Source organism: Lutra lutra, chromosome 5 (genome assembly GCF_902655055.1).
Source record: "Lutra lutra chromosome 5, mLutLut1.2, whole genome shotgun sequence".
Lineage (NCBI taxonomy): Eukaryota > Metazoa > Chordata > Mammalia > Carnivora > Mustelidae > Lutra > Lutra lutra.
In genome coordinates, this window is record NC_062282.1 from 4,700,437 (window position 1) to 4,843,663 (window position 143,227).

At 51.5% G+C, this 143,227-nt stretch overlaps 2 protein-coding genes and 1 pseudogene across 2 annotated transcripts; 2 read left to right on the plus strand and 1 right to left on the minus strand.

The window, feature by feature from the left end:
• Positions 1–10,963: 10,963 nt before the first annotated feature.
• On the minus strand, positions 10,964–17,981 carry MED10 (mediator complex subunit 10). The gene is made up of 4 exons (XM_047731074.1): positions 17,795–17,981; positions 16,528–16,611; positions 13,785–13,887; positions 10,964–11,584 (listed from the first exon to the last, which is right to left on the minus strand). Exons 1-4 carry the CDS (start codon positions 17,914–17,916, stop codon positions 11,486–11,488), a joined length of 408 nt encoding a protein of 135 aa, XP_047587030.1. The 5' UTR covers positions 17,917–17,981; the 3' UTR covers positions 10,964–11,485.
• A 45,277-nt stretch (positions 17,982–63,258) lies between these two features.
• LOC125101435 (uncharacterized) lies at positions 63,259–63,322 on the plus strand (annotated as a pseudogene).
• Positions 63,323–68,628: 5,306 nt separating this feature from the next.
• UBE2QL1 (ubiquitin conjugating enzyme E2 Q family like 1) lies at positions 68,629–105,945 on the plus strand. Its single transcript, XM_047730970.1, is given in 3 exon segments — positions 68,629–69,476; positions 69,478–69,942; positions 104,643–105,945. Coding segments are annotated over 3 exon segments (924 nt in total). The 5' UTR covers positions 68,629–69,149; the 3' UTR covers positions 104,775–105,945.
• The last annotated feature ends 37,282 nt before the right edge of the window (positions 105,946–143,227 follow it).

Here is a 143,227-nt window from a genome sequence, read left to right on the forward strand (position 1 = left end):
GTCTTGAGAATGGATTCTTTCAAAAATAAAGGGACCCCAGCCCATCAGAGATACAGAGTTTAGAAGCAATCATGGCCTTGCAGGATTCCAGTGGAGGTGACTATCGAACGTACTAACCCCGGCTGGTAAGACGGAAGCCAGGGGATGGGTCAGTATTTGGGTGGGAGACAAAGGTGGAGGGGTGATCCACTCGGGGGTCACTGATACTGAAAACCAAGAAGAAAGACAAATCTAACATTTATTCTACAATCGAAACCTAACGAACATTTAAAGGACTGATGGGAGCTTTGGAAAAGACATGTAGTTGGAGTGGCGAAGAGGGGAACCTCAAACATCTCAGATACGGTCACTAACCTGGCCCGTGAGAAAGACACAGGAGCCGAGAAGCTTGCTCCAGCCGGTCCAGGTGGAAGGATGTCTGATGGTTCTTGCCCCACAGAAGCCTGGGAAGGTAAATGCAGGAACCTGCCTCTGATGAGGCCCCAGCCCAGGACTGGGAGCAGCCTCCTCCCCTCCCTCCCCCTGCAACCTGATCCGGTGCCCTTTCTTGCTGCTGGAGTTGCTCACCTCTGGGTGGATTTTAAAAATCCCTCTTCAGGCAATCTTGAGACACAACATTTCTGCAACCACCCCAGAGCTTCTCTTGCAAAATCTGCCTAGACCTCAGCCTCCTCCATCTGAGTGAGGGGTCCCGTGTGCTGCATCCACTGTGGCCCCCAGCCTGGGGTCGGAGCCACGTGCCATGGGCATGCGGTGGGCAGGGGCCCGACGAGGCCATGGACCTGCCCACCTCAGAGGACATTTCCAGAGGCCGGCGGCCATCTGGTCAGATGAGGGGTTATGACAGGGCGGCATTTCCAAGTGTAGGTTACAGATCAGGGCTGCTTTGTTCCCACCATAAGAAACCAGGTCCTTGGTCCCATAGGGCTCCTCTGCTCTACACAGGCATGTTTCCGGGAGACCCCGCAGCCCCAGGCTTCACCCACAGCCTGACAAGCACATACTAGGGACCAGAGTGACAGCAACAGCCACAGAGGACAACGGGTTCCGCCAGCCGGGGCCTCGGCCTGGGATTCTGTCCTCCAGGACTCGCTTCCACAGCTGAGTGGGGATGCCAGTGCCTCCTGTTCGGCGGCGGCTGACCATAACCCTCCTCAGCATCAGTTTCCTTCTGTCCCCTGTGCCTCGCCCTTCCTGGAAGAAGGTTTCCACACGCACTGACATCTCTCCTCCTCCACTGTGGGTGATGGTCTGATCTATGGCCCACCCCTCCCAGAATTCACACACGTGGAGGAAACAGCCAGAAGGTCCAAGGGCCATCTTCTGAGCCCACAGCCTCCTCGTGTCAGACCCGTGCAGGGCCGCTGGCCATGAGCCATCCGAGGCCAGCTGGCTGGTGGAAGGCCGGATGGTACGGGCGGACATGGGTGAAGACAGAGAAATGGTAACAGAGCTGTGAAATTTGGCCTGTTTTAAACTATGGTAGCTTAGATGGACTCGGCTCCCCTGATCCCAGGAGCACCAAGGGTGAACCTATTTGAAAGCAGAAGTATTTATCACGTTATTTGCCAGAAGTTTTGGCACTCGTCTCCATCTGACCTTGGCATGAGCCGGCCAAGCGCACAGAGCCATCCTTCACCTTGCTCCAGCCACGGCTCCGAGCCGCACAGAGTCCGGGGCCTGCTAGGGCAGCCTCTCATTCCCTCCTTCCCGGCTCGCCTCCGGTGCTGGGTGGCAGGAATCTGCTCACCGGTGTCTGGCAGGCGGGAGGTGGCACACGTCTCCGCTTCCCTTGGCTGGCCGCAGCCCTCGCTCTCCCCCAAGCGCTCCCAGGGCTCTGAGGACCCACAGATCAAGTCCCCATTTGGAGAAATTTCCATGACTCTTCAGGAGAACTAAGAAAGTAAGCATGCCTGTGGTCCCAGCAGGCATACATGATCACTGGAAAGACACCCAGAAAACTTTAGCATCAGTGGTTGGCCTGCTTGAACAGAGCGGCCAGAGAGATCGTGCTCAGCGACACGGAGGCCAGCCTGGGCTCAGGGCTTCCCAGCTCGATTCTGAGAGAACTCCTTGAGGCCCCTCTTTGAACAGGAATCTGGCAGTAATTGTCAAAATGCGTATACGTGTAATTCCTTTTCAAGAAATTAATCTCAAGGGATAGCCTCAGATGTTGCTGATCCTGAACAAAGGTGCGTCCCGGGGCACTGTGGCTGAGAAAGAGCGGGCACTGGGGACAGGCCGGACAGAGTCCCACAGATGCCGATAAGGGTGATCTCCAGAGATACTGTAAGTTTTTAAAAAAAAAAAGGAAATGCTGAACCGTGAGTATAATGTGATCCTGTTGGTGTTTTTACAAGCACAAACTTGACTACACAGCTAGGGAATTGCCACTTTGCTGGGAGGTGCGCGTCGTTAACGAGGAGGGGGCGGGCTGCGGCAACGCACTGTACGCACCCTCGCGTTGGCGCTTCTCCGCAGGGAAACGAGCACATGAAATAAAGGCACTGAGTGTGTTCTGTGCTTTTGCTCACTGGGTACCATTTGTCCAAGCAAGACTACTGAATCTTAACAAGACATACGATAAAAACCAGTCCAAATCGATCCAAATCGATACTGTTTAACCACCTAATAACGTACGTCGGGAGGCAGCGGGCCTCCGTGCTGAGTGAGACCGGCGGCAGGCTGCGGACACTGAACAAGCGGGTACTGGGGATGAGAACGATCACGGCCTCCGTTTGCTCCCGCAGCACACAGGGTTTCACAGTGGGGCATGGCTCCCGCCAGAAGATGGGCATTCGGTGCTCACGCACATCCGGGACTTAAAGGGGTCAGACAACAGTTTACTTAAAAGGTCCATCTTCCGTTTTGCTCTGTGCCTTAATTTCCTAACTCAGCCTCACGCGGGGCCCCAGCTGCTGCTTTTGATTAAATCCGTAGACAACTGTGTTAGAATCCCTTTGGGACACGGACGCTCCAGTCTGCGCACACTTGCAAATTAATAACTGTCACGGCATGAATGGACTGCCCAGAGGGCACCTTAAAATATCTCTGTCTTCCCCTAATACAGTTCCATGTGAACCGAAGGGTCCTGCAGTGTCGCCTGGGTGCTCGTGGAGAGAGCGGGAAAGAGACGGTAGGCGCCAAGGGGATCAGTCTCTTCTTTATCCTGAGCACACCTCACACTCAGCCGCTCCCTGGCAGAGCAGCTGAGAGGGTCTGGACAGAGCTCAGGGCCTTCTCTAGGGGAAGGGTGGGAGGGAAAGGAGGAGGAAAAGGCGGGGCGGGAGACCCTGGAAGTGCCCACCCTGCAGAAGGGAAAGCAGGAGGAGTAGGAAGGCAGAAGGGATGGCGGCAGAAGGGGAGAAACCAAGAGTGCGGCGGGCGGACGGCTCTGAGAAGGCAGATGGCTGTCACCGGGCTCCCGTCGTCCCCAGCCGGCGCAGGGAGCGTTTAGAACCACTGAGCGTGGGAGGCTCCTGCAGCCTGGGACCCAGGAGTCCTCTGCCCGGCATCCGAGGGCCAGAGACATCACCGTGCCTGCTCTCCCTGCCTGCGAGTGCACTTGGGCTGTGGCAGCATGTGCGGCCACTAAGTTGGGACTGCATGGGTTGGGACCATGGTGAGGCTTAGAGCAGAGGTGTGGCATGGGCCTCAGTCAAGGCGCTGCCCGTATCACTCATCTCCCGGACGCCAGGAGAGATGGGCCATCAGCTCCGCCTCTGCTTTTAGTTCGTGGCATCCGTATTCTTCCCCGGAACCGCAGCAGGAGTCCTGCGTCCTGACCTCCTTCCACACGCCATCCACAAGGGGGGCGTCATGCAGCTCTGTACATTTGGCTCTTGATGCAGAAGACCCCACGTATTTGCCAGACAAACTAAACAAGAAAAGCTCACAGCCCTGCATCTGGGATCTAAATTTACTTACGTGAAATTTACAGTCTGGCCTACATGGACACTCCGCAAGAAAGAACCCACATCAGCAGCAGGGATGTGGAATCCAGGTCTTCGTCTGGGATATGCCGCAACAGACCCTCGAGGTCACCTGACAGCTCCCTTTCCCAGTCCCCTCCCCTCTGGCCTGCCTGTGCTCCACAGGCTGTGAATGCTAAGATCTAGTTCATCTCACCTCCCTTGCAAATAGAGGTAGCCAAGAGACCCTGTTCTGGCCGATGAGATGTGGGCAGGAGACCCTGAGGGAGAAAGTTCCTCCAGCACGAAATGGCAAAGCACCTGTAGAAGGCTTTCTGCCTGTCACCCTTTGCCCATCCTCTTCTACATTCTCCCTGCCTGGAATGCAGGTGTCATAGCCGGAGGGACAGCAGCCATATTGAGATGAAAAGGCAAAACCATTTGCTAAAAGTGGCGGGAAGAAGAGCAAATCAGCACGGAGCCCGGTTGATGCTTGGGAGCAGCCCCAACTGTTCTGGGCGGACACTTCAAACTGCTGTCACAGGAGAAAATCTAACCCCTCTCTTTTTTTCACTTATTGTTAGTTGAACCTTCCCTAATTCACTGCCTACACACATGAAACACTAGATAAAGGCTAATAATGGCTGTAATCAAATAAAACTATAATAAAATAGGTGTAATATACATGCACATACATGCATATATATTCAATGTACATTCAATTATCAAATGTTATATAAAATTATTTTTAAATTTTAAAGTATTATTGGTGTTATTATCCTGTATAAGATGCCTCATCCCTACAAGCCTTTGAAACATCAAAGATTGTGGGAAAAGTCAGTGCTTCTGGATCCTTGGGAGAAATCCTGGTCCAGGTGGGACCGCTGTGCCCCAACAGAAATGAAGAGGCGGAAAAGCCCTCCAGAAAGACGGATTCAGGGGGTATAGCTCAGTGGTAGAGCATTTGACTGCAGAAAGACGGATTCTCACAATCCTGCCTGTCTTGCACACGGGCACTGTAAGGTCTTGCAGAACATCAGTGGGTCACAGAGCCCAGGGTCTGATGGCAGGAGCCCAAGGACAACTGACAAAGTCTGGAGGGGCAGGGACAGGGCAGAAAACAAAGGGCCACACGCGGGGAGCCCAAGCTCCTACAAAGCCCCAGCAGCCATGGGCCCCATGAGGGATGCGCCCACCTATCTGCCGCTTGGCTGATTTCTGATTCTGTACCAGACGATGCTATAAATAAAGCCAGGAATAAATATTCCATCAGCGCGTCCCTCGTCTCCACTGCCTGTGTTCGTTCAGCTGCAGTGAGGCTGGATTCCCTTCCTGCCCTCGTTATCCTCGTGGCTCCCCCATAAAAATGGCCAAGATGGTGGCTCTCGTGACCCCCATTAGTCTGTGCCCCACCTCAAGGTCACAGCCAGTCTGTCTCCCTTCTGTCCAGGGTTGCGAGCCTGGGCTGGAAACGTTCCAAGAAGAGAACAAAAGGCCTGAGCCTTGGCTTCTGCAGTGGGCGGTTGCCCGCCACGGAGATGCCGAGGGACCACCCAGCCCTCCTCCCCCTCCTCCTCCCCCTTCCCATATTCCCCTCCTCCCTCTCCCTCTCCTTAGGCCAGGGCTGGGTGCCCCACTAGGCAGAAGAACTGGGCATAATGGACAAAATAATCTGACAGTTGCCCTAGGAACTGAGACTAGCAATCAGACTGCATCAAATTAACAGAGAAATCATAAAAGGACATGACTCTTTATTGACCGGTCATTATCAGTCGACAAACTGATTAGAAGCGCTCAGAGTGAACTGGTGTGTCCTGGTGTGGCCACGGTGAACACCACACACAGAACGGTGGCCTCAACACCGAGTACCCACTCCTCAGAGCTCTGGAGGCTGGAAGTCGGCGGTCGGGGTGCTACAAGGTCAGGTCCTGGTGGGAGACCTCGTCCAGGTGTGGACAGCCACCTCCCCTCCCCCTGAGTCCCCACATGGACTTTCCTTAGCACGTGTGCGTGGAGACAGACCAAGCCCTCCAGCGTCTCCTCTTCCTCCCGTGCCACCCGTCCTCCTTGGCTAGGACCCACCTGTGACTTCACTTACCTACCTCTTCCCAAGCCCCGTCTGGAAACAGTCCCATCGGCGGGGAGGCCGCGTGCACAAAAAGAGGGTCACAACTCAGCACGTGTCTGTGTGTGTATGCGCACATGGGTGTGTACACACAGCGCTCACGACACGATCTCCAGGACGGAAATACATGCATGTGCGTCAGTGTGGGTCTGTTGTTGTATTGACAGAAAGCACACGGTTTGGTCTCCCTCTATTACGTCAAGGCCACCATCTTGAGCTACACATCTGTGCAGTCCCTTGAGGTCCCCGCCATCTACGTGGTCTTCCACGGCCAGGCCAGGTGTCGTCCTCCGGAACAGCAGCTGCTGACTGCCACTAGCACCTGCAAGCCCGCTCCCACCCCTCCCGAACAGCCGTCCTGAACATTCCCCTCCACACCGCAGCCGGAGCGGCCCCCGCCAGCCCTGTCTGCTCCAGAGTGCCTGGGTTGGGAATCAGCTTTGGGACAGAGTTGCCCCCCACCCCGTTTAGTCTGCCTGTGACCCACACGGTCCCCACCGCAGGCAGCTGTCCCCTCCCAGCCCCGCTGAGCAGGATGTGGTCTGCATGTGCGCACAGAAGGCAGGCGTGTGGCCCCTGGGAGATCAGCACTTGCAGCTACAGACGCCCCCCTCAAATCAGGAACGTCCTCTGTACTTCCATCCAACATGTTCTACTATGAAATGCACGTGTGTGTCCCATTTGTGCTCACAGAACACTTACCAAAAAAAAAAAAAAAAAAAAAAATCCCACTATAAATGTTTGCTTTCAGAGGCCACGTTCATATAAGCGGTCTGTGGGAGCTTGCGTGTCAGGTGACTCCAGAGAAACCCCGTCCTCCCGTCCTTGCAGCTCAGAATGCTGGGGAGGCTCAGCATCTGAACGGGGACATGCGGCTCTGGGCACTTCCAGCCACCTCTGCTCTGTCCGACGTGAGCCCACGCGGCAGCATCACGGGGGCCGGGAAGCCCTCTGTGAACCTGCCTCCCTGAGCTCCCCCAGCGCTGCGCCTGGGCTCGAGCTCCCAAGCCCTGCCAACGCTCTGGCCAACCCCGCCTCAGCACACCTGCAGCGATGAGGTTGCTGCTGGGTGTGTGTGAGGTTGCTGCTGGGTGGGTGTGTGTGTGGGTGTGTGTGTGTGTGTCTCCAGCCTTCAGCTTCATAACATCCACCATCACCCACGATGCTGCTTCCTTATCAACAACCCAGAAGGCCTGTGTCTTTTTTCTTTCTTGTTTGCATCATGTTTTTCTTCCGAAAAACAGAAAAGGATCTGACGGAAGAGGGATGACAATAGTGTCCCGTCTCCACCTGGACACACATGGCTTCACGGTCTTCACCAGGCCATGGTCTTAAACTCGCGCCTCATGGCCAGCATCCCCTGGGAAGAAAGGCTCAGTCCAGTGGGCAGAGTGGGCTTTGCATGGATCTGAGGGCGCGGGTATGACAGCCCCCCTTCCGCAAAGCTTGGCCACTGGACAGCTGAACCTGCCGAAAAGGGCACAGCAGTGGGGAATGGTGGCTCCCCAAAAGCTGTGCCCAGGGAGACCCTTGACTATCACCTTCTTTTGAAAGTCTTTGCGGACGCCACCTCCTGAGATTCTCGACAGGAGATCACCCTGGACGATTCAGGAGGCCCTAAGTCCGGCAGTAAACATCACGGTGGGAGACACGTGAGAGCAGAAAGCCACATGAAGACCGGCTGAGAGCAGAGGGAGGCAGCCCCACGGAACACCTGGAGCCAGTGGAACCTGGAAGCGGCGGGAAGGACCCCTGAGCCTCCTGAGAGCATGTGGCCCTGCCAACACCTTCACTTCTGGTCTCCGGAACCATGAGCCGAACTTCCACTGGTTCAAGCCGGCCAGTTTGCGGTAGTTTGTCCCAACAGCCGCAGATGCTCTGAGGCGGGGACGCACGCCCAGACACCCCTTCCCCCTCAAGGACCCTCCTTGCAGCCTGGTCCCATGCCTGGAGAACCCTCCACTCTCCCTGGACCTCTACTGAGGAACTGATGAAAATTCTCTCAGACACGAACGCAGAAATTAGGTCTTGGGACGCGTTCTGTTTCACAGGCATACCTCGTCTCATCACGTTTCACTTTATCGTGTGTCACAGATTTTGCGTTTTCACAAAGGGAAGGTGTGGGCCAACCCCCTGTCCAGCACGTCTATCGGCCCCATTTTCCCAAAAGCATCTACTCACTTTGTGTCTCTGTGTCACAGTCTGGTCATTCTCACAGTACGTTAAACAACATCTTTATTATTCTGTTTGTCGCAGCGATCAGAGATCGGTGATTAGGACTCACTGGAAGCTCAGACGATGGTCAGCATTTTCAAGCAATAAAGGATCTTATCATTGCACATCGTTTATTTTGTAGACAGAAAGCTATTGCACACGTAACAAACTCCAGCAGAGTGTTCACATACACACAGGAAACCAAGAAACTTATGAGTCGTTTTCCTGCAGCGGTCTGGAACCCAACCCATGTCCGAGGGGCGCCTGTGCCCCGAGAAGATGAAGGACGTTCTAGTTCTGCATAAAAGTGGGCTTATATTTTGTTTTGTTTTCTTAACCAACAGGTGACCAGGACAGGAGTTTAAAGCCCCCCACCCCCCGCCCCGGCGAACCAGCCTCGTGCTGGTACAGGGATTCAGGCACATACCATCACCAATGATGGGCTTTGGGGACGGTTGGCTGATCTCTTCTGGGAAGCACGTGGGGAGAAGAGCTTAAAATCAAAGAAGTAACTGGCAAACTCGGGGGCAGGGGGTCCAGGGGTAGGCATGACATAGAGAGAAGGTACTGCATCAGGAGTCCACTGATGATTGAATTGAACTGAAGCCCTGGAAAGCAGCCAAAAGCCATGGGTGGGTGTGTCCTGAGACTGGGCTGGGGTCTCAGACCTTCTGGTGGAGAAGTCCAGGAGACAGCAGGAAAGAGATCAAGGTCACGCCTCTATCCTGAGTGGGCAGGAAGGCTACCTGAGGACCCTCCAATGCTCCCCTGAACTCATGAGAGAAACAGATGGCAGTTCTGAGGAAGGAGACAGCTCAGCAGCCTGAAGAGGACGTGGAAACGCCTGGCACTCTCGAGGGGCACAGCGCCGGCTGCAGAGCCCAGCCCACCGGGAACCCAGCCCCAAACCCAGGGACATGGCAAGAGGATGTCATAGCATCCCGAGCCACAAGGCCGGTGCACTGTGGGGATCTGCCGTGCTGCTGGTGGTGTCATGTACACCTGAGTTAAAGATCCCCAGACAGTCTACCCACACAGGACAGATGCTCCCAAAAAGGGAACTGGTAAACCATCCGCAGTGGACCTGACCCCGTGGGGCCTGGGGCAGCAGCCCCACCACGCTGTGGAGCGCTGTACCATCCCCGACCTCCAGACATGCACCCCAACGCATGGCGAACCATTGGCCCCAAGGTTCAGACATCCGTATTCAACAGCCCCAGGCCACGATGCCTCCCAGGCCCAGGGTGTGCAGAAGAGCGCTCACCACCAGCTACCCCCCGTGAGCCTAGAGCCAGGCACAAGAACCCCGACAGGCACCACTGCAGAGGGGACGGAAACACACCTCAAGAGGAGGCTGCAAGCAGACCACCAAAACCCGGGAGTCACAGCGCCGTGTTCCAAGCCGGACACGGACGGTCCAGGGCACCGGCTACAGGCGTCCTCAGGGAGGCAGAGCGCCGTGCTTCACGGCAGGCCCACTCGACAAGGGACCTGCCCCTGACAGCAGGCTCTGCCACTCAGCCTCCCCGTGCCCCAGTTCCTGGGTCTGAAACCCGCAGCTCAGGGGACCGTGGTGAGGGTGACTGAGTGACTCATGGGGAGCGGGTCTGGGAGCGCTCTGTGGGCCACGCCCCCACGGCCCTGGCACAGAAGCCGCCAGTCAGGGCAGCCGGAGGGAGGGACCATGCAGGACAGCGGCTGCTGGCTCCAGGACCTCCTGGACTGGGGGCGCCCCTTACCCAGAACACCTGTCCCCAGGTGGGACTGCCTTCCTGGTGTGGTTTTGGAGACTCAAACTACTAACAGCGTGGCACCAACTTCCTAAGGAGCCTGGCCCCGACTCTGGGCAAGACTGCCTTGGGGAGCAATGGCACGCCCAAGCGCCCCCAATTCCAGAAGGAGGTGAGTGAAGGATGGTGAGAGGTGGGCTCTGACCCCAACTCTGACTACCCCCACTCACGGGACACAGCCCACTGGAGCCCACACCACACTACACCCTCACACCACACACACAGGGCGGGGGGTGGCAGTCACATTCTCAGTGTGATGATTCTCAGATCCAGACAATGCCAGGGTTAAAAGTGACAATGTAGGTTCCTGGGCTCCAGCCTAAAGCCTCTTGATTCCACAGGACCCAATTTCTTTTTTTTTGAGAGAGAAAGAGAGTGCGTGCTGAGCATGGAGCCCAACACAGCTGAGATCATGACCTGAGCCAAAATCAGAGTCTAACGCTTAACCAAATGGGCCGCCCGTGCGCTCAAGGGCCCACTTTCTAAGAAAGGAGTCAGGTCACACGCATGCAGGTGGGCCGCAGGTCACTCTTGAGAAATGCTGCCATACGCCTGCGACTCAGAGCACAGCTCAGATCCCAGCCAGCGTCACCTCCCATTCACCAGGAACACAGGCTCCAAGGGCCACTGGGATGGGCCTAGACAGTGCGCAGCTGACCCACAGGGTGTGTGCACCCCCTGGGGGAATGCGCAGCCCGAGGAGGCACGTCCCTAGCATCCATGCATCTGCCTTCCTCCGTGTCTGTCATGCCCTCTAGAAGACCAGCTGCAGGCGAGTAAGAGTTCTGCCTAAATAAATGCTTGGAGAACAAACGTCATGAGTATTATTCACACTCTGGGGAAGTAATAATTGACTGTTTATAAGATACACACTGTACTATACTATAAAATGTTATAAAAATAATTACATGGAATAAATCATATAAATACTTAAAGGCTTTATTATACACTTACATCCAACTGAAACCCACGTAAAGTTACACTGAACACATTCTTTATGTACTTGGAAATATAAAATACCAACTTAAAGTACTTCTCAGATTAAACCAATTTTTTTTAGCTTTCTCAACACTATAATAAAATGGAAAAGAAACAGTACATAAAAACAAAACCACTAGGAATTTTTTAAAACTTAATGTACCTAGCACAGTTAATATTCCCAAGACCACTCTGCTAGGGAGAATCAAACGCATCGCACTCGAAGACGTGCGGCCCGGGCCATGTGAGAACTTGCGGACCCAAAAGACGCACGTCAGGGACAGAGGGGCAGCTGGAGCACAGCCCTGCAAGCCCTCCAGGCCCCGCCCCAACATCCCCCAAGGCCAAGGACAAGAGCAGGACGGCTGGAGGACAGGACGTGGATGCCACTTTCAGTCACAGCCTGCCTGAAGGTCACGGTGACTCACACTAGACCAGGAGGGTCTTCGGGCAGCAGGACGACGAAGTTAGGAAGGGGGGTGGTCCTCCCCTCGGATGCTTCGATACTTAGCCATGTCTTCAGGAAATACTTTAGAAAGTTCTTGAATCAACAGACTTTTAAATTTCTGAGAAGAAAAACATACAACATCAAAATACCTTTGTGACCCATGCCCCAAGGGAAAGACACTCCCCCACCTCCCCAAAGCCTCAAACTCAGCGGAGAGCGTGTGCTCCGTCCGTGCAACCAGCTGTTCCCACACAGCCGGCTCATCCCCAGGGAGGCACTCGGGACACCGGCTGCCGACAAAGGCCACCGAGCCGGACGTGCACCAGAGCTACACCGTGAACTACTTGAAGGGAATGCTCAGCGCATCAATAAGAAATCCTCCAGAGAAAGCCCCTCTCCTAAGGCGCCAGCCACGCAGCTGGAAATGACTTCTGCAGACAACACACGTAACGGGAATCTTCAAGTAATATTTAATTAAGCAATTATTAACTCAAACGACATCAAATTCACTGTGTGCAAACAGCCTCATCAAAGCTTTCGGGAGCACCCGGAAGCCTGTCTACTCCAAATGCAGTGGCTGCGTGGCCCCACTTATCCACGGACCGTGTGTCTGAATCCCATCTTAAGAGCAGCTACGTTTCTGCCAGCGTCCAGAGCCTCGTCTAAGTCCTACTGAAAAGCAGCACTACGGACAGGAACGAAGATACAGCACGAGACATGACATCCTCCAGGGACACGGCACCGCCACGGACAGCTGTGCAAGCCGCGGCTTTTGGGAATTTAAATACGCGGTCCGCTGAGACAATGAAGGCCACAGAACTGCGCCGCGAGACCTGCACAGGTCCCCGGGGACGCAGACTGCCAGCGGCCGCAACGGATGCCCCCGAAGGCAACGGTCCCCGTGCATCCCTGCCAGCAGGCACCCCCGCGCCACAGCAGGCAGCATGGGGAGCCCATACCCAGGGCCCACGGCCCGTGAGGAGCGGGATGTCTGCTCACTCGCACAACGATACAGAGCCTGCTACGGAACAGGCGACATCCCGTCCCCAGGGCGAGGCTGAGCTCAGCAGCAACTCGGTCCCTAAGTGACCAATCAGGAAGCTGCGGGCGCCCCACGGACAACCACGGCGGCACCGCAACCAGGGGGCCGGCTCCCAGGCATCAGTACAGATCAACACAGATCACCGGGGTGAGGTACTTAAGCCCTGTGACCCCAGGGCAGCCTTGACACCGTGACGAACACATCACTGTCACCCCGACAGCCTCTCCGCTCATTCCCGGCACCGGGCCAGGAGCCCAAGCCCAGAGGCCAGCACACAGCCATCCCTGCACAGTGTGGACAGTGGCAAGGAGCTCTGTGGGCACAGGGCACCCGCGGGAGCACCACACTCATGCCCCGATGTCCTGGAGCCCGCACGACCGTGGCAGAGCTGAAACAGAGGAAAGAGGAGGTGGCATCTTCATCAGGATTTGGGAAAAGCTGGTCTGCAAGGCCTCTCTTGAGAGGCGACACTCTCTGCGTCCCTCTCTGAGAGCCGGAGCCCAAAGGACAGTGGTGTGCAGAGAAGGCACCGGAGCTCCAGAGGGAGGCAGCCGCATGAGAAGGAACAGAAGCACCAGGGTCTGGAGGATCCCCAGCAGCAGCCACGAGGCCCGGGAGGCAAAAGGGCGTGCAGTCCAGGTGTGGGGCCGCTACAGGGATGGCACCAGCCAATCGAAGGAAAAACCACACACATACCCCAATCTGACCCAGAGCGCAGTCAATTCAAGTTACGAAAACAAAACCAAAACAAAACCCTAAATATTTCATTTATGATGCATGGAATTTTCTAGTAGTCATGAAAGCAAAGCAACACGGAGAGAACGTCCTCTGTGCACAACTGCAAGACGGGGAACAGGATCCAAAGGGGCTTGGACGCAGGCGCAGGAGAGCTTTAGACAACCAGAAGGGAATGCTCTAAAAGCTGGAACCAGACTCCAGGAAATGGCTTAGCAGAGGAAGTGAAAAGCATCGCAGTGCAAGCACGAGAGAGGAAAGGCTCACAGACGCGAACAGTTAGCCAGCGCCAACCAGCATCATGGAAATTAGCCTGGACTTCGCTCCAAGTGCGGCTGCACTCCGCTCCTGTTTGTCCCCACAAGGCTCCCTGATAGCTGCCCTCATCCACGCTCCATTACATGCAGAAATCTCAACCGTGTAACCGTGTGAGACAGTTTACATTCTACCAGGTACGGAGAAGAACGACAAGGCCTATTAGCCAAATCTGCTCTGCCAGTATTCCTGTTCTGACCTTGTCTTCTGCTTCCAAGAGCCTCACCTTCATTGTGTCGATCTTGCCTTTGACTTGTTCATTTTTGGCCAGAGCCCTCTCCAGGCACTCTTTGGTGTAGAGTTGGGGGTTTCGTCCTTGATCTATGTATCTGGAAACATGAAACACCTCAATTAACACTCTCACGGCCAGTAACCTATTCTCAGTTTTCTGATGGGAAAATAGGAGTTAGCTCTGAGTAAGTGCTCACAGCCTTCTTTAGAGAAAACTGTGTCCAGAAACCAAGTGAATTAGGATTCTTTCATTTATGTAAGTACAGATGATTTGATCTCATATTACTTCTAATAATGTGAATAACTCAGGAAATCAAGGAATGTCACTTATAAACCAAGCTTCATGGCTCTGTAACTCGACAGTTTTAAAGTTTGTGATCTTCCAAAGGTTTCGGAGCCAGGAGCCCTGATCTTCACAATAACCTGTAAGGCCAGGCGGCTGTTGACGTGAGAACTCGTGTGGGCCGGGGTTTCCAGCCTGAGCAACAGCAGGGAGCCCGCCAAGACACAGCCTCAGCTCCAGGGGCACCCCACAGTTCCTGGGGGAGCCCTTCATAGAGGAGCCTTGGGGCTGCGGGAGGGGGTGGGGAGCTGCAGGCAGGACAGCCCCAGCCCTGCCCACCCCAGGATTATTTACAAACCGGGCCCTGGTGATACTACTCTCCTAGATACATCCCAGTCACATGAAGTTAACAGAGATTCTGTCCACTTATTTCTAAACCCTAAAACTGTTCTTGAAATTTTTGACACTTATCCCCAAAAGTGTCATAACCCCAGAGACTCCATCAAGCATACTGCCTAGACACACATCCACGTTCACCACCAGTGGGCCGCCCACTTGCTTCTGTACCTTACAGACCTTCATACCAATTATTCATTAAAAGAAATCACCTTCATGCTCCAGCAGAAAAAAGAACCTGTCACTTCAGATCAAAAAAAGTTACTGTTAATGGCATAAAAACTGGCCTTTAATTATGACATATAACCAAAAAAATCAATAAATCACATATTCCAGAAATTCCATTTTATTGCAATGTTTTTGAAATGACGGAATGACAGAAGCCAATTTATGTTTTTCTGAACAAAATACATGCATTTCTGGAAAACAGCAGACAGGCTCAAGTGTCCTTAACAAATAACCATCTCAACAGCAACGGCCTCCAGACGGGGCTCTGTGTCGAAGGCCCAAGCGCTGAGCGCCACTCTGCCGACACGTCAACCCGGAGTTCTGCACAGAAAGCCAAGGTTTCGTTTTATCTTCGCTACAGTGTGTCTGAAAGTGTGCTCTTGACAAGGCCACTGAGGACCTGGAACTCCCCCTGCACCGCGCACATCAACGGAGTCTGCACCTGCAGCTTAGCAGAGCTCAGAGGCCGGCTTAGTCCCAACCCCCCAGATGAATCTCAACCATCCTTTCCGCCCACTGGCTGTGGCTGTGCCTGCGGCTGTGGCTCTGGTCGCCCAGGCTTCACTGTGTGCTGCCACGAAGCAATCTTTCCCCAGCCCCCTTCCCCCTTCCCCTCATTTGCCTTCAGAGTCACTTGGCACCTGTCATGACATCCATCCCACACGTTCAAGACCAGGGCAGCACGACTGAGGACACTGCGAGGAAGGCCTAGTAGCCGCCGGCTGCTTTCACTTCTTGGCAGGCAGCCACCCTCTGGGAGTCTGGGGCTGTACCACGCGCACAAGACCTTCACTCAGTGGGGGGACAGAACACGCTGAGAACACACGACACCAGAGCCAGCAGATGAGGACAGAGCCATGAGCAGGAAGAGTGAAGCCTGTGTGTCCTGTGATGGGGGTTGGAGGGTGGGCAGCTGCTGACCTGTGCTGTAATTAGGACTCCTATCCCTGACCCTCTGCAATGTAACAGGGTCACCTTTCCCTCTACCGTTCCAGGAAATCCGGTGACTTGATTGCGGTTTTAATGCAGAAAGGACTAACATTCTTGCCATTCCAAGCCGGCTCCACCTGGGTCCAGTGGGGGGCCTTGGTGCCTGGCACAGAGAAACCGGGGCTGGCCGAGGAAGGACAAGTCCAGAATTTCAGTCTTAAGTCTGACGCTTAGTAGCCAAACAGCGCACTATAATTATTTACCCAGTTCCTTCAGCCATGAAATCTACCCATAAAACCGGAATCACACAACCTGAAGAGTTTACTTCCTGGAGGCGTTCGCCGGCCCCAACTGTGAGAGGCACATACCACTCTCCCAAAGAAAACTGCAACCAGCCTTCCCAAATTTACTTAGCCTAAGGAGCCCCCCTCTTTTTCTTCCCCTCCAACCGTGCACATCTTCACCATCTCCTAGAACTAGCACTCCCAGGGCGGTTCGGAAGATACAACAAATTGCTTCTCAGGCTGCTTCTGCCTAGTTTTTTTGTTTTTGTTTTTGTTTTTTAAATAATAGAGCCCACGTAAGACTTTCTACCTCTCAAGGAAAAAAAGAAGTAATGTGGCTGCCATTTTGTCTAACCCGGACTCTGAAGGCCTATGATGTTTTCACATATTTAATAACCCTTTACTCACAATACAATATTGAGATTTTAATTTTTAATTCTATGAAAACATAAGCTCCCTGAGAGCAGGTGCTTTTCTCTACTTCCTTCACTGGCCCATCCCCAGGACCTAGGCTGTGCTGCCACAGAGCAGGCACCTAAATGCCAGTGGTTGAAAGAGTTATTACAGCACAATACAACAAGAATTATACTCCAATGAGTACCAAGAATGATACTTACTCAAACACTTCTAAAGGCACAGTAATGTCGTGAAGCTGCTGCCTGCACTTATCAATATCCTGTAAGCCAGTAACGATAAAATTCCTGAGGGAAAAAGCAAAAATGGGGCATGTGGTTAATTCTGACGACAGCAGGAACATCACCCAGCGGGCCAACGAGCGCTCCACACAAGTTCCTTACACAAGCCAGGTGAGTAGCTCTTTGGTTAGGTACAGAATTCCTAGAGAAGTGTGGGGGTTAGAGAATACCCTCAGATATCAGGTTTTCTTTCTAAAGTAGAAAGTGCCATATTGGGGGATAAAAACCAACCCTTCTGAGAATCTGATGAAAGATATCAAACTTCTCTCAAAGACAACTGCCTGCGGTGCACCTGGTTTTGTGTGCAGTATCAAGGAACACACGGGGCTCCCACTTAATCCATCCTTCAAACCTCCGGGGAGGAAAGCCATCCCTGCCTGGTTTCATTTCAGCTCCCCTCTGGAGCCTAACGAGATCGCCAGGCCAGTCCCCTAGCTCTAGGTTTGTAACGCTGGGCTGCAGTTATGTTTGATGTCTGTAGCCCCTATAAAGCTGGAGACCTTCTTCCCCAGAGCATTCATTCTGTGTGTTTGCCTCTGGTCCATCCCAGGCCCTAGCACCAAGGCAGGCACAGGGCTGTTGCCAGCAAAGTAACTAAACGTCTGCACCCTTTCTCGCCATCATCCCCCTTTCCGATTCCTGCACACCCAGGGCGGCGCAGCAAGTAGTTCCACAACCTTCGGGCCCAGTTTACTGAACTCCCGGAGAAGTCCTCCTCCTCTCTGGGGACAGGGACTGAACTCCCCAGAAGGGCCCAGGAGAAAACTGCGCGAGGGAGTCACACGCAGGCGAGGGCGGGCTTTGATTATCAGGCCCAGAAGCTGCACTGTCTGACCAAGACAACGTCTCCAAACGGGCCTTCAAGAAAAGTCCCCCAAAGAAGGAAACAGGGCCCAGGCCCAGAGGAGGCAGCGGAGACGCGCCGCTCTCGGCCAGGCCCCGGGTCCGCCCCCCACCCCAGCTCCACCGCCCTGGCTCCCCCATCTGGCTCCCGAGCCCACCCCCGGCTCTCCGGCTCCGGCTCCGCCCCGGGCGCCCCACCCCTCCCGGGCGCCCCACCCCCTCTGGCCCCCCGGCTCCACGGCTCCCCGCCCCCTGGCTCGGTTCCCCTCGGTCCCCACCCCGGGCTCTCCGGCCTGGCTCCCGGCCCCGGCTCGGGCCGACGCCGACGACTCGGGCAGCCACTCACAGCTTCTGGTTGAGCCCGGCCTGGCTGCTGGGCTGGAAGTCACTGACAATGATGCCGAGCTGCCGGATGTTCTCCACGAACTTCTCCAGGTGCTCCTCCAGGTGGTCGAACTTCTCCGCCATGTCTCCGAAGTAACCACCACCCAGCGAGCGCCCGCTCCGCCTCTTCCTGCTTCCGCCTGGGCCCGCCGCCACTTCCGTTTCCTCTGGCGGCAGGAGGCGGGGCCTGGGGCGGGGCGGGGGCGGGGCCTAGGTGCAGGGCGGTTTGGGCCCTTTGGGGCGTGGTCCGGACCTAGGACTGACGTGCTAGGGGCGGGGCTTGATTGCGGGCCGGCTTGGACGTCGGCTTCGAAGTCTGCTCGGCCGCTCCAGCATCCCTGAGATGCCCAAGTGAGTGGGATTCTTGAGGCGTTAGTCCTCAGGACTGCCCTGCGTGCTCTGAGGGCCACCAAGAGTCAGCGGTGGGGACCTGCAAGACCTCGTTCTGCCTCCACTGGCCCTGGGCAAGTCCCCTCAGCTCTGAGCCTTCGTTCTTGTCCATAAAATTGGAATGAGTGTGGACAGCTACTGGGGCTTAGACGGGTTAAGACTGAAGCACAACAGCAGGGCTTATGCCCACGAGGGAAATGGCTTCTTTTTTCCCGAATACACAAATTACAGGTATTCACTGTAAATAATGAAAGCAACGCAGGAAGGAATATAACGAGGAACGGGGAAGAGACCCTGAAATCCTGCCCCGATACAAGCCGTCTTTGAGATATTGAAGACCATCCGTTCCTGCATTTCTTGATGCGCAGGGTCCGGCAGGTTCCCTACCTACTCTCCTGGAGGCTGGCCTCCCTCACCCAGGGCCAGGCCCAGGCCCTCTTGGAACTACCCAGCCTTCACCCTGGCCCTGAAATGCATCTCAAGCTGGGCTTTAGACCTGTGACTTTCCCGGTAGCGGTCTGTCTGCTCTCCCCAAATGAGCATGTTAGCCGCCAGGACAGCTCAGAGAGATGATAAAGCCTCGTGTCAGGATGGAGGCCTTCTAGCACTGACTGCTGCCCGTCCCACCAGGCGTCTCAGTCACCGACATGCACCATAGAACACAGCATCTTCCCAAACACCCGCAGAAATGGAAATCCTAAAGTTTGCATGAACAGCCCAACAAAGATACTTTCCCTGCCCCCGAGTTGGAGCCCTAGAGGTCAGCAGTGGTCCCCATTCCTTCCTCTGGTATGTAGTTAGCACCCACCTCCTCTAACTCTTCTAACCACCTTCCACTCAGCTCTCCCTTCCCCAGTGCCTGCCACCTACCGAAGTCAGGCGTTCTCCCACTCCAGCCAGCTCTAACAAAACAGCACCCTGTGGGGCTTCCTATCGGTAAAGAATAACCCTCCTACTGCACAGAGCCTGTAGTAAACCACTGTTCCTTGGTCTCACTAGAATTCTATCTTGCTCACATCACTCATGTTCTTAAGGAATTTCTCTGCCCGTTCTAGGACTAACTAATGTTTGCTCCTACAATAACCTTTCTGGACTCCTCTGGCCACAGTGACTTCTTCTTTTACTGGATATCATAATACACATCATCCTCATGTCTTAGGCAAAATGAAGGGGCTCTTTTTCTAGATGATCTCTCCCAGATGTGACCAAAAATGAGAACCCAATGAAGGTAATTGATTTGTCAGACTTACTGAAGTCAGGGACTCCAATCAGTGTGGTGTACTAAACTCATATGGGAAGCCTCTGTTCTGCTCCGAATACACAGAAATGTTAGGTAAAATACCTCCCTCCCTATTTGACAACAGCTAACTTCAGGGGAATTGTAAAACAAGGCAGAAATAAAATACTTGCCAAAGAAGAAAAAGATGACTGGAAAGAGATCAGGAGAGGAAGTGACCAGTCCTTCATTTCATGAGAAAGAGATAGATACTGATGGAACATAGGCTTTGTTCACTCTTTATTTTAAAAATTTAAGGTTATGTCTTTAATAGAATACATAATGTCTGAACATTATCTATTGGGAATAAGGAAAACATAATCAATTCAACAGAAGGTAAGAAACAGAATGCATGAAGCAAAGAACAAACATGGAAAATAAACAAGCACAAAATAAGATGAAAGCATTAAGGACAGATATGTTGGTGATCACAATAACAGATTTAAACACCCATAAACAGATTTAACTACTTACTTAAAAAGACTCTCAGATTGGAAGTATTATATGTTGCTGATGTTATGGTTGTTATTTTAGTCTAGCTATGTGGTTTTCCAAAGGCATACCTAAACAAGCACACAGAAAGGTTGCAGGGGTAGGGTACACTAAGACATGCTAGGCAGCTAGGATAAAGTTGTTAAAACGTATAAGATAAAAAAATTAGTAAAATGTAGAAAGACCTTTTTAGCGATAAAGGGAAGAAGCCACCAAGATGACCTATTAATATTAACCTATAAGCAACTAACACAGTCTTATTATACCTAGCACGAAAACTGATATATAATAAGGAAAGATTCAAAATCCATAGTGAGAACAGAAGATTTGGAATACCTCTCTCAGAAAATGATAACTCAAGTGGGCCCCTATATGTATATAAGGAGGATTTGGATAAGATGACAAATAAATATGATCTGTGAGAAACAGTGAACCCTGAAAACAGATGGATTCCAAGTGTGTATGTATATTTATAAAAACGTGACCATTCAGTAGATCACAAAGCAATTTTCAGCAAATTCCCAGTTTTATCACAAAGGCCAGATTTTCTGACTTCAATATAATTATAATAAAAATCAATGAAGTTATCTTCTCTTTACACACACACACACACACACACACACACGAAAACCAAAACACACTCTCTGAAGTAATCTATGGGTGTACATACATCTGAATTTGCGAGACCCACTAGCTCGCTGTCATCCTGCAATAATTACTAATGACACCTCTTTCACTCGCCACCAAAGGCATTTCCATATGGTTGATACCTGACAGGGTCATCCTAGTTAAAGAGGAAAGTGTGAAATATTTGAAACTGAATGACAAGCCCTTCTTATCAAACTTCTGCTTTGCTCCTAAAGCTATACTTTGAGGGGAAATTGCCCAGAATTAATAAGCTGGGGGTTCAACTCAAGAAGTAAAAAAAAAAAAAAAATTTTTTTAAAGCAAGAGAGAAATCACAAGCCCAGAAATTATATAGAAAGGAGTGATAAAGACAGATCATGATGAAAATGAAAACTATTAGGGGCGCCTGGGTGGCTCAGGGGGTTGAGCCTCTGCCTTCAGCTCAGGTCATGATCTCAGGGTCCTGGGATCGAGTCCCGCATCGGGCTCTCTGCTTGGTGGGGAGCCTGCTTCCTCCTCTCTCTCTGCCTGCCTCTCTGCCTACTTGTGATTTCTGTCTGTCAAATAAATAAATAAATAATCTTTAAAAAAAAAAAAAAGAAAGAAAATGAAAACTATTTTATTAGTTCTCTTTCTACTTTCACCAAAAGCTAAAAGATCAGCAGTAAAGAAAAGCTGACGGGTGAAAAGATGAATCAAAATCAAACAAGCACATTTCCAATAAGTCCATCAGGGAGGCAGAGAGAGAGAACACCAACAATATTATACATGAAGGAGGGGACATAATTCACTTACACTGAAACTTATATGTCCCTGTTTTGAAAGCTTGGAGCATGTGGACAATTTTATAGGAAACCTAAAAAAATTAATTTAAGAATTAATAGGAAATGAGGGACGCCTGAGTGGCTCAGTGGGTTAAGGCCTCTGCCTTCAGCTCAGGTCATGATCCCAGGGAACTGGGATTGAGCCCCACATCGGGGCTCTCTGCTCAGCAGGGAGCCTGCTTCCCCCTCTCTGCCTACTTGTGATCTCTGTCTGTCAAATAAATAAACAAAATCTTAAAAAGAAAAAAGAATTAATAAGAAATCAAAAATCAGGACAGATCCTAGCCTTTCAATAAACTGGACAGTAGAAAAAAAAAATCTCTTTCAAAGAAATGACAGGTATCAAACCCTAACAGCTTTTTACAATAGGTTCATCTCTTTAATCAAACACTAAGGAAAAATAATTTTCACCTTACCTGAATGCTTTCAAAGACTAGAAAAAGAAGAAATACATTGCCAGATCATTTTTAAAGGGTTGTGTAACTTTGATGTGAAAAGCAGGCAAGTACAGTGGAAAGAAATAAAGGAGGGAAGAAAGAAAGGAAAGAAGGAAGGAAGGAAGGAAGGAAGGAAGGAAGGAAGGAAGGAAGGAAGGAAGGAAGGAAGGGATGGAGGAAGGGAGGGAGGGAGGGAGAAGGGGAGAGAGGGAGGGAGGAAGCAAGAAAGGAGGGAATATAGACCAATCTTTCTTCTGAGTAGATGCAAAAATCCTAACAAAGCATCAGCAAATTAGTTACATTGTATCAGGTATCACTTATTGCTGCATAACAAACCTCCCTAAAACTCGGTTTAAAACTCTACCATCCTCTATTCGGCTTTCAGATCTGTGGTGTGGCTTCTGTACGGCATTTACAGCTCCATTGACAGGGCTGAATTACCTGGGACAGAGGGCTCTGCTCTCAAGAAGCTCGCTGACATGGCCACCACGTTGGTAGTGGCTGGAACTGGGTGCTCACCTCCACATCTCTCTGTGAGCTTTGGGGCTTTCTCACTTCACAGTGGTGCATTCCAGGAGCACAGAGTTCTGGATAAGCGAGCAGAAGCTGTATTACCTTTTATGTCTGAACCTCAGAAGTCCTGCTGTGTCACTTCTGCCATAGCCATGGCACGTGTCAATGCCCAAGGAGGGAATATGAAACTGGTCATCAGGGGAAGAGGTAAGAAATCGTATTGTGGCGAGAGCAGGGGACGTAGGAGATCTTGTTGAAACCACTCTTGGAAAATACAACCCGTTACACATCATACTGAAAACAATAACGATCTATTGAGTCTTTCCTGGGACTGCATGAAAGGTTCACTATCATAAAATCTATTATATAATTAAGTCCATTAAAGACCAAGGAGAAAAACATCTCAGGTAGATTTTAAAAATAGACGTTTGACAAAATTCCACCAAATTCATGATTTAAAAAACAACAACAAGAAAACAAATAAAAACCTTTGGGAAAAATGAGAATGAAAGAAGCTTTCTAAAGTTACTTAAGAACAGCCACTAAACACTTCCACTGGACGTAAGGAGGAAAACCCAGAAGCATTTTCATCAGAGTCGTGGACAAGCCAGAACACCCACGGTCACCCCAATTACTAAGCACTGCACAGGAGTTTGGCCTCCCCTATCATCAGCCTGTGTGTGTGTGTGTGTGTGTGTGTGTGTGTGTGTGTGTGTGTGTGTGTTGACATAGAAGGCTTCACGAATTTGCTCATCCTCGCAAAGGGGCCATGCACATCGTCTCTGTCTGAACTTCTGACGTTGAACTTCTATGTGCTCCTTAACTTGCCCTTAAAATTCCTGGGTATTTTGTGCCTTAGCCTCTCAGATGTATGTAGGTGTTCTAGACTTACACATCCCCCAGGATCCCAAACATAGGTGAACTAGCTTGATAAATGATTTTTGATCAAAGACCAAGGGAAAAGACAAAAGAAGTGATAAAAAGGAACCAAATGTTTACTTTCCTGTTAGGGCTGTGACCCCCCCGGAAGCTGTCCTTTCCTGCTGGGTAGATCCTAGCAGCAACTTGCTTTCCAAATAATTAAGAGAAGTGGGTGCTTCTGCAGTTTTCGCTTCCAGCCCCATCCATGGTGCCCCCGTCCCGTGTTTGTATTGCTGCGTGATCCAGCCTTACTGAGTTGTCTCTGCCGCCTCCTGTACGTGCAAATACAGTCCCAGTCGGGCCGGTTTCTAAGAGCAGGTTTGTCCTGAGAGAGGTTACCCGTTCTGCTCTGCGGCTTTCGTCCTGCCTGATGATGTGCCCTGGGTCTGTGATCATGTTACTCTTGGTATTAATTCCCTCGTGCTGCTGCAACAAAATATCACCAGCTGGGGCTTAAGCAATAGAAATGTATTGTCTCACAGTTCTGGAAACTAGAAGTCCAACATCAAGGTGCTGGTTCCTGAGGCTGCAAGGGGAATCTGTCCATGTCTCTCTCTTGGCTTCTGGTGATTGCCGGCCATCTTTGGTGCTCCTTGGCGTATAGAAGCATCACTTCCATCTCTGACTTCATGTTCATGTGACATTTTCCCTGTGTATATGTATTTGAATGTCCCCCTTTTATGAGGACACTAGTCGTACCAGGTTAGGGCTCATCTTAATGACCTTATTTGAACTTGATTACACCTGAAGGACTCAACTTCCAAATAAAGTCACATTCTGAGGTTCTGGACATTAGATATCTTTAGGGAGGGGGCCTGGGAGTGAGATACAATTCAACCCCTAACCCCCTCCTCTTCTGTTCAAGAACACTAGCCCTTGCACTCTGATCTCGACCACAGTGTGGTTAACTCAGGGCCAAATCCTAATGACTGCAACTATGCTATCAGCCCCTACATTTCTGAGACTTGCCATTAGTCTATCAGCTCCCATTTTTATCTTCACAGACTTTCTCTTTCCCCTCTCCTCTTATGTGCATAGCTAGAGTGAGAGCAAAAATGGACGGTTGTAAAGTCAGACTTTTCAAACCATCCCAAATGAAGCCGTTGAAGTCCACTGAGTGCAGGAGAATTAAGAAGTTTTTCTAGATCACTCATCTCCCTGTTGTCCAAAATCATTGCTCTGCAGACTACTGTTCTCTGCTGAAACCAAAAGCATTTCCAACCCACTGAAACCTGCACTGAAATTCTCTTTTCTCCTTAAACAGCTAAACAGCGGCTGCTTTTTTCTTTACTTAGCATTCTAAGTACTGTTGATTTGTTGTAAAAAATGAAATGGAGGGGCGCCTGGGTGGCTCAGTGGGTTAAGCCGCTGCCTTCGGCTCAGGTCATGATCCCAGGTCCTGGGTTCGAGCCCCACATCGGGCTTTCTGCTCAGCAGGGAGCCTGCTTCCTCCTCTCTCTCTGCCTGCCTCTCTGCTTACTTGTGATTTCTCTCTGTCAAATAAATAAAAAAAAAAAAAAAAAAAAAAAAAAAAAAAAATGAAATGGAAGCACCCCAGGCTCCTGATGTAAATGGAATCAGGCTGGAAAATCCCAGCAAGTCAGAGGGTGAACCTGTTGGGACACTGCCTGCAGAACACGCAGAGCTCTGCTGACTATAGATTTTACCGCTGTTTTCCCTCTGAAGTGGACTTGATCTGCCCCTGGGAAATTTCCTAACTTCTAATACTTCGTGATCTTGGAATCTGGAGGCTGTATTTTTCTTTCCTTTCTTTTTTTCTTTCATTCACATTATTGCTCTATCAGCACTCATGACCCTTAGTGATGCCTTTTGGAACTTACTTTTTTTTTTTTTTTTTTTTTTTTTTTTGCCATCCATTGTAATTTATTCTGAAAACCAGACTTAAGTTAAAAAAAAAAAAAAAAAAGCGGGGGTGGCTATTCTACCAAGAGGGCAAAACAGCTGGTTTGTGCTTTTTCATTTTGTGGATTTCAGCACATTAGCAGTTCTGGCAGAAGGGAAGATTTGCAACTCTGTTATTTTGCTGCTGCTGCTGCTGATGGGGATGGTGGTGATGTTGATGGTGATGGTGGTGATGATGGTGATGGTCACGATGATGATGGTCATGGTAGTAGGGATAATGGTGATGATGATGGTCATGATGGTGGTGACGGTGATGATGATGTCATGACGTTGATGATGGTGGTCATGATCGTACTGAAGGCAATATCTAACATTCTATTGAGCATTTTATATAGATCATTTCATTTATTCTTCATAATCCTAAGAGTAGGCTACTATAATTTGCACCATACATGGTCAAATAAAACCAAAAAATTTTCCCCAAATACAGAATTGGGAAGCAAAATAACTCCAGCTGGGAGAGGATGCTGATACTGCTTTCCCCCAAGTGCTGCATTGACAAATGAATGTTCAAATAATTAGATGCTCCATTCTTTCTATCAGGTTCCTATGTCAAAGAGAGAGCATGCCTTGTGCAATAAAAAATAGATGTCGTACCATGTTTTTACACTAAAAACTGTTGAGAAACCATAAGAAAACTCTTCTTTGCTTTCATATGCAACATTTCTGGTTCTACCTAGAATTCTGTGTAATGAGTCTGTGACCAAGATTTAGATAACAACAAGATGAGATTACACTATTATGGCCTATGGATTGGCATGTGAGCCAATCAGGAAACGTAAGTGTGCAATCAACTTTCATTATCAAGGTTTTTTAAAAAATATTTTATTCATTTATTTGAAAGGGAGAGAGAGGGCACAAGTAAGGACTAGAGGGAAAGGGAAAAGCAGACTCCCTGCTGAGCATAAAGCCCAATGCAGGGCTTAATCCCAGGACCCTGAGATCATGACCTGAGCTGAGGCAGACACTTAACCAATTGAGCCACCCAGGTGTCCCCACTATCAAGTTTTTATGGAAAATTTGTTGCCAGCTCAACAGAGGGCAAGATAAGCATTATAGAAATAAGGATGGATAGGATGAGCCATCCAACTCCTTAGCAAGTCATTTAAACAGAGGAACACAAACTCTTTAGACTTCATACCGATTTTCACCCTGTCAGCTCTTTCAGCACATGATGTAAGCGCTGATGTCTCATAGCCTTGTGTAAAAACTAATGACATTTAGCTGACATCTAAGTTTGTCTTAAATCCTCCAAGAGAAATGAGTAGTGCTCAAGCATGCTCTTCTAATTGTGATGATCCAGAAAATAAAGTCTTACCTTGCAGGAAGTGACAGGGCACGTGGACCTGGATCACCTGCTTCTGGTTCTGTTTGAGAAAGACAGATAACTGGGATACTGTCCAGCAAAGAGCTTCTGAAATAATTCCTTTTGTCAGGAAACGAAGTAAAAATGTATTAAAATTCTCTTATTTGGAAGATGAAGTTAAGAAGGGACAGGGTCTGGGTTTTTACAACTTTGAACAGACATGGTAAAGTAATGCCAGGGACACCAGGACCTCTGTTAACCTCTCTGACCTTCTAACAAGTGGTGATGGTTCTGCTCATCTAGGTCTTCTGCTTCTCAGAAAAAGGTCTTCTGAGAAGCAGATCCTAAGAGGAGATTAAGCATGCAAGAAAAAATTTAAGGGGGAAATCTATGTGAGACAAAATGAGGAGGGAGCCAGAAAGGGCTGGAAGAAACATCCAGACACAGGTCCAATACGAAGAGAAAGGAGGAGGGAAGGAAGTGAGGTCTAGATCCGCGCTGTTCATGATGGTGAACACTGGACACTTGAAATGTCACTACTGCAACTGAGGAACTAGATTTACTATATTTGAATCCATTTAAGTGAATTGAACTGAAAATAGTCTCAGGCTACCAGTAGCACTAGTATCAGACATCAAGGGCCTTGAGGATGGAGGAGCAATGACTTAGATGTCACAGGAGCCTTGGAATGACCAGTGGAGTAGAGTTGTTCCACTAAAATGGACTAATTGCCTTGGAACTTTTGAGTAAGAGAGAGAAAAAAGTCAAATTTTTAGGACACTTAGGGTAGTATGGCATAATATTTACAGCAGTGATGTGGACGTTCACTTTCAGAAGTCAAATTCCAGCTCTGCCGCTCAGTCCCTGCATGACCTTGGGTGAGTCACCTAACCTGCTGTGCCTCAGATTTGTTATCACCACACCAAGTAGATGAAAAGTACATGTGACACTCGAATTGTAGTGAGAATCAAATGAAGTAATAAATGTTAAACACCTAGAATATCCTGTCCACTAGAAAATTCTCAGCTATTGTATGAAATTTGGGGTGTCTTCATTATAGCATCTTAACTTTGTACTAACTAAGGCACATGGGTTTGAATCATGGTTCCAACACTGACCACTCCTGTGATAATGAGCAAGTCACTCCACCACTTTGTGCTTGTTTTCTCACCTATAGAATGAGGGTTGTAGGGTTCTCAGGAGTCATAAATAAGATAATGGAAGTACAGTGCTTAACACCGTGTCTCGCCCCTGTTAAGCACTCAAGATCTTAACTATTATCACAGAATCGTGTTACAGTATAGACAGCCATTGGGATGTCTCCCCTGTGAGTGTTCCCAGGACAGAGAGTCATTTTTCTTCTGGTTCTTCAATGATGAACACTGTGAAGATATTCAACAAATGTTTACTCAATGAATGAATTAATGATTAATTAATTAATGACTCTTCAAGTACTAGTTTACCTGAAAACCCAACATTCTGGCTGTTGAAACACTGCTTCTGAGGCTTCCCTTGGACGTCACATCCTGATGGCATTCTAATAGTACACCCAAACAAAGGTATTCTTGTCCTCAACCCAGATCAGCCCCAGGGACAGCTGCCCTTCCAACACTAATGAAAGACTTTCTCCGTAGCCTCAGCCCAGCACAAAAACTGGCCAGGATGATTCATCCGAGTGGGCCATTGGGAGAGAAGCCTTCAGGATCACTCCCATCAATTCCTGTTCATTAAGTGCATGTTCCTGAGGGTCTGGTGATAAGAGGTGACATGTGGCTGGAAGCTCAGAGCCTTGACAAAACCAACATGTATCCTGACTCCCCCCAATCCCTTGCCCTCAAGCAGGAGACTGACAGGAAAGCTTTGTTCAAGTCCTTGCTGGAAGGGAGACAGAGCTGGGATTTTACCTGTGGGGACTGCCAGAGGAGGAGGAGCTGGGCAGTCCTGGTGGCCAGAGACCCAGCCTCCTTGGCTACCAGGCAGTGAGCCCAAGGGCGAAGCGGTGTATTAGTTAGGGCTCCCCAGAGAAACAGAGCAATGGGATATGTACAGACATAGAGAAAGAAATTTATTATAGGGAACTGGCTCATGAGATGATGGAGTGAACACTCCCATGTTGCTCCATCTGCAGGCTGGAGGCCTGGCCTGTGGGGTAATTCAGTCCTAGTCTGAAAACCTGAGAATCAGAAAAGCCCCAAATGTGAGTCCTGGCTGGAATCTGAAGGTCAACAATCAGAGGTGTCGTTGTCAGAAGGCAGAAGATGGATGTCTCGGCTCAAGCTGAGAGCAAATGTGTCCTTGTTCTACCTGTTTGGTCTATTTAGGCCCTCAACAGGTTGGGTGATACCCACCCACATCGAAGAGGGGGATCTTTCCTCAGGCCACCGGTTCACATGCTAGTCTCTTCTACAGACACTATCACAGACGCACCAAATGCTAATGTCTTACCAACTATCTGGGCACTGCTAGCTGTCAGGTTAACACATAAAATTAACCATCTTGGGCAGGGAGATATAGAATCTTTTATTCATTTTTATATTATCCTGTCTTACCCTAGGGTAAGGGAGAAAACTTTGCGGGGGAAATGTCTACCAAAGTTCCTGCCCTCTGGTGGCTTACCTTCCAGTGGGGAAGATTTGTAAGTGGCACCATACAAATCGGAGCAGAAGGATCATGTAGCATCTTGGCTTTGTCAGTGCACATGAAATACTCTTTAGAAACCTTCAGAAATGCATGGGGGTCAGGTAGGAGCCCCAAGAAGGAGGCCTGAGATCCAGCGTCAGGGCAGGCAAGCTAAGCAGTAGTGGACTAGGGTAAGGGGGATGCACCAGCCCACTCTCTTCTCCTGATGAGATTTGGAGGCAGGCTGGGTGCCTGCATCAGCAGAGACAGGCCAAGCAAACAGTGGGCACACAATACATATTTCTTGCTTGAGTTTATGCTGCTGGTCATCTATCTTGAGTCTTGGAATGGAAGTGTAGAGAGTCAGAAGGAGCATTTATAACCAAACACTACACCAGCTTTTGAAGTCTTCACATTCATTATTCCCATCCTCTTCCCCAGAATAACTCTTTAAAGGACAAGGAGCCTTGTCTTTTGTGTAGGGGAGAAGCAGAGGACATGGTCTGGTGGAGAAAAGTCTCTCAGGGAGAGAAGTAATGAGTGCATGCTCAGGAAGAGAGAAAAAGCAGGCTGGTGGGGACGGGGAAGGCAATCTGAAACTTTCTCCTGCTTCTTCACTTTCTCATCACCCAATACAATGGCTCCTTACAAGGGCTGCTAGTCACGCAGGGACTGTCGGGAAATGTGACGGGGTGTGTGGTTGTCACTGCACTTGGGAAACCATTGGAGTGTCCTGTTGCTGCAAACACAGTGGGTCAAAACAACACAGACATATTCTTTTAAATTCTAGAGCTCAGTGTTCTGACATTAACCTTATGGAGCCAAAACCAAGGTGTCAGCGGAACTGCATCCCTTCTAGAAACTCCACGGCAGAACTTAAAGTCTTGCCCTTTCCAACTTCCAGAGGCTGCCCGCATTCTTGAGTTTCTGGCTTGTCTCTCATCTCTGGAGCTAGCAGCCACATCACACTGGCCTCTGCTTCTGTCTTCATATCTCCTTCCCTAACTCTAAACCTCCTGCCTCCTGCTTTCACAGTCTAAGACCCAGTGATGACACTGGCCCACCTGGAGGATCTGAGCTACTCCCTCCTATTGTGAGGTCCACTGATTAGCAACCTTAATCCCACCTGCTGTCTTAATTCCCCTTGTCATGCAACCTAACATACAAGTTCCAAGGATTGGGTATCTTCTCAGGGGAGCAGTGTACTGCTACCAGGGGACACTGTGGGCACACAGTAGGTGGGGGACTAGGGATGCTAGTCACCGTGAGACTGTCCCACACAGTGAAGGGTTTCCTCCCCAGAAGACCAACAGTGCCCTCTGGAGAAACACAGCTAGAGCCTTGCTAATCCAAGATGTGACAGTGCAGAGAAGGAGAGGGTAGCTTAGTTTTGCATGCTAAGTTGCCCTCTGTGCTTGTAATTACAGCATCAAAGAAATGATGAGAGTGGATGAGGAAGAGAAACCCAGGGAAAGAGAAACAAGGTGGACCTCTGTGTAGACAGTCTACCACCCTCTCACGCAGAGGCTGGAAAGCTGGAGTTAAAATTCCCAGACTTCCTGCAGGAGACAACGCCCCACCCATGAAAAGCACTCACATGAGCTATCAATTGGAGATTAAGTCCAGCAGGGAGAAAGGCGGTGTGCCTGTGGCATCCACACTGCTGGGCAGCCCTGAGCTCAAGTAGAGTGTTAGAGTTTTGGACAGCTTCCCACGCCACCCATGTCTGCTGCAGGAGCCAAGCCTTCCAGTGCAAGACAGAGCAGGAGCTTCTGGGTTTGGGAGCTGGCTCTGGGACTCCCACCTAGAAGCTCTTCCTGCAGCTCTGCCATAGACTCTATGCACCACACTCCCTGCATTCAGTCACTCTCCCTGCTCACCAGCAGGTGAGTGGAGGATGTGCATGGTTGAACCCTACTGGGGGGAGGTCTCCAGCAGAGGACCTCATTAAAACTAAACCTACCTTTGTACCTGTATCTACTGGCATGTGCAGAACACACAGAATGTAGAATTTGAGGACATGAGAGTGTGGTACGTGGTATCAGTCAGCCCCTCGTTACTCATAGGAAGTAGTCGACAGAGTTTTTCCAGGAAAAACAACAACTAACAACCAGTTAAAAAATAAGTCTTTGAACAAAATTGTTTGTGTTTGTCAGCTTTTGTTGTGGTGATAGCGGCCTCCAATCTCACTGACTTGCACAGAAACAGTTATTTCCTGCTCATGAGACACGAGGCGGCAATGGAGAAGCCATGACTTAGCCTCACTTGGCTCTCTTGGGCTCAGCTTGGCGCAACTTGGGTCTTCACCTTCCAGAACTCCAGCTAAAAAGGTAGTGTGTTCAGGGACATGCTGTTCCTATGGTGGAAGGCAGGAGCTGAAGGAGCTGCAGGGCCTGGGCCAAACCACGGGGTCATAGGCAAAGCCTCTGCTCAGCCATGGCAAATGTTTGGCTGCTCACATCCCAGTGACCAGAGCATCTTACATGGCCTAGCCAAGCCCAGTGAGAGGAGAGCACAGTCCTCCCTGGGGTCTGCTCTAGTAGGAAATATGATGGTGAGGGGGATGCATCGTTTTTTATAGAGATGAGCTAAGGGTTAGCAACAATAATCTGGTCATTACTGCAAAATCTACCTGAGGTACCATCTGCACCACAGCCCTACACACCAGTTATTTCCTCCTAATTGGGAGAAGTGCACCTTCTCATTGGTCCAGGAGAGCCCCATTCACCCTACTTGTACCGCAGTCACATTCAGTTGAGTGTTGTTCCCAGATAGAAGTGTCTCAGGTTGAAGAGAACATTTTAGAGTCTCTCCCTTCCCAAATTTGTGGCAGTGGAATGCATGATATGTGGATGACAGTGTCAGCTGGCACACTCAATACCCATCACCTCTTAGCTGTGGACCCATTGCATCAGCATGGCTGGGGTGTCTCTCTGCAAGGTGATAGCCAAACTGTGGGAGGATGTCCTTGCTGCAGATCTGATGTAGCAGAGCACAAGGGAGGCCACAGACCCTGGGGCCTCCCTCTGTCCCCTTCTAGTTAAGACCCAAGGTAGGGAGCTCAGCTTCTCTGACCCTCCGTTCTTTCCTCCAAAAACTGCCACAAGCCCACATGGCAAAAATGTCCTGAGGATCACCTGTGAACCAGGAATCCAGCTCCACATCCTTCCTAATCCATAGTTGCAAATCCCAATGTGCCTGAATGCCTAAGGGTATGGTCATCTCGTTCAGCAGCAGAATCCAAACCAACAGAGGGACTGTTATGGTCTGTTTAAATATAAATTAGCATGTGTGTCATTTATACATTTCTCTTAAAAAGTCCAAATGAATTTGAACCCCTGGTGCTGCACCAGACCTAACATAATATCTTATATTTACAACACTGTAAACATTGTACTTGTCAGGGTTCTCCAGAGAAATAGAATTGGTAGGATGGGTGTATGGAGGGAGAGATGATGATGATGGACAGATATACAAATAGATAGAGTTTAAGGAATTGGCTCACATATTTGCAGAAGCTAGCATGTTGAAAATCTGCAGGTAGACCAGAAAGCTGGAAATCAGGGAAACTGTGCTGTAGCTAAAGTGTGAAGGCCATTTGCTAACAGAATTCCTTCTTCTGAAAACAGTCTTTTTCTCTTAAGGATTTCAATGGATTAGATCAGTCCCACCCACATTAAGGTCTCCAACTGCTGTACTCAAAGTCTCCTGAATTAAATATCAGTCTCCTCTAAAAACACTTTCACAGACGCACCTAAAATAGTGTTGGACCAAATATCTGGGCACCGTGACCCAGTGTGGGTGACACATAAAATTAACCATCACAACCATGAGACTTTACGAAAGCAGAAAAAAATGAATGCAAAACAGCCCTGCCCCTGTCCTCACCCACCAGGTCAGTGAGTTCTCTTCAGCAGAGCAGGTCTCAGGTAAGTGCCATGAGGGGAGAAGACTAACACATTCATATCAAAACCATAGAGGATGTCTCAGAATCTGACCTGAGTTCATTCCTTGCTCACTCAAAACGTGAACATCATTGTTCTTATTACCACTCCTGGATTTCTAGGAGGAAGTGGGGTCTCCAGAAAGTATTTAAAACTCCATAGGAAGGAATTCCAAACTGAAATATTCAACCTGGCACACCTCTGTAGGAGTGTTGAGTGTTTGGGCATCTGAAAAATTGCACCAACTATCAGATTTTAAGGAACCCACAAGAGGTGGGGTTTCATGTCACTTGTCCATTAGCAAGAATGGCCAGACCATGAGGGAGTGCAGGATTTGGTCACGTTCAAATGTTGACTAATTCTGTTTATATCACACAACTTTTATTCCCATCACTTAAACCCATTCTCACCATGAGAAATAACGCTGCCATATGGCAGGAGAAGTGACCAGAAATGGGAGCCTTCAAGGAGACGGCCCATCCTACTGTCCTCTACTGCCTACCTCCCACCAGTGTGTACTGAAACGTTCCCCCAGCACTGGGGCTGGGTCACAGCACTCCCTCCCCACACGGGCCAGGACCCCTCCCTGCATGGGACAGTGTCCCCTCCCCACTAACACAACATTACCGATGCTTTGTAAACTTTCCGTAGTAGCTACCCTGCTGGTTAAGAGTTGGGCATTGTCTGTTATGCTGAAAAAATAAAAAAATTAATTTAAGAGTTGGGCATTGGCTCATTTCAATACCTTTTGCAAATCTTAGATAAAGATCTAATAATTTGTTAACCATGTGAAATTGCTTTTAAAAAACCATCATAAAAATAGAGTTATGGGTCTATTCGTGGTGTCTGCTCTGCTGAATTATGTTTGTGAATTCACAGCGACTACATCGTCACCCAGGATCTGTGATTTCCTAGCCTTTACTCTTTACATGTTAGTCTCCAGTCTCTTGATCTGAATAGAATATATTTCAGAAGCATTATTGTTGCAAAAATTATCCAGCTTTGGCTCTGATTAAAAGCATAAATAACATTTTTTTGCATAATCATGACAGTGAATTGAATGAAGAAATGCCTGGCCCCTAAATTCTCAAAGGATTTTCATGCTTAACTTATAAACCACTCTGATCAATAATCTGTTCTAAGGTACATATTTTATTTTGGCTTCTGTAATCATTGCTGGCTTTTAATAGTCCATATTTTTTGAATAGCATATGAATTCCCATTCCTTGAGAGGGTGAATTAACACTTCTCAAAGCTTAGCACTATTTATAGATTCTAAATTGGGGACAGGGACTTTTTTTTTTAAGTTAACAGTATTAAGGAACCCACTGTATGGCAAGCATTTTTACATATGCTACTGTAATTAATTTTAGAAATCTCTTTTTCCTTTTATTATTATTTGGTGCAGCGTCTTGGCCTAATTCTTATATTCTCTTTTCTCTGTAACTTCTTCTTTCTTTATAGGATCCCTCTGTGTGGAGACAGTGGTCTCCCCACACACAGATTTTCCAATACCCCCTTTGAAAACCCTGGAGTTTTAAGACTCACAGCTGATCAATTACCATGTGCAGGTGCCCGGTGAGCCCTGCTGTTGGCTTACATGGATGTGAGTCAAACACAATTCTGAAAAGTCCCCTCAGGTCATGCCCTGGGGGACCCAGGGGATGCCTCTGTGTGTGTATGTGTGTGCCTGTGTAGATATGGTGTGTGAGTGTGTGTGAACATGTGTATGTGTGAATATGCGTGTGTGTGTTTGTGAATCTGTGTAAGAGTATAAGGGAGTGTGTATGTGTGTAAATGAGAGTGTGTGTGTGTGTGGATAGGAATGTTGAGAATGGAGAAAGCCGCAAAACACTTGCATGAGAAATAATCTTCAACTTTAGGGTTAGTTTTCCCCTCACTCAGAAGCAAGGGTGATGAGCCCAGTCACTAAAACATCAAAGCCTACAAGGCCCATGTCCCCAGGAAGCTCTATGGGGTGATATGAAGGTCTGAGTCCCGGACCTGGGGGATTAATGGTCTCTTGCAAAACTGAAGCGGCCTTCATCCCTGGGTTGTGGGCTGGGAAATCTGGGAATCTCCTGGGGAGGGGAGGAGAGGGGGCAGGAGACAGAAAGGGCATGAAATTCAGACCAAAACTCAGATTACAATGGAATCTCTAGTATAGAGCAGAGGATCTCACATCTGCTCCCTCCCCAGCTCAGGGCAACCTGGTAAAGGTCTCCTTGTTGTTGTTGTTGTTGTTGTTGTTGTTATTTAATTTATTGAATACAGTTTACAGTTGCTATCCAATAATGCACTACACAGATAAAACACTTGAATAGTGCAGGGAGGCTTAGGGAGAACAGCAGCCCCCTGCCCCATGGTTCCCAGGCCCTTCCCTACCATTCCCTTGTAGGGTGGTTACCACCCTATCTCTAGGAAATGTGCTCCTGTCCACATGACTTCAGTTGTCAGTCTCCATATTACGCATCGGTTTCATGCCTTGCAGTCACAGGGTTTGGCTTAAGTCCTCCACCACTGCTCCCAGACGAGTACATCACTGTTTATTTTTCCTATTGTTTCCTTTGTAACTCTTCCAACTCCATCTGGCATAAACCACACACCCTCACTCTCTGATGTGGGAGCCACCTGCCTGCTAGCCCAGCAACTCTCAGGGGCTTCCTCTGTGGAGTTGATTCCAAACATTGCAAAGCAGCAGCGGCGATTATCTGCCCCAGACTATGAAATCATGTCTACGTGCACTCGGGTAGTTTGCCTGGATTTACTTCCTTTTGTTCTAGTGTTCATTGCTCTCTCTGGAGTTTCAAATGCCTTTCAAGGATCTGCCTTCTTCATATCTTTTTCCTTCTTTCTTCCCTCAAACTCTCCAATAGTTGGGCTCTGAGATCAAGTCCTCATTACTCCTCACACATCCTCCGCACTCTCCAGCCTCCCACTCCTCGGCTCTGCTCTTGGGCTGCAACACCAGGGCATCTGTCTCATGGGGCAGGGCCCCCCATCTCCTGGGCCTCCCTTCTTTGCTTGAGTACAAACGTAAGGAGCTCTCAATGAACGAGCACTGCTAGATAAGATTTTGGAATCCTTACACATCTGAAACATTTCCATCCTGCCTTTGTACTTTATACTTGGATAGTTTGGCTGGGTAGAGAAATTTTGTTACAAAGTCATCTTCTGTCAGAGCCCTGATTGTTTTGGCATCCACCATGGGTAAGAAGAGCTCTTATTCCAACCCCGTTCTTATTCCTAGAAAGAGGATTTCTGCAGCCTTGGTTCTCTGAAATTCCTCAAGAATGCATCTGGGCATAGGTTTTCCTACTTGTGGCACTGAGAAATCACTGGGCTGCTTCAATCTAAACACGCCTGTCCTTTAATTCTGGAAAATTCTCAGTCTTTCTTTTTTTACATAATAAGTTCACTCTGTTTGCTGTTATCGACTCCTACCAATCACGTATTGAACCTCACACGTTCTTCCTTCAAGTCCTTTGTTTTTTTCTCTTATTTATTGCATCTCTTTTTTTCTTATTCTCTTGAGGATTTGGTCTCTACTTTATCCCCCTACCCTTTCCTGATTTTTTAATAATTTCAACAATTATTTTGTATTTTAAAAGCTTTTTCTTATTCTCTGATTGCTCCCTCTTCTTATAAAACCTTTTTCTTGCTTAGCAGAAGCAATGTATGTAGCATCTCTGAGAATACAAAATTGTGGGAGTTTTCTTTTCACCAAAAAATAGTGCACTCTTTTCCCCTGTATTAGCTTCATTTGCTTTAATATATTTCTCTGGTTTTTCTTCCTTTTCTTGTTCTGTGGCTTGGTCTTTCTAGCCACTTGGTCTTTCACCTGGATATGGAAAACCTTCTCACCCTTTCCCAATGAAGTACGAAGCTGCCTCTAAGTTGAGTACATGTGGGGGAACTCGCTCACTCTGCTTAGCTGGGAGTTGCCCCACGAGGTGAGAAGGCAGAATACATTGCTTAGGAAACCAGTTCCCACAACTAACTAGCTGGGCTTCTCTTCAGAAGTTTCACTGTCTTCTGAAAATAACTTTACATTGAAGGAGGGAAGTTGATGAGGTTATGGGGACTGTTTGTGTGCTGTTCTTATTGTTGCTAACTAGGAAATCAATTCTTTCTGTGATGGGATAGTTTTCCTGGGAGACAGAGGAGCATGTGGTGCTCACAGAAGTATAGTGTCTCCTGAGACAATGACAAAATCCCTTACAGTAAGGAGCAAGGAAGTTGAATCAGATATTTCTGTGACATCAACAACACCAGAGGAGCTCAGGCCTAGACTTCAAGCTGGTATGGCTTTCCTAGCTCACGATGAAGTTGAGACTCACTGCCATCCCTGATGGGGACAAAAACCACAGTGCTCCTAGCATGAAAAGATTTGAACTCCAGTGAAACAGAACTCTTCAGTCAGGTCAAAATGGGGATGTAGTCTGTCCTCAAATGTGTTCTCTGCTACTCACAGCTTTTCCTTTGTTTCTTTATATCAACATTCCTCAAGCTATGTATAAAAGCAGATAGCTTTCCTTGCTAGTGTGCAGCCTTAGACATAGAAGTGACTTAGTAGCCACTGATTTAAGCTCTAATCTTAGGGACAAGAAACTGAAGCCCAAGGAAGTTTTCAAAGTGTGGTATCAGAGGTCACACCACCAGCTGGCGGGAGATTATCATAATTAGTGATATCTGGTATTATTCTGGTAATGATAAGCTCCTTTGAGAGCTTCTTAAGATCTTAAAGATGGGAATTTCCTTGAATCTGCTGCTTTGAGAAATCATTGTTTTCATATCATTTTCTCAGAAATGTACCTGGATTCCAAAGCTTTATGTATGCTTAAAAAAAAAAAATTACTGGGGTGCCTCGGTGGCTCAGTTGGTTGAGCATCTGCCTTCAGCTCAGGTCATGATCCCAGGGTCCTAGGACTGAGTTCTGCATTGAGCTCCCTGTTCAATGGATAGCTTGCTTCTCCTTCTACCCGCTGCTCCCCCTGCTTGTGCTCTCTCTTACTGTCTGTCTGTCTGTCTCTCTCTCTCTGACAAATAAATAAATAAAATCTTAAACAAAAATACTTCTTTTACTAACTTTCCTCTATTTGGCTTTCAGTGAAATACAGGAGGGAAAAAAGATGATACTTCTGGGATTTAATTTAGTTTAATTTAATTTGGGGAAATCACCTTTCCTTTGGAGTGTTTTCGTGGTTCTATATGGTGCACATTTATAGGAATCATTTGTTCCACAAATGACTTTAACATCCTGTTGATTTTAAAAAACTGTTCATCAGCATGCAGAATCTCAGTAACAAATATTTGTTCACATGACCACCCAGTACACACACATTTCCATCAAGTGGGCACTTGCCATTGTCCCACTGTGATACAGGTGATCTCAGAGCATGACCACATCAGCTAAATGTAATGATCAAAGCTGTTTGTGATAACAGATCTTTTTTTTTAAAAGATTTTATTTATTTATTTGACAGAGAGACATCACAAGTAGGCGGAGAGGCAGGCAGAGAGAGAGAGAGAGGGAAGCAGGCTCCCTGCTGAGCAGAGAGCCCGATGCGGGACTCGGTCCCAGGACCCTGAGATCATGACCCGAGCCGAAGGCAGCAGCTTAACCCACTGAGCCACCCAGGCGCCCCGATAACAGAACTTTTTATGGATTTATTTCTGCCCATCACTCATAGGAAGTAGCTGGATATTGACAAACTGTAGGAGAGCAATTTCCAGGCATGAGAAAAGGATCTTTGAGAATAACAGGGCTTGGGAGTGGAGGGGGGAGGTTCAAACCATCCAGATGTTATTCCTGAGGCCAGCAGAGGCATGCATCTCCCTGTACCAATGCTGACCCCATTGCCATGCCTTCTTCACCCTCATTAGTGGTGGCCTCTGTGAGTCACCTCCCCTCCTTTGGGCTTCAGGTCATGCACTCAAGAAATGAGGCGTTGAGGGGAATTGTTGCAGCCCCAACATTCCATGTTTCTATGTCACGAATAAAAAAAAGTTTCTGGAATGTAGTTCAAGAACAAGCCATTTAAACTCTCTCTGGCTCTGGCTGCAGAGCATTTAAACAGAAGCCTACAGAATTCGTTACCAACATCACACGGAAGTTGAAAACCCAACACATCTGGGTGAAAAGTGCCTTAGAGATTGTTTAAAAACATTCACGTCCACTGCAGTGTTTCTTCAGCCCAGGGTCATTTTTTATCTTGAGTTATGGTGTTGACATTGGATTATAAACACTGCAAGAGCAAATACGCATGTTCAGTTGCATAATACAGTCGGACAATATTGTTCAAATAAGTAAGTTCAATTAAAAAAAAAAAAAGCCCTCATGCATAACCCTTAGACCTTGTTCTCAGCATTTGAAGCTCACCCGTGACTTTTGTTTGTGGCACAGGCCCCGAGAATGGTGAAGTAAACCCAATTCCTTGGCCATCCACACAGTTGACCGTGACTGCTGACTTGCCCAGAAACTCAGATGCACCTCCTGCCCTGCTCCCTGAGGGCTGGGGCCCGCCCCTGGAGGTCACATAGCTGTGGTCGCCTTGCTCCACAGCAGCAAGGACACTCCCAAGGAGGCAATCTGGCCCCAGCCTCCCGCCCCCTCATGATTCCAGCAGCTGCAGGAATGTCTGTTCTAAGCCAGAGCTTTCTTGGAAAAACACAGGTTCAGCCAAAGCCAGCTGCTGTTTGGGCAGTGACCTGGTTCCACAGGATGACAGGCAGCAAAGGCAGGCAGGAGCCATGTCACCAGAAGATGGCCTCTCTGCTTTCTCTGCCTCCCAGAACCCTCCCTGACCTTCATTTCAACCTGTGTCCACAGGATTCTGTTTTAAAGAAGAATGTGGGTCGAGATAGAAAAGAGTATTTACTTCAACGTCAGCCCAGAAAACTCTTAGGAATGAGCTGGTGGTCACACAGAAGAAGGGCGTGAGTTTTCAGGTGGTGAAATGAATAAAATCCAGGGCACGGATCTCAGATACTGCACGCCCGGCCCCGCACCCTCCCACCCGAGTGGCTGTGGCCTTTCTGCTCCCTCTCCCCAGACAAAGTGGGCGGGGCAGTGGGAAGGAGGCAGGGGAAGACACTGGCTCCCAATAAAATGGAAAAGACAGTAATGACATCCCCAAGATGAAACAGGTCAACCCTTCCAAGTCTGGACTCTGTAACCTGAGACATCTGGCAGATCTCACGGAGAGCTGGGTCTCTTCTCTCCATCAGGGCAGCCCCTTGGAGGACCACACAGCACCCTGCCTCAGAGGGATTCCTGCCAATATTCCAACTCCAGAGCCTGCTGATCTGGAAGAGTAACAAGCTCAGAATGGCAGGACTGATTAAGCAGGGGTGAACAGAGCCACCTCATAGGTTTCTTTACAGTTATGATACAACGACAGACTGTCCAAATGTTGGGATGCTTGTGGGGCACAGTGAGTTGAATGTCTGACTCCTGGTTTCAGCTCAGGTCATTGATCCCGGGCTTCTGGGATGGAACCCCCCATCAGGCTCCACGGTCAGCATGGAGTCTGCTTGAAATTCTCTCTCTCCCTCTCCCTCTCTTCCACTCATGCTCTCTCTCTCTCTCTCTTTCAAATAAATAAATAAAATCTTAAAAAAAAATTATGTCCAAATTTTGCCAGTCCCTGAGTACCATCAAAGCACAAACCCTGCCTCCTGCCCTCAAGGAATCACCATCTTGCAACAAAGAAGAACAAAAGCAGATTGTAGGTCAGTGCTGGGGCAACCCTCCCAATTAAGTACTGACCTTGCTTTCCTTTTCCCTTCAAGAGAGCATGGAGACACACGTGTCTATGTGGACTCCATGAACGTAAAAAGTCCTGCATCAAGAGATCTTAAATCAGAGAAACAAAGTCCAGAGTAACAAAGGCTCCCTGGGAAGAGCTCAATTACTAAATTCCAGACCCCTGCCCAGGTTTTGATAGCACTGTGGATATTCCCATTTAAAATCCTAATAGGAAAAAAAATGCACTCGACAGTGTTCAGTTTCCTTGAGATTATTCCCAACACACATAACTAAAACAATTGATAAAGACGTCAAAGTGAATTTGAACAGTCAACCCCACACACCCAGGACCTGGTCAGCCCTTTAAAGACGTAAGACTCTGTTGGGAAGAGCACTCAAGAGTTAAGACATAATAAACGATCTATGCAAGCAGGCATTTGAAAGTGACAACCAAGACCTAAGAGTTTAACAATGTGTTTGTGACAGATTAGTTTGAATATGTGGATTGGAAAGATAATGTTTCTCAGCTGCTTCTTTAATTATAGCTTTGAAAGAGAAGGTTGTCAGTTCCACCTTCAAGGAGGAAGCTGTCTGGCGATGTCTCCATTAATTACGGCTGTCTGTATATCGTTGAAAAGGTTCTTGATTCCCCAGCCTTGTGACAGGTCCCGGGCTGGAGCACCTTATCCATGGTGGTCAGTGGAGTTCTCCAGAAAGGGTGGAGGTCAATAGGCCATCCACTTGGCTCACACAGTCCCCTCTAGCCTGAACGAGAAGCCACATCAACCAGAGTGACACGTCACCTCCACAGCACTGGCTCCCTGGACGCCAACACCAACACGCGTCATAGTCATTAACATTATTGATGGAGAGTTGTATGAGTCACTGATGTTTCTGTCATCTGTTCTTTGCAAAGGAGTAAGTTCAGGCAACAGTTGGACCCACCTTTTGGAAAAGCTCTGGCTAGGAAGAATTCCAAATGATATGCAAAAATACTTCCCCTCCAGCTGGTGAGCTGAACACCATCTCTGTTCCCCTTGGATGTGGGTTTGACCTTGCGACTCACTTCCAAAGGACGGAATATAGAAAGGAGAGAGTAACTTCATGTTGGAGAAACCTGGCAGAATCCACGCGAACCAGATGATCAAGATGATCATGCATGATGTCACGTCCATAGCATGTGCCCCAATATGATGCCATCCAAGGGAGTCTCACCTTCCTGGTCCCTGAGCCCCAGGGTTAACATGAGAAAAACCTGAGAGAAGCCAAACTGAGGAGCATTCTATAAAACAGACCAACACTCCTCAAAACTGTCAAAAACAGCAAAGAAAGAATGAGAAGCCATCACAGACCAGAGGAGCGGAGGAGACAGGATAAATAAATACCATGTGCTTCCCTGGTTGGGATCCTGGACCAAGAAAGGTCATGAGTGGGGAGACTAGAGAAGCCCAAACAAAGTCTGATGTCTGGTCAGTAGTAATGTGGCTGCACGAATCTCTTGGTCCTGACGGATGCTCAATGTGATGCAGGACAGTGAGATCAGGGCAGACTGGGTGAGGGGACATGGAATTGGCTCGGACCAGGGGCAGGTGAGAGAGGCCTCCGGATGCAAATTCAGGGAGGCACTCATCCTCAGGGTCTGGCTCGTGCTGGCCCAGCATGACCCTGGGTAGGAACTCTCTCTGCTACATTTGCAATTCTTCTCTAAATCTAGAGTTATTCTAAAATAAAACCTTTATGAAAGAAAAAGGTTCTGGTTGGAATCTTGTGATATCCTCATTAGCATAGGGAACTGTGGTTTTCCTGGCAAAAGAAGGGGAGAATCTGTCACAACAACCAGTTGGCACAATGACCAGGCAGGGTCAAAGGAGGGTAAGGGTCAGCCTGTTAAACCTGCTGTACAGGGGTGCATGGACCTGTAGCACAGACCGTGGCAGTAGGCAGTTTCAGCAAGCCAACGTGGGTGTGATAGCCAAGCAGGAGCAACCCAGGTAAGATACCCTTGCTGAACAAAATTCAAAGGGACTCCTTAACTTGGGACCTTAGAAACCCAATCAAAGTACCTGTTGAGGATGTTGGCCCAGGTGTCATTGCAACTGTATTGACGGAACACCTTCATTGCTTACAGCCTAATGGGGATGATATGGTATGGATTCTTTTAAGAATCCCTGAAGGGGCGCCTGGGTGGCTCAGTGGGTTAAGCCGCTGCCTTCGGCTCAGGTCATGATCTCGGGGTCCTGGGATCGAGTCCCGCATTGGGCTCTCTGCTCAGCAAGAAGCCTGCTTCCCTCTCTCTCTCTCTCTGCCTGCCTCTCCGTCTACTTGTGATCTCTCTCTGTCAAATAAATAAATAAAACCTTAAAAAAAAAATAAGAATCCCTGAAGAAGTGTCAAAAGCCCCAAATCAAGGTGGACAGCATCTAGTGGGCTCTTGACCTGGGTGAGACAGTGTTACTCTGGCCACACCCACCTGGACCGTTGAGAGGGTGCTCCTGCCTAGCAGCCCCATGCCTATTGGCCACTGAGGCTCTCAGCCTTCACCAAGGGCCCCAGTAAGGAGCCACATAGCATCATAAGGCTCTCTCCCTCCCCAGGCATCTGTGTCCGCAGTCTTCTTAGAAGATGAACGTTCTCACTGGCTGTGTCCTTGACAGCTTGCAGCCAGGCACGGGGCAGGATGGAGGGAGGGAGGGAGGAGATTTCAATTCTTTGAAGGAGAAGAGTCACCTCCTACTTGAATTGAGAGCTAAAATAAGTTCTCCCATTCGTGCAGGGCTACGTCATTTCCGGTGCAATGGCCCGGAACGCCCACGCGCGAGCGCTCACGCCACACGCCCGCTCTGCCTCCTCCTCTGCCCAGCTCCCGGAGCCGATCCGAGCCAGCTGCGCGGGGACGCCGCCGATGCTCCTGACAGGCGGACAGGACAACGAGCAAACAAGAACTTTGTTTTTAAATTGGCAGGTGAAAAGTTCTAAGGTTGGGGAATCTTGCCTGAGGAGAGCTGAATGTCAATGATGGAAAAGAACACTGAGTAAACCCAAAATATGCTTTAAGGAAACCCCAAAATGCCTTCTGCATAAAATTATCTCCCTCTGCTAGAGCTGCCACTTTTGAGTTTCTCACTATTTTTATTTGCTTGAGAAATAATCATTTTTATAAATAGCTTTTTAAATGTCAAACTAACCAGCTGAGTAATTTCTCTCTACTTATCCTGAGTAACTAACCCTTGCTCAACTCTGGGGGGCATGTCTAAAGGGTAGAGGGAAGGCATCATCAACAACAAGCATGCGGAGGCAATCATTCTAGCTTCAAAAGGCTTGACTTTGGGGGCACCTGGGTGGCTCAGTCGGAGGAGCCTCTGACTCTTGATTTTGGCTCAGATCATGCTCTCAGGGTGATGGGATGAGCCCTAAGTTGAAAATCCCAGCTCCATGGGGAGTTTGCTTGGGATTCTCTCCCTCTCCCTCTGCCCCTCCCCCTGCATGCAAGCTCTCTCACTAAAATAAAATAAAATAAATCTTTAAAAAAAAAAAAAAGAAAGGAACAAGGGGAGGAAGGAAGGGAGGGAGGGAGGGAGGGAAGGAGGAAGAGAGAAAGGAATAAAGGAAGGCTTGACCTTCTCCCACCCTGGCAGTGCCAATTCCAATGTCTGGAAGGTAGTTGTCGCTTCCATATCCTGTTGGCTCTGACCACTCATCCGTCACAGCCCACATCCAAGATCAGATAAGACAGACTGAAACCACTGAAGAGCCACTAACCAGGGGCCCTGGGACAGTTTTCACTGAAGCCACAGAAAGACCTTGACTCATTCCTCAAGCGGCAGGAGGCCACCACCTGTACATCCCCCCAGTCTGGGCTATGTGGACAACTGCCCACTTGGATGGTTCTGGGCTTCTTTGTGGGGCCAGTCGGAACAAGCTTGCAGCTGGGCACCAGGGACCAGGTGGTCAAGCATGATCCAGGACATAGTTCTCTAAGGGCAGGCTGCAGCATCAGGATTCCCTGAGACGCACTAGAAATGCACATTCTCACCCTTCCCCCAGACCCACACAACAGTAACTCATAGCAGGAGCAGGGACAGTGACCTGGGAGGGAACACACCTTCTGGGTCACTCTGATGCACGATCATGTGCCAGAAACCCTGGTCTACAACCGTGGTCCTCAAATGGACTGTACATTAAAACAAAATAAAAAACACATTTTAATCACCAGAGTTTATAATGTGTTAATAAGGGCTATGGCGTGGACACTGAGGTTTTCAAAACTTCTCCAGGTGATTCTGATGGCCAGCAACAGCCCAGAAACCCTGAGCCTCAGTCCTTCTTTGACTCCCTGCCCTGGGAGAATGCTGTGTTGTCATCCAGCCCCCAAATATCCATTTGTCTCTGAAGGTCAGTCTAGAGCAGGGTTCCCTGTCTGACTGGACATTAAGTCATTTAGTGAGGTCTCCAAGACTCTCGTTAAATCGCATTATTATTATTATTATTATTTCTCAGGTAATTCGTATGTGCATCCCGTGTTAAGAATCAAGGGATAAGAAGCCACAATCCATTCTCTAATGGGTAGAGCTGCTCTCCCCACCAGGCCTTGAATGATCTCACAGATGGGATTGGGGTGGTGTGATATTATAATTTATAACAGGAAATAAATATTTGGTCTTTCTCTCTTCCTGGCATAGAGCTCAGAAAACCCTTGGAATTCCCTGAAATGCTGACAACAGTTAAGGTATCTTTTTTTATGTCAATGACATGACTTTTGGAAAGCACCTAAGGCTGGGGCTGGTTGTCCACAAAGTCAATCCTGGGAATCTAGGGTTGGTTCAGTCCCATCCCCCGACTTCTGGGAAGCGGAGAGGGGCTGGAGACTGAGTTCAATCACCAATGGCCAACGATTTAACCAATTGTGCCTACGTAGTGAAGCCTTCATAAAACCCCAAAAGGACAGGTTTCAGAGGGTTTCTGGGTGGGTGAACACGTAGAGGTTTGTGGGGAGGGACACACCTGGAGAGGACAGGGAAGCTCCACACCTTTTCCTCACACCTGGTCTTCTGCATCTCATCAGCATATCTGACTGTTCTAGAGTTAGGTCTTTTTATAAAAAGCCAGGAATCTAGTAAATAAAATGTTCCTTTGAGTTCTAGGAGCTGCGCTAACAGGGGAACGGGGGAAGCAGTCAGGGGACCCCCGAACCGCAGTGGGTTGGTCGGAACCACAGGCGACAACCTGCACTGGGCCTGGAGTCTGCAGGTGGACAGTGTCAGAATAAACAGCAGGTGTCCCAGAGGGCTTGGTGGTGGGGAGCCCTTGCAGGTTGGAACTGGTGACCACAACTGTTCGGGGGCTCTCATGCAGGGGTAGAGGTGAGTTCACTCTTCCAGTAGTTTGCGATGGCTGGGCCTTTGCTGTTCACAAACCACCCTCTTGAGCGACACTTGAGATGAGGCTTGGGTTCTCCCACCTATCCTGGGATTTGGGGTCATAGCAAACCAAAGACCCCTGGTGAGAAATGCCTTCCCAATGTCAGCCCCCTGCCCTGGCCTCTCTTTGGAGCTCATTCATTGGTGACATCCGCACTTCTACAGAAAGGAGGAGGAAGGCCCTCTTTTCCCTCTTGATGTTCCCTCTTTATATTCAAAGGCATTCATAATTAGAGCAATTTTATTAAATCTTTAAAATAAATAATCCCAAATTACATTTTAACGTAGCCTGTTTCATTGTAATTAAAGTGCCCTGCTAAATATGAATCACCCAGAGGAAATCAAGGCCTCCATTTACATTTCTAAAACAAGTGTGCAAATTCTTACTTAAAAGCACCTCGGCTCAGCCGTCCCTTCCTCCAGGAAGCCCTCTGTGACCTCCCTCAAAGTAGATGAAACCCCTGGTTAAGGACCTTCTGGCTCTGTAGAACTTCTCTCCCTGTCACTCAAGAGTCCGCAGCTCTTGATTCCTGGTTGATCTTCTATTCCTCTCTGTCCAAGGAGGACACAGCCAGCGAGGTGGCTCCCTCTTGTATCCCCAGGGTGTGGCCCAGCGGCTGAGACACTCAGTGGATGAGTGGTGCTGTTCCTCCTACTCCAGAGAACAGAGCATGTGTCCCTGCTCCCACCTTAGCAGCCTTCTCTGAAAAAGTGGGACACGCTGTCCTAGCACCCATGGGGCTATTTGATTTTGGCTTGTTCCATTTGGGACGGTTTTTCCTCAAGATGATCAAACCCAGAGCAGGGGACATGCCACCATTGAAGGGATCAGAAAGCACCCCGCAAGATATTAACCAATGCTGCCATGGCGGGCAGGGGCTAGAAAGAGCAGGCCTTATTTAAAGAGCATGGGCTCTTTTTCCTGATTCCCATGATTGATTGTATCTTGGAAATTTCCGGACAGAATTACAATCTTAGCACTTGTTTTGGACTGAATTATTTCTCCTGAAATTCATATACTGATGCCCTAATCCTCAACGTGACTATATTTGGGGACAGGGCTTTTAAGGAGCTCATTAAGGCAAAATGGGTATAGGAGTGGGTCCTCATCCTAAAGGACTGGTGTCCTTAGAGGAAGAGAAAGAGACATCGGAGCTCTCTTTCCACACCCAGGGGAAAGGCCACCGCAGGACAGTGGCTATCCGCAAGCTGAAGAAGGAGGACTCTGCAGAAACCTACCTGACCTCAGACGTCCAGTTTCCAGCACCATGAGAACATAAACCTCTATTGTTTACGCTGCACTGTCTGTGAAACTTGGTTCCTGCAGCCCTAGCAGACTAATTCAGCGCCTGTCTCTGCTTTGTCAGTAACTCTGTGTTTGATTTTATCAAATAAACCTGAGAAAATAAGCAAGATGATTGATTGACTTCTGAAAGTGGGACTGTTCGGATGTAAAGTGTGGAGTTGATGTCCCTTACACTGTAGCCCCGGGTAGCAGGTGGGAGCTGCTGAGACTTCGCTCACATTGGACTTCAGCTCTCCTGACCTTGTGTAATCCTTTACACTACGCCCTCCCTGTAACTCAGGTGTTCTCAACGGGGAGCACTGTTGTCCCCTACCAAGCTAGGGTCATTTGGCCGTATCTGGAGACACTTCTGTTTGTCACAACTGAGGGCATATAGCTGCTGGCTTCTGCCCGACGGGGACAGGGATGCCACTAAGTGCACAGGACCACCCCTCCCCCCCCCACTTCCACACAGACTGACCTTGCTCCAAAGCATGGGCTGAGAAGCCTGTTTTATTTCCAAAGATTCAAGTTCTAAGTCCTTACCCTGTTTTCAAACCCCAGCTTCCTTCAACTAAACCAATCATTTGCTGAGGTGTGTGAAAATTCTACTGTAGAGACCAGAAGAAAGTCATGGAAGAAAATAAGAAGGAAGGAAGGAAGGAATGGAGGCAGGGAGGGAGGAAGGAATCATTAGCGTTCAGTGGGGTTTATTAAAATCAAACAATTAGTCTTATCACATCATAGTGCAAATAAAACATCAGCTACCAAATAAGATGAGTGTTCTTTTTGACGCTGACTTTGTTACCTTGGCATGTTTTCGGATGGGTCTCACATGATAACAACGGCAAGGGAGAGTCCGCATGACATTCTCTCTGTAAATACAATGTCACCCAGCAGAGGGGCTGGTGATTACAGCCGCAGGAGACCAAGCTTCCCAACACATGCTTTTCCTGCTCCACATTTTACAATTTAATAATATCTCATATAATTATACACTGTTACAGGCTGTGATGTCAGAGGCACGCTCAAACTCTTCTTTGGTGGTGGGGGGGGAGGGGGTTTCGGTGGCTGTGCTGCACCCAAATGCTTTCCCGATCTTCAAGATGTGCTGGTCTTTTTATAGATCTAACTAATAGAAACAGAGAAAGCAACAGCAAGATGGCTGCTACCAAGGACCTCTTTGTGCTGAATGCCCGTGCCCTCCGTGGTCCTCGGGCACTGTGGCATTCAGGGAGGCTCGGCTCAGCTTCATAGCATGAAGGGGGGCACTATAGGGCTCCAACCATGGAAACAGCCTGAACCTGCGAGACACGTGCCCAGTCAGTGCACTGCTCCCAAACTTGTCTTCCTCCAGCCCCTGCGTCTGAGATTCCCTGGGCTGTCGTAGCCAAGTCCCGACAACTGGGAGGCTGAGACAGCAGAAGTAGGCTGCTCTCAGGCTGCAGAACAGAAGTCTATGGTCAAGGTATGAGCAGGGCCATGCTCCCTTTGGAGGTGCTGGGAGGAGTCTGGTCTGGGTTCCTCCCCAGCCCCCATAGATGGCCATCGTCTCCCTCCCTACGTCCCCGTCCCTGCATCCAAATTTCCCCCTTTAATGAAGACAGCAGTCGTATTGGATGAGAGCCCCCTTAATGACCTCGTGCTGCGGACTGAATGTTCTTGTCCACCTCCCAACTAAGGAGATTGAAGCCTAAACTTCCAGTATGATGAAATGGTGGGGTGTGGGCTTTTAGGGGTGCTAAAGTCATGAGCAAGGAGCAAAATTCTCTGTGTCAGCCTCAGATGTAACCACTCCACAAGCAGGCACAGGTTGAATTTACTCCTGCTTGTAAGACATACCAGGAAGGACGTCTAAACAATTTGTTTCACGGTGGGGTGCTGGAGGTCTGACCAGTTCCAAAAGCCACTTTCCTAGCCCAACCTGCCTTCGCCAGTCACCTCTCTTTATTCTTGTAATTCTAGAAGATTAGCATTACCTTGGCTCTTCTAAGGACCTAAGAGCTCTACCACTACCCTAGAGAAAACCAGAAAGCCCTGGTGTGTCACGAACATGTCATTGGGAAACTTGCTTCCACGCAGGATTTTGTATTTTCAACTTAGGAGACAAGCCCAGCCCTTTGGCTTTGTCGTGACTTTGTCTGAGTGCTGTTGTTATGGTATTGGAGATGCTCTATCTGATTATTCATGTTCTGTTTTCTCTCAATACAGAATTTCTTGTCTGTGAAGCAGGCGGTGACCCTGACAGCTCTCACGGGGATATTCACTCTGTCATCTCGGTGAGGACAGCTTTGAGGGCAATGAGCCTTGTCCCACAAACCTCAGATGAATGAGGACCCACAGGACCCGTGTTCTGCTGGACCCTGACTCCCTGACTCGGAAGCATGTGCCTGAGTCAAAACCCCTGATGAAGTCATCACTCTCCCTCCTCATTTCTCGGCTTGCTCCGCTTGACCCTTGTCCACCTCCCAGTCTGGCCAAAACTCTTCAAGCAAGACAGACGGCGTGCTTTGCCCTACAAATCAAGACATGACATATTCCGTCGCTTTAAATGATGTCCGTGACTTTATGCCATATTAACAAATGGAAAAGTACTCTCACAGCAACGGGATGGTATTTCATGGAACAGTAGTGGCAGACAGAGGCTTGTGATCATCAGTGAATTAATACAATACAGGGTCTGTTTGTGGCCCCCAGGATGGCCTTTACCATCGGCACCATCCCTTCCTACCAATGTCTTCCATATGAGCATTCTAGCTAATTTTCTCTCGCCTTCTGTTACAGGTTGCATTGTGCCCCTGGCAAAAACTTACACTGCCGCCCTTCCCCCTGGTACCCGTGAACGTGACCTTATTTGTGGATAGCCTCTTTAGAGATGTGCTCGAGCTCTGGGAAGCCCTGGGTGTCTGGGTGCTAATCTGAAGAGTAGTTTCTCTAGAAGAAAAGGGAATGCCGTGTGAAGACAGACACTGGGGAGGACGCCGTGGGGTATGGGAGGAGCTCGGAGCAGAGCAGCTGCAAACCCAGCCATGCCTGGACTGCGGGGTACCCGCAGCTGGGGGAAGCAAGGAAGATGGAGCTTCGGAGCTCCGCCAACACCTCAGTGCCACGTGTCTGCCCTCCAGAACCAGGAGAGAACAGGAGCTATTGCTTTCAGCCACCCAGATGACAGCACTTGGTTCCAGCAACGCCCGAGGCGCGGCGCCCAAGCCGCCTCCTCAGCCAACCATCTTCCGAGCTGAGATTGGGCTGGGGTACAGCGGCGAGGCACAGCCCATTTACCTAAAATTCATCCTGGCAAAATTTTGCTGAATTCATTTTAGGCCAAAAAACAAACAAACAAAACTCCTCTGAAATGGATGAACTCCTCAGTGTTCAGGCGGGACAGATGACAAGCCTACCGCTGCTTGCCCACCTCTTTTGCCCGCGAGTGGGGACTTGGCCTGAGCAGCTGGAGTGTGAGGTGGAGGGGTCCCTGTGGGGGCCAGACCATGGCGCAGGGTGGCACCAGGCCCGTGACTCCTGGCTGGCTCTGGGACCAGTGAGGGGTGCCAGGCTGGCAGGTCCAGCCAGGGCTGTTTGTCACCACCAGCCGTCTGCCGCCTCTCTCCTTCAGCAGCCCCTGCACTATGGCTGATCAGCCTGACTCGGCTTCTTCCGTTGCAAAAAGCCTTTACCAGGAAGAGGTTACATGCATGGGCCATGAGACAATTAAGCACTCACACTTGGAAGGCCAAAGAGGAGCTAAGGGAAGACCACAGAGGAAAGAGACAAAACCCTGACACACAGCCATCTACCACCCACTTAGGACTATATTGGATCCTCCTGGCAGCTAGAAAGGATGAATTTTTACGAAGCAGGTGAGTCCCCATCAATCTGCTGTAATGATGGCCATTAATGGCCCCAGCCTTTCAATCTAGAGGATTGAAACAAAACAGAGGCAGAAGAAGTTGTGATTAGCTTTGCGTCTAAGCAGGCTTCTCAAGGGTGACAGGGACCCACCCACCCCACAGCCCCGGCTCTCAGTGGAGTTGCTGTCTGGAGTCTATGATCGGGACAGTGGTGGTCAGCTTGCTGCCCGTCCCAGCCAGGTGCGTGGGTCCTGGAGAAGAGCCTCTGATGCCCTCCAGGATGACTACGGCTGTCTTACCACCAAGCCTGGAGTCTGGTCCAGGAGTGACTCTCGGTGACTCCATCAGTATCCGCATTTCCCAGGATTATTCTGCCAAGTGACCCAGGTCAGCTCTCTCTCAGAACCTGCCTTGTGCCCAGCAAGGTACCCTTGGGGGTTCAAGAGCCGGCATATGGCCCTGGAGGAGAGCACCGTCCACACTGGGCCACGCTCTGCTACAGCCACTCAGTCAGCCACATGGGCCACCTTGGGCATTGTCCATAGCACCACCGTGGATGGGCCACTGAACGGAAGGGCAAGCAGGCATGCTGTGTGGAAAGGCTTCCCCTTAGGAGGTTGATGAGTTCATGTTTGCTGCTGGGAAGAGTGGCTCTCTGAGCTCCCAGGCAGGGTCTAGGCCCCCTCGACCAGGCCAGCATGCTCCACCTGGGCCAGGACACTCGGCACAGTGGTGGCTGTCTACCACCTGTCTGCCCAGGCCAGCAAGCCCAGCCTGGCTGCACAGTGACCTGGAGAGATTTACAACCACCCACAGCTGAGCATTACCCAAGAGGTTCTGTTTAATTTTCCTTTGGAAAGTGGACATCCGATTTTCCCGAGACAGACCCCCACCCCCACCCAGATGAGTCTGTGTGTCTCCAGGTTGAGAAGAGATGAATGAGAATATAAACCTCTGTCATCCTAGTATTACATCCTATTCTTCTCTTACTTTCTTTCAATTACAAATCCTAGCACAGTCTACCCTACTGAACAAATGTCCCACGAATGAATGAATGAGTGAATGGAGGAGGGAGAGAACGAAACCTTTCTGTGGCTTCCTCAGGTTGAGAGGTAGAGTTTTAAACCTGTCTGTTAATTCCAGGGATGTAAGGTGGCTACTTCCCATTACATTTTCATTCACTGGAACTTGTCATTTGATAAGAAAGGGGAAACGCTGTATGAAAAGTGAACAAGGGGTTTTTCACAATGCAAAACTGACAAACAGCAAACCTGTCTGACTTCAATAAACCGAGAGTAATTTGACTCCGAAATTAGATTCACCAGGAGGGTGGCAGACACAAGCCACGGCTTGAGTAAATGAGAAGCAAGCAGAACTGGTGAGTGGAAGGGGGTCCAGCGAAACCATCTACCGGGGTAGCTGTGACACTGGGTGTGTCTTCATTAAGTAAAAACCTCAGCATCTGATCAAGCTCAGCCCACTGGCCTCGAACCTTTACACAGTAGGGAAAACCCTTCAGACAAGCGGGAGGTTAAGAAATAATTTTGAAAATATAGAAGTAATGAAGGAAAGTAGGCACAAGTTATGTGAAACCGACCAGTGTAGGATTCTTGAAGGAATTGGATGTAGAGATACCTCCAATCACAGAGATGAAAGCATTTCTAGATGGGTAAACAGAGCAGTGAAATCACGGACTGAAAGAACAGAAGGAAATAGGTTTTCATAAAGAAAATAACAGACTTTTTATTGTTAATCCATCTTTTTACTCCTCAAGAAAATATATTTAATAATGTTCTTACGTTAGGCTTCTTTTTTTTTATTAAAAATGTGCTGTGTTAATTCATATGCTGTGCTCCAACGAATTAAAATGTCCTTGAGAACAAGAATGATGCGTTCCTTCCTCCTACCATGTACCAGTGCACTGCCTAATGCCATTCTACTGGGGAACATATGCCTAGAGCATCTTAAACTAATTATGTCATCTATGACAACATATGCATGTAGGTATATGATATATAAATAATATTGCATGATATGTATTATATATTGTATGTTATAACTGCACTAAAAGTAATTATTTTATTCTATTTATTATAGAATATCATAATTTATTGTAATATTTCTGTACAGTGTAATTATATTTATAATTACCTAAATATAAGGTAGTTAGAAGTATATCATATTGGAGACGCGTAAGTCTCTCTGAACTTGATTAAGACACAATTTGTATAGCTTGCGCCTAAAGATCTTTGGATGGACGGATGGATGGATGGATGGATGGATTTATTGATAGATAGACCTATATCTTGAATCAAATGACATTTTATTATAGAAGAACTATAAAAGAGTTAACACGCTTGATATAACTACAGTTCATAAGATTCTCCCAACATTTCTCTGAAAAGACTTCTTTTAAGGCTTCTTTTAAGACTTAAAGAACAGGGGCGCCTGGGTGGCTCAGTGGGTTAAGCCGCTGCCTTCAGCTCAGGTCATGATCTCAGGGTCCTGGGATCGAGTCCCGCGTCGGGCTCTCTGCTCAGCAGGGAGCCTGCTTCCCTTCCTCTCTCTCTGCCTGCCTCTCTGCCTACTTGTGATCTCTCTCTGTCAAATAAATAAATAAAATCTTTAAAAAAAAAAGACTTAAAGAACAGCCTCGCATGTTCACAAGGAAATATATAGAATTCAATACTCACCAAATTTATGCTCGAATGGTCAAAGGAATTAAGGATTTGGTAAATTCCCAGCACCAATTAGCTTCCTTAGGGATAGTCACAACCTCAAAAGCACGTGCTTTCACCTAAATCTCTAAGAAAGAAGTTCTGGGCAGGGTCTCTCCTGTGCTAAGTGCCCATCCTTCTTAGGGCGGAGACAGGTGAACACAGAGACAAGGTGGGGAGTTGCAGTCCTGGCATCTGGAGGGTTCTCTGGACTCATTACATGCTCGAAGGTCCCTAACTAGAAGCTCAATCCTTTTAGGTTAAAACAGGACTCAAAGCCAGAGTGATTTTTCCCCCAGGGAACATCTGGCAACATCCAGAGACATCTGTAGTCCTCACAACTGGGGCAAGGGCTGCTCCTGGCAGCTGGTGGGTGGAGACCAAGGATGTTCCTCAGAGTCCCAGAATGCACACGGCACCCCCACAGCGAAGAGGTATTTGGCCCAGAAAGTTAATAATATCAAAGTCAGAAAACCCTAGGTTGAATTAATGAAGCTTTAGACACCTAAAATGAAAATAGGGGTGAAGACGAGTGTCATCCATGTCTTTTAGATCACTAAAGGAGTGGCCACAAATATTGCATGAGTGCCTAATGTGTGCCAGGAACTTGGGAGAATTTAGTATGTCAAATGCTCGACGGAATCATTGGGAGGCAAGCTGTTACTTTGTTTTTATTAATAAGGGAAGTTAAGTTTCCAGAAGTTAAATAATGTGCCCCAAATTATGATGGTGTCCATAGAATCAACCCAATACACTACTTGCCAGAAGCCTCTACTTATCAAATCAAAAAGCCTTGCCAAAGCATGAAAGATGCTAGTTTAAGGCTAAGAAAAGTATGGACAGCCTCACATGGTCATGAGCAGATATACAGAATTCAATACTCACAAAAGCTAGTCGAAGCTAAGAATAAATGTAGCTTCCCAAGGTGCTATACGAATGTACTAATAATATTATTAATGGCATTTGTACAGGAAAGTAGACTGGTGGCTGCGTGTTTCTGAAATCGACATTAGAAAGGACTGTCATATCTTTCTAGAAACTTCCTTAAGACTAGGCCAATTCCGGGTCTCTCACTCAGCAGCCAATCAACAACTGCTTGTCAATTAATCTGAAATTCTTGGTGCTCTGGTCAAAGACAAAATTCAACAGAATGGACCACGGATATTTCCAGGCTTGATGATTCCTAAGTTAGATATTCTTAGGTTTTTTAAAAGAAAGAGAGAGATGAAGGAAGGTAGGAAGGAAGGAAGGAAGGAAAGAAGGGAGGGAGGAAGGAGGAGAGGAAGGAAAGAAGGAAGGAAGAAGCAAGGGAGGGACAGGGAGGGCAAGGATAGATGAAACAGAGAGTGGATGAGGCTGGCTCAGGAAATGACAGGATTGGGGGTAGTTACATTTAAGAATACATAAACACATTTCAACCACCAATTCAGGGAAATCTCCTTGAAGACAGGGTAATATATTCAGGCATAGTTTCCGGATTTCTCCACTCATGTATTTCTATTTTAACACAATTTTCAAATCTGGATATATGAATACAAGTCCCAAATCTGAATATTTTTAAATTTCACTGTTTTATAAAATTCAGCAAGTCTGCAACCTTTAAATAAGGGGATTTCACCTGCCCTCGTGACCTCAGACCTTGTGACGTCTGCATGTCGACAGGAGGTGGCTCACGTCTCTGTTCTGCACGCGGACTCCGTCTATGTCCCAGGCATGGCTTTCGTGTATTACTTTTAAAAATAGCCCACTTGGGCTCCGTGCCAGAGCTGGCTCCTCGGTGGCTTCTGCATTTGCTTGGAGAGGTTCCCAGGCTGGAGGGTCGGCGGAGATGTGTGGGAGAATGCAGGTCCTAGCCAAACCTGATGCAGCCCTAGGCTCAGGAACAGCTAACCAGAGGCCCACGGGACTGCTTTTGTTCCTGTCCCTGAAGCTTTCCAAGAGGCCCTGCCACTTGGGAGCCTGTCTCCGAAATCCAGGGTTGGACCAGATGTGTCTTCGGGGCTCATCCAGCTGGGGGCAGGGAGAGCAAAGAGCCCCACAGATGCCAGCCTCTCCCCCCACCCAACAGGGGCCGGGCTCAGCTCAGCTGGGCCACCTCTGACCATGCTCCTGTGCCCCCTTCTTTCTCTTACAGAGCCCTGGGGGCCTAACTCTTCCACCCTTCAATAACAGTGTGAGGAGACAGGGAGGAAAAAACCTTTTTATCTCACTCTGCATTGTCTATGTTGGGGAAGGGAAGGTAGGGGAGGGCAGTGGGGAGGAGAGAAGCAGAGGGGAGGGGAGGGGAGGGGTGGAATGGGGTGGGAGATTCCCCTCTGCCCCTCACACCCTCCATTAAGGACCCAGCCCCCATCAGCACAATCCCTAGGCCCTTGGTGAGCATCTAGGATACCAGGGGCTCTGCTGGGTGTTGAGAGGTCCAGAAGAGAACGTGAGGTCCCTGGTCATGGGCAGTTCATAACTCACTTGGGGAAAAGAAAAAGCCAAGCCATCCATTAAAGGGATGTGCTCTCCGATAGAGGCATGAAGGCAGAGCAATAGGGCTCAGGTTCCTCTCCTGCCCCTTCTGTCCCAGGTCCCACCTGGTTCCACTGAGAGTCCCAGCACCGCATCCTCGGATAAGCAAGGGAAAGCCCTAGGGGTACCAGCAAAACCAAAAGCAAGTGAGCCCCCTGGGAACAGAGGTTCAGTGTGTGTACCTGTCTGTCTGAAGGGTGGTGAGGACTGAGGGTAGAATGACAGTCCAGGAAATCGTTCCATACCCTAAAGTTTCCAAGGCCACTGGGCGCCTTTTCCCTGCACACGACAGTGTCCCAAGGACAACCACATTCCGTGCTCCAAGCAGACTTCAAAGTAAGCCTTGACAACGCGGTGCTTCCCAAACTAGCCGGAGAGGAGGGTGGAGAACGGAAGCCACAGCCGGCTAGAGCAGACACGGAATCCATACGCAACCACATCCCCCCACGTTCTGCACAAACACAGAAGGGCGACTCCTTCAGCAGGGTGTGCCGGTTTACTGGGACTCCCACAGCAAAGCGCCATCTCCTCACAGTTCTGGAGGGTAGAAATCCAAGATCAACCCTGGCACAGACAGGGCTGGTTTCTTCTCAGGCTTCTCCCTTGGGCCCCGAGATGGCCAGCTTCTCTCTGTGGCTTCCCACGCTCCCCACTCCATGGGTGTTGTCTGTGGCCTAATCTCTTCTCGTGAGGACACCAATTGTCCTGGCTCAGGGGCTCACAAATGACCTCAGTTTGCCTTAATTCCTACCACAAAGGCCCCCGCTCCCCCATACAGTCGCAGTCTGAAGTCTTGGGGGGCTGGGACTTCACGGTGTAGATTTGGAAGATGGGGAGGACACAGTTCAGCCCACAACAGGGGAGATCTGCGAATGTGTGTCTTGGGCTGGGCAGGGACACAGCACTCCCCTCGCCCCGACCCACACTCGTGGATGCGCGGCTGAATAACCCAAGTAACCGGTAATCCAGGGGCCACAGGTAAACTGAGGAAGGTGAGCTAAGGGTGTCTCACGGGGAGCGAGCCCCTCGGGGTGAAGGAGAGATCGTTATCCAGCAGAGAGAACGGAAAGGGGGGAGGGGAGCGGGGGGCTGTGGGGAGACAGGGCAAGGCGAGGTGGGGAGGCCTGGGGGCAGCGGGGTGAACAGGAGGGCTGTAGGGGCTGGAGCCCACACCCGGCCCCGGTGCTCGGACCAGGCGGGCAGTTCAACGCACACATATCATGAGAGGAAACGGCTGAGACCCCTGGAGAGTGAGCCACACCTCAGGGCCAGTGTTTCCTCTGACTCTCAAAAAATATAAATACATTGGCAAAACAATGCTCTGCCCTTCCGGACAACATTCTAAATTCTTCCATCCAAAAACCAAAATGGTGTTTATATAATGAGTTTGAAAACAAAAAGAAAATATTAGAAGGCGTTGTTCATGAATTCTGATAAGGATATTACTCCATTCGGAGGCTCCTAATTATAAAGCTACACAATAAACCTAATTCCCACAGAGCTATTCTTCTCCATCAGGCAGATGGTAATTGCTTTTTAAAATTGTGTGTGTGTGTGTGTGTGTGTGTGTGTGTGCGTGCGCACGCGCACGCATATGTGTGTGTGCATGCGCGTGTGTGTGTGTGTGTGTGTGTGTACAACTCGTGGCTTATCTGTTTAAGTTATCTGTTTGGAGGAAGCAATATCTATCTTTTCAAATTGCCTAATTTTTTATTCTGCAGAGGCTAACTCTGAATAAAATCTCTTTTCAAGAAACATATTGCTGCCTACATGAAAAAGCAGTGCTAGGAAAATAGAATATATTCTCAGAAAAGATGAGGTTGCAGAGCGACGGTTTCAGAGGGAGGTGGTATAAGCCTCTCCCATCCCCCACTCCCATCCCCAACTCGTGAGTGCGAAGGGCAGCAGGAAAGCTTTGGACCGTTCTGCGGGCGGCAGGCCAGGCAGGTTGGGATGAAAGTGGCCTCCAGGTTTGGCCACATCCCAGTGGGAGGTGGAGGAGGAGTTCCAGCCGTTTTTGGAACAACCAAGTATTGGTTACTTCCAAAGACTTAGAGGGTCATTCCCTTTCTTTAAGAGAGGGCCTCACATCGAGCGCTCCAGCCATAGCCCAGAATAATGCTTTCCTGCCTGTAACGTGTTTCCTGGAGACAAATATTTTGTGGTGGAGAGAAGCGGTTACCTCTCATTAGCGGAGGACGATATAGGGCAGAATTTTAACACTAGGTCAAAGCTTATTAGACAGAAGTGAAGTCAAGTTAGCATTTTCTGAAAAATGAAAGACGCGGCTAGACTAGACCAAAAGAGGACAGGATAATAATAAGCAAATAGCGCCCCGCCGGGCATGGAGATAGGGTAAGCGCTATTTTGAAGGTCTTGAACACTTTCAGAGTTAAATGCCAATTCGGCCTGGATGTCCACTCACCAGTCAGCACCCTCAGGGCAGGAAGGGTGACTGCTGCCCCTGAGCCATCCAGGCCCAAACAAAGGTGCTGGAAGGGGAGGAAGGCCACCTAGAGCAGCAAGGGCAGCATCAGGCTTCAGGGAGTCCCGCGGGAAGCTGCGCCCATGCCCACAAGGGGAAGCCCCGCTCTCCTGGCTTGCTCGCCCACAGAACGACAAGCAGCCCGGCCTCTGGTATGTTGATTCACAGAGCCGGTTTCCACAGAGAGATGCAAGTCCCAGGCAAAGAAAAAAGGGTCATCGCAGTATCATTGTGCACTAAAATACAGCACCCTTGCAAACACGATAATGGGACATCGGAGACATTTTTAAAAGGGTCCACTTGCTTCTAATGAATTACTGTAGGTCTTTCTGTCATGGTGCCTGTGTGTTCAACAGCCCACCCACATAACCCATCTGTCCCAAACACGTACATTTCTTGCAGAAATGTTTATAATTAAAATTTACATTTATAACAAGCTAAAGGACAAAATGAAACCCAAACATGGGTTTAGCGGAATAGAGGCAATTCAGAGTCGGCAGCAGAAATCCAAAAACACCGCTTGCTCCTGGGATAAATACCTCACGTCTCGGTATCTTGCTTTCATCTGGTTAAACACTCTTGTACTTTGGGATACTGTGGGATTCTAGAATCATGATGGGACAGCAACAGCCTTATGCCTTAATTACGGCCTCCGCATTCCATCCATATCGTCATGATGTTGGACACTGACTTGTCCCATCCTTTTTCCCCTCGTTCACACTTACTCTCAATTAAGCTGGACGTGAGTGTGTCGCCTTCCCCTTCCGGCCCTTTCTGTGTGTTTGAAAGACTTCCACGCCAGAGCTGCCCAGTCAGCAGATTTGTCTGTCTGTCTGTCTGTCTGTCTGTTGGGGGCTCTTGTGGCACACCACAGACACAACCCTTCCCTAACCCCCTGCCAGGGATGCCAGGAAAATATCTGAGCTCAGCGACCCTGTGGCATGGCCTTGGTCTTGGCTGTTAAACAGCAGTCATGACTCATTCCGGTATGGGGTAACCAGTGGCGTGTCTCCCACATGGGGCCCTACAGTTTGTGGGGTCATGTGGCTCCAGGCAATGTGGGAGCTCGCTGAGGCTGGCCGCCCCCCTGAGACCCACTGAGAGTCAATCCCCAGCTTACCAAACAAATTCATAGGATAGTGGGAGCAGGAATCAGTGCTCCAACAACGACCACATAAAATGACGACTCAGGAGACGCTCTGCCTCCTCCCTGCCTGCAGCGCTGGGTCTCGACACAAAGGGAAGCTGAGAAACATGTTTCTGGAGAGGCAGCATCACCGGTGGAGACTGCTGTGATCAGGACATCGGCTTTTCTACTTAAGGACGCATTCCTGGATTAACCCATCTGCACACGCATCCAGTCCCTCGGTAAGAGCGCGTTCAGAAACGCCACCCACGGGAGGACAGCAGACCAGATTTTATCTCACATTGCTCTTGAGGATTATCACTGACTCTATTAAAATCTCTGGTTTTGCTCTTTTAGCATTGTTTCAGAAGTCCGTTCTTTGTTTAGAATCGCTTTTTCTCAAACGTTTGGTGGAGTTTTATTCCCTGTGAATCCGTGATTGCCCGGGAATTCCTGCCCGAATCCTGAGGGAGGCTGATTCTGAGTTTCTTGTCTCCCACCGTTGGAGGTGAGGGTATCCTTCCAGAAGGAACCAACTGGTACTGGTCACCCAGGGGAGCGACTTCCCCCTCATCCTGGGGTCTCTAGCTCCACCCACACTTTCTCCAAAGTTTGGGGACATCTTCCAGCGCTGCCTGTTGTTTTCACAGCCAGGAGCCCGTTGGTGACTCTAGGGAACCCCTCCTTGTTCTTGAGCTCCACTCAGTCTGAAACGGCTCCAAGCTTTGTAGAAGAGCTTCCGTGCTGTGGATTTTCCATTCTCTGAAAATCTGCTCCAATCTACCATTGTCTTCCAAGGGCTCCTCCAAATTTCTAGTTACGCTGGTGGGAGTGTTCACTGGGACAGTCAACCTGGAAAAGCATTTAGAAAATTCTTGTAAAGTTAAACACACGCCTGGCCTTTGACACAGTCCTGCCACGCCTCGTCACAGACCAAAGAGAAGCGAAGACGTTTGTCCCAGAAGACCTACCTGTGAGTGTGCATTGATGCTCTGTGCACCACCGTCAAAGCTGCGAGAATCCAAATGTCCTTCCGAAGGAAGGCGGATGAACAGATCGTGGGATGTTCACGCGATGATTCTGCTCATCAACAAAAATGAACTATGGACACACACACAACATGGACGAACCCACTTTATGGTGATAAAAGTCACCGCAGAGCATGCTTCTGGTGGAGGGAGGGGGTGAGGGTGGGGTGGGCTGGACCAGAAAGGAACTTTCTGGAGAGACGGGACTAGTGCATATCTTGATTGGGGTGTAAGTTACACAGATGCATACATTTTTCAAAGTCCATTGGGATGTGCAGTTAGGACCCATGCACTTCATGGTATGTAAATCAATCCTCTATTTAAAATAACTTTTAAAATAAGATGCAATTTCTGAGCGTGAAATGTGCAAGGTTTATTTTTAATTGTATTTTTCAAAGCTGACGTGAGGCAAGAAGACATTTACTGTCTTACACTGCTGGTAAGATAAACAGCAAAGAGGCTCAAGAGATCCCATTACATTCTAATGCTTTGAAAATGCATAAGATACGTATAATACATGTTCTCAGTTTCAGCTAATTCTAATATTTCACTCACCACCCCTCAGCTGTGCCAGGAAGCAGAACTGACTTTCCTTTCTCAGAACACTATATTCCGACCTATATTTAGACCGAATATTTAAGGTAACGTTGAATAGAGATGCCACCTTGACACACAATATCAACTGTCATTTCACACTTCCACACAACCAGAAAGTAGCTGCCTTGCCTCAAGCGAAGATGAAAAGGACAAGAAAAATGAGATGATTATCTCTGGAAATCTCTTTACCACCAAGCAGGTTTCTTCTTCAGAAAAGAACGCATGACTCATTTCATCACTCAAGCTTTCCTTCAACTGCCAGGCAAAGTCTGTATTCCCTAATTACAAAAGCTGTCTCAGACCCTTCCCTCTCTGGCCCAAAAGCTCAGCAAAGCCCAGGAGGAGCCATGCAGAGATTGCCACAGTGATGGTTCTCCCCGGCGCCTCCAGGGAAGCCACATACCCTGACCGCGGTGGCACCGAACCACCTGACTCTCTGAGGTCCCAAATGAACGAAGGCGTTGTGACATGGGGCTGGCTCCCCATGGATGCACCAGTGACGGCAGAGGCCAAGTGGCTGTGGACTCAGGGGGCCCTGGGGCGGTGCACCTGCTGCCCTTTCAGCTCCCACAGTGGTTTCCCCTGTTGTCCCCGCGCTCCCACTCCAGGATGTGAGCGGCTAACACCTTAGGGTAACACCCCTCTTTCCTTTGGCTCCTTTGGCACCCCCTTCCTTCTTTTGTTTCTTAAGCATTTCAGCGACCTGAAATGTCTTGTCACCAGCTACCTGGGTTGACTCTCTTGCATGGAAACACAGCGTGCTTCTGTGTTCTTCATCAGACCCCGATTAACACAGGGCTGAGGACCAGGAGCAGGTTCCAGCACTGGGCAAGCTCCCAAACAGCACTGAACTTGAACCCAGTGATGGGCTCCATGCTGAGGTCAGTACGTAAAGCAGCAGCATCACCACTCTGTGGCCACACCCTCTGTGGCCTGAGATGAAGGACTCAGGGAGCAGGGAGCAAGTAGCTGTGCCCTTGGCAAACGACCGGGGCAGGAATGCAGATGCCACTGGGGGTGCTCAGGAGGGCTGCGTCTGACTGCCTGGGACAGCTTACGGGAGAAAAACCGCAAGCCTCAGGATGGGAACTCTGAGCTCAAGAAGAGTCAGAGGTAGCAGGCTCTGATGCTCCACGGGCGGCCTGAGGCTATCCCGACTCGTACAGCTGCAGGGCTGGTGCAGCCAACGATCAATCCCCAAATCTGATTCTTGGCGTTGCAGAATTAAGTAGTGCTTTGAATTCACAGCCTTGCCAACCCTCTTTTGCAGAGTTAGGGTATCAATTGGGAAAAGTAGCACCCTGACCACTGAAATGGGTCCATTGGGTTGACTTAGAAGGTTTTGAGAACCTACGACCCTAGTATCTGTTGAGTGTTCCTTGTGCCCGCTTCAGCAGCACATATACTAAAATTGGAAGGATACAGAGAAGATTAGCATGGCCCCTTTGAGTGTTCCTTGCCCAAGAAGTAATTTCTCCTCGCCTGGTTGAGGACACTAGCTAGCCTTCCTTTGCCTGGAGACACATGACAATCTTGCCCAAGGAAGTTGACTTGGCAAGTTGGAAGTTGACTTGGGCAAGGAACGGGAGGGCCTATTGTCCTCAACACTTACCCACCGCTTTTCATTGCCACCAAACCCGGAGCCCAGCTCGCCCTGAGGGGACACGTGCCATGTTGGGTCCAAGAGGAGAGATCTTATACTCCAAAGCAATTGCAGGATGGTGTTAAACTGTACTGGCAGAAACCTGTGTCCCAATCCAAAGGGCAGAGTGGGGAATTGCTCAGGGGCAGGTCAGAGGAAATGCCAAATAAAGATTGCCTGCATGCATGTTCCAAAACCCTTCATTCTACAGTTCCACTCTCCTAAATTGACCTTTAAGAACTTTACTAGGAAAGTACATGTGCTGAGGATTCCTAAATGACTCCCAGGGTCCAGACCTCCCTGTTTCCTTCTAGTGAGTGGGAGCTGGCACCTGCTGTCCAGGGCAAGACTGCTCCTCCCAAGATCCCTTGCAGTCAGGTGTGGCATGAGTATGAGTAAAGGTGGTGTATCTAGCCTCCAGGGCATTTAAGGACAGTCATTTCCAGAACCAGGAGAAGACAGCAGTTGAAACCACCAAGAAAGCCGTGTAGCAACTACCCTGTCTGTCCCGTTACATACAAGAGAAATTAACTTCTTATTTGAGCCTCCGGATTACTTCTTGTTAAAGCAACTTAACCAGTGTTCTAACTAATGCAAGACACGCTTTTAAATCATCAGTCCTTCTAGAGAACTACACATTACTTAAAATTTCATATGAATTTGTTTAACCAAGGCCTTTTCTTCCAGAATTCTTGAAGTTAAGTCAGACAGCCTGGTACTCAGAAAGCTGCCCACTGGGCACTTACGGCAGACAACCGGAACTGATGGCCACGTTCTCCAAGCCCGACGCTAGCCCTCATCACAGCACCGCAGCTTCTACTCATTGATCCAAGTTGGTGAGGACATAAAACCCACATACCATCCTGAGTTAGGTTTGGATGGGAAAATGGCAAGCTGGGTTGGTCCCTGAAGAAAAGTTTTGGAAACTAAGAGCAGCGCAAGGGCCCCGTGAGTTAAGAGTGAGGGAGAGCGAATCGTGAAACACGCTCCCAGAACACGTGCTCTGTGGGGACACCATTCCAAGCCCGGGCCATCACCTTCAGATCCCAGTTATAGAAGTCAAGAGTCCTTGCTTACCAACTGTAGAGTTTATCACCCTAAAAGGAATGTATAGATGTCACCCAAAGACGCTCCAGGATGGTCAGGAATTTGTTTTGGAGGCTACGTGGCTTGAATAACACCTGAATTATACCCCTGAACCATCCCAAGGGAGCGCCTCCTGCTCTAGCTGGGGTAGGAGCGTCTAGATGGAACCACCAGCCCTGGGCTCCAAAGCCCCCCTGCCCCGGCCCGGAGCAGTTACCGCCTCTGAAGTGAGTCCACCCACTCACCACGAGGAACCCTCATTGGGCCCTTATCTTCTAACCCAGTGTCCTGCTGTTACATCAGATTGGCTGAGACCTCAATGTCTCCCAATTTACTCATCTATAAAGGGGAAATAAATACAGCACCTACTCAGTAGGTACCGACGTAATGAACATTAAGTAAATACATGTTAGCAGTTGGGATGGCACTTGCGATGCGGCAAGTGCATCTGAGGGCTAGCTTTGATGATCCGTAAGTGAGTGGCATAAATTTGTCGTGTGAGCTGCTGACATCAGAGACACACCCTACGCTGCCTTGGAGTGAGTTCTTCTGGAAGGAAATGTTTTTGAGTTTTGATAGTAATCTTATGCCCTCCACTTGAGAGAATGAACAGTGTGTATGCGTTGGGGGCAGGTGTTTTGAGGTGGTCTGGCTGAAGCCTTTGTGATTACAGGATTGGAATTCAAGAAGAAATAGACAAACTGGGGTGTAGTCCTCTGAGGCAAAGAATAAAGGGGAAAACCCCACTTTGTCATGTCTTTAGAAAAACTGTGACTGGAGAAAGCTGGCCCCTTGGACCATTGATTCAAATGCTCATGGGAGAGTCACTGGCAGGGACAGTGCAGTTCCCAGAAGATCAGTGACCAAGACAACCAGCTTCCGTTCCTCCCTCTTTCCTTCTATGGTAGATTGGCAAGGTTCTTTCTGCAGACATTCCCGAAGTGTCCCCTTCCCCACCCATCACTACTTGAGAACAGAGAAGCAAGAGACTCACAATTGCCTTAGAGATTATTTTATTTAACTAAATGCTCTCAATTTGACTGTCTCAATGTAAACTTATCCCATAAGCTAATTTTTAAATTTGTTAACAATTTTTCATTATAATTGCAATATATTCCTTCTCAGAATATTTGAGAATCAAATAAAAAAAATAGCTGTATCAACAAAAGGTAATCTCTACACATTACTGGGCTGAGTAGGTATCCATTCATCTATACATTTCTCTGGAGTGGTAGAACTTTCTAGAATCTTCTGAGATAAGAGAGTGGGGGAGGTTTACAAACCGTACGGGTTCTCCTCCCACCCCTGCACCTCCCTACCATGCTGTCACGGAAGCAAATGTTTGGATCTGTCATAACTGTTACCATGTAAATTTTTCTCCAACTCCTCTTTTGTTCTATGCATAGTTTTATGTTGTTGTAGCTACAGTGGTGGATAAAATTTTGCTCTGCTTTCTCACTTGAAATTATTATGTAGATCATAAATATTTTCATTTTGCTATATAATCCTCCTAACTATAATGTGATTGCTGCATAATACACCCTCAAGTAGATTAGGTAAAATTTACTTGCTGCTTCCCCTCTTGTTATAAATCTAAGGGTTTTTTTCCATTTTTTCACTAACATTTGGCTTTAGTCCTTTTAAGAGTTGATGGAGATTCTATAAGCATGGTGGATAGATGTGAAGTAAGATGGCTACCATCTTGGGTATTGGGCGGTCCTGCTTTGGCTAGCATTTCACTCTCAAAAAGTATCTACATTCAGGTAATAGAAGTATCTACATTCAGTAAACCACTCTAGTAATAATCCCATTCAGACATAGAGGTTTTATGTTAGCTATCTGGGATTTCGGCTACACCATTCCCAAATCACACTGGATGACCTCCCGGCTTCAGGTAGAAATGGCCACTGTAGCTGCCACAAATGTTCCTCTGAGGCCTCACTCACCCAAGTTCAGCTGACATTGGTGGTGACAGTCACAGCCATCCCAGTGGGGGTTTTCTTACCCGCCAGGGGCTGGCGCTGATACACCACCCAGTCTGCGTTGTGGCTGTGCACTGTGTGGTCAGGAACAGCTGGCCAACCCAGACTACAAAGCGGAGAGGCGGGGACCAGGGTGTATGTCGCAGCACAAGGCTGAGCTGGGCCAGTCGCTGAGCATCCTTCGAACGGTTTCTTCATCAGTACAATGGCTCGGATAAAACCCAAGAGGGCTTCTGAGGCCATAAAATGAGAAAACGTGCGATGCCTGCCCATAACCCCCCAATGTCACCATCCACCACATACCTCTCTTCTTGGAGATTAAATGAATTCACAGTACTAGACAGACAGACATCATCATCTTCCTTTCAACCTATCCTTACAAGACAGCGCTGGACAAAAGGAGGTTACCAGAAAACCCCATGAGACCTAGACAAACAGACCTGCAGTCACTTGCAGCTGAAATTGGATCACCACCTGGGTCCTGCCTGGTCCCCCCCCCCCCCCCCCCCCCGCACTGCTCAGAGGCCTGCCCACCTGAACACAGCCTCCAGCATATGCACCTTTGTATACAGTCCTCTCTCCAGGGGACCGTGCCTCTGGATCACAGCCCCACGCTGGAGAGGATTATGCTAACACCTCTTTTTCCCTGCAGGCAACCCCAGAAAACCTAGCTCCAGACCCATTCGGTCTCTACTAGTCCTTGCAGTGACCTGAAGAATTATTTTTCGCCATGAAAACATTTAATAACTTGGAAAAAGTGAAAATAATAAAGAGGCTTTAAAAAAAAAAAAAATGATGGCGCCAGAATGAACAGGCTCTGCTGATGAACTCAGAGGCTCCCAAGTCGAAACCAAGTCCCGGAGAGCAGTGAAATTTAGAGTTCTTAGCTATTGAGATTTAAGGGGTCATTTCTCCAGGATTCCAGGGAGCTGGGCGCGCCTCTCACCACTGCGCAGTCCGCCCGCACACCCCGGACCGTGAGCGGCAGCGCGCTCCCTGCAAACCTCTGAGCTTCGCCGGTCCTTGGGTCGTCCCAGCTCCTGGAGCACCGAACAAGCTTTTTGCTTGAAATTTCACCAGATAAAAATAAGTTTCAATGGATTAAAGGCAGAAACGGAGAAGAGGGGTGGAAGCGTCCAGGTTGGAGAAGGATCCCCTCCCCCTTTCGCGGGCGATCTCCTTGTCAGCCGCGGGTACCCGGGACTCCCTTGGGGGAGGGGGGAGCGCAGAGAAGTCCGCCCTGCGCCTTGAGCACCCGCCTGCGCCGGAGGCGTTTCCCCGGGCAGTTTTGGGAAAGACTCCAAAGGCAATGCTCCGCGTTCCCCTCCTCCCCCTTTCTGAACGCAGGGGCCCGGTGGCTTGCTGGGCAGGAGCGGAGCCCGACTGCAGGGGGTGGTTTCGCGCAACGTTCACCCCTTCAAGTAGTGACTCGAGGGGGCTATTCTTGAGGGGCTCTGCGGCGGGCGCGCTGCCCGCATCCTCCCCGCCAGGCCCCGATTACTCCACAGTCTTTCTGAAAGGTCCCCGCTGCTTGTCCCGGGTCTCGGGCCTCCGCCGGCCCGGGACGGCTGTGTGGGCTGCTGGGCTCCATCCGGTCCCAGGGAATCAATAAACAGGTTGCTTCTACCGTTTCCCCACACCCGTTCCCCTCCGGATTGCTCTAAGGAGGTGAAGCCAGGTCGGAAGCTCGGACCGGGGGCCGCAGCGAGCCGGGATCCCGGGCCGAAGAACCCTGAGCCTCCGCGACCCCCATGAGTGCGCGCGCGCCCCTCCTCTCGCGGCTCCCCGGCCTCGCCGGCTTCTGCGGCCGCTCGGCCCCGCGCCGCTACTCCGCACCCCGCGCCCGGCCGGCCCGCCGCGCGCCGCTGTCTCCCCCCAGCGGCCGTGGCGTGTCGCCGCGGGAGCCGGGCGGCGGGCGGGCGGCGGGGGCGGCACGGCGCAGGCAAGCCCGCGGCTCCGCCCCGCGCCCCCCCTCCACGGCCGGCAGGGCCGCCCCCTCCGCGCCGCGCTCGGCTCAGACGGAGCAGCCGCCTCTGCAATGTCAGCAGCCGCAGCGGCGGCGACGCGAGCGGCAGCGGCTGGGGCCCCGCGGTAGCCGCCAGAGCGGCACGGCCCGGCGGGCGCGCACTGCGCGAGCCCGCGGCCACCTCGCTGCCTCGGGGGCGCTGCGGGCGGTGCTGCTCGCCCCGGCGCTGCGCTGGGACTCGAGGCCAGCCCGGCTGCGGCGGTGCACAAAGGACCGCGGACACCGGGCTCCGGGGGCTGCGCCCAGGGACCGGCCGGGAGACGTCCAGCCGCCCCGCGCCCGCCGCACGCCCGCCCTCGCCCGGCGGCCGGAGCCCGAGCCGGAGCGGGCCCCGTCATATGACAGCGGCGACACAGCGGCCGGCGAGCGCGCGTGCTGCCCACTCGGCTGCGCCACGGCCGCCGGCGCCGGGGGTGGCCCGCGCCGCGCCCCGCTGAGTGCTCGGTCGTTGCTGCCACCCCGCGTCCCCCGCGCCCCGGCTCTCGGGCACCGGGGGCAGGAGCCGAGGGGAGCCCCCCGCCGGCGCCGAGCCTAAAATGGCCACGCTGCTCCGCAAAATCGGGCTCATCCGCCTGCACAACCGGGACACCGAGGACCCCAAGCACCACCACAACCACCGCGGCGGCGGCGGCCAGCAGAGCGCGTCGCTGCGCGGCAAGGGCGGCGCCAAGAGCGGCGGCCACAAGCAGCAGCAGCCACAGCAGCAGCAGCACCCCCCCGGGGGCGCGGGCGACGCGAGCCCCGGGCCCGGCAAGGGCAAGGGCAAGCGCGCGGCGGAGCCGGCCCCGCGCGACAAGCCGCCGCAGCCGGCCGCTGGGGCGGCGGGGGCGGCGGGCGCCGGGGGCCCCCGGGAGCGGGCGGCAGGGCGCCAGGGCGGGGCCGGGCCCGGCGGCGGCGGCGGCGGTGGCTGCGGGCGGCAGCCTGGTCCCCGCGGCGCGCCAGCAGCACTGCACGCAGGTGCGCAGCCGGCGGCTCATGAAGGAGCTGCAGGACATCGCGCGCCTCAGCGACCGCTTCATCTCCGTGGAGCTGGTGGACGAGAGCCTCTTCGACTGGAACGTGAAGCTGCACCAGGTGGACAAGGACTCCGTGCTGTGGCAGGACATGAAGGAGACCAACACCGAGTTCATCCTGCTCAACCTCACCTTCCCCGACAACTTCCCCTTCTCGCCGCCCTTCATGCGGGTGCTCAGCCCGCGCCTGGAGAACGGCTACGTGCTGGACGGCGGCGCCATCTGCATGGAGCTGCTCACGCCGCGTGGCTGGTCCAGCGCCTACACCGTGGAGGCCGTCATGCGCCAGTTCGCCGCCAGCCTGGTCAAGGGCCAGGTAAGGTGCGCGGGCGCGCGGGGAGAGCAGGGGGCGCGGGGCGCCGCGCGGCCGCGGCCGGAACCCGGGACCCGCCTCCGACGGGGCGACGCGCCGGGAGCCTCGGGCGCGCGCCCCGGAGCGCCGTCCTCCTGCCCCTACGGTCCCAGCCGGTCCCCGGTCTCCGAGGCTTGTCGCCCGCGCTCCCTGCCTGGGCGACCGTGAGCTCACTGTCCGGCTTTTCCCCGGACCCTCCGCTGCCTTCCTGCCCTGTTCCTCGCGCGCCTGACCCCTCCCCGTCTTCCCTCGCGCCCCATCCCTCCACCCTCTGTCCTTTATGGCTTTCTCCACTCCCCATCCACCTCTGTCTCGCCCCCTTTGCCCTCTACCTTACCCTCTGATTTCCCGCCCCCTCTCTCCCTTTCTTCCTTTCCAGCCCCCTTCATCTCCCTCTCTGTTCCCATCTCCCATCCCCCCTTCCCCGTCATCGGCTTCTCCCCACTTCGGAACCCCACCATCGCTTGGGGGTGGAACTTTACATGTACTCAGGATCTGAATGCCCAAGCGAGTTTATCACTCACCCCCCTTCCCGCGCCTACACACACACACACACACACACACACACACACAGGAAGGTCTCCTCCCCAACATCTCAGGTGGGTGCTGTGCAGGTAGGGTGCTCTGTGGAGGCCTGGTTAGCTGCGGAATCTACTCCCCTCCTCTCCTGGCTCCTTCTGAGCAACATCTAGGGCAAAGGTGAAAACTGTGCTCTTGAGAAATTTCACTGGGAGAAGCTGAGGTGAGGAGGTGTGGTTTGCATGGTTCCTTAAGTGACTAGGCCAGACTCTCAAGGAAACGCTCGGCACCTGCCCCCTTCCAAAACCATCACCTCCGGTCTTTCTCAGATCTGTTTCTTCCCTGGGTTTCCTCATGACTCCAGGAGTTAAATCCTTTATCAGGGCTTAAGATTTTTAACTAAGTGGTGAAATCTGGGCTGGGGGTCGGGGAGCTGGATGCCAGAGTCTTCTGTGCCAGATGGCAGCTTTACCAAAAGAAATCCAGGGAACCGGAGAGCAAAGAATGAATGGGTCTTCTGAAATGTGTTCCCTCCTGGCTGCAGACAGGGGCATGATGGTTTTGTCTTTCCACACTTGTGTGCCCTTGATCATGCTCGAGTTGGTTGATATTTTCTCAAAATCACTAGCAAACAGTTAATAAAATCATACTTTCATATGGGCAACTGTAAATTTATGGAGAATCATTGTTTTATTTAGCAGACCCTGAATGACCTCTCGATTGGATCATTCTGCAGCCTGCATATCAGAAGCATCAGTCCCCTGTCACCTGTCTCTGTCCCTTTTACTGCAGGGTCTTTCACACCGATCAAATCATGCTGGTTCTGCCAAGTTCACTGGAGGTGGAACCCCTGGGATTCCACTCAGATAGCATCCTAACTTCAGTGCAGGATGCCAAGTAACTATCCTGCCAGTCTATCTTTTCTGGGGTTTACATTCCACTTTTTTCTTGAGTTAGGAAAAGGATGGATATGACAGCCCTGGAAAGACATCTTTAACTGAGAGAGCGCTTTAATGCTTTATCATGAGAACGTTCGTTCTGAATTCTTTCCGTTCAGTGCTGGATCTGATGTAAGGTGCCTGAAATTTAATAGGAGCCACAGGAATGGGGGGGGTCACTTTATCTTTTGAACAGAATTTATACAAATGATGTGGAAGAATATTCTGGAAAAAAAATGTCTTTGTTATCTGTTTCTTAAATCATTGCTGAACAGAATTCTCTGGAACAGTCTCTTACCTTCTTTCATTCTCCACAGTGAGATGACTTTGGGAACCAGGGGAAGAGGAATGTCATTTTGCCTTATAGTGCCACAGAATCATGACATTTTAGGTTAGGAGGAGATCCTAGAGGTCCCTTGGGTCACAGCCTGCATTTTGAAAGATATAGGAAGGTAAAGATTCCAAATGGGAAATGAGGAAGTTTCTCAAAAAGAGATACATCTTTGTAAATCACACGATTTCCCTGTGTAAATTAGTGCTACGCATGCACGCCTGTATACTTCTCTTAAAATAAGCAGGTCCTTGGGTCCGTGGTCCTTTCCTGCATGACTGAAATTAAGAGTCTTGCATGCCATTTGCAAGTTAGAGACTTCAGGGTTGAAAATAATTATCAATATTTGTACTTATTATTTTCAAAATCTCACTTAATTGAACTCAGGGCCCTACACCAAGCATGTCATATTATCAGCTGGACTGTAAAAGATCTAACTGAAGGCAGGAACGCAGCAACTTATGAAAACACCAGTTCAGTTCCTTTGCATTTTCTGTGCTGACTTCAACACCCAGAAGACACTGGTGTGGGATACACACAACCTCTTCAGAATGCAGTGTGAGAATAAGAGAAATGAAGTCATTACGCTTCAAGACTCTGTGCTCAAAAGGATTCTAAGAGTGTTTCCGGGACCTGATCAGTTCCTTTTATGAAGTCCTTGCCTACAGACTGTGCAGTGCACATACTGTAGTTACCAAATTATTTCCGTAGTTAAAGGTAATGGGCTTTGGGAAAGGAATCAAAGTACCTGATTAGGTATTCAAAGAGAACCGGGACTGCTACCAAACCAATAATTAGTTTAAGAGAGTCATTCTCCTGTAGCTCAGTTCCTCCATCTGTTGGCTTTTCTTTTTTAGGATTCGTTTCTCTTAAGCAACAAAGTTAAAGGCTTGTTTTCCTCTTGCATAACTGCTCAGCTTAACTCTCTGAATTGAGAATATACTAGGTTCGTTTTGTTTCTATGCCTTCAGAGAAATCGTCAAATACTTTTAAAGGTTCCATTGGTAATATTGATAAAAGATTTGCTTAGCAGTTTTGTGCAGAAAATAAAAGGTTCGGGGTTATCATGCGATGTGCTAAGTTCAGTCATTTCACGAGACCCTCCCCTGCCTGTTTGGCTGTGCTGCTGCATGGACTGTGGTTGTTTTAAATGAAATTCCAGGCGTTGCTTGTATGACGTATTCTATGTGCAGATAGTGACGCATCTGCCCTGCCTGTTACTGTCTATTACTAGTCCTTCTTTTGACTCAATGGAGACATTTTAGGTAATTCTTTTGGTTTTCTGCAACTGAATGAATAATTCCCATACTTTTAAAATGAACTGGTGAAAATGCTAAAACTTCAGACCATTACTTACATCCTTTATCATTTACAAACCAAAAGAAGAAGATCTATAGCTCTAGAGGAGGATTTCCGACATTTGGAAGCTGTGATATGTTGGTCTGGAAAGTTAGGTCGGTTGCAGGGTGAGCCCAGGGTTTGCACCTAGTAAGCAGGCCCACGTGCAGACTCCATTTGCGGAGATTTCCGAGAACAGGGTCCGGAAGCCTAGGCTCAGGAGCATCGACATTGGAGGGGCCCAGCCCCTAGGAAGTACGGGGGAGTTCACTGGCATATACACCGGGTTCGGAGCCTGGGATCACGGAATGACAGCACAGAGACCCTCTGCTTGCAGTTGTTCAAGCAGAAGGGTCCCCGAAAGCTGTTCGAGGGGGCTCTAACTCAGAGCTCCGTTTTCGCATCACTGTACCTCCTGAGTGTCCCCTTTTCAATTAGTTAGATGTTGCCAGGGGCAGGGAACCAGATGGCACTTGAAAGACTGTTCCTCACTCCTCCTCTGCTTTCTCGGAGCCAAGCACACGATGCAGGCCAGCAGGCAGACGCTCTGCTGCTAGCGGCGCCCTGCTCCGAGCCCAGTCCCCCACCAGCTAAGCGAGCCCCGAGGCTGCTTCGCCTTAGTCGGTGCTCGTCTCTCGATGGTCTCTGTACAGGTGAGGGAACTGTAGCTCCACGGTCAGGCGAAATCGATACATCTCGTTCTAATTCTAGCAGTGAGTGGCAAGGCTCTGGAACCCGAGCCACCGTCGGGAAGACGGTCAGGCAGGGCAGGGCCAACCCGGGGGTTCACCTCAGCTACTGGCTGTGCCTGGGCAGTGGTCCGCTCACTGTGACCCGCGTGAGAACCGTGCGTGTCCGCAGAGAGCTGACACCTGGTCGGGCGTCTGCAGAACGGTGAGAGCAGCGGACCTGAAGCATCTCAGATCTTAGCTTTTGAGCTCCAGACTGGTCAGCGGTTCCAGGACCGTCTGTTTGCCTCCCGGATCAGTCTCGGGGATCTCTGAATAAAGGAAGCTGGCAGGGTCAGAATGTGCTAGAAAAGGAGCGGGCTCTGCATGTCAGCCATTTGACGATACGCCGCATCTCCTGAGCTCGACCTTAGGACTTAAAACCTCGGCATCATGCGTGCCTCTGAGAACCGTGCTCACACACACGTGCACACACACATGAGTGCCGCCTTCTTCAGAACTTCTTCCAGAGGCCGAGGCCTAGGAACAGCGTTTTACTTCCGACTGTAACATCTCCAGGTCTCATCAGAAAAGGTGATGAAGGTCACCAGCCCTCTGGGTCCCAAAGTGTGTTGGCTTCCAAGCTGTTACAACTGACACACGTTTTGAAGCCCTGTGTGAGACCCCTAGGGTTGCTGCGTGGCAGCAGAAATACACGGTCTCACGGTTCTGGAAGGCAGACGTCGGAAATCAGGTGTCAGCAGGGTGGGGCCCCGGTGAGGCCGTGCAGGAGAATCTGTCCCTGGGTGGCACTCGGTGGCTGAGAGAAGGCTGTCTTCTTCCTGTGTCTTCACGGGCTTGTCCCTCCGTGCGTGTCTGTGTCCTCATTTCATGAGTCATATTGGATTAGGGCCTACCCTAACGATGTCAGCTTAACATGATTACCTCTGTCAAGACCCTGTCTCCCAATACAGTCACATTCCGAGGCGCGGGGGACGAGGGCTCCCAATGCAGGGATTGTGGGGGGTCACAGTGCAGCCCAGAACAAGCCCGAACAGGAATTCTGTAACTAATTCAACCTCGTGTCTCTAGAGGCTTTTGCTGGTTCACAAAGTGATGTGAACACAGGACCACACTGAGGGAGGCCCGGAGGACCAGCCTGGAACAGAGTTGACAGCCCCTGGAGAGGGGAGAGGTTTGGGAGCAGGTGGGGCCTCAACACTGATAACCTGGCTGGGAGAGGGGAGGGCAAAGCCATGGGTTCACCGAGGAGAATGCATTGGCGCGGAGATCTTATGAGTCACTCTGTCATCTTGTCCTGTGCCAAGTGTAGGTGACAGAGATAATTGCCCACCCAGGATGACTCTGCAGCTTGAACTGTTTGAAGAAAAAATAGCTTGTTCTGATATCAAGTAGGACGGGCAGGAGGACACAGGCAGGACTCTGTATCCTAAAAATAGTCCCATGCCAAGTTGGCGGGCTCCCATGGCTCGCTCCCTGGCGAGTGCTCACAGCCCGCGGCTGACGGCACAGTTAATAATAGTAGCGACTTACTTTACCCTGAGTCGTGGACTTTGAGAATCTGAATTTGTGAGACGAGAATGTCAACGTATTTCTGTTTATTTTTCTGATTTAGACGAAGGGATGTGAGAAGTTTGTTCTTCTTATTAAAGGCCAGCATAGTTTTGGGGGGCCTTTTGTTAGTGGAAAATGGCAATAAGTAACAATAATTCAAAGTTTGCTTTAAAGCATGAGGCCCATAGCGGAGAGTTCTGCCCATTTTCTTCCCTAGGAACCGGTGGGTATGAATCCATAGTAGAAGTAAGGTTGTGCCATTTGGGGGACAGCTCAGGAACCAGCAAATTAGCTTTCATGTGTGTTTTGTTTTATTTTGTTCTGTTTTTAAAGCAGGTACTAATAGTGGGTTGTTGGAGCCACATTTCAGATGTGGTGGAAGTGAGATCTTTGCTGGGTTGATAAGGCAATGGGGAGAGACAGGGCGGGGGCCAGCAGGTGTAAGTCCTTCCCTCTCTGCCAGTGGTCCTCAGCCCCCCAGTCAATCAGACGCCCTGGGAGGGCTGAAATCATTCCAGTGCCTGGCCCGACCCTCATGAAGTCAGACTTCATGGGTCTAGAATCAGGCCCAGGTAGAGGCTTGGAAAAACTCCTGTGTGAGTCTAACAAGAGGCGGGTGTTGAACGAGCCGCCGTGGACCAGGATGTGTCCCCTTTCCACATCCATGTCCCCACCAGCGGCCACAAATGGACCTTCAGGTGGCAAGGATGTGATCGACCTCTCACCTTCCCTCCTCCTGCCTTGGCGGACTCACTGTCCTGGGTGAAGCCTGGCAGAGCCCCCTGGAAGCCCTACTTTCGTAGACAAGCCATCACAAAACCAAGTCCTTCCTCCCTGGACCGAGGGGGAGCGTGGCCTCGGAAGGACATGTGCCCAGGAGAATTCAGTGACTCTGAGACACAACGGGGAGGGCTCAGGAACTCGGCCTACCCGGAGATAACTGGCAGTAACTCACTGGTGCCTGTGGCACAGGTATTGAGTGCCTATTGACTACTCTGTACTAGACATTTACTGGACACACGGTGGCACCTAAGACTCAGATGGAGTGCCACCGCAGAAAAGTAACCAGAGGGGACGACGAGAAACCCATTCATGTTTGTCTTCGGCATCCCAGACCGCTCGCAGTCAGACCTGGCGTGGACAGGTGCCCGTTCGTTGAGTGTCCGTGGACCTGACCACTGGCAGTGGCTCATGTGTGCCCTGGAGACTTGGGAGACGTGTGGTCCTGGGGTTAGCAGGGTGTTCAGACCTGCGTAATGTTTGCAGAGGGAGCGCTCTCCTTACAGGTGGGCGGGACCCCAGCCTTCAGGGCTGGCCTGCATTTCTGAATGTTACAGCATCGCCAAGAAATGGGAAGATCGGACATTCCCAAAACACACAAAGGAGTCGCTGTAGTGGCAGAAACGTTTCCGGTAACCTCCAGGCTTTCCCACCTGCTGAGTCAGCACACTACAATAAGGGTGAGATGTTCGCTAATTCTGCCTCATCACACGTCACTCGTTCTTTTGTTCATTCCTTCCTTCCTTCGGCACCCATTTACCAAGGGTCTGGCATGCCGTGGCCCCTGCAGCCACGCTGCCCTGGGCACTCCCGTGACACCCCTTCGCCATCCCGAGTGTCCTCCCTGGCCCTCCTCCTTTCTGGCTTCTTGCCTCTTTGGTGAGGCCGGGGGGAGTAAGTGGTGTAGGAGGACCCAGGACCCCAGATTGAGAACGCGGAGGAGGAAGCCAATTTGGGACTCAGCAGGTGGCAAAGGATTGGAAGTAGAGGGCAGGGCATGGCTGTGGGAGCCGAGGGAAGTCACCCGATGTGCCCCATCTCCACCCAGCAGGCCTGGCATGGCCAGGGAGCAGGATAAATGAAGACTCTTCCCTCTTGTGGTTTCCCACCTGCCTTTTCTTCTCCACCTGCCCTCCTGCCTCATTAGAAGCTTGTTATCTCCTGCTTGGACTTGGGCAATGCCCCGTGCAGTTTCTCTGTCTCCTTCCATCTTCCCTGCCGCCGTCGTCCTAACTCCTCCAAGACACAGACCTGGCCCTCTCACATCCTTTATCATGACCCTTATGGAATACCCCATGAGCCCCCGAACTCTACCCATGCACAACAGCCCTCCCCCACCCGCCATGGCCCACGTGGAGGTCTGTCCTCCTCCAGCCCCACCCAGCCCTGGCTGGTCCTTTCTGTCCTTGCTCAGCTCATAAGCCAGCCCCCCGCCCTAACATTCATGCGGTGAGGCCCAGCCATCCTTGAAGCCCCATTTCCTCTACAAAAGGCCCTCTTCTGAACCTCACATTTTCCAAAAGACACACCTGGCCTTATCCTGCTAGACGCCATTGACCTATGCCAACTATATTGCCCCCCCATCGCACAATGCCCCACACACGGTGTGCGCCAAATGAATTGTTGGTCATGCAACTTGCTGATCTGCGCAGACACCCCATTCCCTTCCCTCTGTCCCTGGTGGCAGCAGAACACTGCCACTCTGGGGCAGATACTTCATGCAGACGGGCTGCCATGCAGAAGGTTTTATGTTGGCCATTGGAGTCAGTCCTTGCAATGGCCTGTGAGTCAAGTGCTGTCATTATTCCCAGTTCATGGAGGAGAAAACAGGCTCGCTGAGGTTGAATCTGTGCCCCAGGCAGATGGCTTAGTGAAAAGCAAAGCTCAGTCCTCACCAGGCTGTCCAGAGCTCGGGCCACCATGTTTCCATGAGCTGTTGAGTTGGCAAGGGGGAAGCCACCCAGCCGAGGAGCCTGTGCGGTCGGCTTGCTCCTCGTAGGTCCCTATGCACCTTCCAGACGTCTTTGCAGTGATACTTTGCTAGGTTTGGATTCACAAGGGAGGGATAACATTTTCTATGAATTTTCTATGAATTTTCTATGGGTCCAAATAAGCTCAAGGTACACATTGTGTGAACTAGAAGAACGTTTTACATCTTTCAGAACTGTAGGAGAAAGATAATTATTGTTGCTTTATTTCTTGTCTCCAGGAAAGGGAGAGGCATTTTTAAAATTTCTGAAAAACTCAAGAAAGAAATGCTTTTTGAATATAATGGCTACATTGGTGAACCTGCTACTCAGATTGAAGAAATTACTATTATAAAAATAATTTCTGGGGGCGCCTGGGTAGCTCAGTGGGTTAAAGCCTCTGCCTTCGGCTCAGGTCATGATCCCAGGGTCCTGGGATCCAGCCCCGCATCGGGCTCTCTGCTCTGCAGGGAACCTGCTTCCTCCTCTCTCTCTGCCTGCCTCTCTGCCTACTTGTGATCTCTCTCTGTCAAATAAATAAATAAAATCTTAAAATAATAATAATAATAATAATAATTTCTGTAAGATAAGTACTAATTCTCCATCACAGTATTTGGCAGGCAGTCCGGAGATTTTTTTTTTTTTTTTAATTAAAAGTTCTTTGATGATAAAAGTGAGGAAACACTATTTTAGAATGGATTGAGTTACACTTTAAGTTGAAATGTACCCAACTCACTTGGGAATCAAAGGAAGAATTTACAGAAAAATAGTAAGGCAGTGCTTTCTGGCTTTTTTATCTTGAAAAGCAGACATTTCCAAAAATCAGAATATGGAGTTATAGAATTGACTCTATATTGGTTCTGACAAAAAGCAGCCATTCTTATTTTATAAATTTGGACATGTTGTGCACTTAATTATTAAAACAATCATTTTTGTCTTGCTGACACATAGGAGTTAGCATGAATTTTGAGTGTCAGGCTGGATGCCCATTTTTGCTTCCCAGGAGACACCAGGCAGAAATCAGATGTAATGGTACAAAATAAATATTAAATGCTGCAAGGATTAATCTGTGTTGAGGTCTTTCAGGATCATCACATACCCTACTTCACTCTGCTTCCCAGCCAGGGAAAAGTAGAAATAACACGGAGGAAACTTGGAATTGAATTTATTACAAGCTTAAATTCATCGTAACTAGTTGAATATTATAAGCCTTTAAAATGTAACTTTCAAAAGTCATCTAAGTACTAAAATCATATTGCTTTCATCTCCTTCTGTGGACGGGGGCTGTTTCTCAGGGAAGCTGGCTCTTCAGCAGCTCGCTCACACGCAGAGAGCACTCCCCCGGGGCTGGGAACCCCCAGAGTCCCACCTGGGGAGCGCAGAGCGACTGCGTTAGGGTCCGGGGGAAGTGCCCTCTGCCAGCCGGAAACCAGCACAGAAGAGCCCCCCAGAATGGGCCCAGCGGCCCCAGCCCTCCCAGAACCGCTCCTTTCTTCTTGGATCACTCGCACAACATATACTGTGAAACTTCATCATCTCGGCCCCCGGGAGAACGTTTCTCTAAAGGTAGGATCCAGCCTTGAAGTTGTATGAGGCTTAAAGAAAATCATCGTAAATAAAACGGATCTAATAAAAAGAGAGTTTGAAATCTGCTGGATGGAATTAGGGTGATTTTTTTAAAGTAATTTTGTTGAAAAGGAGATCCTGGCCTCGGTGCTCTCATGGTCTGGAGAGACAAAGATCATTGCTGGTTGCTCCCCCACATGCGTCTGAGAGGAACCAGAGAACTCAGAACCCTTTCTTGCCACCTGGAGGACTGCGTGTCCCCTGGGCATCCAGGGAGGCCCATGGACCCCTCCTCAGAATAATTTCATTTTAAATGCACAGAATAAAATTCACAGAATTTCAAAGGAAGTCAATTATGTCGAAACACATGTATCACATTTTTAAAAGTGTTGGACTAAAATAGGAAATTAAGAAGTACATCTTTATTAACGTATTTAGTGTTGAGATCCGAAGACGGATCTGACAGCTCCTCTAATTGGACGTAGTAAATGGCCTTTCAAGTTGTCTGCGCCAACTAGAATGTGATTTTTTTTTAAAAAAAAAATCTGTTTTTCTGTCGGTGACAAAGTCAAGGCATTGCTTACAAGGCTGTGGTTCGTTACCTTCAGTCATAATTCAGTGAAGTGCTGGCCTGTAGTGAGGAGGTAGCGAAAACAAAGTCATTTTTTCCATCCAAGTTTACTTGGCCCCAGGTTAAGACCTCCAGAGAGCAAGTGGCTCTCAGTGTCCGCTGTTGTCTTGGGAAAGCTCTGAAAGGTTATACAGCTTCCGGCCAGAAGCCTGGGCTTGGGGTTGAAGGGTCCAGCATATACCTCATTTCCACCATCACCCTGCTGGGTGGACTGGGGATAAAGCCTTGGACAGCAAGGCCAGCACAGGGCTCCCACACCGTCCCTCCTCTCCAGCCTGCTTTGCTGCTGGGCAGCTAGCCACCTCCTCAAGCCTCAGGCACCTCACCTGAAGATGAGACGTGTAACCCCATTTCCCAGGTGAATCGTGATCCCCAAGGACGTGATGTATGCAAGAGCTACACGCGGAGGAGGCGATCAGCGGCTGGTCCTTCTTTCTCAGAAGGCGAATATGTAGTGAAATAAACACACAAAAGGCGTTTATCAAAGACCCAGACCTGGACTCACATTCGAATCCCGTACACCCAGGGATCTGCTTTCGTAACTGTTAGCGTTTCCGGGCAAACTCGACATCCAGTTGGCTCAAATTGTTTCACACTCGTCTGCAATCTTACAAAGAATCACAAAAATCTCAGGATAGCCACCACCGCCGTCCACTGCGGGCTCTTGTCCTGGTGTCTGTTGGTTTCCATCCTCGAGTTATTGTGCTCCATCAGGAGCTGATTCCTGATCATGACTGTGACCGTGTATTGTCCCACCACAATCCGAGGGCTACTGTTTGCCTCTCTGACTTTGCTCTCTTAAGAATCCCACGTGTTAGCAGTGTCTTTAATTTAGCTTAATTTTCTTGGCTATTGCTAAGTCACAAAGTTACACTCGAGAACGTTACTTAATCCCTTTCTTTCACTGTATCTCAGTGCACACCACATGCTTTTATTAGCCGTTAAAATACTGAGATGCTACCTTCATTATGCAACATGATAGCCACTGGAACACTTGGGTTACCATTTTGTTTCAAGAGGAAGACCGGGCTCAGAAGTGAAATTTGAAATTGTGTAAAATGCTCTGGATGCCAGCAGTGGCCACAGGTCAGCCAGATCGCCTCTAATCAGTGCACAGAGAAATTCACTGTGGTCAGGCTTCCTTTGCCTTTCTGAAGCACCTTCAGGAATGGCCTTTCCCTTAGTGGAATTCAAGGGAAATGTAATTGAAATGTTCAGCCCACAGGATTTGCATTTGCTCAGAAACATCCAGGAGCGGATATGTGACATTGTGACGGTCGGAGGCGAACCCGCCGCGAACACTGGTGTCTGCCTCACATTCTTGCTACTCAGTTAGGGCCCTGAGTGTTGGCCCCAAAACCATGGTCATCTTCCTGCCTTGGACAGGAGAGCACCCAGATGTCACCAGCATCCTTGCGACCCCTCGAGCTCCGGAGTGTAGGAGCAGCATCGTCACAAGGAGAGGGGAAGGCGCACAGCGTGCTGGTCCCCCAGGATTTATGCACTGTTTCTGTTGTACTCTTGATGGTTTTCCCGTAGTTGAGCCACTCTGATATCTGAAACCCAACATCTGAGGTGGTTAGAGGTGTGAGTGTTCTCCCCGCTGGGTTTCTCAGCCTACTGCTCACATCGGTCTAAGAGGGGGTGTTCTCTTGCACGTGAATCTGTAGTACGGAAATCAATGGATGGGCTTCGGCGAGTGTGAACCATCTTCAGCATCACACCTGGATAACAGAGGCACTTGTTCTACCCACCATGGCTCAGACCGATTTTTCACATTTCTATGTATTTCTTTTTCTCTCCCATCATCACCTCTTTTGGTTGAGATCATGTCAGTGGCCCAATCCTAAGAAAACAAGAAAAGGACCTCAGTCTGCACCTTGGGGCTGACCACACACCCATGTGTCTTGGTGGCTTGCTGGTCTCCTGATCAGAGAAGCCACAGAGCTCTCCCGGCTTCGCTGGAAGGTCAAGCCCAGCAGGCTGTGTGCCCGCGGTTACTCAACATTTGAGGGGTTTGCCCTTGACGGGGCCGTAAGCTGCATGAGGGCAGGAGACATATTTATCCTCTAAGCCCTCTGGAAAAAGGGATGGAGGGCACCACTTTGAAACCGGATCTCACTCAGCAGCCAGCCAGGAAAGACAGTCACACCTGGGTGTGGGAGGAGGTGTACAAAGGATGCAGACGTCTCTAAGAGGCAGGAGTGCAAGGGAAAGGTGTGAGGGTTCTGCCAGCAGGTGCCGGCCGGGGCAGTGTCTGGGGTAGTCCTGCAGGAGCAAGACAGACCCCTGTCCCAGAGCATTGTGGGCGCTCGGCTCTCCCATATCCAGAGCATTTCCACAGGCATGGCTTTCTGGAGGTCCAAGACAGGGACGGATTCCGGCATGAGGAAGATGACAGGCGGGCAGTCAGGAGAGGCCAGGCAAGGGCCTGTTTTCTCGAGTTCTCGCTGGTAACGTGCTCGAACCGGACCACCGCTTCTCAAGCAGGAACTGGGGACTTAGAATTCCAAGGTGCGTCTTCTCTCCTCTCTGCAGTGGAACTTGGTCTCATTCCCGTGGCACCGTCAAGTAGGAGTTGTCAGAGACCCAAGTCCGAGAGACCTCTAATTCGCAAGAAGGCGGTCCTCCGTGAAGGTCTGGGCAGGAGCAGCTGGCGACGGACCCCAGGAAGAAAGCGCTTTCACTCCGCGCGCCGGGACAGAAGGGGCCTCATCCGAAATCCCCGCCGCGCCGCCCCCACGGGTTCAACGCAAGCTTCCCACTCTGTGCTGTGGAATTAAGCTGCCCCAGAGGGTTCGGGGAAGTGGGAAGATCTCTGCCGGAGAGGGAGGCTGCTGACATTTCCGGCTCCTAAATCTACTGGGAAAGGCTCTTAATTTACAGTGTGTTTGGCCTCACGAAGAAGGGGGCAGTGACACGAACTGGTCTGCGGAGTCAGGCGGGGTTTGAGAGAGAGGAAGGAGAGAGACCTTCTACAGTCGTCTTTCCTCTCAGAAGCATGACTCTCTCCATCACCCATTTATTGGCCGGTCCACGTCGTCCCATCCTTCTCATGTGGTCTTGTCTACACGGCCCCAGGGAATACTGCCACTGTGTCCCCACCTGCTTGCCCTTCGTCTCCTGCCGATCTCGTTGATTTCACTACTTACTGCTCTTCTTCAGATCCACTAAGTCACAATTCTTATGGGCAGGTCGCATTTTAGAAAATATTTCAGAATATTCTAGAAGGTATCGCTCAGGTTGGATAAATGAAACCTTTAAAATCTATCTTGCAAACCTTACACATGCACCATATGTTAAACTTCTCACATGGTAATCTGAGGAAAGCCTGGGGGAGGAATGCAGCTTGGGAATGTCTGCAGAGACAGGAAAGGACTCCCTGGATGAAGAGGACTGTGGTGTTTGCTGGGTGGGGTGCCTGGGGCAGGACACCCTTCCGTGTCTCCACCAGAGTTTGTGGGCTGGTGGTGTGACCACGACCCCCTCCCACACTCCATGGGCTTCAGGCCCCAGTTGGGCCACAAGGGACCAGGAGCTGAGCCTTGAGCCAAAGAGTTCCCAAAGCCCAAGCTTAAGCTTAGCATTTGTGCTGACTTTAAACTGAAGTTTTTTTCCAGAATATTCTAAGGGGTGTGTGTGTGTATAATTTGTAGAATCACATCATTAAATAGGGCTGGGAAACGTAAGCGAAGCGGACACACTCATCTGTAAATGAAGAGTTCACTGATGTTGATTGAGCTGTGATAACATTGGCATTTCTTTGCCATTTAAATATAATTCTGCAAGAGATTTAAAATCCTGCACCAGAGAAAATTCCAAAATTCCAAGGTCAGAGCCGTGAGTTGTTATCCCATCAATGGCAAAGACATGAGAATAGCCCCCCTCCGTTGAGGTGGAACTTCCAGCACACGTACGTTCTGTCTGCCTGCCTGTATGTCTGTCTGTACGGCCACTGTCGTCGGAAGCAGCTGACGGCACGTAACGCCTGCTTCCTTGCTCAAACTCTGTCCACACAGTCGTACTGAATTCCAGAGCAAGGTGAAATAGCAGCGATACCGAGATTATGGCTAAAGAAAAGTGAATATTTTAAGCTCATAACGGAAAACCAGGAAATCAGCAACATGGAACTTACCAAATTGCTGTCCCAGGACCCAGTGTTCTCAGCCTTGACCTCCACCGCCCTGAAAGAGGAGAGATGCTGCGGAGCCTGAGGCGGGTGGGGGGTCCTGCACTCCCCCTGCCACCAGCACTCGGGGGGCGCCCTGAGGTGCTTCTCCTAGCCGCCCCCCCCCCCCACCGCTCCCCCGGGACCCAGGACCCAGCAGCTCCAACTCCGGGTGAGCAGGGAGGCCACAGCTGGAGGACAGGAGTCAGCTCCCATCCTGCTTGGGGATCAGCACAGGAACCCAGGAACCCTTCTCCGCAGCAGCTCCCCTTGTACCGCGTGACGCCCGTTCAGACTTTCCAAGTTAACTAACCCCCATCGGGCTTCAGTGAAAATGGAAATTTGACTCATCATTTCCCCAACTTCAGTCTCTGATTTTCCTCCTGTGCAGACAAGTGTCTAACCCCACCCCCTGTACTGATCACCTTCCCACTCACTACCCGCTGTCGCCCTCTGCCATTCAGGCCCTGGGGTAGCCTTCCCTCTGCTTCCCCCATCCTCCCTCTGCTTCCCCCATCCTCCCCTCTGCCTTCCCCATCCTCCCTCTTCTTCCCCCATCCTCCCTCTGCTTCCCCCATCCTCCCCTCTGCCTCCCCCATCCTCCCTTCACTCCCCCATCCTCTCCCCTGTTCCACTCACCTGCTCAAGTCCCTGGGCAGCAAGGAGGCTGGAAGGTGGCAAGCACTCTGAAGAGGGACTGGGATGAGGGAGACCCAGCTCAGTATCTCAGCAGTGGGTCTGCCTGTCCCTTCAGCTCCGCACATCCTCCTCACCCTCTGGAACCAGAGTCCACGTGGCACACATGGGAGGACTCAGTGAGCTGCCCCGGGGAGGAATTTGGCTTCCCTTTTAGGACCCCAAGGCCAAGTCTTCTGGTGGAATCCCAGCATCCATGCAGGCCCCTCTCCGCCTCACACCCTCCCTGCTGCCTCTGCCCCGCGGGTGCCCGGGCTCTCGCTGAGTGCTCCCGTCCCTGCGCAAACCCCAGAGCCTTCTGCCCCCTACCTGCTGGGCACATGCATCCTCCAGCAAGCCCCGCAGTGTCTCCCAGCCTGCGGAACTGGATGCCCCCCAAGGGAGTACCTCCCCCTGTGGGGAGCACTACACAGAGCCCAGGGAGACGGCCCAGCCCTGCAGCTGGTGGTCCCTCCACAACGACCGTAGAGAGACTGAGGTCATGGCATTCAGGTACTGCAGGATCGTGACTCATCAAAGGAAGATTACTGGTGGTGAGCGGGCTATAATTGCAATGTTGGGAAAGTGGACATTTTTAGCAACAAAATGATACTCGATCCAAAGACGTTCGCTCGTTGACACCAAGTACCAAAATAACCTTGCCCCCAGCACCATGTGCGTCCCACGTGGCTTGAGTTTTCTTTTCTTCTCTCAACACCAAGTTTACTAGTCATGGTGTTTCCAGAAACGAGAATTGGCTTTAGTGTTTTTGTTTTGAATCATGTGCCCTTGAAATGTCGTCATCCTACTCGCCAGAAAACCCTGGAGGCAGACGCCTGACGGAGGGCAGGGTCTGGGCTGGGGGAGAGAGTGAGGGACCCCGCTCCCCAACCTGGCCCGTCCGTCCTGTTGCTGGTGGCTGTTCCTTTCCTCCAACAGTTTCAACGTGAAGGGTGGGATTTGAAAAACCTGTCCTCAAACATCTGTTCCTTCATTTCTTCCTGGCCTCATCCTGATTGGAGGTTTCCGTGCCACTGTGTACTTTCATTCTGTCCCTCTCTCTACCTTCCTCCTTCCCACCACCTCTCTCCCTCCCTGTCTCCCCCTCCTCTTTCTCCTTCCTTTTCTCTCCTTCCCTCCCTCTCACAGTCCCTCATTCCCTCTCTCCTCTCCCCCTCCCTTCCTCCCTGTCTCTCCCTCCGTCTCTGTCCCTTCCTCCTCCCTCCCTCCCTTCAGCTATGACCTTTCTGGTTGGAGCCTGTATTAGCCTGTATTATTATTGAAGGCCGCTGGAATCACAAGGTACCACAGACAGGTGGCTTAAACAACAGACATTTATTTTCACACAAATCTGGAGGCTGGAAGTTGGAGGTGTGGGCAAGTTTGGTTTCCCCTGACGCCTCTCTCCTTAACTGCCAATGTCCTCTTCTCCCCTTGTCTTCACGTGGGCGTCCCTCTTTGCAGGTCTTTGTCCTGATCTCCTCTAAAAGGACACCTGTCAGATTGGCCTGGGACCCCTCCCCACCATGGCTTCGTTTTACCTTAATCACCTCTGGGAAGATTCTGTCTCCGAATGCAGTTAGATTCCCAGGCCCAGAGGGTTAGGACATCAACATATAAATGTTGAGGACCCAACTGAACCCAAGACAGAAGCTTTCTTTCAAAGCACAGGGGAGTGTCCACCAGGGCTGTGAACTTGGAGTCTCACCTCCCTGGTTGCCAGGGGCCCCGGTACTGAGGCCACTCTGCCTCAGGGTCTCCCCTGTGACAACTGGGCTCCGCTGGGCTCCTGTCACCACACATTCCTTGTCATGAGCTCCAGCTTTTCCAGAGTGCTTTAATTTTCTGGGTTTTCCCAGAATGTCTTCCCTTTCTACTTTTTCCTGATAATCGTGATTGCCTTTATTATTTTTTTAATCTAAGCAGGCTCCATGCCCAGCATGGAACCCAACACAGGGCTTGAACTCATGACCCCGAGATCAAGACCTGAGCTGAGATCAAGTGTCGGTCACTTAACCGACTGCACCACCAGCAGCCCCTTCATTGTCGTTCTTTTTCCAGACTTTCCTTCTCCTTCCCGCCTGTAGGGGTTCTTCTCCCTGTGCTTTTATGGGGGGAAGGGACCCCATCCATCATCTGGGGCACTCCCCCAGCCTCCCATTCCTGCTGGCCCTATTCGTTTGGCCCCATTTGACTGTTCTGCAGTCCCCGTAGTCACCCCACCCCTGATCCCATGCCACTGCCCCCGTGTCCCATGTTCTCACCTCTCTCTCCAGCCCTCACTGTCTCAACAAGTCTGTCATCGCTGGACTGTCCCCTGTCCTGTGGCTCCTCTCTGACTCGTGTGTCTGTGTTCCACTTAACCCCAGGGTCTGTGTCTGCCTCGGGGAAGCCTGGTCTGCTCAGTCCTGGGGGCAGGTGGCCGGGAGAGGGGCCTCCCCAGCACACGTGTCCATCTGGGGCTGCAGGGAAAGAGGATGTTGGGCAAAGAAGAGGGTGTGGAGCGGGGCAGGGTGTGCAGATAACTCAGAAGGACCAGAAGGTTGATGGTTATTTCCAACACCAGCGAGAGTAGGTGATCCAGGAATTCCATAGTAGTGGACGGCGGAAGGTCAGACGTAAAGAGAAGATGTTTTAAACCAATTGGTTTTTCTGCTGAAACCTCCAAGTGGCTGCATTTTTTAATCAAAACCTGCTTTTATCATGTCAGAGGCCCCCATCAAACCCCGACGTAGGATGCTTTCTGAAAACCCTCAATCCCATTTGTACAGTAATTTTACTCATTCAAATTACAGTTGCATCAGAAAATGACTCTTAGTTGTTACTTTCATCGATCGGCTGGTTTCGGTGACCACCATGTCCAACGCAGAGGTTTGGGGCGGGCACTTCACACATTGCAGCTTTCCTATTTTATTCAAACTAAAATATGCCCAAACCTGTCCACTGGCCTGCTGTGAGACCCCCGAACAGGCAGGGGTCCGCCTCCTGGAGGACGCCCCAGCAGAGCTAACGGAACTGATATGCAGAGACATGGGCCCCTCCCCCAGCTTCCTTGGACTGCTGCGGACCTGCAGCCCACCCTCAACGCCCCTCCTGGCTTGTCTTCCCAGACTTTGGACTCTGGAGCGAGCAGACTGGCTCCATCGCAGCACTGAGGGAGGCCAACCGAGCGGCTGGAGCCTTCCCCGCCGCTCCTCAGTCCCGAGGACCTGATTTCCGTGTCTAGACTCACATCGGGACTCACATGGGCTTCACCCCCATGCCCGGCCAAGGGGCCACTGATCCCACGGGTCCCACGAGCAGAGAGCTTTTCCACAAACATCGCAAACATCGGAGAACCCAGCAAAATATCAAAAGACTGGGTGCCTAGTATATATAATCCAAGGCTTCCATTAAATATAAAGGCCTATTAAAGTGTGTAGTTTCTTATTCCAACAGTATACACTTAGATGATCACATTTGAATTCCAGGATGACAGCCCTGGCTTTCACAATAACCTGATTAAAATGGTCTGTGGGGTTTCTTTCTCCCACCGCACGCGTTTAACCAAACAAAGCAATTAAGTGAAAGAGAAACGGATTTTCTCTGTTTCTGTTGACTTTGATCTGCCTTCTCGGTGATCGTGGTTTCTTAGGGAAGAGGACGGCCCCAGCGCAGCCCAGTTTCCCAGCTTTACTGACCCGGGTCAGCTGCCCTCCTGCAATGGACATGAAAACAAGAGGTGTCGTGGGCAGAGAGTCAGGCCAGGCCCTGCGTTGGTCAGGGGCTGTCAGGGGCCATGAGCGCCGGTGACAAGCCACCAGCTGTCCCGGGCAGGGGCTGAGTTGCAGGCCGGTTGCTGTGTCCCAGCTTCGAGTCCAGTTTACCCGAAGGTCCTTCTGAGAAGGGGGATGGGCCTGAGACAGGATGACACCTGGATGGGCCTCTCGGAACACAGGCCCTTCCCCGAGGGCTTTCTGGAAACAGGACTTCTCCATCTCCAGATGCTCTACTCGACTCAGGGCCCGTGACGAGCTGCGTCTGGAATATTACAGCCTCCGTCGTCATCATCACTGCCTTTGCCATCATCATCTTCACCACAATTTGGGATTCTGGCTGTTAGTCGCTCCCAGTTTCATGAAGGGGTCAGAAGAAGCACAGACTGACTGATAACGCACAACAGTTTCATGTCGGTTCTAGCTTCTGGAGCTCTTCGGAGTTTTTCTGATTATAGACATGCCTACTTTACAAAATGCGCACAGTACCAGAAGTCACAAAGTAGGGACGGAAAGCTCTGCGCTTCTGCCGGCCAGAAATAAGCCTGAGGATGGTCATCGACCCCGTTTCCTCATCCGCTCTCTGGGGAGGACCCGGGCCGCCCTCCAGCTCCTGTTATCGAAGAACTGCTGTGGCCCGCCTCCTTGCCTGGCGTTCCTGGGAGCACACGTGCAGACTTTCCTGGGAGCGGTGCTCAGGTGCGACTCGCTGGCATCAGGCCTGTGCATGCTGACCTCCTCAAGGGATGGCCAGAATCTTCCAGAATGGCTTCCCTGGCCAGTCCACGCGCTTCCTCAGAAAGCCTCGGTGATACCTTCCATCCTGAGTCTTGTCCTTGACCGCGAACAAGTGGTGTCTCATCTCTGTTCTAAAGTTCTCTGATCACCGGTCAGCTCGGACGTTAAACCTTATTCTTATCAGCTGTTCTCACTCTTTCCTCTGAATGGCCTGTTCCTATTTTCTCCCCAATTTTCTTTGGGTTTTCTTGTTATCTGGCTTTTTCTTGGAATTCTCTGTTTGCCAGATATAGTTTCTTGTTTGGGTTTTACATGTTTTAAGTATTTTCTTCCAACATATGCATTTTCTCTCTGTTGTTCTGTCTCATCTTTTATTGAAAAAAAAAAAAAACACAAAAACCCTCTACTTTTGAGGTTGCTCCTTTCTCCATCTTTTCAAGGTAAAAGCTATATGTGAAGACCATTACATCAAAGATTTGCCCTTCTATTTTCTCCCACTGGCTTTGTGAACTTGCCTTTACATTTAAATTTAGCCCATTGTCTTCCCGCACGCTGTTAGGCAGAAATCCAGCTTCCTTCCCCTACGTGAAGTGAGCGTGGTTCCTCAGCCTTGTCTTCTGGCCCACCTGGCCCTTTTCCACTGCCTTTTACTTTATTTATTTTAGTTTATTTTTTGCCATTTTTATCCTGTGACAAGTCCCCATGTAAATATGACTCCTTTAACTGCATGCTCCTAGACAAATACTGTCCTGCCTTTAGGAACAGCCTCCCAGTCTAACATCAAGTAGACAAGACCTCTTCTTTGCTCTTCTTTGCTTTTTGTGAATCACGAAGGTCCCATGTAAGTTTTTCCAATGACGAGTTTTGCATGTAGTGGTGATTTACTTCCTGCCACAGGCACCCCCTGAAATCCAGCAGGACCCAATGAACACAGACTTCCTGCCCATGGTCTCATGTGGCTTGGTGCCCCTTTCCATCTTGTGGCTTCTCCACCCGGAGAATGTGGCCCCGGAGCTCACAGGGACAGGGCATGAGAACAGGCCTGCACCTCCACTCCTCACGGCCCCCACCTGGAAGGACGTGCATCACTTCCGCCGCAGCCCACTGGCCAGCACTGGCCACAAGCTGGGCTCCACTGGTGGGAGCTGGGAGGCACATGGCGCTTTGTAAAGCACTAACCTGCCCAGCACGTCCAGTTCATCAAAAATGTCCATGTCTCAGACTCAGCAAGTTGTGCTCGTTGAATATGTGCAGCTGTCTGTATGTCAGTCATACCTCAGTAACTGGTTTAAAAAAATAGCGAAGGCTTTAGGATTTTCGGTGTAGGCAGTTGTACCGCAGACCAATAATGAGGTGGGCAAAATGCTCCATTCCGGTGCCACAGAAAATCTCTCAATGTCGTGACAAGCAGACAGACAAAATCAGAGCAAAACCGTTGTTTTTGCCAGTTCAGATATGAAGGCGGAAGAAGTTTGATTTTTGTGTATTTGGATCTTAACACAAGCCAGCGTAAGTATGAGATAACAAAGCCGGGAAGATTCGTTTGAGAAACTGTCCTTCCGCCATTTAAGACATCACTGCAGGATCTGCCTGGGGCCAACTGCTGTCTCGGGGACAGGTGTTTGGGTGGTTTGCTCCCAACTCCCCTGGCATCTCGTTAGCAGGCCCCGTGACCGACCCCCACAGACGTTTTGACGGCAAACATGACCGCATTGAGGAAGATGTTTTCAGTAAACAGAAGAGATTGACTTGGAAATTCCGGCTTGCTGAACATGTTCACTTATCAATGACACTCACTGCAAAGTTGGGCTGGACGTTGAGTGCAGGCAGAAGTTTCTAGCCTGCTAGCACCAGTGGTCACGGGGTCCTAACAGGCACAGCCCGCCGCCACCGTCTGTGGGGGCACCTGCCCAGAGTGGAGCACCGGTTCTTAGGCTCTTCGGAATGACGAGGGCAGGCCGGGAGCGGGGTGGTGGGAACCGGGCAGCCCGTGTGAGGCTGGGAGGCCCAGAGAGGCTGGGATACCCAGGCTTACACAGAGGTATTGACAATTCTTAGAGCCAGGGGATGCTGGTGTGTCTGGGTGACTATCAGATCACAGTTTGTAGAATGCTCAATTTCCCAGAATTTTGCATCGTGGGGTTCCAGCCTCTTCCAGACCCAGGTTGGGGGTGCGGAGGGACGCTGTCATTTACCATTTCTATGCCACCGAGAAGTCACTTGCCTCTTCTTCTCCACCCGATTGTTGGCACAACCATGAGAAGCGTACCTCGTGGGTGAAACGTAGATGAGCCAATGTGGGTAGAACACCTCATAGGACACCTGCCAGGACGTGTGTGCTGCCCTTGCTTTGGGATTCTAGCCTGGAGGTCAACGTCGATAATTCTTCAAGGTTCATCATTTGACCCTCAGGAAGCATGTGTGCGCGCCCACGAGTCCAATATAAGTAAATAAAGTGACCTTTGTTTTTCCACAAGGAACTGGCACAATTGGATAGATTTAGTGTTTAAATACAATCAGGAGGGCGCCTGGGTGGCTCAGTGGATTAAGCCTCTGCCTTCGGCTCAGGTCATGATCTCAGGGTCCTGGGATCGAGGCCCGCATCGGGCTCTCTGCTCAGCGGGGAGCCTGCTTTCTCCTCTCTCTCTCTATGCCTGCCTTTCTGCCTACTTGTGATCTCTCTCTCTGTTTCAAATAAATAAATAAAATCTTTAAAAAATAAATAAATAAATAAATAAATACAATCAGGAAATGCTCAGTTAAAAACTGCACCAATTGGGGCGCCTGGGTGGCTCAGTGGGTTAGGCCGCTGCCTTCGGCTCAGGTCATGATCTCAGGGTTCTGGGATTGAGTCCCGCATCGGGCTCTCTGCTCAGCAGGGAGCCTGCTTCCCTCTCTCTGTCTCTCTGCCTGCCTCTCTGTCTACTTGTGATCTCTCTCTGTCAAATAAATAAATAAAATCTTTAAAAAAAAAAAAAAAACTGCACCAATATCATGCCTGGGTGGCTCAGTGGGTTAAGCCGCTGCCTTCGGCTCAGGTCATGATCCCAGGTCCTGGGTTCAAGCCCCACATCGGGCTCTCTCCTCAGCGGGGAGCCTGCTTCCTCCTCTCTCTCTGCCTGCCTCTCTGCCTACTTGTGATTTCTCTCTGTCAAATAAATAAATAAAATCTTTAAAAAAAAAAAAAAAACTGCACCAATATCATGCAAATCTACTCATGATCTAGGCACATGCGGGGTGTGGGCCGCCACAGGGCATCCCGCATTTACATTCCTGTCACCTGCTCTTGTTGTCTCGAGCATAGCGTGGCTGGGAGTGCGGACACTGGGGCCCGGCTTCGTGGGTTCAAGGTCCAATTCCACTGCCTACCTGCTCTGTGACCACGGCAATTGAACTCAGCCTCAGTTTCCCCATCATAAGGGAAGTCGTAGCAGTTCCTCCCTGGTGAGGACTGAGCGAGTCCATACACAGCAAGCTCTCAGGACAGTGACGGGCATGAGCTTTACCTATACTGCGTTATAAAGTGTGCACTGTTTGAAGATCCCCAGTGATGTATGTAAAAATCAGTGGTTGAATTCTTCACTTATTATAATTTCTACTTAATCAGAAAGAAAAGGTCCTGTGGCAACACCATTAGACCAATAAGAGTAGAAATCAGAACATCCCCAAAGTAATGACCTAAAAGTAATAATAGCCATCCCAGTTGCTTATAGAAAATCACTTTTTAATTTTTATTAGGTCAGCCAAAATCAGTCCCTCGGTTTTCTAAGCTGTTCAGCCAGAGCCCAGAAATTTGAATTTAGAACCAACTTCCGTTCTTATTGCGGTCTTAAGACTGTTTTATAACGGAACACTGCGTCTTCCAGAAAGATCCCTACTCTTGGCTTTCTCAACAGTTAGCTCTTTTGTGCCCTATCTGTGCCCTGTGTTTTCTTGCAAACGGAAGATGCGCGTGTTGGGACTGTCACCTGCATAACGCCGGCAGGTATGGGAAGGTGGGATGATGGTGTGTTCCCTGAAATGGTTTGACTCCTTTACTTTTATCCCCTTACGCATAGCACACTGCCAGTGGGTGCTAAGTGCTCAGAGCTCTTGATTTAACGAGAGACCAGTGTTCAGCGGAGGGTGGGGGGTAGGAAGGGCAGGGTCAGGGATCATGGAGGGGTGGGAGCCGGTGGAGGGCCAAAGGAGGGTGGGGTAGGGACTACAGTGCAAGGAGGAGTAGAGTCCAGCCTCGGGGGCAAAATGCTGAATTTTGGTGGCTTCATGTCCACAGTGCAGAAATGCAGCTTTCTGGAACGTGCCTCCGTCATGGGTGCTAGATTTTACCTCTGGCCCCGCCGGAATGTGTGACGCATGACGATGCTCTTCCGTGTTTAAGTCAGTGCATTTGGCCCGCTGGGCCTGGGGCAAAGTTCCTCCCCCAGCAGTGACTGACGGGACTCGAAACGCTCACGGTCCTCCATCTGGGGACCACAGGGGAGCTGGTGTCCCTCCCCTTCTCTTCCCCCAGCAGCATGTGCTCTGCTAATGGCCGGGAAGTGGGGGAACGGGCCGCCTCCCCCCAGCTCCTGCCCCTCATCAGTGCCTCATTAGCGACCAGCGCAGGACAGATCAGAACTGTGTTCTCAGGGCTCCACGTCCTGACTCTGTGCACGTTCGCAGTTCTCCAGCGCTTGGAGGCCTGCACCGCCCCGGGGAAAATCTGCCCGCGGACAAACTCCATCATCAGCTTTGCTGCGAGGACTCGGCACCGATGGTCCCCTGCGACGGGAGGGACAGCATTCCCCATGTGCCCAGAGCCCGCTCCGAGATCATGCCGGGACTCCTGAGCGTGCTACAGAGAGTGCACGAGCTCTGGGATGTCCTGGGGGTCCCTTTTCTGTCCCTTTCATGACTCGGAGTGACCTTCAGCCATATCGGGTTAGTGAGGCCGGTCCACTCACTACGTCCTTGGCAGGAAAATGGACTTTGGATTCATAAAGGCCAATCACAGCTGTCTTCACGGGATGCTAGCTGCCACCAACGGGGACATGCCGTGCCCGCAGCGGGAGTGGCCCCCTCCTGACCTAGAGACGGGTAGAAACGGCCTTCCCCCCAGAGTCCAGGGATGCTGGGGTCTCAGGGACCCAAAAAGGCCTTCTCCACCCTTCCTCACGAGGTGCTAAGAGAATCAGAGCCCAAATCATAGCATTTTCACATTTACATTTTTCGGGAAAATATTCTCAAGATTCCCAATGATTTCAAAGTCTCAAGAGCTTTTTTTATTTAATGTTGCAGAATTTCCTTTAGGGTTTGGAAGATCCCATGCCAGCCGTGTCACGCGGTCAGGCCTTTCTCTGTCCTCGCAAGTCGCAGGGCTCGGGGAGGGGACGGAGCGACGAGGTTGCTACCGTATGCCACGAAGTCACACATGCCCCCTGAAACCGGGCTGCATCTCGAGAGGAAAACTGCGTTACCCTGGCTGCCTGTGAAAACCTCGTGTTACTTCTTGATGTAATTTTTCCAGAACGCAGTTGGGATCATTTTGTCAGATCAAGCAGCCCCTGCCGGCAGGGCCAGAAAGCAGAACACGGCTGCCCCTGTTCTGATGGATGAGTCCCCAATGATGGCTCCTGTCTCCTTTTCCAGAGACATTCTTGGTCTCCCTCCTCTCTTTGGAGTTCCCGGCAGTGGCGTGTGGCCGTCACTGTTGTCTGAGCGAGAGAATGCTCTTCCACGCGACCCGGAATGACAGGAGTGGGTGGGGGGTGTCACTGGTGATGGGGGGGGGCAGGGCTCCTAACATCAAGCAGAACCTGGCTGGAGGTGGGTCGCCCCTCACTGTCGTGGGGTGAGGTGGCAGGAGTGAGTGACCCGTGCCAGCCGACCTGGCTTCTGTGGGACAGAAGGCACAAGGGGAGCAGAGTGGACCTCTCACCTCGCTGGCAGCTGTCAGCTCGGCTACTTCCCAACTGCCCATGGGCCCTGCCCTCCCTGGAGGAGAGGACGATGATGGAGGCAGCTTTGGGCATCAGACCAGGTGGGTGGCCGCAAGTCAGCGTGAGTGGGGTCCCGGCACCCAGAAAGGAGGATGCAGTGGGGACTGAGCCACCAGGAACGAACGGGTGGACTGAAACACCAGTGGGCACCGGGGAAGAACTTGATCCTCATCCTTTTCAAACTGTGTTCCAGAAGGAAGGGGAGGTAGGGTGCGTGAGGAAGGTCCCGGGTGTGGGGATGACGCCTGGCCTGGGTCCTGACCTGGGAGGTCAGGCTGGCAGGAAAGTGCCATGTTTCCTGCCAGTGGCTCACTCAGGGTAGAACGACATGGAGCAATTGTCCACAGGAGGACGGGGTCGTCGAGGCCGAGACAGCTGACACGCACCTGCTCATCCCAACGGAGCCGGGTCCCCGGGAGAGAGATTTACGTGACCGGAGATGCGCTGCGTTCCCAGCCAGCACCCAGGGAGTCTGCCGTGACAGCAGGGACAGAAGTGTGCTCCTGGGACCTCGCTAGAAGCCCACACGTAGGCAGCGGGACTCGGCTTGTAAGTCGAAGACACTGAAGGAGCGGCTGTTTTGGGCTGAACCGATCCTTTGGTCTCGAAAATGGAACATCGCGTCCTTGGCTTGGCCCATCAGCGAGCTCCCTGTGCTTTCTCCGTCTAGCAAAAATGGAAAGTACAGGCGGCCAGCCATCGTGAGGGACCGGGACCGTGTGTGAACACGTGTCTCACCAAGGAAGGCCCACCTGCTCGGAACACGTAGGATCCAGGGTCGAGGAGGCAACCAAAGTCCACACTGTGGCGGGAAGAATGGGCAAGTCTAGGGCTCTGATCCCCTCGGGGTTTAAACAAACGGTGGTTACTATGGGATGGCAGGCCTGGAGCTCCATGTTACAAAGCAGGTGCAGAGGGACATGGGGGTTCAGTAACCTCAGAGCACCCCGTGTCCTGTGGGACAAGGGCAGGCTGGGCAAATTTTATGGAGTCGATGGCCAGTATCTTGTTTTCCTCCTGTCGCGTCCACAACCATTGTCCTTGTTTCCGAGAGCCGGCCTGGCCTTGGGCTCTAGCACTGCACTGAAATCCTGTGTGACTCTGAGCACATTGCTTGACCCCCCTGTGTCTGCTTATTCAGCTGGAAGTCAGAGGTGATTACGGCGAAGCCTCCCTGGTGGGCTTCCAGGGCGGGTTTAACAGGTGTGTTCAAACCCCGTCCTGAGAATGATGTCTGGTGCACAGCCGCCACGGCTGCCTTTAAGAAGGACGTCTAGCTGTCACTCACTGTGTTCCACTGCTGCTAATGAAACCCACAGGGGCCCAGCTGCTTATGCAGAAGTATAAGTATTAGTGGAATCTCCAAAGAAAAATTTTTTTTTGAAATGATTATCTGAAACAATTTAAATTTTTAGTGAAAAGCTTCTTTTTCTCTGCTTACTTCTTCCAAGGCAAAGACCATCTGTCTCAAAAAAAGATTCAGTAATTGCTAGAACTTTCTTTAAAGTGTAGAGGAGAGAGATGCTCATGTTTCGCGTGTATCAGAAATACCCACGAACCCTGCCTTGGTGCTGCCCGTGGCTTGAGGACGATTCACGATCATAGCAAATAAGGTGGCTCCAGTTTAATCCCTACTGAATGTTACCGGAGTTTGTATGAAACGGACGCTGGCTTTGACGTCCCGAGATGCTCACAAATTTCAGAGAAGATTGAGTACGTTTATTACCTAGTCATTGGGAAATATTGGAGACTCTGGAAGAAAATCGGTTACCTAAGATTTCTCAGCAGAAAATTCTAGAATGCTCTGGTGTCAACAGTCCTTCCTGAGTGAAGTGGCTTTGTATCCTGGGTGATATTCTGGAACATTGCTCTGGTGAGAGTCAGTGCCATGGGAAAGCTGGTCAGTTGTCCTAGTGGGACACGTTGCTTGACTCTGGCCAAAAATTCACTCACCCCTGCCTCTGCCCACCAGGGTCCTGGGTGAAGCCCTGTGTGTTCCCCTCACCTGGTCTCACCTAATGCCTCCAACAACCCGTGTGAGGTCTGTTGGGGGTAGGTACTTACTAGAGCTTTGGGAAATATAGGTTACTTTCTTGGGACTTTTTATAGCCAGGCTGTGCTTGAGAACCAGACTTGTTCAGTATCAATATGCAGAGATTGCTAAAGTGTAAGGCCAAGGAGAGTTTTTAATGTTTCAATTTCATTCAAATCAAGGAAGCGTCACACACACACACCGTGGGTGGTTTTCTGGCACTCACTGGGCACCTGTGTGCCGACTGCCAGCCGTGGCATTCCCGTCGCCCCCTCGCTTGCCCCCACCCACTCTACCCTCAGCTCCTTGCTTCTCCTCTCCCCTGGCTCCCCAACCACTCCCCTCTCCCTCTCCTGGGCATGTGTAACGAGTGTGTGGCACCAGCTCCCCCATCACTGTGCCCCACCTGGCGTCTCACCGCTGCACACAGGCCGGTTCCTGGTTCTCCTTGTCCAAAGGCTCACTGCCGAGGCAGGTGTCACTGTGTGCGGGACTCGAGGTGGAGACAGGCATAGGGAAAGAAAGTCACTCAAGAGCCAGTGGCCATGTCCCCTCCTTCCTCTCTCCCCCTGGGGACCCTCCCACGTCTGTCATTTGGACCTTGTGGTGAGAGAGCCCTACATCCAGCAGCCTCCTCCTGCCCTTGGTGCTGCATTTCTAACACACATCCCAAACCCAGCCACCTGAAAGGAACACAGGATCTGATTCTGGAAACCTGTTTCCTCCTGGATCAGAAACCCAGAGTGCCCCAGGCCTCCCTAGCCACAGAACAGATTCTTCTCTAAGTGGCCAACATCTCACACCTGACCAGCCATCCATTTCTCAAGTGACACATCCCTAAAGAAAACCCGAATCTGTGATCTGCCCCCCACGGGAGAGGGCCAGACGCTGCAGGGTGGTGGCTGAGGAGCTATCACGACTGCCTCTGGAGTGAGAAGCGTTGTGTCCCCCACACATACGCAGAAGGACTGAGCACCCCACCCGCCACCTACAGATGTGTCCTCCTCTGCACGAAGGATCTTAGCAGATGTTAAGTTCAGATGAGATCATGCTGGGTTAGGCCGGGCCCTAATGCAGTGGTCAATGTCCTGATAAGAGGAGGGAAGTCTGGAAACAGACCCACAGGGAGAAAGTCACATGAACATGAAGGCAGAGATTGGGGTAATGCATCTGCAAGGCAGGGGTTCCTCACAAGGGTAGGCGTGGCACAAATTCTCCTCTAAAAGCCCCAGAAATAGGAAACGTGATCCTGGGCTTCTGGCCTCCAGAACTTTGAGAAAATAAATTTCTGTTGATTTAGGCCCCCTGGCCTGGACTTCTGTTCCAGGAGCCCCAGGAATGAATGTATGTCCTGTCCCTGCCACCTCTCTCTCTGTTCCCCCAGGAACACCAGGACACACACACCCCAACTTGTCCTTCGAGTCCACCCCCAAGTACCTCCTCCAGGCAGTCTTCCCTGCCTGTCTAGCCCCCAGACCATGGAAAGTGCACCCATGTGCACTTGCCCAGCACACTGCCTGCTCAGCCCAGAGCGGGAGATACCAGAGGACACTTGGCCATTGTGGACACGTCGTGGTTATCACAGCTGGCATGGAGCTGCTCTGGCACCTGCTGGGCTGGGGCCAGGGTGGCCACTGAGGAACCGACAGCACATGGTTCAGCCCCCACAGCCAAGAACAGTCTAGCCCAGATGTCAGTAGGATCACATCATTCTGCCCCTCCCCCTTCTGCCCTCCCAGCCCCTTGGCACTCCCCCTCCCTGCCTTGGCTAGTGCTGGACAGACTCCGTGGCAGGCAGTGGTGGGGGGCTCCCGCTGTAAACTGACTGTCCTGCACATGGGCTCACGAGGCCCAGGGCTTCCCTGACTCAGCCGGAGTGGGGGCCTTCCCTCAGGGTTACTGTTGGCTTCCGTCAGCGGCCATTTCACCACAGGGACACTCATAGCCCTGCTTGCCACTCAGATATCACCAGCACAGCCAAACGCACGCACACACAAGCACAAAGGAGTCACTACACACCCATGATTATCTGTGTGCACACTCGTGCACATACAAACACACGGTGCTCATGCAAAAGTCTGTCCTTGGTATGGACAAGGTATGTCCTTGAGCGTGCACACACATGTGTGCACACACATTCAGATACCCACGTGTGCTCACAGGCATGCCTGCATGCTAACACGTGCATGCATACTCTCAGGGACCCATGTGTGCACACTTGTGTGCACAGTCACGCATGCATGCTAACACACACATGCATGAACACACTCAGATACCCACGTGTGCACACACACTCAGATACCCACATGTGCACACACTCAGATACCCCCGTGTGCACACACTCGTGCAAGGCATGGATGCATGCCAGCATGCAGATGTGCACACATACACTCAGATACCCACATGTGCTCACACGCGTGCACAGGCCCGTGGTAAGTGCTGCAGGATCATATCAGCGCGTTCCACACTCAACTTCTGTTCGATGCCTCATTGGACAGGATCCAGCTCAAGTCCTTCCCTCACTGGCCAGCAGCTCCGTGTAACTATCTGGATTTGGAAACACTTCTTTGAAGCTGCCTCATCTGTTACAGGGTCTTATCTGTGCTCTAGAATTGTGTAATTGATCGGCTTTGCACATCGGGCCTTAAAGAGAGGCAAAATCATGGCTGCCTTTCCAGGCAGAGCTCCTTTCACAGCTCCCGAGAGGGCACCTTCCCCACGCCCAGCACCTCCTTTGCTCCGAGTTTCTCCCGCAGACAGCCGTGGTAGCGAGCGAGGCTGACCCAACACAGACACATTAGAAACCGTGTTGGAAGGGTTAGGGATTATGAGAGCTCTTAGACTAACAATTACATGTTCAAAGTCTTTGAAAACGAGTAGCTGCGCTGTAATTCAGTCCTGGAAATGAGAGAAAGAACCCCAAAACTTCTCATGAGGAGTCTGGAAAGAACAGAAGCCTATAATTCACGGGCAAGTGAAATATAGAAATGCCACGAAAGTAGGTTTGCAAGGAAAAATAAAGTAGTAAAAGAAAAAGAAAAATCTAAAAATATCTAAAAGTAAAAGTAAAAGAAAATCTAGAAGTACAAGAAAAATCTGATCAAGGGAGAACCAGAATGAGTGTATTTATCTCCTCCTGTTAAAATAGACATGATTGAAAAAGCGGGGGAACGAGCCCCATAAATGCCAGATACGGGACTCGCCTGAAGACACTCTGTGACAGAATAAACCAAGTCATACTGGCCACGCAAAGGACAGAAACTGCGTGTGTGTGTTTTCAAGAGGCCAGAATGAAGCCAGCTTTGTCTAAGGGTAAGATGGTCTGCGATAGTTCCAAAAACAAAAAGCTCCATTTATTGTGTCCATCCTGTGCCTGGCACTGTGCCAAGCATCTTACATGTATTAACATGTTAAGTCCCTATAAAAATCCAGGGTCATATCACACTATTCTTAGGTTTATTTTACAGATGAGGACATTGAGATTCAGAGAGGTTAAGTTACTCACCCAAGGTCACACAGCCAGGAAGTGTTGGAGCAGGGATTTGAAGCCAGGTCTGCTGAATTCTGCACTCTCATCCCAACACACACACACACACACACACACACACACACACACACACACACACACAGGCTCCATGCCCCAAATTCGCCAAGTGTCTCTTCCATTGTTCTCTGAATATAGCCAACTGTTTCAGCTTCTGCTCTGGGACCCCTTCTGCTTGTCACCATGGCCTAGTAAGCACCTGCCACCCATATGTGAAGGCTCAGCTCAAGTATCATGAAACACAGACGTCTTTCTCGATGCACAGACAACCAGGGCTGCCCCCCCAACCCCACAACCCCTCGGTGGAACCCATCCTCCCCTCTGAGCTGGGTGAGGGCCAGAATCGTTTCCACCATAGAAAGCCCTGCTGCCAGCCATTCTCAAAAGGGCTGATTTTACCTCTGAGGGGACATTTGGCAGTGTCTGGAGACAATGCAGTTGTCATAACTCCGGGAGGACCAGTGCCTCTAGTGAGTGAAGGCCAGCAATGCAGCTTAACGTCCTACCGTTCACAGGACCATCCCCAGCAGAGAAGGAACAGGCCCATGACGCCGACAGGACTGAGGCTGGGAAGCCCTGATGTCCACCTTCTGTCTCAGCGACCTGTGCCATGATGGGCTCCAAGTCCCCACAGGCAGGGGCCACTGTCACTTTGTCTTTCAAACCTTGCACCCGACTGACTGACTGACTGAATGAATGAATGAAACTCGGTGTGCACCCTGGGCTCGTGGAAACCACATAAGACCAGGGGATTGAACTGAGGACCTGAGTTTGGAGTTGCTTCTAATCGTGTAGAAAAGTGTAGAAATGGTGGCTGTATGAATTTTTCATGTTGGATTATGGTGATTGGCCCCAAAAAGCTATGGGGCAAAAAAAAAAAAAAAAAGACAAGCCAAAGTACCAGCTAATGGTTTTGTTTAACAAACACAGCCCTAGAGAACTGTATTCTCATCAGCCCTATTCCGCATCAGTGTGATGGTGAGATTTTTCAGGTCGTTAGGGAAAAATCATCGGGTTGTTCATGACCACACGTTTACTGTAGGGGGCTCAGGAGACGGAGGGTGTTTACTCATCTAAAGTCTTGGTGACCCCACAAAGCTCTCACGGTGGGTTGAGCAAATTGTCACATCCAGGTCGTTTCGCGTTAAATGCAAGTAGAAGTATTTTAGGAGAAACAAGAGTTATTCCAGGAAACCCTCCAGAAGAGACTTTTTTGGTTATTAGTTAAATGGAAACAGACAAGGAAGAAATATGAATGTCATGACAATGAGAAAAACAGTTCTCAATTAATTGTAACAATTTACAGTTTTCAAAGTGCTTCTAACTTTAGTATCTTATGGTGTTCGTAATGATGCTGGGCAGCGAAATGGTCCCCGCTTTATAGAAGAAAATACAGAGGGTCAGAGCCCTTGGGCCAAAGGTTACCCCACAGTCCATGTTACAGGAGACTGCCCTGGAGGGCAGAACGGGAGCCAGCTCAACGTCAGAATGGCCTTGAACGTCAGGGCCCCCGGGCAGATGGAGCACCCCCTTCTTGGTGCACTGGGCAAAGGCAGCTCGGCCACCCTGGTGGGGCTGACCCGTGTGAGTGCTGCTCCCCACGCTCAGGGTTTCCCTGGGTGATAACTTAAGCAGCCAATCAGAAGAGGACAGGCACTCTATGAGAAGAGATCTGTTAACGAGAAACTAAAATGCCAGAGACTACAGAGGAGGGGAAAGGTCTTTGCGGGCAGCTGAGGGCCACGAAGGCCCAGAGATCTCCAGCGGGCTTACAGCAGGCTCTGCCTCCTGGTCGCCGAATGGACTGAGTGCTGGGGCTTTATGAAGCTTGTAATATTTCCCGTGAAGAAAGGGAGACAAAGAGTGCTCTTTTCATTCGGGGTTTTCTGTTGTGTTTTGTAATAGTTGGGACTTTCATAAAAAATAGGCAAAGTATGTGTTCACGCCAAAAACGACGGAATATTCCAAGATTATCATAAGCTTGTATTTGTCCGGCTGTTTTCAGTTCAGAATTATCAAGCCATACCACGAACTTCCGGTGTTCTAGACAAGGATGGCAGAGATGGCTAGAATTTGCATTTTATACAGAAGAAAATGGCCTGATATTGTTTCTGCTTGGCGCAGAGATCGCCGCTGGCATCCTTGCAAAGATGCATGTGCTTGTATTTAATGAAACAACTCCAGACTTCAATCTCAACCCATCAGGATGATAATTGTAAATGTATTAGCTTTTCATGGCCCCTTTTTATCAAGTGTTACTATACCACATATGCAAAGTAGAAAGCTCTAAAATTAAAACTAGGAGTCAGATCTTGGAGAGGCATGGGGAAGTTTCTGGAAGGCAGTAAATGTCCATCTCCTGCCTTCTTCTCTTCCATCTTCCTTTGTCCCTTTAGAAGCTCATTTGACGTGAACCGAGCAGCAGATTAGATGAGGTGGCATTAATGGGCCTTCGTGGGCAGATGGACAAGTTTAGCCAGAAAGATGTCCAGAGGGGGCAGGACACAGCTGTAACTCTGGACTTCCAGTTCCTTCCCTGGGCATGGGTCTCCATTTCCAGTGTCGAAAAGACAGATGTTGAACCATATGTCCTGAATTTAAGAACATAACACAGTCCTCCATTCCTAGTTTTAGTGCTGTTTTCCCCGTGAGTGGCAAGGCCGGTATGGCTGTTTTCCCACCAGCACTGTCCATGGGTTTCCAGAGATGCCTGTGATGGGAAGGACCTTGCCTGCCTATCATCACACAGACCCAGGTGGCCACCACCCTGGAAGCCTGTCCAAGGGAGCACCAGCCCGGCTGCCAGTGATGAGGCCTGGTTCTGGTTCAGGCCCACAGGTGTGCCATAACCAAAACGTCACTGCAGACACACATGTCCCATCTTTCGGGCAAGAAACACCTGCTCCCGGTGAGGGGGACAGGCCTAGCCCCCCCTTCCCAGGATTGTATAAGGAGCGTTGGACCCTCACCTTTACTCCCTCTTGGGACTCTCAGACAGCCTCGCTCCTCCCCGAAAATGGCTCCCCCACCCGTCTTCTCATGAAGTGGCCCCCACATGACACGAATTATAAGAAATTCACCCATTGTTCCTGGGCTTGAATTTTAAGAGATTGGAAGTGTGCATGTGAACATAGAAATGTGCACATCTAACTGAATTTCTATCTCAGCGTCCTGTGAGGGGAGGGAAGGCCTTGGGAGCCCCGCTGTGCCCCAGGGACACCCCACTGTCTCTGCGGGTGGCGGATGCTCCCTGGGGCAGCTGGCCCTCTGTCCCAGGCCGCAGGGACCCGGGGTGGTGGGGCGGGGGGTGTCGTGTGGAGCAGGTGCTTCCCAGGCCCAGGAATGAGGTGTCAGAGGAAGCCAGGCTGCGCCCCTCCCTCACGCCAGCCCAGCACCCCTGCTCTGCTCGGTGCCATCTAGCGGGCTTCTAACCCGGCTTTTCTCTCCCTCTCCTGCAGGGGCGGATCTGTAGAAAGGCCGGCAAATCGAAAAAGTCCTTCAGCCGCAAGGAAGCCGAAGCTACCTTCAAGAGTTTGGTGAAGACGCATGAGAAGTACGGCTGGGTGACCCCGCCCGTGTCCGACGGCTGACGCGCCGGACGCGCGGGAGACACTCCAGCCACCTGTCCACACACACGAGTTCCCAACATCTCCTCCTCAACGCCGAGCATCCTCACCCTTTTCTACTCCAGCCGGAACTGAATCCCGAATGCCAAGGAGACGTTTAAGTTATTGATGAACAGATGTGTTTACAGGGAGAACGAGGGAGCCAGCACTGTTCGGGATTAGGTTCGACTGTAAATGAGCAGCCATCTCGATGTCACTTTAGAACCGATGCTGAGATGGTGACGTTCCCCAGCCCGCCTGCCCCCCTCACCCCGCCCACCCCTCACACGGCCCTTGGCTTCTTCCCAGACAGCAGCTCCGAAGAGCAGGCAGGAGCCCCAGTGCCCGCCGCTCGACCCACTTACCGTACACGGCACGTTCCCCTGTACCAGGAACGCCCCGCCTCGCTGTGCTCTGTGTCTCTGTTTCTCTCCCTGGCAGGTCGACGTCTCTCTGTGGCCCCATGTGACGACATGTAGACCTCATTCGTGCTATGACCTTTGGCTCCTGAAAACACAAATTTCACATCGCCAGGTTCTCGTGATTTAAAACAGCGACTGCCGCGTTGGTGAAAATGGGGTCCCCGTGCGACACCGCGGTGAGCGGCTGTGCACCGGCGAGGCTGGGCCCGGGATGGAAGGCAGGGCTGCTGCGGCCGCCGTGGGCTCCCTGGGGCTCCGCAGAGGGACAGCCCCCTCGATATTCCGAAACGCTCCTACGACACCGCATTTGTGTTTCCGTCTCCTCCCGGTGGGTCAACCCACCACCACAAGCGAGAGACTCTTCCCCATTCCCTGAATCATCGGACTCCTGTTACTCTCCGTGCTAGTGACAGGGAATCCCAGAACTGCCAAAGGACACCAAGTGATGGTCCGAGGGCTTGCATGACTGGGTCTGTCCCCTCACCCTCCTGTCACTTGTGTCCCCGGGGGCTGGGCTGTGTGATGCGTGAACACCCTCGCTGTCATAGCAACTCCCCGTTATTCCATCGCCCACATGTTCATTTTTCTCTTCTGTTAAGTTACTTAGAACTTTCTAAGAAACTCCATGAAGTGAGGAAACACGGTTTATAACAATACGTGGGAAGAGGTAAAAATGTTCATCCCAGGTGGAAAACCTTATTGGACACATTTTAAATAAAATCATGCATATCTGACACCTGCCTCCGGAATCCAATCACTGGGGGCTGGCTTTCCCTTTAAAGCATTTCATCTGTCTTTAAAACTCAATATTCCAAATACCACGACGATATTCTCCAGCAAGGTTGAAAAAGTGAGCCGTAGGAACCCACAGTCTCTGCAAAACCCCAGTGCGTTAACCTGGTCCCTGGAAGCAACCAGGGAGGCCACCCGAAGCTCACGGGAAGCGTGGAGGGCTGAGTTGGCCAAACTCGGATGTTGCCGTTGCCATTTCCCCACCGGGAGGGAGAAGACATCTTTGCCGGTCACATACAATGCTTCAGGCGGCTTCGGTAACTCGGGGACCTGTCCGCTCGCCCAGGGCTGTCAGAGGTCCGTGAGACCTGGCCTCAGAGGACAGGGGTCAGCTCCCAGCATGACAGGTCGTTCGCCAAATCTACCCTTTCCTGCTGCTTTCGTTTATATTTTTAACCCCTTTCTCATATGCCCCTGCCTCACACGCAGCTCTGGCCAGACAAGACGGCCGTGCGTGTAGGATGCCTGCCTGCCTGCTCTCATCCCCCCGAGTACTAAGAGTCACGAAATTCCATGCCCAAGAACTGAAACCATTCCTTCCTCTGATCTCCCAAGCGGAATTCTCCATCCTGGAACGCTGACATTTAGTGCCTGGTCTTGGGCCCTCGGGCTACTCCTTGTCATGGGATTATGCTCTGGGTCCCAAACAGATAGGACAGAAGCTGTTTGCTGGGGAAAGCACCTGAGCTTACCTCTTCCCGATGTTTCCCTCTCCTGATGCAAAATGTAAAGCAACTTTCTGTTAAGATGCATTTGGATGCATCTGGGTATACAGACAGTACATGGCGCGTACACACACATGACGTGTAGAACATGTATGTGACCACATGCAGCCCGGGCGCTTCCAGGCTGGCTGCTGGCCGACTGAAGACCGTTTCCACAGCTGTTTCTGGGTGTGCCCCCCGCACCCCCCCCCCGTGAGGGGCAGCCAGGACGTTTGCGACCCCCTGCGGCTGGGCTCAGTCCCTGCCAACAGCGACAGGGGGAGACCCGCGGCCCAACCTCTCTGCACACCCTGAATTTGATTTCTTGTGCATGTGACTTCCATTCGGTTTGTCAGGCACTGGAAGTTGTGGAGGAAATGTTCTTTAGTGGAAGAAATTCCCTTTTTCACTTAAATGAGTAAGACTCATTTTCAAAGCAGTGGAGAACAGCTGAAAATGCGACTACTGCTTTGACTCTGAGTTGGAGGAACTTTTTCAGCGGCTGGAGGCATCATTGTAAGCAAACAGGGCCATGCTGGCCAGACGGGGGAGCCTGGCCGTGGCCGTGTCCCACTGAGCCCACCGGAGGGACCTGTCTCGGCGCCCAGGGTGGGAGGGATGCTGGCTGCAGACCCAGCAAGCAGCTGCCGGGGCTCTCCTTTCCACACAGGCCGAGAACGCCGTTCCCCCTCAGACAGACAGCAGGGGGACGACTGGACAGGGGTGCGGACGTTCATGTGGGCCAGCGGTTAGAGAGCTGGAGGAAGGACAAGTTCAGCCTCGGGCATGCTTCTCCTCCTGCCCGCCCAGAGGCTTTCCTGGGCCCCCTGCCGTGGTCCTCGGGTCTGTGGTCCTCCCCCACAGGCCACGGGCTGTTCAAGTTCCACGTGAGCTGCAAGATGATGGGCCCGGTCCCACACACACAGACACACGCACACGTCTGCAACACACACGTAACACGCACGCACACGCAGACTCACACGCACACGTCTGCAACACACACATAACACGCACGCACATGCAGACACACACGTATGCCCTAGAAGACTCCCAGACTCTAAAATCCATTACTCAGGGGAAAAAAACAGAGTTTAGGTCCCCTTGTTTTAGCTCTCAAGCTCACTCTATCAAAATTCAACCTTATTTTTTGAGAAGGAGATCTGCGGACTATGACAAAGACCCGCTAGAAGGACAGGTGCCCGCTGTGTCCGTGGGACTTGGCAGGAATGCCACCTGCTTGAGCCTCAGTTTCTTGGGCTGTTAACTCCCATGAGATTCATCTGAGAACTGACCTAAACCCTGAGGGAAGGTGCTTGGGAAATGCAGAATTTGTCACGTGAACTTTGCACGTCGCTTTTCCAGTATGGGGAGCTCTGTGTTAAACAAGTTTTCATCAGAACACATAGAAAAAAGGTTCCAGTTGAATAATTACAATGATTCAAGTAGAAATAACCTGTGATGGTACTGTGTTCTGTCCCCAGTCCCCTACTGTAAGTGAGTCAACCAGACTTACTGGCCATCTCTCCACTAACTCTGACATAGGGAAGGGACAAGTTCTAGACATGCCTCCTTCCCTAGAGGAACTTAAAAGGCAAGAATAACACACAAGAGGGACGCCTGGGTGGCTCAGTTGGTGAAGTGTCTGCCTTCAGCTCAGATCACGATCCCAGGGTCCTGGGATCGAGTTCTACATCGGGGTCCCTGCTCAGCAGAGAGTCTGCTTCTCCCTTCCCTCTGCTGCTGCTGCTCCAGCTTGTGCTCTCTCACCCTCTGATAAATAAGTAAAATCTTAAAAAACAAACAAACGAGTGACACTCAGGAGCCGCCAACACGTGTGGGGACCAGAGGCAGCTAACCACTACACGGCCCCACCGACCTGGTAGTCTTGGTCCACGCGCCGAGGTCCCCAGACTCCACAAAGGAGTCAGGGCTGAGTGATGGCTGAGCAAGACGGAAGAAGGGCAGGTGTAGAAGTGGGGGAGGGCCAGGGACGCCCTTGTGGAGGATATAATGTTCGTCCATGCTGGCCCTGGAGGGGATGCCTGGGCACTCCTTACTGCTCTCACCTGTGGGGCCCATCTCTATAGACCTGATTTCAGGAGGCAAGACGAGTCAAACCTAAAGCCTAACCTGGCGTGGAGGGCTGGCCCCTTCTCTAGGGTTATATTTCAGTGTTTCATCTGAACCTTCTAACAGCGTGAAAAATTTTAACAGAATGTGATTTCTAGGGGGCAGAACTTGCTTTCCAACCACATGAAGGTTGAACCACGGAATCTGAGAGGTCCCTTAGTCTACCTTCAGACACTCTGCAGGGGAGGAAACCAGCCCAGACGGGTTGAGTGGCATTTCCAAAGTCAACTGGAAGGGTGAAGCCAGGGCCACCGTCTTGGTGATGCTTCCCACGGACCATGAGGCAATATCCCCACGGCTTGCGCTCACTCTGAGCTCGCCGTTGGCTTGCCCTTGAGCCACAGGCCTTCCCAGCTGGTTGGGAACCACCCAGAGTGATCCATTACTCAACAAGAGCAAGTTGGTGAGAAGTGGTCTGGGGAGCTACAGCTTGGAGCTCAGCCCGTGTGATCGTCATCAATGCTCTTTCTCTCCAAAGACATTAGTATAATGTGCAGCCTTCTGGCTATAGGTTAGGCTCTACCTTATCTTTCTGACATTTGCAACCTCCAGTGTATATAGCACCAAGTATGCTGGCAAAGAGACATGGTCAAGGCAGCGTTCTTGAATAGAGTGTAGATACAAAGGGAAATGAGGTTTAATTGCAAGGTCATAACAAGGCTAGACAAATAGCAGAGTGCCTGGGGCAGGGGTCAGTCTCCAAGGTCATCCTCTTGGGTCCGTGAGGCAGTGTGTGTTGAGCAAATAAGCATAGGCACTGCTTCCCACGGCAAACTGACCCTGTTTCTCCGACAGGGTGCTTCCTCCTTTCTTCTTCAGGAGGAGAATCAAGCGGCTGTCCGCTAGGTAGCCATGCAATCTCTTTATATGGCTGGATCTTGGCGATGTCAATGACTGAGCAACAACAGAGCGACCAGAGCTGGCTGTGCGTGGCTTTAGCTGCTCTGCCAACACGACCTTATTTCATGCTCCTTGTCTCCATTGTGACCTTGGTAGGATGCCGATCTACACATTTTGGGGTCCTGTAAGCTTTCAGACTGTCCTCCCAATTCACACCGAAGCTTTGGTGTAGACTCTTTCTAAAGCCGTCCAGGTCTGTGGTCCTCAAAAGGAGGGGGGAGGAAGTAGAAAGAAATGTTGACTTGCAGCAGAGGGTGAATGCGGGAGTCAAAGAAAATGGAGGCACTGTCCTTAGGGGGAAAAAAACAACAATTCAGAAGAGCAAGACTTTAAAACCAATAAATGTCTTCCCATGGAATATTTGTTGAAGTCCTTGCATGGTCTATGTTCAGTATTTGCTGGAATGTGTCTGGGTCTCCACATGCATTTATCCAACACCGTCCATTGTGGGCGGTTTCCTGTCGTGTACTGCCCTCTGATCTTTCATGCTTTGATTTATTTGTGGTTTGCTAACTTGGATCTTTGAAGCACGTCACGAGTATTCTCTATAAAAATCAATGAAATGGAACGGAACCACATCTAATTAGGCAACACTGTGATTTGGATCCCTCCTTCCGCTGCCGTTTGCATTGTAAAGATGGTTGAACATGCTTCCAGAGAGTTCCATTCAAGTTGAAACCGTACGCTTAGCACAATACTGTAGCCTACGCGAATGCGGAATTACAGAGAGACTCCTTTGAAAAACTGTTACAGAGCAGGGATTCTAGAACCTGACAATCTTCACGCAGCCTAAGTTCAATCTGTTTAAAAGGTTACTACAGCTAATTTTTCACACTGGTATATAAATTGGCTTCTAGTTTTTATTTTAAACTGTGTATCAGAGAAACTTTCCAGCCTTCGTGTCAATATTTGAAATCATTTTCCAGTCAAGAGCACATTCTCCTTTGAAAATCTGAAAATGTGACTGTGTTAGTATTGAGCAGGTGACGGCTCGGGGATCAGTCTTGAATCCATCTTCTGCCTCCTCTCCCACATGGACAAGGAACTTCGCCTCCGAGACTCTCAGTCGTCACTTTCTTACCTACAGTAGGACGTGAGCCTCCGCGGTGGAGGGTGGCAATGACAAGACAGGCAATATGTGGGAAGCATGAAGCCATGAAGCATGAAGCCAAGCATGAAGCCAGGCCTGGAACAGAAACCCAGTGTGTTCTTTTAGAGATACAGTGAGAGTGACCCGGCAGGATCAAGTCAACAGCTCGAGTTGTGTGCTGGAATCCACTTGAAGTTGTTCATTCCATCCCTTTGGGTGAAGGCGTGGTAGGGGGTTTCTACCCCCTCGAGAGGGCCTTGGCTGGGAATTTCTCTTGGGCAGTGGAGATGAGAAGGTGGCCCACCCACACTCTCCCTGGAACGTACTCCCTCCAGCTGGGTGGGGGAGTCGACGGCAGTGGCTTGGGCAGTCTCTGCCCAGGGACGTAGTTTTCTCAAGGCAAAATTTAAGACCCAATAGTATTGCACCTGGACCCTGACATAAAGAATTTAAGGTGTGGGTTCTGAGTCAGTAGGTAGGGGCTGATCAAAACGCATAAAATGGGGGCGCTTAGGGTTCAGTCCGTTCAGCGTCCAAATCTTGATTTCAGCTCAGGTCATGATCTCAGGGTCCTGGGATCGAGCCCCACACCGGCCTCTCTGTGGCATGCTCTGTGCGAGTCTGCTTCTCTCCCTCCCCCTGCCCTCCACCCAGCTTGTACCCACTGTCTCTCTCTCTCAAATAAAGGAATAAAACCTTAAAAAAAAAAAAAAAAGTTGCACATAGCGCCTGTGCTTGACCTTTGCTTTGTTTGTCCCTTAAGTGTTTGTCTTAGAGTTCACTCCTGCTAGAATGAACCCAGCATGTTAATGGAAACACGGGATTTTATCCGATGGATGGTGCCCAGTGCCCAGCCTACGGGGGAGGGATCGCATACAGCCTTGTAGGGACTGGCCAGCCTAAAGGCTACAGGGTCAGGATACGGTGGTTTTGAAAGGACAACTTTTTTTTTGGTTTAAATTCATCCCAGAACATTTTTATTCATTTTTTTAAAGATTTATTTATTTATTTGAGAGAGAGAGAGAGAGAGCACGAGCAGAGAGGCAGGCAGAGGGAGAGGGAGAAGCAGGGTTCCTGCTGAGCAGAGAGCCCAATGCGGGGTTTGATCCCAGGACCCCAAGATCATGACCTGAGCTGAAGACAGAGGCTTAACCCACTGAGCCCCACAGGCTCCCTCCCAGAGCATTTTTAAAAGATTTTTGGGAGGGCCATGAAAGGTTTTCTAATAAATCATTTTGAAGGTTAAACCAACGAAATAATTCTAGACAACAAGAATAAACTTTCCCATAGCAAACTATTCCTATTTGTTTTCCTGTTCCTACATTTGCAAAGCTTTCAATTTCTCCAAGACCTTTTAGAACTACCTTCTCATTTCCTCTCCATAGGCCACGTCCTGAGGTAGGTTTGAGGCAGCCCTCGCCAAGCTTAGAGCCAGGAAACAGGCACGAAAAGTCTGAATTGAGTTTTCTTATCTGATTTTACTTAAACACGGTCAGTGGGTTTCCCGTGTACCTAAAACATGACATTAAGTCCATCGTGAGACAGCTTTTACGTCTCTACCTTCAGGGAGCATTTGTAGCTACGACTTTCCGGAGTTCGCCCCTTTGAAGCAATGCAGATGACCCTCCGTGCGACGGGACTCTTTCCTTCTTCCTTCTTCCCTCTACCGAATGCACACACGTGTGCACACACACACGCACACGTACGCCTGATTCGTGAAATCTAACGCTCTTTGTTTCAGGGCTTTTCTTTTCGACTGACCCTGCTTTCCACAAGCATCGGTGTCGCTTCCCCACAAAACATCTTATGTATTACCTTCCCAAACCGGACACAGCCCCATGCAATCCCGTGCTGCCTCCTCTGTTCTCTGGCCATGAGCGCCTCCCTGAGGGTCCCCGTTGTCACCTGCTGTGTCCTCTGTCCTGTCCCCAGAGCCCTGGACTTCCAGGCATCCAGGGTCAGACTTTCCCACCACATTCAATTTGGGGGGCAGGGGAGAGTAAACGCTGAATTTAGTCAATGATGGCTTAGAGCTTGCCACATTCACTCGAGCAGGTGTCAGCAATAAAAGCTACATCTCCCACTCCTAATCTCCATGCCATGATTTGTTTAACGAATGAACTGGAAAGGGCCTCGGAGATCACTGGAAACAACCCTGTCATTTACTTTGGCTCCATCGGCCTGCGGCTGAGTCCCTGCTCAGAGTCTGATCAAACACTTCCTTCCCGGCACACAGAGGTTCTGAAGTAGAATATCCTAGTGACTCCTAGTAGTGAAAAGATTCTTTATAACCCAGACACCTCATTTTTCAGAAGATTTTTTAAGGCGCAGGAAGTTGCATTCAGAGTCCAGGGTCTTTGCCCAATATCTTATAAAACTGGGACCAGAAATGGGGACCTCGTTGCTTCTAGTGCTGCTGCCCAGTGTAAAATACACCTGCATACACACACGTATGGGAAGCATCTAAGAACCAGGGGCTATCTTAGAGCATGAAGGAAAGAATACATATAAATATATAGTAGTGGGTCAAATTGTGGTCCCCCAAAAGATATGTCCAAGCCCTAAGCCCCAGAACCTCTGGAGTCAACTTTATTTGGAAAAAAAAAAAAAAAAAAAAGTCTTTGCAGATGCAATTAAGGTGAAGATCCCAAGAAGAGATCATCCTGGACTCCAGCTGGGCCCCAAATCCAAAGACAGGTGTCCTTATAGGAGAGAGGCTCAGGGAGATTTGAGGCACAGACACACAGAGAAGGTGATATGAACAGGGCAGCAGAGACTGAAGGGACGGATCAATGCCAAGGACGGACAGAAAGGCCAGAGGCCAGGAGGGAGGCATCCCATGGACTTCCCCCTCCAAGCCCCCAGAAGGAACTGTGCCTGGGGCAAGCAGCCCTCCTTCATGGATGGGCAGCTTCTCGGATGCTCTCTCTCCAAAAGCTATCCCTTTGGGCTTCTCTCTTTAAATCCCCCAAACTGTGTAAGCACCAAGATTTTAGTGACATTGGCACTTTCTTAAGTACGGAGCAAAGGTCACAGTGGTGCAATAGTGGGTTCAAACACGGTGTGATGGTTGGTTCACAACGCTGGGAGGAAGAGGCCTGGAAACAGTTGAAGGCTTACGGAGAGCAGACCAGGAACAAGGGTGCCCCCGCTGAGTCAACCACACCTGAAGGGTCACAGTCCTGTATGATCCCCTTTCCATGATGGGGGCAGACCCATAGAATATACGTGACAACGGGAAGTCACCTCTGATTATGTCCTGCTGTACGGCAAGAAGGAAGATGGAGTCCAGCCCGCCCTGAAACCAGAGATTCTTCTGCTGACTGTGAAGAAGCAAGGCGCCGCGTGACAAGGGGCCGAGTAGAGCTGACCCGAGGGTGTTTGGGAGCTAAGAGAGGCCCCAGCTGACACCCACAAGAAACAGGGGACCCAGTCCATGGGTGCCAGGAATGACACTCTGCGGAGAACTGCCTGAGCTTGGGAGGAGACCCCAGGCTCCAGAAAGGAGTGCAGCCCAGGTGACACCTGGATTGCAGACTCGTGAGAGCCTGAGCCGGGGGCCCAGCTGAGCCAGGCCTGGGCTCCCTGAGCCACGGGGATTTCAAGGAAATACATGTGTGTTACCTTAACTGCTGAAAGTCACGAAGCAATAAAAAAAAAGAGCATAACAGGCAAACCTCACATTTTTCCCTGTTCTACCCCTACCCGGAGACGTGGAACTCTGTGGTAAAGAGAAGGTTCTGGTAGAGGAGGGTGGGCCTTGCCCAGATGTTTAGTTGTGGTTTCTTTGGGGTCCTTGGCCACTGCGTTTGTTTCCTAGGGCCACCACCACTGACTGCCCCAAACTGGGAGGATTAAAACCACATGCTCTAGAGGCCAGAAGTCCAAGGTCATGACACTGGCAGGGCAGGCCCTCCCTCCTCGGTGATCTCCAAATCTCCTCCGTCAGAGAGGGCTGATGGTGCCTGTGTCCCCCCAGGCATCTCAGCTCCACAGTGGAAACCCAAGCTCAGGTCCGTCTTCGCAGCATCCAGGTGCTGGTGGGAGTTGGGTAGTAGGCCCGGCTGTGTGCTGCCCCATTCCCCATGTGCGCTCACCCAAGGCCCTGCCATAGGAGGGACACGTAGGCCCAGAGCTTCTGTGAGGGAGACTCTGGGGAAGGAGCAGGAGGAGAGGCCGATGTGGCTCTGCTCAGTCTGCGTAAGCTCCGAAGGCCGCTCCAGGTTGGCTCACTGCCCCAAGAAACCCCACGTCGACTCCTCCAGGGGGTCAGTCACCAACCGCCCAAGCGCACCTTCCCTTTAACTGGATTTCCCTCCACCAAATCAGATCGCTGAGTCAGGCAGGCCTGCCGGGAGGAGCTCGTGAGTCACCAGCTGAGGGCAATGGTCCCGCCGTGTGGTCCCGCAGATGCCATCCCGCGGTCCTGGCTGGGAGCCTCGGCGGCCGGCCACCCACCTGGCTCTGGACAGACAGCACCTTGGGGACACGATGTCAGGGGAAAGAGAAACAAGACATTAATTTTGCTATAAAAAGTCAATCTCCTCCAGGAAGAAAAAGCGCCAGCCCTATAAATTCATCCCCAACAACTGCTAGGAAACATTGCCGTCCTCTGGGAAGCAAACCTGCCAGGAAGCCCCCTCAAGCCCCCTGCAGCCCCTCCACCACACTGCCTGGGCCTCAGTGCTCCGGGACCCCAAACGGCGGTACTGCCTGCAACCAAGAGAGAAAGCCCCTAACCTGCCCCTCCTGTGCTGCTGGTCACCCTCACTGCTCGCTCCCCTCTCTCCACCAGCAGAGTCTGGGCTTCTCCCAGGATGAGTCCACACGGCACGTGTCCCCCACACTGCAGAGCCCCACGCCCGTTGCTCTCACAGCCATCATCGATTTTCACCTGCCTGCAGGGGCACAGCCCCGTGCACAGACCTGGGAACCTGGTGGTGCCATCCAGGTGGGGAGGCCTGGGGAAGGGTTGACTAGGAAGAGAGAACCACCGTAATTAGAGGGAGGTCAGGAATCGGGACCCGGGAAGGAGAGCCCCGCCACTCTTCCTTCTGTGGCTGGAGCTTCGGAAGGCATGTGGGAATGCATGGGTGGGTCTAGGGCACGTTAATCTCTTGTCTTCCCCAGGCTGATCCGGGGGGCTCTAAAGGAAGCCCCGAGTACGCGTGAAATCACCAAACTATGGTCGGATCAGATTCTGTCTCTGAGATCGGGAGGGAACAGCAGGGCTTCCTGAGTTGAATCTGGTTGTGACGGGGTCCCCTGGAGCCTACAGTCCCAGTGACCACGGCCACGCAAGCCCAGGAGGGAGGGGTACACTTGGCGTGACGGCCACATGGCCCCCTAGGTCTGCTGGTGAGGCGGCCCCGGGGGAGGGCACCTGCCCTTCGATTCCAAGCCTGACACACAAGATTGCCGTTTCTCAACCACACAGGACACGAACCAGCCACGTAAGCAGGACCTGTCCGGAAATACCCGTCTGGCGCTCACCCTGTAATTACCGACCGCCTCTCTCACATGGAGAACTGTATTTTCTTCCTTTCAACGGCTTCTTTTCCTTCCCCAGGATTCTGAACGCTGGACAGAGCAGGAGGAGCACCAACAGAGGTTTCCTGTCCCGCTGGGGGAGGCTGGCTGGGACCTACACTTCATGTGGGCGCGGGGGCGCTGTGGGACCCCAAGCCCCGGTGGGGCGCCCGGCCGCATGGGCCCATGGGCTACAGAACACAGACGGGATGGGCCACAGGGCCCGCGGGCGCTTCCTACGGTTCTACTCGTCTGGGCTCTCTTTTCTTTTTTCTTTTTTCCATTTCAGCAAGGGGAAAAGCCATATATTTCCAGTAGTTTTTTTACTAAAAGGAAAAAAAAAAAAGAAAGAAAAAGACTAGACACTGCCAGAGCAACGAGAGGAGAGAGAAGTGACGGGATAGCACACGGCACGCAGGACTCCCAGAGGGCGTCTGCGTGAGCAAGGAGGGTCAGGAAGAAATTCAGTGTCTTTACAGTGCCGTTGCCGAATCGCGCAAACGGGGGAGCAAGGATGAGAGACCCCCAATTTACCCCAGGCTGGTAGGGGGTCGAGGGACACGGGAACAAAAGAAAGACTCCAGCAGGAGAGTGGTTCCTCCTCCGACCCCAGTGGCCCTTGCCTGAGCCTCACACGGGGGTGGGGGTCGGTGAGCCCCCTGCCCCCGCTCCTCTGGCACCCTGCCCATCACTGCACCTGACGGGGAGGCCACAGCATCCTCCCTGGCAGGGACTGGGGGGCTCCCCACATTCCAACACACAGCAGGTGCTCGGTACGTGCCTGTGAGCAGAATGAACAGAGGTTAAGGAAGTGAATTCCCCGTGGGTTCTGATGCGGCGGCCGAGGCTGGCCCTGTTGAAGCCACGAAGAGACGAGGATTCCTGGGTTATGGCGCCACGTCCCTGCCTATCGGGACGCACTTCCCACCCCAGGAGGGTTGCCAGATCCAACAGAAAATAACAATAACAACAACAGCACAGGAAGCTCAATTAAAAGTTCAACTTCAGATAACAATGGGTAACTTTCCAGAGTAAGTATTGTGTGGGAAATACTGATACTGAACAATTTTATTAATGTGAAATTTGAATTTAACTGGGTGTCCCCTATTTTCTCTGGCAGTTTATTTCACGGCCCCGGTGCATCCCGGGTGATGGGCAGAAGTAAGACTCTTGGGAGGCGGCCGAGCACAGGCCCTGCAGGGACAGGACAGCCGGCTCTCCCTCCGTGCCCTGCTCCCGCCTCGCTGCCTTTGTGACCCCGGAGCCCTGAGTCCCTAGCACAGCAGGAGGGGGGTTCCCCTCCCTGTGAGAAGTCCCCAGGGCTCGGTCCAAGGGCACCTACACCACAGGCTGGAGGCAGCATCTCCCTGTGCCCACTCCTGACCCTGGACCCAGGCTGCCCCTCTGCACCCTGCGCCTTGAGCCTGGCAGCAAGTCCCCAAACTACCTTTAAATACTGTGCGGCCAACAAACAAACCACAGCAGGTGGTTGGGAGAACTCAGGGGCAGCAGGTGACCCATGAAACTCGGAGCAGAATGCCCGGCAGAGCGAGCCAAAGTCAGCACGAGCCCTGCTTTTCAGGTCACCTCGTTGCTCCCCACGATAGAGGATCCTGAGGCCCAGCCCAGAAAGTGGAAGATGGCAGGACCCCAAATCCTCTGCCGTGTTTCGGAGTAGAGCCGTGCTGAGTTAGGGGCCTGAGGCTGAGTTTCTTCTTGCTTAGGAATAACGTGATGACCACCCAGTGCCTGAGCTCAGGCAGCCTGACCCTGGCCGTCCACACTCCATGACCAACCTGTCCCCCTCCCCGCTGGGCCTCCACATCCCATGACCAGTGCGTACCCCCTCAGGCCTCCATACCCTGTGACCAGCATATCTCCCACCTTCGCCCAGGGCCTCCAAACACCATGATTAGTGTGTCCTCCCTCCACCGTGCCTCCACACCCCATGACCAATGTGTGCCCCTTCCCCCCAGGTCTCCACACACCATGACCAGCATGCCCCTCCTCCCCCCTGGGCCTCCACACCCCACAAGCAGCGTGTCTCCCCTCCCCCCCGAGCCTCCACACCCCTGATCAGTATGTCCCCCCCACCCTGGGCCTCCACACCCCATGACCAGCGTGTCCCTCTGTCCTGCAGACGTCTCAACAGGACCCATTTCGCAGGGAGGGTAACGGAGTGAAGCTTTCCTGAAGACTCTATGTGTCAGCGCAGAGTCATCGCTAGGAACATTCCAGAATCGAGAGCACTGGGCTAGGCCATCAGGGAACATCACAAGTGAGCAAATACAGACTCACTTTCCACGTGGCACCGGCGTCCTGTACCTCCAGAGCCCAGTTCTGGAATCTCGGCCAGCCTGTGACCGTTTCTGACAATTTCCCAAAGGCCCCCATGGTCCTTCCACAAGTCAGCGCAGCACGACCTCCTTCCCTCTGTTGAGCGACGTGCCCAGAGGTAGAGTGAGGCTGACATGGTGCCCTGAGCTCGGGGGCATCTTTCCCGAGTCCCTCCCTGGCTCCTGAGGTCCGGCGTCCGGGTTCAGGCAGGCGGAGCGGCAGCAGCAGCATCCAGGGGTGTCTGAGCAGGTCCACCGCCAGGCGTGCTGAGGACCCGGCTGATGTCAACCCCAAGTGTCCCCAAGGGTGCCCCACAGCGCCCTATCCAGTCAAGGTGTTTCTCCCCATAGATGCCTCCAGAGGTGCTGGGGTCCAAGCCTCTCACCGGGGAGCGTGCTGGCCGGGGCTGCAGGGAGCCGGGCTCCCGGTGCGGTGCGAGGGAGAGCTGGTTCCACGCGGGGCAGAGCCACAGCCCAGAGACAACCTCCGGGCCGAGGGCTGCAGAGCAAGGGGGCTGGACAGAGCCAGCGGCAGCGTGAAGGCCTGGATTCAGGGACACAGAGAGCTCTGTAACGCCCGGCGGGGAAGGAGATGGCATCCAGCAGAGAGACACACTCGTGGCTCCCCAGCCGGTGCCGCCGGCTATGGTGTAGACGGGTCAGTGTGGATCCGGGGGGAGCAGCCACCACGCTGGCGTTGCTGGGGCCACACGAAGGGAGTTGATTCCAAGTCCAGACCGCGTGCTTCTCTGCTCACCCTGTGCGGGGAGGGTGGCGTTCTGAAACCCGCCCCCGCGCCAGGACACCTCATGAGCCTGGGTCCTGCGTGTTTTCCCGATGTGCAGTTAAGCTTACAGGACAGGAAGGGAAATTTCAGAAGAACCAATAAGGCTAGACCCCAAATCCAGAGACGTCAGGAGGCCCCGAGCCAGAACCCTGGGCAATTCCTGTCCCCAGAGGTGTCTGTCTGGATCCATGGGGACAGGACACAAGACCTTGATGAACCTCTCCCCCACAGCCCGCGCCCCCGAAGGACTCCCCTCTAGTAAAGGGGTGGGAGAGCAAGTTGTGTGATGCACGCACAGAGGCACGTGGGAGCAGCTGTTTCAGGGGGGAGAGAGTGCAGGCTCCTGTGGGAGGGGAGTGGGGACAGAGCCACCGGAGGACACTTGGCAATGGCGGCTGAGATCACCAGTGATGGAGGCGATGCCACCACCATGAGGGATCCCAGGACCTGCTACACTGGGGTCGTAGGCCCAAAGGCTCTGTCACCAACAGGCAGGAAACAGGTCGTGGGTGGAGGTGGGGGTCACCAGCCCTCAGAGCATAGGGATGGAGGAGGGCAGGGTGGTGTCCAAGCTCTGAGGGTCTCACATGCTAGAACCTTTGCATCTTATTTCAAGAGAATGTGGGCTCCACACGGGACTGGGGGCTCAGGCAGGGGGCCCAGGTTATACCACAGACGCACCAGGAGACCCTGGCATGTGTTCCGAGAGGGAGCCAAGTCCTAGGGGCAGGGTTGGGAGAGGAGGTAGGAGCAGGGCTGGAGTGCATGGGGCCCCGGGCACAGGCAGCAGTGAGACCGGCCTGGTCCCAGCTGAGATGTTAACATGACGTGATTGACTGGAACTCTCACGGGTGTCTGAGGCTTTAGGGTGGCACGGGCTTCACGCCAGCCCAGCCCGGGAGGGAAGCGAGCTTCCAGCCGAAGACACCAGAGGGTGGCTGTCTCAGGAAGCCTTCTCGGGCCAACACAACAGATCACCCCAGACCAGGAGTCGTAAAAAACACACTTTCAGGTTCCCGTCGTCTGGAGGCTGGATGCCCGAGGCCAAGATTCATCTTGGTTTCTGCTGAAGCCAGTCTCCTTGGCCCACAGGGGACGGTCCTCTCCTGCTTCTTGCACGGACTGTCCTCTGCACCGGTGCCCATGGTTGATGATGCCCGTCCCCCGGGATTAGGGGCCCAGCCTCTGAGCCCGCATTAGCCCGAACTACCGCCACTGGGCCCCATCTCCCCTAACTCACGCTGGGAGTTAGGGCTTCAACACAGGAACTTGGGGGCCAACAATTCGGTCCATACACAGACTGAGGCTGAGGATATAGGGTCCGGGGGGACCCTGAGAACATCTGGTGCAGAGGAAAATGATAAAGCCCAGCATCCCATTCCCATGAGGAAGCCCTGAGTGGGGCTGACAGGGCAGCTCCCAGGGCGACGCTTGCCCCCCGGCCTGTCCTGGGGCCAGATGCCCTGCCAGATGCCCTGCCCTTGGGCAGCAGAGTGGGCGCCCCCACATCTGCATTCTGGAGCCCTGGATCCCCTATTTTCCAGCTGTCCTGCCCATGTGGCTGGGGGCTGTGGGCCCTTACCCCCTGCCACAGGACGCAGGAGAGCATTTCTACCCTGTTTTGGAAGTGATCTTCTGGCGGGGTTTCCTTTTCTGTTTTATTCTTTAACTTCTGATTTTTTTCCCTTTTATTTAATTTTAATTTGATTGGAGCAAAATACATAGACCGTAAGTTTACGTGTTAGCCATTTTCAGGGCCCAGTTCAGCGGCATAAAGCAAACCCCCCTCCACCACCCGTCTCCAGAACTGCTCCCTCTCTCCACACCGCGAGCCTGTCCCCACGGAGCCCCAGCTTCCCGTTGTCCCTCCCCAGCCCCTGGCGCACCCCGTCTGCCTTCCGTCACTGACGCTGACCCATCTGGGGACCTCACAGGGTTGGAATCACACAGGACCTGTCCTCCTGTGACTGGCGGCTTCACTCAGCGTCGTGCCCATGCGTCCCTCCACATGGTGGCAGGTGTCCGAATCCGAAGGCTGAGGAAACTCCACTGTACCGACGAGCACGCCATGTTCACCTGCTCGTCCACCACAGACACGCGGGCAGCTTTTCCCCTCGGGAGCCCGTGCAGACCCTCCCACACAGGCTGGTTCCACGCCCTTGTCTCGGGGCCAGCCACGCGCGGTGGGACTCTGCGCTCCGCCACGTGCTGCGCTGGGCAGAGAGGGGGCTCATCAAGGTTCCCTGGGTATTGGAGTAATGGCATGTCCTCAGCAGGCCCATACCTAGGCCCTGGGGCCTCCTGCCCCTCGCGCCACGGCTGGGGACTTGTCCCCAGTCAGCAGCAGAACTGTGGGCCAGAGACCTCCTCTTTGTAGGCGTCAAATGTCTTCAATAGAAGAGAGAGGAATGGCCCCCAGAAAGACAGCCGGCCCTCCATGCGTCCGACCTGAGAGCCATCACGACCTTGCTGTGAGCAAGGACTAGCAGAGGAGGGAGCAGCTGCCCGGGAAGCAGTCGCCCTCAGGAAGCAGGAAGCTTCTCATCGGGGAGTCGATGGCCAAACAACCACACGGGAGGGAGGCACGTTGAAGAGGTCTCTGAACGAGAAGGCGGGGGGATGAGGGAGTCCCCAGGACTCTTCCACCTCCGGGACCCAGGGCCAGCCCGCCCGTCAGCCTCCACACCACAACAGGGTGGAAAACAGCACGTACAGCCTCACCTTCAGCAGAAGAGGGAGCCGAGGCTGTGGGGAGAGAGACGGAGCGCGCCGAGGGAGACAGACACCCAGAACGAGAACCAGAGTTCTCCGCGCCGTGCAGGCCGTCGGTGTGGCCTCGGGAGGAAGGTAAGTAGGCCACCTGCCTTCCCGTGTTCACCAGCTTCCCCCCACGCGTGGCGGCCCTGTGCCTGTTGGGCTTGTCTGGCAGGACTGAGCAGGGGCAGGCCCTCAGCCAGGGACCCTGAGGTAATGGGGTGGGCAGGGCTCCCCCGCCTCCAAGCGGGGGTTTGGCTGGCACGGGTCTCGATGACACAGGGCTCCCCCAGGAAGCCACAGACAAGGCCACGGGGCCGGATCCGTTTCTTCTCTCTGCCCCTCAGCCATCTCCTCAGGGACCCCAAGTCCATCTCCTCTGAGTCCTACTCCTCTGAGCACCCTCAGCCTCGGCGTTCCCCGAATCCAGGGGTGGGAGGACCCTCGCAGACAGCTTCTGCCGTCGGCCGTGTCCGCTGACTCACGCCGCCCAGCAGCAGCCATGGGCCAGTGGTGTCCCGCCTCACCTCACCAGCCTTGTTCAACCCCCAGGGAGGGAGTGGTTGTTACCCCATCCGGGGCTGGGAAAGGGAGGTGCGGCGGTGCAAAGAGACTTGCCCAAGGCTTCCCAGCAGAGGACAGGAAATCAGAAAGCTTCCCTACCAGGCCGCAGTGCAGAGGCGCAGGCTGTCCACTGCGATGGCTAGCTTCACGTGTCAGCTTGCCCACGGCGCCCAGCTGTTCGGCCAAACACCAAGCTACGCGTTGCTCTGAAGGTATTTCTAGCTGTGATAACTGTTTCAGTCCGCCGACTGAGTAAAGCAGACGACCCTCCATAACGTGGGTGAGCCTCATCCAACCAGTTGAAGGCATCAAGAGCAAACACTGAGGTTTCCCAAAGGAGAAGCAATTTGGCCTCAAGACTACACCAGAGAAAACCTGCACGACTCTGGCTAGTCGCCTGTGGGATGCACACTCTGGACTGCACCATCCAGTCCTCCGCGTCTGTATCCTGTTGGCTCTGTTTCCTGGAACACGCTGACAGGACACCCACCTCTATGTGGGTGGCATGGGAGGCTTTCCCAGGCACCCCACAACCTTGACCAGAGACCACAGATGGTAACGAGCCTCGGAACCCATCAGGCTCCTGGCATTGGGTCACCATGTAGAGCCCTCACCCCTCCTGTGTCCTTGTTTTCACGGGCATACAGGGAGCATCACCAGCTCGGGACTCGACCAGACGCGCTCCCCAAGTCCAGCTCAGCAGAGGACACAGATGGCCCTCGTGTGGGTGTATGTTGGTTCCAGTCTTGTTTGTCTTTCTTTTGAAATATTGAAAAGGCTTTTTTCCCCCACTAGAATGTGTGTCTGCTGATAGGTTTTGATTTGTCTTCATTGTTCCGTAATTGCCACTCAGACATGGTATTAAGTGGTGAATGAAAATCCCTGCGTTGCACCATTGTAATGGAGGGTTTTAAGAAAAGAAACACTCTGGAACAATCCTGCCAGATTCTGTCGTCAGCCCGGCGTCTCTGTTCAGGGAGGACACAAGCGCCAAGCGGGGGACAGCCAGCAGAAGCGGGTGAGAGTGGCCGCAGCTGTGGGCTGGGCCGCTCCAGCAGATGGGGGGAGGGGAGGTCCAGTGGACCGCTTACTTGGACTGCAATAGACGGAGAGAGAATTGGGTATCTAATTTTCAAACATCCCCATCTGCCCAGTTCATGGCATACGGTCACATCCTAAGACAGAAAACTGGAAAAAGGGAAAGATATGATTGTATGTCACTGAAACAAACAAACAAACACATCTGGAGTGTGAGATTTCCTTCTCCCAGAAGTCCTGTTCCAGCGATTCGTCATCCATTCCTGAGATTTCAAAACGCCCGAGGTCCCAGAGAGCTCACAGAGGAGGACAGGTTTCCTTTAACAACCAGAAACTGTTCTTTTGCATCTTGTGTTCCCAAGTCCTGAGTCTTAACTTCTCCTCGTACAGGTGGCAAAAAGACTCTGCAGGCACCGGCAGTGACGCAGAGAGCTGCGGGTGGGGTGCTGGCTGGTCAGGCTGCCCGGCCAGATGACTGCCCCACACAGGACCTCTCCCAGGGACGGATCCCTCCAAGGCGGGCTCTGAGGAGGGAGCCTCCGGGGTCTGCCTCAGTCCACCACTGACCCCCTTAGCACCTGGAAGCTTGGTCTAGGCTGCACTGTCCAGTGTGGTAGCCGTTAGTCACACGTGGCCCGCCCCAGTCAAGACATGGCTGAAAAGTCTATGATACACACCAGATGTGGGAGAGTGAGTATGGAAAGAAAAGAGGAATGAGAAATATTTCTGTAATAATTTTATGGATAAACTGTTGAAATTATATTTTAGATGCATTTGGTTAAATAAAATACGTTATTAAAGTTATTTTTACCAGCTTATTCTTAGTATTTCAACGTGGTTACAAAAAGAATTAAAATTACACACAGGCAGCCTGCATCAGGTTTCTGTTGAATGGCGTTGCTCTAAGCCCTAGGGCAGTGGCCTCTAGGATGGCCTGAGGATACGCGCTTCCGGGCATCCATGGCCAAGTGTCATCCCCTTCCCTTAAGCCAGGGGAACATGGCCACCTTGAGGGCAGTCAACTTCTGTGACTGGATTACGAAAGCTTGCGACTCTGTCTTGCTGGACCTCTCTCTGACTCTGATACAGGGAACTCCAGGAGCATGGACTCACGTGGCAGCCCCTACCCGTGGCCCTCACGGAATGGGATCCCACCAACAACCCCCGCGAGGGCTGGCGGCCAATCCTGCCGCGAAGCTCAACGTGATTGAAGGCTTGTCCACACCTGGATGGCAACAAGGACTCAGCAAAGCAAGGCCCGGATTCCTGGCCCCCAAGACAGCCAGGGAATAAGCAGGTGTTGCTGGAAGCCACGAAGATTCGGGATCATTTGTTTGCACCCCCACCCGACAGGGGCTCACGAGACCCTCTGGTCTCTGGTCTTGGGTTTCAATTCTCCAGGCAAATAGTGGAGACACAGCCCTGAGTGGGAAGGAGCTAGTTCCCAGAGCGATAAGCTGGCCCGGACTGGGTGCTGCCATAGGGCGGAGCGTGAGAATCGCTGTGGCTTTGAGACAGGAAAGCAGCCCCGCCTCCACTCTTGGCCGCGAGCATCTCTGGGTTGTCTGGTGTTAGAGTTCTAAGAAGGTGATTAAACTCAATTATGTGCTGGACCCTTTCTGCCCTGTCAAAGCACCCAGCCTCTTGTCTGCAGGCTGCAGAGTGTCACCACTCTGGGGTTCTCTCCTTGACCATGGGGGGCTCTGGCATCACCATGGGGCAGGTTCAGCTTCACAGATGAAGGCGTGAGCAGAATCCAAGTCCCGCCTGGTCAGCACCAAGGTGGGTTCTCAAGGAGATGAGGAGCCAGACAGGAGAGGGGATCCCAAGGGCCTGCAGTCTGCGTCCACAACTGGGACCAGCAAAGATTTCCAACCCAGGCTTCGCAGACAGCCCAGCGGCTCACCAAGATCCCTCACCTGGAGTCACACAGGCCCCGCCCTCAAGGGCCGGATTCATTTACCTGCAGGGTCCCCAGAGAATGGACATGTGTGTGCATGTGCACACACACACACACTCAGGGCCCCAGGTTCCTCCCCATCCCTGAGTGACATTTAATAACACTCAAACCCAAGAGCATTCCCACACTTTCGGGATCAAGAGTCTGGTCTCATACTGCTGGTGAGAATGTAAAATGGTGCAGCCAACTGGGAAAACAGCCTGGTAGTTCCTTAAAAAGTGAAAATGAAGTTACCCCGTGACCCAGCATTTCCACTGCTGGGGATACATCTGAGGGGAATGAAGATATACGTCCGTGCAGAAGCTTCCCAGCACCATCCATAATAGCTAGCAGGTGGAAGTGACCCATGCGTCCACCAAGTGACGAATGCACAAGAAATGTGGTTTGTCCATTCCATTAGAGGCGGTGAGGTATTGATGCCCACTAGAACCTGGGCGCACCTTGAACATGGGCTCAGTGAAGGAAGCCAGTCACAAGTCCCCAGATCAGGCAATTCCAATCATATCAGGGGTCCGGAATAGCAAATCTAGAGACTGCAAGTAGATCAGTGGTCGCCAGGGTCTGGGAAAGGGAGGGAATCTGGAGAGATGGATAATTAAAAGTATGGCACTTCATTCAGGGTCAAGAAAATGTTCTAAGGCTGGTGATGGTTGCACAGCTTGGTGAACATACTAAAAACCACTGGTATGAGGCCAGGCTCTCTAGAGACACAGAACCAATAGGATATGTACAGAGAGAGAAAGAGATTTATTTTAAGAAATCTGCTTTGCTCAATGAATGTAGATGTTAATGTCATCCCCAAACTACCCTCACAGACACATCCAGAATCATCTTTGAGCCCCTCTCTGGACATGGTGGCCAGCCAGGCTGACACAGAACACTGTGCATCACAGCGCGAGGTCGTACGCTGAGTGAGAGGCGAGTGGCCCGTGAGCGGCAGGTCAGCATGGCTCTCGTGAACGAGGAGCCTGGCCGCCGGGTCCCACGCAGGTCGGGCCACAGCGGAGCGCGTGCAGAAGCTCGGCAGTCCTGCGGGAGAAGATGCAGGCCCCGCACAGATTCAGCACCTGGGGGGACCTGGGCTGGCTCCGGCACCGGCATGCCGTGGCCGTGGGAGCACAGGTCCCGCCGGAAAGCCCACCTGTCTGCAGGACCGGCCAGGGAGGTGCCGAGGCCACGCTGAGACCCAGACAGAAGGTCTACGTCAGCCGGGCGGATGAAGACATGCTGGGGCTCCAGGGAAGGGAAAAACCAAGAAACTGAGGCAGGGGACCCAAGGGAACAGTAGCCCAGTTTGGGACACAGAAGAGAGAACAGAATATGCACTTTTATTTGTCACTCTTTCTTTTGCAGTGGTTTCGGGAAAAGCCCATGGAGCCAGCATCTTCCAAACTGCAAGTCACCAAGCGGGGGGCGGGGGGGTGAGGGGGCGGTGGGGTGCAACCCCTTCCTCCCCTCCGCAGGGAGGGGGTGTTCTGATGAGCTGCGGCAGGGTGGGCGGGCTCTGGTCCCGGCCACACCCTAACCAGAGCTGTGCCCCTTGTCTCTCCTGTGATGTCCCCATGCTCCTAAGTAAGGTCTGTAAAAGTGTGCACCCGCTTTTCGGTGTGTGATCCACCACTGCTGGCACATGGGGATGGGCACAGGGGGCTGGAGGAGGCCCTGGCTTCACAAGGTCACAGACGGGAACCCTGCGAAGGAGCATGCCCAGCTTCTAGTCCCAAGAAAGGTGCCCCATCCCTGCAAATGCCTCTGATCTGCAAGGTCCTTCCTTTTCTCTCCACACAGACACACTGCTGCCCCCTGAGGAAGATGTCCCCGGAGACCTCATGCCTCGGGGTTGGGTACAGCCCTGAGCTCCTGTATCCTCACCCCATCCACTAAGCTCTGGAACTCTGACCCCAGACCCACCCCAAACACCTCCACCCATCCTCCCTCCCTCTTTCCTTCCCAGACCTGCTCCCCATCCCCATGGCATCCTCTGCCCAAACTTGGCCCCTTCCAGGCACCCTCTCCCTGGGCCCCTTCGGACTACACCGCCGTCCCTGCTCATCTGCACCCAGGACCTTCTATTCCACTCCTGAAGGCACCTCGGAGACTTTGCTGCTACCCACCTCTTCTCTCTACAGCTCCCTCAGGCTCTGGGGTTTTGTCAGAAAAAATAAATAACCATTGGTTTCCCAACGACCAGCTGCATGCCAGGTGGCCGGCTGGTTCTGGTTCCTCCCCCAGAGCATCCCAGCTCCCCACCCCGCCACCCCTTCCTGCCTAACTCTCTGCCGCTGCCTCCTCTCCCCGCTCCTGGCTGCTGGCTGCGATGCTGCCTGCTGATGGTCTGCACCCTCTGGGTCACCTCACTAATCATGGCTCCCCTACCCGTGGGTGCGATTTCTACCCAGGCCTGTCCCTCAATATTGAAGCCCCAGTTCCAGCAGCCTGGGGGATCTCTGCCCAGGGTCAGCTGGGCTTCCCTAACATGCTCCACCTGCCAGCTTCACGGCTGTCAAGCCCAAAACATGGGCACCACATCTCAACCTCTCTTCTCCTCACACCTTCCGTACCAACTAATCATCAAGACCTGTGTTATGTGCTACCAGGATGTATCACCATTAACCCTAATCTCCCTTCCCCAAGGGTGCTAGGATTTGGTTCGGCTACATACAACAGAGAACCTCCCAACAACGAAACTAAATGTGAGTGTTCCTTCTCTCACATAAAATCAACTTAGAGATTTCGTCTCTAGCAGAAATTCTCACTTAGTCTCTGGCATTAAAAGCCTGGGGTTCCCACCAGAGGCTTATTCAGGTGACTGGCATCATGACCCCATGGAGTTAGGAGCCAGGCTCCTCCACCATCCTGAGTGCCTCATAGTCCAAAATAGCTGCTTCAGCTCCAGGCACCACATTCACATTCCAGATGACAGGAAAGAAGGGCATGTTCTCCATCTTTTCAAAAATAGTTCCCAGACACTGCACACACCACCTCAGTTTACATCTTGTTGTCCAGAACCTGACTGCGACGGAAGTTTAAAAATGTGTCTCTCTCACTGATGCCCCAAACCAAACCAGGGTTTGTTACTGTAGAAGGGGAGACTGGATAGAGGGGAGCAACCAGCCATTGTGACCACACCAAAGTACTTTTCTCCAGCTGAGCCCCAAAATGAAGCAGTCAGCTCACACTTGAGGATCCTGCTGTACTTAAAAGGAGAGGAAGAGAAAGATGAGATGAGAGCTGCAGGTGGCTGGGGTGTGTCTCCACCGAGCAGAAGGCACAAGCTACACGGGGCAGCTCACGGGAGATGCAGGGCACCCACCCGGGCAGAGCGGAGAAGAGCAGGCAGAACGGTCTCTCTCCCCCGCCTCTCTCTCCTCTGTGTCCCACTGGATGGGACCTCACTGAGCCTTCGCCCGACTGCACTGTCTCTGCTCCCCCCGCCTGTGCCCTGCACAGGTTCTCACACGAGCTCTTCCGCCCGTCACTCCCTGCAGCCTCTCCCGACCCCACACCAAGCCCCTTCCCTGGATCCTCCCTCGCTCTCTCTAGCCCTGGTCCATGAAAGCACCTGCCCTGCTTTATGAGTCCATTTACCCCTGACTGTCCTCCTCCCCGAGGCTACTCTTCTCACACAGACAGACAGACACACACACACACACACACACACACACACACACACACACCCCACTGTGAGTGCTGCACAACCTTCTCTGTGTAGACTCCTATAAAACATGCTGGACATTTCGGGTGCCTGCATTCTTGCGTGATTTATGTGAGTGAGTTTGGCTGTGGGTCTCGGGCTATTTCTTACTTTCTCCTTCCAGCCCGATGTTATTAAGACCTATTGCCGTGAATACAAACATCCTGGGGCCTCTAGCTGCCCCCGGAGCCTGACGGAGCTTGCGTGGCTCCCCCTGGGATTGCACCAGAGAAACAGAATGGGGGGGCGGGGGCATTCAGATCTATGAAGAGTGTTATTGCAGGGAAGTGGCCCGCCAGTCCTGGGGGCTGGGCTGGGCAAGGCTGAAGTCCGCAGAGCGGGCTCCAGGAAGCACAGGCTGGACCTCGCGGGCCAGCTGAGGCTACTGTCCACGAGTAGAATTTCTTCAGCTGATGGACTCGGGGCCACTCAGATCCTCCAGGATAATCTTCCGTAAGATTATGTATGATTATAGACCTTAATCACAGCTGCAGAATTCTCTGAGATCTGTCGCCTACTGACCTTCCTGGGGTCTGCCCCACATCCTGTCACTCCCTCCCCTGGAGAGGACCCCCAGAGGCCGCCACCTTCCTTCCCACTGCCTAAAGAAGTCTGTGATGAACATCTTCACACAACTTGCCCCAGGAATCCTGGTGGGAGTTTGTCTTGGATCCATGTGTGGGAGGAGAACTGGTGGGCCACCGGCATGCATACACTTTAAGTTTCCTGGATTCTGATGGGTTGTGCTAAAGAATGACCACACCAGTCTGCGCTCCCCGAACCCAGGGAAGGAGGGCTCTAGCTGCAGGCACAAAGGGCCTCGTCCAGCTTTCAAATGCTTGCAAGTCTGATGCCTGTCAAGTGATCATTTTAATGGGTGCAAGGTGAGAGCCTTTTTCTCAATTTGCAATTCTTTAATTACGAGTGAGTTTAAACAACTCTATTTTTGTAAGTCTTTGAAGTTTGTTCTTCTGTAAATTACCTCTTTGTACACTTATCTCGTTTTTCTACTGGGATTCTTGATTTATTCTGTTAATTTCAATGTGTCCTTGTGTAACTTATTTTAGACGTTATATAGACCTTCACCCAATGAGCACTGAACAGAACTTCATTGTGGTACCATTAAATTCATCAACAGATTATTGTCTTATAGTATCTAGGGATGTTATCCAACAAGTCCTTCTCTACCTCTGTGTTACAAAGTATCCATTCACATTCTCTTCTATTATCTCTAGGAGGTAATAGTTTGCTGTATATCTCTGTGTGTATGGGATCCCTTTCTGGGCTCTTTTGACTCCATTGGCTCTGTTTTCCTTCAAATATACCATATTTTTTCCCATTACTTCATGTTTCCAGAATGCCCTGATACCTAGTGGGACAAGTCCTCCTCTTTCTCTTCTTCTTCGAAGTCTTCAGAGATCACTGACAAATTTTGTGGTAAGTTTATCAAGTCCCTTAAAATCATCAACTCCAGACGTGAGTGGGCTTATGCTGGATTTATGGCTTAATTTAGGAGGAGACATCGTCTTGAACCACTAGTGTGCCATCCCAGAGCATGGATTGTTTCCATTTATTCCCATCAACTTCTAGGTCCCTCGCTGGAGTTTTAAGTGATTATCATTGAAATTTCATATAGTCTCCTATGGTTCCTACCCACTTTCAAATTTTTGTTATTATGGAGGATAATATCTTTATTTCCTGGTTGATTATTTCTAGAGTGGAGAAACACTGTTCATTTTTTAACTTAATCAGGTAACCACCAACATTGCTAAGGCTTATCATACTCTTTTGCTGATTCAACTGTTTTGTTTTGTTTTTGTAAGGTGATCACATAACTTGCAAACACCAATCTTATGAAGATACTCATGCGTTTGACTCCTTGGAGAAGGCAGAGTCATGCACGACCCATGCTTTATCGCCACGGCACCAAAGCAAAGTGCAAAGACGTTTGACTTACAGTTACTGGATGTATAAATGAATGATAAGTCATCAAAAGAATGTGTTGAATATGCTGCGGCCATTCAGAAGTGAAAAATTCAGGCAAGTTGGGTTGAAGAAAACACATACATGTCTAATCGATTGTCATGGGTGTCTGACTGAATCTAATTCGCAGCTCACATCTTTGGGGACTTATTATCAAAGACAAACCGTAGTCAAATCCACAGGCATAGAGACAGTATGGGCAGATGAGTAAAAGACAAAGGAGAAGCAATTAAGCAGCATGAATGCAACTTTTGCAAGAATCACAGTGAGCGGTGGGAGTCAGTGGCCACAGTCAGTCTGAGCAGGCACCATCCATTCACATGCTTCTACTCAACATCTGCTTGGTTTCTCATTCATCTCTCCTCCCCAGAAACACAAGCTTGGCCTCTGAATCTGTAGACTTTGTAGTAAAGTACATTGTCCTTCCCAGTATGGATGGGCTCATCCAACTCTTTGAGGGCCTGTTTTGTGAATAAAACACAAAAAGTTGAAGAAGGGACGGTCTATTGGCTTTCGGTTTGACTGCCTAAGCTCCGTCCCACCAAGATGGTAGAGGCCCTCAGTCCAGAGCAACTGGAAGGTCCCGATCTCAAGAAGATGAAAACCCCACTCCCTGTAGATTTTTGGTAACTCTTCTGGAATGACATTTTTCTTTATGCTAAACTGTCAGTGTTTGGTGGGGGAGGAGCAGAAGGGTGCTCAGGTAACCCGAGACTCCTGACAGAGTGGGGACATCCATATGCCCACTCAGAACTGTCACTCGGTGTGATTTCCTACTTTCTGGCAGGGACATGGGTCCTTGGCGAGGTGACGATGGGGACCAGGACTCTTCTGCCAAGGCTGCGGAGGCGAGGTAAACTGACACCCTGACGTGCTCTGCAGAACACGTGGCACTCGGAAAGTCCTGGGTAAACATATTTGTCACCCCCGCCTTCCCACCGCCAGCACCCAGCCCACGGCTCTGCACACAGGAGATGGCTGGCAAACATTTGTTGAATAAATAAGGTTATTGATGTTTCTCCCTTGCCAGACAAGACCTGCTATTTGGGGAACCTGTTTGTTTTCCCAGATAAAACAGTGTCTAGTTGGGAAGTTGGAGAAGCTCCTCCGGGCTGTGGTTCCCGACCTTGGCTGCATGGGCGAGCCTTTGAAACCCTAAAGCTCAGACATCGTCCAGGCCCATGAAGTCAGGTTCTGCAGGGGCAGGTACATTTTAAAGGCTCCTGAGTGGCTCTGAGGCGTGGTCTGAACGCTGCCACTGTGCACATGGAGGAAACCGGCCTCAGGCAGGGCAAGGACTTGCCAGCAGGCACCTGGGGTGGGGCCTCCTGTCCCGACTCCTGGTCAAGCGCTCTTCTGCACAGTTTGCACATGCTCCCCTTGCAGAGACGGGGGATTTCACTGAAGTCACCCCAGCGGACAGTGGCTCACCGTCTTCCTTCCTGGTTACCCTCCCTGCCCTCTGCTCACCGGACGGGACCGGACCCTAGGAGTTAGGCACCCAGGCAACTGAAACCTTGTCCCCACGGCCCATGGAGCCCTGCAGAAAGCCCCCTACACAGAGGGGCAACAAATGAGTTAAAACATTGCAGGTCTCAGTGGCACAGAGCATCAGATAGACAGCAGCCCTTGGCAGCCCTGTGCGCACGTCTGGACTTCTAGAAAAGCAGCTTGTTTCGTATCTCATGTCCCACTTCCGGGGCTGTATTCACGTTTTGTCACCACGACAGGGCACCAGAGAGGGCAGGAGCATCGCCCCCCCAGCACGTGTCTGCCAGCCTCGGCTTCTTTGTCCCCTGACAGCCGAATGCCGATTTCCAACCATGATTCCATGAAAATGCATCGTGGACGCGGAGCTGGACACTGACCCGGAGCCCTTAATGTGCAACTGTGCGATGTCGACTGGGACCGAAATGAGGGCTGTGGGTGTCTCAGGAGTCTTTCTGTTTTCGGTGCTTCAGCGGAGTTTGCAGAGAAGGAAGCAGGTGGCAGAGGTGAGGCAGGGAGGAGGGACATGCTAACGCCCCAACTGTCTGCTGTGTGACCTGCTCGTGTCCACACTTCTCTGTACCTCGGGGTCCCCAGGGTCAGGACTGCCTGAGGCTGCTGACGTGTTAAATACGTTCATAGGTAAAGTGATTAAGCAGAGCGCTGGGCACCGGGTGTGTCCCTGTTGAACATGAGCTGTGACCATGGGGAGGCCCTGGTCGCTTCTCTGCCCTTCCTGCCTCACTGCCTCTTCCGCTAGGAAGTCAAACCCGAGCGGTAGCTGGTACAGCATGGTGACTGGCGTTCTTCACAGAGTCGTTTATTTGTCCCATGAGGGCGGATTGGACCCTGCCATGCCCTGCACGTGCTGGAGGCGCTGAGGGTGTAGAGGTGAAGCAGGATGCATGGAGGGAGGGGGCCGGCTCCCAGGGAGTGGCTTAGTGCCATGTCCCCAGTTCCTGCAGGGGAGAAGGCAGTGAGCTGTGAGTCCACGCCATGGGAACGGGACTGAGACTGTGGCCCCATCTGAAACACCAGAGGGTTGCGCTCAGATCCAAGCCCCTTCCCACACCAGCGTGCAATGACTCCCGTGCTAGAGGTCCTCCCAGATCGGTCACCAGCCATTTTATTAGCTTCCAGAGGGCTCCATCCGGGGCTCTTACACAGGACGGTTAGTTCATTTCCGTGTGATCTGGTGAAATTAAACCACTAAATATCCATTACAGATTTACTATTTTCACTTTCTGCCACTACAAGAGGAGAAAAGTTTCCGAATGATGCAGTCCTGGGGCATCTTGGTGGCTCTGTCAGTTAGCATCTGCCTTTGGCTCAGGTCATGACCTCGGGGTCCTGGGATGGAGCCCCACATCGGGCTTCCTGCTCCTCGGGGAGTCTGCTTCTCCCTCTCCCTCTGTGCGCTCTCTCTCTCTTGCTTTCTCTCTCTCAGATGAATAAAATCTTTAAAAAAAAAAAAAAAAAGATGCAGTCTTTACCTGCAAGGGCTTCCCGGGGCACACAGGAGACCAGGAAGGACTTGAGCACCATAGAATTGTGTGCACTATCGGAAGGCGGGTCAGCAAGAGCGCGTTGGTGCGGTATAAACGAGAACAGTAGGGACTTAGAGGGAGAGCAGGCTCACTGGTGGGGTGTGTGAAGCCTCACGTATGAGGCGTGACATGAGCTGGAACGGAGAGGGAACTGGCCTTTGACAGAGATGTGGGTGGACATACCCATCAGTTCATGTTCATGGCCAAGGACAGAGAGCAGCAGATGAAACAACATAAAGATGTTATCTTATTATTTCTGTATATTCCCCTCCCATCCCCCGACGTCGGGAGCCGAAGGACCAGGCAGTAAGCACTCTCTCGGTGATGCCCCCTCTGGAACCCCCGCAGGAAATAGAGCAGACGTCCCCCCCACCCATCTTGTTTTCTCAGGGATCTGGGAAGAGGAACCAGCTAGTGTAGGGCATGCAGATGGCATCTACTCAAGGCCTTGCCTGCTGGCCAGCGCCCCATCTATTCCCAATGCCGCAGAGGAAAACAAAGACAGCAGCAGGACACAAGAAAGGATGGGAGCAGGGACAGGGAGGAAAGGACCCTTCATGCACTGTCGGTGGGCAAGCAAACAGGTGCATCCACCTGGAGAACAGCGGGGGGCTCCCCAGAATATGACCGAGAAATGCCACCCGATCCACATATGGGAGGGGAGAGGATGCTACGAGGCCGTGAGAAAGGAGCAATTCTGCCCTCTGTGCCACCTTGTTGGCCCCTGAGGGCATGATGCTGGTGAGAGAGGTAGGCGGAGAGACATGGCTGTCTGACCACACTTAGATGCACAATCAAAAACAACAACACAGAAAACGCACTAGTGGTGGCTGGAGGCGGGCGGGGGGAAGGATGAAGAGGGTCAGAGAGCACAAACCTGCGATGACTAGTTAACAGTTCATAAGTTGGTGAAAAACCTTTTGCCTGGAGGGTACCTCCCTCTCCTCCAGGACTCCTGCCCTCCCCAGACCACCTGGGCCTCTCCTCTGCTGGGTCCCACCTTCGCTGACCTTGGGACGTCCTTATTGCTCTGTACAACCTCTCGCCCATCCAATCCCACCTTGCTCATACTGCTAACCCTCGTGGAGATGGTCCCAGTGTTTCCCTCACCCACTTCCTCTCCCCGCCCAGGGCCCCCCCCTACCATCACTGGCCTGGCCCTCCACTCCTCACCCTCACATCTCATGGTCCCCACCCTGAGGGTCAGATCCCGATGCAGCCTATGTCTGCGTGGGGACATAACTGAACTGGGGCTGCCCTCAATCCCACTCTCACTGTCCCCACCAGACAGACAAATGTAAATGCCTCCACAGCTGCGCCACAGAATCTCGTGGCTCTAGGGGTCCTCTTCCCCCGCCCCTAGACAAGCTCCGACTCCCGGGGACAGTGGTCAGCCTGCTCATTTTACACCCCACCAAACGGGGCACCTAGCAAGCCTCCTGGTACTTGAGAGAGGCTCGAAGTGATTTCTTAGGAAAAAATGACGGTTGTCCAAGAAAAGCTACAGATCATTCCTTTTAGACAATCCTAAAAACTCTAGGGCAGCACTACGTGCTTAATATTAACATTTTTTAAAAGATTATTTATTTGAGTGAGAGAGAGAGAGACAGAGAGTACAAACAAGTAGGGGGAGCACCAGGCAGAGGGAGAGGGAGAAGCAGATGCCCCACTGAGTAGGGAAGCCCAATGCGGGGCTCGATCCCAGGACCCTGAGATCAGGACCTGAGCCGAGGGCAGACACTTAACCCACTGAGCCACCCAGGAGTCCCTAATATTAACATTTTAATGTTTACTTCAATAAATGGTCAGTGCTTTGCATCTGGGGTACTTCCAAATTGTCCAAGAGAATGAATTTTGGGGTGAGCCTCTCATGTGGCACAGAGGCCCCCATCGGATTCTGTATTCTGTGCTGGGAAGGAAATGATCAAGACGGACTCTCCTGGCAGCTCTAGAGTTTTCTAGGCTGGTGGCCAGGGACTATGGCGGTGGCTTGTCCTGGGATACAGACAGGATGCTGTCTGGGGCCTGAGGGACCACCTCATGCCTCCCTGAGTTGAGACAGGCCGCCCCAGCACAACAACAAGCCCACAGGACCCCGGCTGGCCCGTCCCAGCTGTGACTTGGCTCTCTCCCAACTCACTGATTGCCTGCCCAGGGTAACAATAGTCCTGACCAGCTTAACAGGCTGAAAAACCAGCCTGCGAACGGCCTCATCAGGTAGCTCTGTGTCTTGCCTTCTTGAGACATGGTAGCGCAGCCCCAGAGTGGGGATGGGGTCTTCTGGAAACAGCCCCTTTCTTCCCCCACTTCTCGGCAGGCCCCAGGACCTGCCCACACCTTCACACCGGGGCCCTCTGAGAGGGGAGAGGCCTGTCCCCGTGGGGGCCCAGTGCCTGCGTCACTGAGTGCAGCAGGGGACAGCCAGGGGCACCGGGGAAGACACAAGTCCCCACTCTCGCCTCCCCAGCTGTCTGAATCTCCAGAAGCCGCAGGATCATGGCGTCCCACTTCCATCCCCTCTCTGGGGAGCCGCCTCCCCCGCCCCGGGGCTGGAACACTGGATCCGGCTGAACACGGAACCTGCTACCAAGTCCAGGGCTTCTGCTCCCAGGGAGGATCCTCTCCAGTCTGAGCTTGCTGGGCTGGAGCGTGCCTGGTCCCTGGGAGGCGACGCAGCCCACCAGGGTGCCTTTCCTGGCCGAGAGTGGCTGGGTGAGTCGGCACCCAGAGCTGCAACGTGATCCCAGCCACTGGCCCCGTCCTTCGTTTCGTCTGCTACAGGCTCTGGGTCCCGGTGAGCTGGCCGTCCAGCCGCCAACGGCTCTGGCCAAGACAAGCTGTTTTTCTAAGCGCTTGTGGCATTCTGGGCCCAGAGGAGAGAGAATGCCACCCGCCACCCCCCTACCCGCAGCACCGCCCACGACACTCTGCAGAGCAACAGGCAAGGCGGTCCCTCCAGCAAAGCCTCTGGAAGCCCAGTTTCCCAGGGAATCGCACCTTGGCTCAGACAGGCCCCCATGGAGACAAACTGAAGAAGCAAAACCCAATCTGTCACCCAACAGCTCTGGGGACCCCACCGCCCCCCCAACCCTGAGATGGGTGCCATGCATGATGGACAGGGCTGTCTGTAGGGAGGGTCCTGCCAGGTGAGCACTCAGGCCTCATGCGAACCCCACAGTGTCTGGCAGAGACCCCCAGCAGACTGCGTCCCCTCAGGGCTGTGTGAGGGGATCCAGTATTCCCCCGAAATCAGCTGCCAGGGGCACTGGAGTCATTCATTTTCTCAAGAGACCGTACTGCTTCCCAGGAAATCAGATTTCCATGGGTAAGGAAGAGGGGAATGGACATGCCCCAAATACAGAGAAAGTCCTTCAGAAGGAAAGGGGTCCTAGTGACCCCGCAGCAGTGGGGGGCAGGGACGCCAGGCCAGAAGGGCAGATAGAGGGTGCGCGCCATGTTCTCAGGTTGCAAAGTGGGGAGAGAAAGAAGGCTGTGCACCTTCTTAGGACGGCAAAAGCAAGGCGTCCTAGTAGGGTGGTGGGAGGGGGCTGGCGAGGTTGTATGGGGGGCAGGAGGAGGCCCACTTGATGACTAACATTCCAAGGACAGAGGGGCTGTGGGAGCCACCCCCGGGGGTATTGCCCAGTTTCTCCGACTTCCTTCCAGCCGCCAGCCCTGGAGCTGAGGTCCCTCCCATCCTACCCTCAACAGCCTCACCTTGGGGGGCTCATTTCATTGTCTGAGGATCTAGCCCCAGGCTGAAATCCTACCTGTGAGCTCTCAGACCAGGCCATAGAGGTGGTGAGGCTTTGTCCGCGGGCCCCCGGCAGGGAGCTGCCTGCACACCTGACCAGGTAGGGAGTAGGTGCACTGGTTTCCTGGAGGGACTTGAAGTCTGGGACTGACACCCCTAAGCAGACGGACTGACCCTGGAGCAGAATTCCCAGCTGCTGCTACTCACCGGGGCCCTGCTCTCCACTCCCACTCACCACTCTCCTCCCCTCCCCTCTCCCTCAGCCTCCCCAAGAGTCCGAGTCTGCACAGAGGCAAGAGCCACTGGTCTGGGGCTCCTTGGTAGCTGGTGGTCACCTGAGACCCCCGTCCAACAAAGGGAACCACGGGAGTGGGGACCTCCTCTGGCCTCGCACGATGACAGCGAGGGAAGCAGGCCTCGACTGTCACCTCTGGTTTGGCTCCTGGACCTAATCGACCATCCTGCTGCCTGATTTGTTTTAATGATAATTTGGGGGCCCCCAAACTCCTCCTGTGGGGCGACGATGCCGGGAAGAAGTTGACTGGGAGCCAGCTCGGGAGGGAGCACTGGGGCCCCAGCTGACTGCCCCCAGGCTGAGCCACGGTGAAGGCCCCCGGGGACAGAGTCTCCCGGGCAAGGTCACCCCTGCTGCCAGCTCCAGTCCTCCCTGCGGGCCCCCCACCCCGTGTGGCATACCTCACGTGCGGGGCGCGAGGATGGCGCGTCTTCCCTCGCACGCTGGACCGGCCCCTGCATCCTCTGTCCCTGCACCGGCTCTGCTCCGGCCCCGCTGTGCTTCCGGCTGGCCCGGCCCGCAGGCAGGGCTCAGGCGGGGAGGGGCGCAGGGAGGGAGAGAATGAAGGAGGCTCTGACCTCCCTGAAGAGAGAAACCCAGATCCATTTCCTGCACGGCTCACGCTGTCCAACCCCAACGCCAGCGATCAAGTGACTCAGCCAACACGAGTGCGTCCCCCCTTCTGTCAACCCTCCCGTCAACTCTCAAACCGCGGCGGAAACGCCCCACTGCTGTGTACTCACCTCCTGCCGACGGGGCCACGGCGTGACCGGTCTGGGCAAGCCCGGGCCGCACAAAAGAGAAGCTTCTCCTCTCTTGGGACTTAGCTGTCCTCAGCTGCCATGCTGGGAGCAAGCCCAGGCCCCACAGAGGGGCCACACGACGTGTCCCGGCCGACGGCCCCACCTGAGGTCCGAGCGGACGGCCAGCGCCGGCCACCGCCAGCCGGGGACACCGGCCCCAGCCACCGCCCGAGCGTCAGGCAAGAGGCCCCAAGAGCCAGCCGGCTGAGCCCGCTCACCGCCTCAAGGGCGAGGAAGAGGGACAAGCCTGTGAACAAGCAACATCCCTGCTTCCCTGAGAGCCACCGGGTTCGAGGACCATTAGCCGCTCGCAGGAAATTAGCCAGAGTCGGCCGGGAAGGCTCTCGGCGCTGCGGGAGCACAGGTGAGCCGCACGGCCCGGCACGGCGCAGGCCTCTTTCTCGTCCCTGTGAATCTTCTGCTGCGAGATCCTGCCAGGCATCGCCAACAGTCCGCGCCAGAGCAGAAGCAAGCTAGAGCGTTTAAGGGGTCTTTGAATTTTAAGAAGTCCATTTGCCATGCGAGCCCTAAAGGCGACGCAGCCCCGATACCTCCCTGAGCCTGTTGCTTTTGTTCATTAATGCGGCGTTTCCCCGCAGGATCGTTCTCGGAGCAACGTAAACCTGTTTGCTCAAGGACCCGGTGTTTGAGCATGAACAGGTTGCTTTAATAATTGATAATCGAGTAACTTCACAGAGAATATAAGTCAGAGCAAAGCACAAGAGAAATGCCCGAATGCAGATGAGGGAGGTCGGCCGCACGGCGGTGGAGGAGATGCCCTCTCGTCCGGCGGGCCAGAGGACGGTCCCCTCACACTCGGTACAGAGGCTCAGAGGGTGTCGCCACGAGCGGGTGACGGGCCAGGAGCAGTTCCATGTCCGAGAACGAAGTTCTTTCCACACCAGCGGGAGCTCCTCCAAACGGTGAAGGTTCCAGAGCAGACTCTGGGCCTCGTGCACAAACATGCCCCTAGAACACAATGTCGCTTCGTGCTGCCAGAAAGACAAAACCAAAACAGGGCCAGAGGAAGCTGTTAACCAGCACCTGACGTCTCCAGCAGACTCTTTCCCCAGATCCTGAGCAGGACAGAGCCCAACAGGCGCTTACTTGCGTGGGGATAACCAAGACGGTCGGAAAGATGTTCGTAGCGTTACACCTTAGGACTTTCAGTCTTGCACAACACACCCTTGGACTGACAGCGTCTGTCCCTCCTGGAAGGCAGATCTGAGACAGATTTGCAACCCGAGAGCAACCCACTATATTCATAAACAGAGCATTTCTTCCTGGGCATCTCAACACGGGTGGGAGCTCAATTCAAGGAAGATTTCTTTTTTCTTTTTTTTACAAAATTGGACCTCAGAGGCACAGAATTGAGGTCTGTGCATAATCCTAGATCCAGGTTACAATATCAGTGCTGGTCCACGCATGGCCCCCTTTGTGTGTCCGTCCATCCCTCTGCATTTTATACGAGAATGCTGAACTCAGCAGCCAGTCCAAGGCTGAGAAGACCGCAGATAATGAATACCTTCGGGGCACACTTTCCATGATCACTCTGCCTCTTACCCAGAAGCAGCCACTGCCTTGAATTTGGGGCCCATCATTGCTTTGCTTTAAGAAAGAAAACTATTATGACATATACACGGAGGCCTAAACATATTTTGTCCAGCTGTGCACTTTTAAAACTACATAAAAAGGATATCAAAAAAAACACTATATGTAACAGATATCACATGAGCCTGTAAGACAGGCTTTCGCATCCACGTTCCCAATGAGACAAGCACGTTTTTAAGGTGGCTGTTCTTTATGCCTCTTCACCACTATAGATCTAGTACCATATTAGGCAAATAGACTCCAATTTTTACAGGTATTGGATGTTTCCAGTTTTGCATTAGAAACAGCAGTGCTACCCACGCTCTCACTTGTAACTTCCTCCATGCATCAGCGTTTTTCTCAGCTCTATACCTAGAGATGGAATTGCCAGGCTGTAAGGTATGCTAACATTCAAACTGACAACATTGATTTCCAAAGTGGTCATAACAATCTACAGTCTCACCAGCAACACATAAAATACAATCTTTTCGGGGGGAGGAGTCAAGATGGCGGAGAAGTAGCAGGCTGAGACTACTTCGGGTAGCGGGAGATCAGCTAAATAGCTTATCTAAAGATTGCAAACACCTACAAATCCAACGGGAGATTGAAGAGAAGAAGAACAGCAATTCCAGAAACAGAAAATCAACCACTTTCTGCAAGGTAGGACTGGCGGAGAAGTGAATCCAAAGCGACGGGAAGATAGACCGCGGGGGGAGGGGCCGGCTCCCGGCGAGCGGCGGAGCAACGGAGCAAAATCAGGACTTTTAAAAGTCTGTTCCGCTGAGGGACATCGCTCCAGAGGCTTAACTGGGGTGAAGCCCAGGCGGGGTAAGCGAGGCCTCAGGTCCCGCAGGGTCGCAGAAGGATCGGGGGTGTCTCAGTGTCGCAGAGCTTACCGGTATTCGAACGGGGAAGCCGGCTGCAGAGACAGAGCCGAGGAGTGACTCTCAGCTCAGGGTTGCCTTGAACCGGTCGCAGGCTCGGTCAGCTCGGAGCGCGGCCAGAGGCCAGGGTGACGGGAGTCATTCGGTGCTGTTCTCTGAGGGCGCACTGAGGAGTGGGGCCCCGGGCTCTCGGCTCCTCCGGGCCGGAGACCAGGAGGCCGCCATCTTCACTCCCGTCCTCCGGACTCTACGGAAAGCGCTCAGGGAACAAAAGCTCCCGAAAGCGAACCCCAGCGGATGACTCAGCGCGGCCCCGGGTAAGGGCGGTGCAACTCCGCCTGGGGCAAAGACGCTTGAGAATCACTACAACGGGCCCCTCCCCCAGAAGATCTACGGGAAACCCAGCCAGGACCAAGTTCACCTACCAAGGAGAACGGCAGAATTCCAGAGGAGAAGAAAGCAAAGCACGGAACTCATGGCTTTCTCCCCATGATTTTTTAGCCTTGCAGTTAATTTAATTTTTTTTTCTTTTTCAATTTTTTTTTCTTTTTCTCTTCTTCCGCTAAATTTTTTTTAACTTTTACCGTTTTCTTTTTTTAACGTTTTTTAAATAGTTTATCTAATATATATATATTTTTTCCTCTTTTTATATTTTTTCTTTATCGGCTTTCTTTTTTTTAATAGCTTTTTTTTTTTTTTCTTTCTTTCTGAACCCCTTTTTATCCCCTTTCTCCCCCCTCACAATTCAGGATCTCTTCTGATTTGGCTAAAGCATATTTTCCTGGGGTTGTTGCCACCCTTTTAGTATTTTACTTGCTCCTTCATATACTCTTATCTGGACAAAATGACAAGGCGGAAAAATTCACAACAAAAAAAGAACAAGAGGCAATACCAAAGGCTAGGGACCTAATCAATACAGACATTGGTAATATGTCAGATATAGAGTTCAGAATGATGATTCTCAAGGTTCTAGCCGGGCTTGAAAAAGGCATGGAAGATATTAAAGCAACCCTCTCGGGAGATATAAAAGCCCTTTCTGGAGAAATAAAAGAACTAAAATCTAACCAAGTTGAAATCAAAAAAGCTATTAATGAGGTGCAATCAAAAATGGAGGCTCTCACTGCTAGGATAAATGAGGCAGAAGAAAGAATTAGCGATATAGAAGACCAAATGACAGAGAATAAAGAAGCTGAGCAAAAGAGGGACAAACAGCTACTGGACCACGAGGGGAGAATTCGAGAGATAAGTGACACCATAAGACGAAACAACATTAGAATAATTGGGATTCCAGAAGAAGAGGAAACAGAGAGGGGAGCAGAAGGTATATTGGAGAGAATTATTGGAGAGAATTTCCCCAATATGGCAAAGGGAACAAGCATCAAAATCCAGGAGGT

What these genes read in the sequence shown, in the direction of transcription:
- MED10 (XM_047731074.1), bottom strand. Translation starts at nt 17,916, where the DNA reads ATGGCGGAGAAGTTCGACCACCTGGAGGAGCACCTGGAGAAGTTCGTG. An exon ending in GCCGGGCTCAACCAGAAGCT is followed by an intron (nt 16,612 to 17,794) that starts GTGAGTGGCTGC and finishes TTTTTCCCTCAG; the next exon opens with GAATTTTATCGTTACTGGCT. An exon ending in GCAAGATCGACACAATGAAG is followed by an intron (nt 11,585 to 13,784) that starts GTGAGGCTCTTG and finishes TTTTCTTCTCAG; the next exon opens with AAATTTAAAAGTCTGTTGAT.